This window comes from Astatotilapia calliptera, chromosome 20 (assembly GCF_900246225.1).
Source record: "Astatotilapia calliptera chromosome 20, fAstCal1.2, whole genome shotgun sequence".
NCBI classification, from domain to species: Eukaryota; Metazoa; Chordata; class Actinopteri; order Cichliformes; family Cichlidae; genus Astatotilapia; species Astatotilapia calliptera.
The window spans coordinates 12802053-12946231 of NC_039321.1; the positions used below are offsets into that span (position 1 = coordinate 12802053).

The 144179-nt window shown below is 41.6% G+C and overlaps 2 protein-coding genes and 1 long non-coding RNA gene across 5 annotated transcripts; all 3 read right to left on the bottom strand.

Annotated features, from left to right (window-relative positions):
- Positions 1-353: 353 nt before the first annotated feature.
- vps13d (vacuolar protein sorting 13 homolog D) lies at positions 354-77142 on the bottom strand. 3 transcript variants are annotated; one of them, XM_026154742.1, is made up of 70 exons: positions 76336-77142; positions 75214-75415; positions 74724-74801; positions 71768-71958; positions 71289-71369; positions 70623-70739; positions 67770-67874; positions 67121-67291; positions 65797-65897; positions 64459-64627; positions 63942-64043; positions 63543-63732; positions 63203-63382; positions 62432-62562; positions 62269-62323; positions 60357-60536; positions 60042-60172; positions 59765-59897; positions 57368-59659; positions 57118-57269; positions 54307-55359; positions 52957-53047; positions 52695-52821; positions 52415-52595; positions 51716-51898; positions 50330-50483; positions 49459-49675; positions 48814-48985; positions 48359-48474; positions 39998-40222; positions 39613-39911; positions 37509-37642; positions 36399-36554; positions 34970-35156; positions 34337-34411; positions 34049-34249; positions 33598-33687; positions 32026-32166; positions 31801-31926; positions 31260-31334; positions 29674-29776; positions 29265-29417; positions 28750-28885; positions 28573-28620; positions 27968-28118; positions 27573-27789; positions 27238-27488; positions 26960-27151; positions 26740-26866; positions 26476-26618; positions 25979-26109; positions 25405-25580; positions 23426-23549; positions 22737-22972; positions 22551-22653; positions 21560-21717; positions 21333-21441; positions 21066-21236; positions 15508-15612; positions 14201-14350; positions 12004-12153; positions 11730-11826; positions 11503-11651; positions 9885-10019; positions 8081-8248; positions 6984-7116; positions 5714-5909; positions 3562-3693; positions 3239-3479; positions 354-1309 (listed from the first exon to the last, which is right to left on the bottom strand). In XM_026154742.1, the coding sequence occupies exons 2-70, from the start codon at positions 75308-75310 to the stop codon at positions 1178-1180; spliced, it is 13176 nt and encodes a 4391-aa protein (XP_026010527.1). In that variant the 5' UTR covers positions 75311-75415; positions 76336-77142; the 3' UTR covers positions 354-1177. The 3 variants fall into 3 exon arrangements, with proteins under 3 accessions (XP_026010527.1, XP_026010526.1, XP_026010528.1); XM_026154741.1 differs by having other exon boundaries at positions 63203-63385; XM_026154743.1 differs by lacking the exon at positions 31260-31334 and having other exon boundaries at positions 63203-63385.
- A 26716-nt stretch (positions 77143-103858) lies between these two features.
- Positions 103859-111013, bottom strand: LOC113013559 (uncharacterized). The gene is made up of 6 exons (XR_003270841.1): positions 110766-111013; positions 110492-110644; positions 110057-110142; positions 109673-109787; positions 104139-104276; positions 103859-104032 (listed from the first exon to the last, which is right to left on the bottom strand). It is a non-coding gene; the product is annotated as an uncharacterized LOC113013559 (long non-coding RNA).
- Positions 111014-132800: 21787 nt separating this feature from the next.
- On the bottom strand, positions 132801-135665 carry LOC113013558 (leucine-rich repeat-containing protein 38-like). Its single transcript, XM_026154564.1, has 2 exons — positions 134781-135665; positions 132801-133195 (listed from the first exon to the last, which is right to left on the bottom strand). Exons 1-2 carry the CDS (start codon positions 135433-135435, stop codon positions 133092-133094), a joined length of 759 nt encoding a protein of 252 aa, XP_026010349.1. The 5' UTR covers positions 135436-135665; the 3' UTR covers positions 132801-133091.
- Between the last annotated feature and the right edge of the window lie 8514 nt (positions 135666-144179).

The window sequence follows — 144179 nt, forward strand, 5'->3', positions numbered from 1 at the left end:
AATGAATCAATACCTAAATCATACTAACTCTCAGAATCCTTGAAGCACAGGCAGAGGAGGAAGAGGAGTGACAGCAGCAGTAATCTTTCTTGCCAGCTGTCTAATTTCAGGGTTTTGCAACCCCTCAGCTGTGGCTCCGGTAATAAAAAGAAAAACAAAAAAAATATATAGGGAAAAAACACTGAGATTGTAGACTTGGCCAGCTCTTTCTTCCACATTTTTGGTCTTGGTTTTCCTGAGACAGGACAGTAGTGGCCCCTGTGTATCATTGAAGTAAAGACCACTGGACAAGCAAGAAGTCAACAATGGAAATGTGTGTTTTGAATGAGTCGGAAAATAATGCGTTCCCCACAGTGAGTACTGCAATCTGGTGCTTTATTTGAAGTAGTGTCTATTTAAATCTTACCATTTTAACAGGATCACAGACCGAGTGTGTCATCTCTCTGACAGGCCTGTGATAACGCACGTGCACGCACACCTGCAAACAGTGGCTTCCTATCGTATGGGGCTGCTCAGAGTAAAAGGTAAAAAGGAAGCCCTCACTTTGCTTTAAAGTTTGGTTAGAAGGCTCATTATGAGGTCATTAAAAAAGGGTAGCTAAATAAAATTAGACACATTAGATTTATGATTGTAAAAAGCAGTGTAGGCGATGACGGACACTCCAGTGTGTATAATTGAAAGGATGAGGGGGCTGCATGTCCCACCCCAATGTCAGTGCAAATCAATGTCCCCATCTCTAATAGACTCTTACACAAAATACATTTGTAAAGGCAGTTTCTTACATAATCCACTTTAGTTGTGACTTTCTATATTTCATCATAATAGAGTATGTACAACAATTTATACTCTTGGTATGCAGCTCTATTTACATTTAAGTCTAGTCACAAATATATAGAACTGTTGTGGAATGTGTACAACTACAGCCATAAAAGTCATAAATGCAAAGGCCAAATGCAGTACAAGGGCTTTCTACATATACACAGTGAAAAGAACACTGCAGTGCAAGTTTTATTTTTTTTCTATCCTGTACATGTCTGTGCTTTCTGAAACATCAGGTCACGTATCTGTACCCAGTACCCTTTACTGCTGTTTGTCAAAACAGATTTAAAAAACTGTTATCTGCAAAAATCAATTAAATGCCCCACAATCCTGCAGACACTATCTCCAAAAGTCCTGATCAGGATTCAAGCAGTAAGCAGTCCTCATTCTCAGTGGAAGGAAGCATGAGCTGTTGCTCGTAGTACAGACTCTTGGCGTAGTTGATTTCTTGAGATATTTTGATGGCGAGGCTCTCGCTTTTCACATGGACCTACGGAAGGAGCGTCAAAGAATGAAAACACTGAAGTTGGGAAGAGACAGAACAATTTGAATGAAAACTGGTCCTATAAGCCACCAGTCACTGAAATTGGAGAACTAAATTAGACAACTTCTTACAATTTAAAATGACATGGATTTTAAAAATTCAGCTGAAGTGTATCTCATTATCTGATTGAAAAAGAATCCTAGCTCATGAAGGTTCGGGATTAAAGAAAGTTATTTTGGTCTTCTAACCCACAACTTGACCTCTGCAATGTTATCATCACATTATGTAGGTGGGGAGTACTTCTAAGACCTTGAATTTTGTATCTGCAGGCTTCCCCAAACCATTATTATAAAGTGTCAAACTCCAGTCCTGGAGGGCTGGTGTCCCCAAACGTTTACTTTTTTTGCTGCAACACACCTGAATAACATGAGTAGATCAACACTCTATAGACTTGACTGCATGCTGACAGCTCTGAAGCCCATGGGTGTCTGCCCAGAGTCAGCTGCCATAAGAGTATCATCTGTGATTTTGACCAGGGCTGTCTCACTACTGTGAAGTGACCAAAAACCAGAGTGAAAATGCTCAAACAGACGATTGTTAGGAAGGTGAGAGTAGATCTAAACAGCAAGTTTTCAAAAGAAAAGGTAAATTAGCAATTGGACACAAATTATTTAGGTTGGAAGGGTCTGCATCAGGTTTGTTGAGAGTTGGAATTATCACAGCTGTTTTAAGAGGTAAAGGAAAAAAGCAGAGATTAGGGAAGAATGAATAATGTCTGCTATTAAAGGAAAGAGTAAGGATAAGTAGGATTTAGCCTCCTAAGTGGGAAGTGGGTCAAATTCCACCCAGCAGAGTGGATAAAGGAGACACTGGGTTTTTAAAGGAGCAAAAATATCCATAAGACTGGAGTCCATAATTGCAGTGAGACACCAGTTCATCAGGAGTAGATAAATTGTCTCTGCTAGGAAGACTCAATTAAATGGGAGAAAGCAGTTATATCAATGTTCTTGATATTATGATAATCGAAATGGGAAAATTAGCTTTCTTCAGGCGGTGGATGTGCTCTCCCTTAGCATGGGGTGAGGAGTTCAGTCATTTGGGAGGAGTTCACAGTAGAGCTGCTACTCTTACATATCGAAATGAGCCAGTTGATGCGGTTGCCTCCTGGGTTCCAACTGGAGGCCACGAGGTAGACCCAGGACACACTGGATTGGGAATGAAGTGTTTTTTCCCAGATAAGGTGGAGAAGGTGGCTCACTGCTTTTTCAGTAACTTATCTTTCTTGTAGAAATGTGCTCCAAATAAAGAACTTTGTGTTGACAAGATTGTTAATTAATTGTTTACAAATCAATTGTCTGTATGGACAGCAATTCCCCCCCCCCCCCAAAAAGTGCACATGTAAAACTGTGGTGTTAAAAAAAAAGTACACTGGTGCACAAAGTGCTCACCAGTGCAACCGTGGCAAAAAGTTTGTCTAGAGCCCTGTATATGAGTGTTTCTTAGTTTTAAATTGGTCTATTAGTCTCATTTTCCCACTTGCTTAGTCGATTTAGGAAATTAGTCGGCAGGAACATCCCTACTTGTGATGACACATGATCAGAGGGTAAGCACCAGACACTTACATGGCTACTAAGATGAAGTTATATTCTTAGTTACCAAACATACTGCAGAAGATGTTCAAAGGGAAATTAGGAGTCTCTTTTTCTGCAGTAAACCATATTGATGGGTGTAGTTGTTTGAGTATCACACAGGACACAAAATAAAAAACATAGTGGATTGGTTTCTTCTTCTGTGAATGAATCTGTGTCTGGCTTTTATTTGTCCTGCTTGGTCTAATGCAAACTATCTGCTTAAAGAGAAATGAGACAGTATTTTTGTCTAATTTGAATCAATCAAAACCACTGGAACAATCCAAAAATGTCACCGAAAACTCACCATGGGCTTCTGGTGGGAAGGACCGGGAATTGCCACACCACTGCTAGTATTCTCAGCCTTCTTGGTGAGTTGCACATATACCTTCCCATGATCCTTAGATACCAGACAGTGGTAGAGGTCATCGTATTTGACCTCCAGAATGATGGCCTCACGATCCACGAAGTCACCTGGCTTCAGGAAGTAGACAACTTTCGAGGAGATGAGTACGCAGTACGTGTCGATGGGCTCAACAGCAATGAAGCTGTAGGAAATAAAACATTAAGCTTTGCTGAATCTGCAGGCAATCAACTGTAAGAACACACAATGAACTGAGTTACACTCACAACTCGGAGTGAATGTTGTCTGTGAGGTGGAACAGTTGCTCCTGACCGTCCGCCTGTGTGGCTGAGTATCGAGGCAGCAGACCCTGGGGTCCCTTACAGCAGCGGGGCTTCCTCACACGCTGCACAGTGAGCCTGAACGACATAGCAGCAGAATGTAAACACTTCCAAGAACAAGAACGATTCAGGATATTTCAGTTCTAAGAACATTAGACAAAAATGAAGCTGTGCCTTAGGGTCGGGGAACGGGTCCTGACTGTCAATTGTGCTTATGCGCCGAACGGGCAGGGTGCTTGAGGGTGCTCCACCTGAGGACTCTTTTGTCCTACTGGGAGACTTCAACGCTCATGTAGGCAACGACAGTGACCTGGAGCATCGTGATTGGGCAGAAAGGCCTCCTGGATCTAAACCAGAGTGGTGTTTTGTTGTTGGACTTCTGTGCAAATCACAGTTTGTCCATAACAAACACCATGTTTGAACATAAGGGTGTCCATAAGTGCACGCAGCTGCCCTAGGTCGCAGGTTGATGATTGATTTTGTAATCATATCACCAGACCTGCAGCCATATGTTCTGGACACTCAGGTAAGGAGAAGGGCTGAGCTGTCAACTGATCAACACCTGGTGGTGAGTTGGATCAGGTGGCGGGGGAGGATGCTGGACAGACCTGGCACACATAAAACGTACGCCTGCTGCCAGGTCTATGGCAGAACTTCAACAGCATTCTGAGGGAGACTGGAGACGTTGAGGTGTAAATTTGATCCAGGAAGTTATGGCCGCACATTGGAAAGTCTACATGCTGGTAATACTTAGCAGGAATTTCTTCTTGATTCTCAGCAGGGCTGAAGATTGGCTCCCACATACCGATGGACCATTAACAACTGACATATGAAATGATCTTGCGTGCCAGATATAATTGTATCGCTGACCGTAGGTTTGGCCCCCCTGGTCTAAATGGTTCAGAGAAGGCTTGGGAGAAAGTGCTGTGGTCAGATGAAACCAAAAAACAACTTTCTGACATCAACTAACCCATTTAAACCTGAACAAGAACCTCCCTCCCTCAACTAGAACAGTGAAGACCGATCGTGGATGAGTCTTCCACCATGGCAATGACTCAAAACATACCACCAAGGCAACAAAGGAGTAGCTAAAGAAGAAGCACACTGTAAGAGGCCATAAGAAGATCATTTGTAACCTCCACTAAAGCTGTTTCTGTGCTGTGATGAGTTTTGAAACCTGACTGAAACTGTTTGAATAAACCATTCCCCTGCAGATGATCTGTTAGCTGTTTTACAGCTACTATTTCAACCATTTTTAAGATAACAGGAAAGTTGGAGATTGTCTTTAATTAGAGAGTCTATAATTAGCTAAGACAGATGTGTAAAGCGATGGCTTTTGAGTAGTGGTTTAATCACTGCTAGCTTGAAAGTCTGTGGTACCGAGGTCATTAATAGAGATAGGCATGTTTAAGAGTGAAAGATTGTAGGATGGCAGGACTTCATTGAGCAGTCTTGTAGGAATATGGTCTAAAACACATGTTGATGTTTTGGAATTACTGAAGTAATAATTACTGAGGTTGGAGAAAAAGAGTCTAAATAAACTTCAGTGATACTGAAAGCTGTACTGCGCTGAAGAGAAATCTAAGGTTGCTATTATTTTTTTTTCAATCAGTGATGAACAGTAAGATGTTCTAGCTTCACAGGGAGCTTTTTTATAGAGTAACAAAGTATTTCAAAGTATCTTCAGGCTAAATGTAGATTGCACATTTCAGTTACATCTTTCCTTTTCAGAGGAGCCACAGTATCCAGACTTGTATGCACCAAACATGTAATACATTTAATAAGATAATTGATGTCTGGGGGCATAGAGTTTAAGTAGTTGCTCTGCACTGTGTGGGCACAAGGCATTGAAGGAGATAGTGGATAGTGGAGGAATAATATCCTTAAACTTACTTTCACCACTATCAGAAAAACATCTACTGAAATGAAGAGTATTCCCCACCGCAGAGTGGCCTAATCTGCTTGGAGAGAATCTGTGTGCACATGGTCAAAATATAAGCTGGTGCATGTTCAGGTTGAGGTTATATAATAAAACTGACTTTAACAAAATAAAAGAATGTTTTGGATTCGAATACTACAGAGAACAGACTTAACCCACCTATGATTACTTAGACTAGCCATATCACGGACTGTCTGGGCTGTCTCTGATGCAAAGTCCAGAGCTCCAGCCACCGGTTTGGTCACAGTACCAACAAGGCCTTTACCCAGGCCAGAGAAGAAGCCACCGACCCCACCCTCCGTCTTCACACCCTCCACTGTGGAAGTGATGATGCTCGTCATGCCTCCAATGATACCTGAGAGAGGACAGAACGTGTATTTAAAAGGATGTACAAACTTGCAAAAATGCTAGCTTCAAGGGGAGCAGGCAGTGGGTCTTTAGTTTAATGTAGGCAATCCGTAACTTTGATATTTCATGTGAGTAATGTTTCTGGTATGTTGTTCTGAGGCTCTTGGATGAGTCGTTGCTGCGCTGTGTAAGTTTGGTTGCCCAGCTACTCTTGGGAAGGTTCACTACTGTTCCATATTTTCGCCCTTTGTGGATGTCAGAGGTTGTGTGTGGAGGCGTGGAAGAAATGACCCAAACGCAGGACTCACGGTGCAGAAATGATGAGGATTTATTGGAGTGGGTGAATGAACAACGCAGGAACGGCAGAACTGACTAGCTGACTGAAAGACTGAGTGGCTGGCTAAATAACTGAGCACTAACGGGAACGACGACATAACATCAATGACATGACAAAAAACTGGTGAAACCGAGGAACTTAAATACACAGGTTGAATGATGACAATGATTGGAAACAGGTGAGTACAGGGCTGAACATAATCTGACTAATGACACGGGAGACAAGCTGACACGGGGAAAAAACAGGAAGTGAGAACATTAATGTGGCGAACTAAACTGAACATGAGCAAACTGAAATCACTGGGTCAACGACCCAGGAACCCTGACAGTGGATAATAGTTAAAAAATTCCTTGCTCCATTAAACAGCACTTTTCAACTTTTCACAATTTCCATAGGGGGCTAATAATTCTGTCATCTGAAGATCAGCTCAAATTATGTAAAAATCAATTCTGAAACATCACTTATTCCAAAGGGCTCAAATATTTTCTATTAACAATTATCATTTTAGTGTCATCTTTCATTCAGTAATCTGTATTGTTTGATCTTAAATCTTTTGTTTCAACAATAATTTGTTCTCCCCACCACTTTTTTTTTTTTTTTAGCATTTTAGCATACGGACAACAGAATTTACATAAATTACATTTTTAAGGGTTTGGGAGGCTCTTCATTCAGACACTAATTAAATGAATCTTTTATCAACTAGTGGTAGCATTAACCAGACAAAGAAGAGTTTTGAAGTTGTACCGTGAGCCAATCCATGAATCCCTGCTACCAGGTGCTCTCCACTGGTGGCTCCGTGGTATCTGATGTACTCTCGTTCATTCTGGTGCCGATTGTCCATAGTCTTTCCCAGCCCATCTGATAAAGTCCCTGCAAACTGACAAACAAAGTAGAGTCCCACCACACTATAAATGGACTGGTTCTATGCACCATTTCTGCAAAGAGTGTGGCGCAGGTGCCGTTTCAGGTCATCTCCAGAAAGACATACTGATCGACCAGGGCACATCGTTCATGTCTCGCACAAGTGAAATGTCACAGCTTGATGCGTAGCCCATGCCCTGGGTTGACGAGCTCACGGACCGGTTAGGCACTGCTCACTTTTTTTTACAACACTGGATTTAACCAAGGAATACTGGCACATTCCCTTGTCTCTGCAGTCTAAGGAAAAAAATGGCCTTCTCTACTCCATATGGTTTGTACAAATTTTTCACACCTCCTTTTGGCTTGTTTGGAGCCCCAGCCACTTTCCAACAGCTCATGAACCAGGTGCTACGTCCACAAGGTGAATATGCTGCCACCGAATTTGAATCATCCACAGTGACACCTGGGCAGAGCTTGATTAAATGATTAAATCATTTCAGATTTAATCTACTATAATCTTAGAATATTTAATCAACAAAAACGAATTAAAAGAATTTAGATGCCTAAATTATGACTAAAACTAAATGACGATTTGCTGTCATTGGCTGGACATTATACACCTAAACAACAAAACTTACTTAACTCTTCTAATGTCTATGTATATATTTGAGGCTTTATGTATATTTTTGATCATGTGTGGATTTGCAGAAAATCCTAAATAAATTTGAAGTTGTGTATCCGAATCTTGTTTTTTTTAATCTCATTAGAGATGCTGCACAATCATTCTAACCTGGAAAAAGAAAGTTAAAAGAAATGATTAAAAGATGACATTCATACCTAATGACCAGGGTATATAAACTATATAAAAATATCACAGAAATACAGAATTCCCTGAATTTTGGGGGTGAATAAAGTTTATCTGATTTTAACCAAACCTAAAAAGTGAGAGGCACCGTGAAACAACCCTAAGATATACATACCTTGGCTGCAGAGTTGGACACACCGTGGGTTACACTGCGTATGAGACCACCCACATTGCCATGTTTGAAGAGTTCAGTCATGCCCTCAGAGACGTCATTTAGGAGGCCCATGGGGTTCCCCAGGAAGTCCACAGACCCAAGTATCTGAGCCGCTTGACTGATGAGCTCCTACATAAAGACAACACTGCACTGTAAGGCTCTGACACAAGCTACACTGTCTACCACAGCACATGACATAGTTGTCTATGTGATAACTTATAGTGGATTTAAAAACATTTTTTTATAAACACTTTAACAGCTTAGAATTGTTGCAGTTTTAATTTTTTATATATTTTTTGTTGTTCTACTAAATTCTTCTAAATGAAATCTCTGTTGACATGTAGTACTGTGCAAAATTCCTGAGCCCACCACATTTCTTTATAGTTTGCTATGAAAATGGGATATAATAGCTGCAGCCTTTCATTGAAAGATATATATATATATATATATATATATATATATAAATGCAGTATATAAGGCAAGAACAGAAGTTGTACAATTTCACAAAGCTTGAAAGTCTATATTTGGTATTTTTCAACACAGCCTGAACTGTCTTAGGCAGCTTGGGATGGGAATAAGAATTGATAAGAATGTAGTTATTCCATTATCATTATTACTTATCGATTCTCATTTGCTACATTTTGAGAGTCACCACTGAGACATTACATTAATGCAAATTAATTACATGCTGTGGGTCAAATGTTTGTCCATGTTGGAGGGATTTACCTTCTTTGTTGCTATCAGCGTTGGGATCATTACTCAAAAAAGTATTACACAGAACACTTTTCTTAAAAGTAATGCAGGATAATACTTTGCTACACTATTCATTACAATACTACTGCATTTATCTGTAAAATGACCTAAAACATATTGCCTCATAATTACCATTTCATATAAACCTGAAGTTACAGTTCCACACAACAACACAAATCCCTGTTTACCATTGTTCAACTGTTCTATTTATGGTGGTGTAGATCAGCTGATAGGCTGTGGTGATGGTTGCAGTAGGAATTGTCCATCATCTAGTAGATCTTCAGAGGGTACTTCACGTGGTCTTGGTAACCGGCTATGGAGGGTCCAGGTTTCCAGCTTTGCCATAATCCTATCTTTCAGGTCAGCACCTCTCACACTCAACACTCCTTCTTCCTTCATACTTGGGGTTTGGTACCAAATGTCAGATGGGGGTTATGATATCTCCCCTCTGACCTGTCGTCCTTGGTGTAGCATTTTTGTTGTACCTCGTCAGTCTCTTACAGTGAGAGCAGTTACCTTCTTCTGAATGTTGGAACACTGAGCTACTAGTTGTTTTGCCATCAAACTGGATGCTGGATATCGAAGATTCCATAGGTCCCTCATCATGTTCATGTGACCACTTCCACTGGAGTTACTTGTATAGTAGTGTTCCAACAGTGTCCTATTCTCATCTCTTGTCTACTTGCACCTTCTTGCTCCAGAAGCTCACTTCTCCTCAGTGTGTCCTGGTTCCTCAACACCTGACGCGGGACATTATTAATCTGGGCGACGTCTGAGCCGGTATGGCTTCAGTCTCTCGCTCATATCAGAGGTAGGACTGATTAGCATGGGAGTTCTAGCCTAGGGACCCTTACTTGATACAGACATTCTTACCACTATGCTAAGCACGCACGCGCGCGCGCGCACACACACACACACACGCACACGCACACACACACACACGCACACACACACACACACACACACACACACACACACACACACACACACGTACGTATATAAAGCCTGTTACCTCTCTAAAGTGCTTAAGGATGTCATTGATGATGATCTCCTGTGTTTCATAGGGATGCACTCTTGTGAATGGGTACATGTTGATGACTGCATCTTCAAAGCGAACTAGAGGAAAGCCCAGGGTACCTTTCAGGACCTAAAATGACCAAAAAAAAGGAAAAGAAAAACAAATCATGTAATAATATGAGGCAGTAGCATGGCAGCTCTCAGATACTTGAATTGTTTTATGCCACAAATGCAGAGTGCCTGCAAAGTCAGGCTTTAACCACATTAGAATAGAATAGAATAATCCTTTAATTGTCCCACAAGGGGAAATTTGGGTGTAACAGCAGCAAGAAAGACACATATACAAACAAACAGTACACATGACAAAGAACAGAAACATGCACAATTTTTACATATTTACATGAAGGACAATGGTTACCAAGAGTACTGTACCGTTATTAAATTAAATAATTAAATACAGATAAGAGGCAAACACTGTTTATAGTGTGAATCGGTTGATAAAATAGTGCAAGTTACAGCGCTGATGTAAACATCTATGTTTGTTGGGAGTGGTGGTCTGAAACAAAAGGCAGCCTCAGGGGCCCACGGACAGCCTGATACAAAACAGCTTGGTAAAAAAATATGTTGCCGTCCATCTCTCCCTAGTAACAACTATATGGGAAGTAATGTGTTTTTTACGATAAATCTCCCATTTGGACGTTGGTTAGTCAGTGGCTTGGCTGCTTGGATTGCCAGGTGTACCTGTGTAGTGCTTTAGCTAGCAGCTGTCTGACTTCACCTCGGCTAACTGTCAATGATCTGGACCTTTTAACAACGTTTGGGGTTTTGGCGCCATTTGGTACTATTTTAACAGATTTATCTAATCAGCAGATATGCACAGGTGTGTGTGTGTGTGCATGTGTTGCATCAAGCAGTTTATAGATGCCCCTTGGTAAATGAGCTACCAACTGTTAGCTGATAACGTAGCACTCCATATCGAGCTCCAGATGTGCTCTCCAGGCTCCAAAACCCAATATGGTGACAGCTTTAAAATAAATAAATTAATAATCGGCAAAGTCACAATTTTATGGTGTGAAAACCAGCTGATCACACATAACATTATAAGTATTTAAGTATTTAATGTAAGAAATGAAAAGCACTGATCTCCTGTGACAGAATACGATGTTCTGGTTGGAAACCTTGTGTCCTAGTATTCATGTGGATATCTCCCACCTAAATATTGCTGCTGTTGGCAGCACGAGTGAGAGCTACACAGAACTGGTGCCTGTCTACTGTTATATCAATCCTTTAAGATTTCATCTGCCCTACAAAGACGTTTTCAACTTTAAACAATTAATTTAGCTTTATTATTTATAAAGATCCAAGCTACTCCAATTTTTATACTTGGTTAGGTTAATTAAATTGTATTTACATGTAAACAGCATATTAAGGAAAAGAAGAAAATATTCTCAAAATGCTGAGCAACTGCTTTAAGAAAATAAAACTTTTGAGTGGTTATGTCTACCATTAAGCTTTGGTTTTTGGACATGTTGCTCTCTATCAAAGGCACCGCCACTTTGCATTATCAGAATGATTTCAAGCTTGGTTATAAAAAAAGATCAGTGTCTGGTTACCTTGAGTTCAGCAGGCAGCTTGTGAGAGGTGAAGACACTCAGTTTGATCTGAGGAAGGCTGATCTTCAAATTCTCAAAGTAGTACCGTTTGTGAGGTCCAGTGTCCTCGTTGGGCTTGTCACGGAGGTTTTCATCCAACTTCTCCAGCTCTGGATAAGGATAAAAATGATCAGTTTTGCGGTGAGCCTCTTACCACTATTAACAATGATGCTGAAACAAAGACCCACCAGCATCTGTCTGTCCATATCCAACGAAACTGAGCAGCTTGAGCAGCAACTTCTCCTCAATTATGACAGTGAAGCGACGAGCTGTCACCATCAGGTGCTGCGTATATATCATGGTTACATCTTTAGTCACAAGATTCTGGTACAACAAAGCTATATGTTTTCTAAAAAAAAATATCAAGATTAAGTTAAAAAATATACTTTATGACAGTTTCATCAGTTTACTTTTCTACAGTCCCCAGTGATCACCTGTGATGGAGCACTGTGTGGTACTCACCTTGTAGAGGTCAGTAAGCATGAGGCTGCTAGGAACCTTGACTGAATTGACTTGCATCGCTGGGCCACTGTCACTTACACTGCTCTCACTGGAACTGGGAGTCACACACAGCATGACAGGATGAGTGGTACCCAAGAGCTGATTATCCACCTGATAACCACAATGTGACAGAAAGAGTATTTATAGAGTTAGCGAAACATTTACTACATAAACAAGTTCATGAGGAAAGCATTCACAGCACAGTGTCAGACTGAATACTTATGTACATATTATATTTTTATTTTCAGATTTTAATTTACAAGAATTTCAAGAAAACTTTTTCCCTTTGTCATTATAAGGTATGTGTGTAAAAATGTGAAATTAAAAAAATAAATAAATCCATTTTGGAATAATATGACAACATCTGGAAAAGGTTAAATGTTGTGAATACTTTCCAGATGCACTTATCAGACTCACAAGTACAGCAAGTTAAATAATTATTTGTAAATTTGCTCACTTACAATACAAAGATGTGAAATCTCTCATTTTTATGGCAGCTTAATTTTGATTTAAAAACATATTTCATAAAAAGTTACGAATTGATTTGTATGTCATTGAGTGAATTAAGTATTTGATGCCTAAGCTAAAATGACTTAGAAACCACAAACACAGCAATAAGATGTTTCTTGTAGGATTTTGGCTGGGGGGGGTCAAAATCCTACAAGAAATATCTTATTAAACATCTAACGGCACCAAGAAACCTAAAGGAATTAGTGTTTCTGTGGAGATGGGGGATCTCCACAGAAACACTAATTCCTTTAGGTTTCTTGGTGCCGTTTGGCAACTTGAAGCTTTAGCTCCCTCCATACATTTTCTCTAGTACTGAGGTCTGGAGACTGGCTCCATGATGTTAATGTGCTTGTTATCTGGCTGTTCCTTTGTTAGGTTATGTTGTTGGTATGTTTTGGATAACCGTCATGCTGGAAGACCCATCATGACCCATCGTCAGCGCTCTGGCCGAGGGAAAGAGGTTCTCATCCAAGATTTTACCGTACACGATCCCATACATTGGCCGCTCAATACAACAAAGTCACCCTGTACCCCTAGCAGAGAAACAACTCCAAAGCATCCACGTCTGTGCTTGACTGTTATTTATATGAAGTGTTTTTCTGGATTTTTGGTTTATATTCTGTCTCTCTCCAATAAAATTAAACTACCACAAAATTTAGAGACTTTTCTTTTGTTTGTAAGTGAACTTACAAATTCAGAGGGGGATCAAACAATTTTCCTTCTTAACTTTCAGCATGTATACCACATGAATGTAAAATGAAGCATCTTTTGCATTCATTTATCTATATTATCAACCGCTCTATTCGAATTCAAGGTCATGTGGGGCTTGTGCCTATGAATGTATGTGTTAGATAGAAAGCACGGAAGCATAGAAAAAAGTGCCTGTATGAATGGCTGAATGAGGCAAGTTGTATAAAATCCTCTGAGTGCTCAGGTAGAGTAGAAAAGCAGTATATAAGAATCAGTCCATTTCCCATTTACTCCACATGGAAAGGCCCTAGTCTGGACTCTAACCCAGGACTTTCTTACTGTGAGGCAATGATGCTAACCACTGTATCATTCTGCCACCCATTTAAGCTGAAAGTACACATTTCAATAAAATCTTGGTTGCTTAATTGAAGTCATTTATGCATCTTTTAATAACATGAATTCAAATTTAAGTGATTTATGGCTCAGCTGCAGGGCAGAAGTGGAGCAGTGGGTTCAGGGTGTGGTGTCAGGGGAGGCATGAGACCTGACTGCAGAGCGGTGTCCTGTACTAGAGAGAGGAAGCTGGAAAACTGTTTTACTCTAGGGTTTTATGTAAGCTGGGTTTTATGTATTACGAAGGTGGTTTAATTCCTACTGTAAACCAGTATGTTGCCATGGTAATTTTTGCTTCCTCCCAGACTATCATACACCACAGAGGCTACAACTAAGAGAAAAAAAAAAACAGATTAGTGAAACCTTGTGTTAACGTTGATAGCCAGCTTTGTGTGAAACTTATCCTGACTGTCAGTGTTGGGTAAGTGAGTCCAGATAATGGAAAGCTACCCTGAGCATGTGAAACAGTTCGTTTAAAGTAGCTCTGGAATAAACCTCACACTGCGTGGTCCTCCAATGCGTTTATTAAGTACTGTAAATATTTCCAAATGTGCAGTAAGCTCACCTGTATATTGTGGATGCTCAGCTCCAACACTTCATTGGCAGCAGTGCGAGTAAAGTGGACATCTATACCAGACAGCGTAGTAAAAACAAGCTCCTCAGGAACCTTGTTGACCAGAGACAGCCCTAGCCCCTCCTCCAAGTTCACCAACACCTGGGTATAATTACAGAGAAGAAGTGTATGATTCCTAGATGAACCATTTTAAGGTTTTCTAGAAAGCCTATTCTAACCAAGACCAGTGCAACAATGTAAAAAATTCTAGAAAATAATAAGATAATATTCATCCACACATTCACCATCTTTCTCTTATTCAGGGCAGAGTTGTAGGGCTAGGAAGAGAGAAGGCAAGACAACCCTCTCCCCACCCCATCCAGCATAACCAGGAGAACATTGAGGGATTCCCAGACACGCCAAGAGATGTAATTTCTCCAGCAGATCCAGGGGCTTTCTCCTGGTGTGACATGCTTGGAACATTTCACCCATTTCATCTTTGCCAGATTACTGAGCCACCTCAACTGGCTCCTTTCGATGTCGAGGAACGGGGGCTCTTCTCTAAGACTCTCTCAAATGACTATCTCCTCATCCTATCTCTAAGGAAGAGAGACCAGAGAGCATCACTGTAGCCATGGTCTCTTGCTCCCTTCTCCCATCAATCATGAACAAGACCCTGAGATACTTAAGCTCCTTCACATGACGCAGCAGCTCACGTGGAGGACTCCACCCTATTCCAGCTAAGGGCCATGGCCTCAAATTTGGAGGTGCTAATACTCAGTTTTTTTTTGTTTTTTGTTTTTTTTTTCTTTTGCCTGTCCCGTTTGGCTCTTTTGCCATCAGAATTATTGTCTAAAGGCAAAGAAAGATGCCCAACAGATTTACTTTACCAAATTGACCATCCCAGCCTTGCCGTAATGGTCCATTTGATTCACCTTTTATTGTTTATTTTATTTTCACTTGCTGAATACGGGACAGACTTGACTGGGGGAAAGAAGGGGAGAAAGAAAGAGGGAAAGAGAAACAGCTCAGAAGAGGGAAGGGGGACTCATTGTTGGTATGTCACACTCTGCTGTGCTCCTATCCAGTACCATGGAACAGATTTTTCAAGGGAGGCTGTGGAGAGTGATCCCCCAGTAGTTTAAGCACAGCCTCCAGTCTTCGTTCTTAAAGATGAAGAGCTGGGAGAACATATTCACTTTTTTAAACTGTGAGAATATCTGAATCCCCAAATTGAGAAGTATATATACACTACAAATAAACACTTGAAGTGAAAGATTTTTGTTACAGCATAATAGATGCATTTCAAATGATTTTACCTCCAGCTCCTGCTCAGCCTCTCTCTTCTTCACGTCATCTTTGCCCCGATCCTGTTCTGTACTAGGTGAGCTCCTCATCATTCTCCTCTGATTGAAGTCACTGATCTGCAAAAAATGCAGTTTAAACCAAAATCAATACTGAGGAGGTTCACAGATATGAAATTCAGATATTTTCACAAGTATTTTTGGATCATTAGAGTGATAAATATCTGGTACATCATAAAAGAAGCAGTTACCAGATTTATAGTGTGTGAACAAAAAAGAAAAACCAAAGAGACTGTATATCAGATTTGGAACATCTGGAGTCAGGTCAAATATAAATGACTGAAGTAAAGACTGGAAAGCAAAAACAACTGTATTATGGAATTGCAATTTTTTTTCAACATCAAATGTGTTACTCTACCATCCCACCTTCAGTAAAAAAAAACAAAAAACACATGCTCAGATGGGTTAAAATCATTCAAGAACATTCAATTCTTTGTCTTAAGGCACGCTCACACAGGAAGTGATTTGCCTGTCGTGCATCATTTTGTTGCTCACAGTTGTTCGCTACCAGTGTTTTTAGGAATGTTAGTCAGAGGTTTCTAACTTGTTTTGTGTTGCATGCTCTGGCCCCTGGAATACATTGACAAGTCTCTAGGGTGGAAACATGAGTGAGTTGGTAGTGTACCCAAGGCTTCTGATTCACACAATTACTGGGGGGTGTCCTATTGACCATAGCATATTCAGGAGCAGGATAATGAGTCAAGACCTGCTCCCAATAACATGATCCCAAAAAGTTGATTCTGTTCATCCAGACATCTCGTTTTCAGTGGGAGAAACCTTTCGTCACTCATTCAAGTGACTTCTTCAGTCTCAGCTGACTGCAGATTTCCCCAACCTTATAAACAGTACATTTGCATAATGACTGAAACAAGCACCACTTGTGAAAAATGGGCTGTGAGGTCAGTTTCTTGATCATTATTGCACATGAACAACCACTGGTCACTGACCACTGATCATTGGCCAATGACTAATGATCAATGTCCATGAGTACCACAGAGAGTTCACAGAGAGTTGGGGAATGGCTGCAATCACAGCACTGCAAGATGGTGACAGATGTACCCTTAGGACCCCTCCTCGATTCAGAGATGGTCTTTCCCTTTTCATGTAAATGGCCTCTTTGACTCCCCACTCAAACCAGCGTTCCTCCCTGTCCAGGATGTGTACACCCTTATCACTGAAAGAGTGTCCACTGTGGTGAAGATAGACTGCAGAGTCCTGGCCTGACAACTTAACTCTTTTGAGTGTTGTGCCATCTGCTTCGCCAGAGGTTGTTTGGTTTCCCCGATGTATAAATTCTGGCAATTCTCCCGGCACTTAACAGTGTACAGTATACTACTCTGTTTGTGTCGGGGGACACGTCCTCCACGTCTGCAATGTTGCCGTTTCTGTGGCTGTGATCAGTTCCACTAGAGGGATTTGTTTCTGTGTCACAGCAAAGTTCAACCCTTTTGTTTTTCTCTGCTTGGATGAGTTGTCTGTTAGACATATTTTTCACCCACTTGTCCCCTTCGGTGTGGCATCCTTCTCTCTTCTGGCCGCATTGTAAGTCTCTGTTGGATCCGCTCCTCTTTCGCAAGTGGTGCTAGTTTTACTCATTGTGCAAATTTACTGTTTATAAGGCTGTGGAAACCTGCAGTCAGCTGAGACAGAAGAAGACACTTGGATGATTGACGAAACCTCCGGATGAACAGCATCAACTTTTTGGAATTTTCTTGCCTGGATGACTGAGCATTCATTAAGTCAATATCATGATGTTATAACAGTATGTTAAAGACGCAAAAAAAAAGCATACATACCAAGTTGCTTGAGAAGAGAGTACTGCACCTAATCTACAGGGTAGGAGAGTTTGCCATGTAGGGAGGAAAAGATTGATAACTCCCTGGTACGTTGTGGTTTCTAGTAAACCAGGTAAAACAACAATAAACTACAACAAACAAGCAGGTTAAACTATTGGTATGACCTTTTAAGATGAACAAAAGCTGTCAGAACGCATTTTCTTAGTTATTATTTTGAAGAGCCTGTTAGGTGAAACTGTTTGTAATTGCTGTGTTTTTTTATTTGTCTAAACCAGGGGTCAGCAACCTTTAAGACCCAAAGAGCCATTTGGCCCCAGTTTCCACGGAAAAGAAAACACTGGGAGCTGCAAATACTTTTTCACATCTAAAATGAAGATAACACTGCATACATTGTTTTTTTTACCTTTATGCTTTGTATGAACAGCTATAAAGTGTTGCTTATGAAATTCACGAAGTGCTACAAAGAAAATAAAATTTAATTCATGTAATGAACACATTTTGAACACTTAAAAAAATTACAAAAAAGAATGACATCCAGCTGAAGGTCTCTTTTAAATGAATTAAAAGGCTGAACTTAAATTATCCATGTAGCAAACAAAAACTGAGCTGTCATTCTTATATCACCTTTGGGCTTGCTCTGAATTTTAAAAATAATTGGAAAAAAGCAACCTATCCCCACAAGCTTGTGGGGATAGGTTGATTGGATAATCCAAATTGTCACTAGGTGTGAATGTGTGAATGAATGTGAGTGCGAATGGTTGTCTGTCCCTGTGTGTTGGCCCTGTGACAGACTGGTGACCTGTCCAGGGCAGGGCTCGCAATATCGCTAGCCCGACGTCCCGGAGCTAGCGATTTTTCCAGTCGGGCTACCAAAATCTATCTCTGCCCTGCCCGTCGGGCTATTGTAGGAAGGAAAAATATATGTCAATGCTTTTGCATTCTTTCAGAAATGTAGCTGGGTAATTATGTCATTGGCATCGGTGAGCCACTGTCAATATGTGACATATTGAAATCGCGTTTGAATTTGCGCTTGTTTTTTTGCTTTCACTTTGCAATCGTGCGAACTGTGTATAGAGAGCGACAGCACTGATCTGTGAGTGATGATAATTTGTGCACCAATTCCTCTGACATCGTCTTATCAATCGTTAGCTTACTATGCAAACATGACAAGTGAAATCTCCCGCAGCAAGCTTAAGCATGTGAGAGGTTGATCGCGCAGAGAATCGCTGAGCGTTATGTGAGTGCGTGTGTAAAAGCAGCAGGATATATATTTTAGTTCTGCTGAGCCAAATAAGACAGGTCAGGGTGAAGAAGTGACAGCCAAAGAAAAGCTTACCACAAGCAGCTTTATGGTTTCATGGACAAAAGAATTTCTGTGGCTGCAATATGACGAGCTATATAACCAGGGGTGCACATAAGTGGTCCGCAGGTGCGCATTCGCTGTCAAAAAAAAAAAAAAAAAACGCGCACAAGATATGAACTTGCAACGCGTGTTTGCATACATAAGATTTTCTGGAGGAGGACAGACATTTGTTTAAAACTCTTAAAGATGTCGAAGAAGCTCCTTTAAGCAATTACTTTGGTGTTCCTCTACCTCCAAAGAAATGTCAGAAGGAGTCCGAACCACAAAAGAAGCACGTATTCTCGGAAAAGTGGTTGCAGGAGGTGAGCTGGCTTCAAACAAATGATGAACGCACAGAGATGTGGTGTGGAATGTGCCGTGAAAATCCCACTCTAGCGGACAAAAACAGTGCTTTTTATATGGACGCAAACGCGCGTTGCAACTCCTTATCTGGTGCGCGTCTTTTATTTTGACAGCGAATGCGCACATGCGGACCACTTATGTGCACCCGTGTAAATAACATAATGTTCTGCCGGGTGTGTTGTTGGTTTTCTCTCGATTTCTGAGTCGACAAGCGCCTTTGTTACTGGGACCAGTCATTTTAAGAAAGGCCCCCATTAGAACCCATGAGAAATGCAAGAAATGCATTATTGCTCAGTCTGCAATATCTTTCCCAGAACAAACACCAATTGCAAATAACATACTAAAAATAAACCTGAAAAATCTGTTTAGAACAGCGTACTATGTTGCAAAGAGTGAACTACCACTGGCAAAATTTAGCAGTCTTTGCAAACTTCAAAAAGCAAATGGCCTAGATCTTGGTTCCACTTGTCTCTTACCCGTGACTTCAGTGGAAATTTCAAATTCAGGATCTGGCACAGACTGATTCATGTCCTACACAGTTCTTACAAGTTCATAGAAATTTCTGTTCAATTAGAACCAAGTATTTGAGTTGATGATTGTAATTTTTATACAATGTTGTAATTTGTTTTTCAACAATTTTTTGATTAATGTTTTGTTTCCTTTACAATATTATACATTAAAGTATAATATTGTAAAGGAAACAAAACATTAATCAAAAAATTGCTCTCTTTTTTATTCGGGCTACTTACATTTATTTTGGGCTACCAAAAACTGAAGAGTCCCTGCCCGAAGGGCTACCAGGAATTTTGAAATTTTGAGAACCCTGCAGGGTGTACCCCGCCTCTCGCTGGGATAGGCTCCAGCGCCCCCCGCGACCCTGAAAAGGATAAGCGGAAGCGAATGGATGGATAGATGGATGGAAAAAAGCACTATGCTGCTAAAAAATGGTTAATGTGTATGGCGGGGCGTGGCCTGCAATGCCTCTGCAGAAGAGGTGGACGCACCTGAGTATCATCCGCAATGACGCCTTGCCACCTTAAAGTCTGTGCTCTCTCTGCTGTTGTGTTATGTGTCGGGCTCTGTGCTGGAACGCTAAAGCCAGCTGCATGTGTACAGCAACCGTGTGTGAAAAGTGGTCAATAAAGAGATGCTAAAAAGCATGTTCATGCAAACATTGTTGGGTCTGCCGTGGTATGTTTACAATGGGGCTTTTGCTCCTGAACCTCTGCGCACAGCGTCTGCAAATCGGGGCTGTATGAAGTCACTTTCATCTTTACGCAAGACTGTAAGCTGTCATCTGTGAGGCGCGAGCGGTTTTTGTTTTTAACGTAGTGGGGAATAGCTGCTCAAATACGTATGTGGATCCGAAGTCCGAATTTAGGCATTCTGGCAGGCCTCGTCAGAAGTAAATGCAAATAAATCTGCCCAGGCATCATTAAATGTTCTATTTTCTTCAGATATTTTTCTTTTCTTACATTTCTCCATACTTGGCCTACCTGGGGTTGAAAGTCCCGAGTCACACTCGCGGAAGCCGGGAGTGTGACTCTTATTTTGAGCAACGAAAAATAATAAAATATCATTTTATATTTTTTCAAGATCACCATGGTAAATGGCCTGTATTTGTATAGCGCTTTACTTAGTCCCTAAGGACCCCAAAGCGCTTTACACTACATTCAGTCATCCACCCACACATTGGTGATGGCAAGCTACATTGTAGCCGCAGCTGCCCTGGGGCGCACTGACAGAGGCGAGACACTGCCGGACACTGGCGCCACCAGGCCCTCTGACCACTACCAGTAGGCAACGGGTGAAGTGTCTTGCCCAAGAACACAACAACCGAGACTGTCCAGGTCGGGGCTCGAACTGGCAACCTTCCGATTACAAGACGAACTGCAAACTCTATACACAGTATAAAGACTAAAGAGCCGCAGGTTGCCGACCCCTGGTCTAAACAATTCTTTACGAGCAGCTTTTTGTCATTTCTTTAGACTTTCCTGTTTTGGGTTTTTCACCTGTAAGACACGTGTGGGTCCATCTGGCAGCACCTGGACCGACAGAACCCCAGAACCCGGCCTCATCTTCTGGTTGATGAACTGCTGCTCAAGACTAGGCTCCAGAAGTCCAGAATCTGGTCCCAGAACCACCTCTGCTCCATCATACAGACCCGCAACCCCACCTTTCACCTGGAGAGTACCAGTCACCGAATAGTGTAAAACTGAAGAAAGTCATGAAAGGAAAAACACAAGCACAATAATAAGCTAAGCTGGTGGTGCACCTACCTGTACTACCAGTCGAGGCAGGCCACAGGTCAGCATGCCTGAGCTGAAGTACCATGTCTGGGTGGTGCTGCGTCGTGAGTCTGGCCTCCTTAGCATTAGTGGCTCAAAACTGGGAGAGGTAAAGAAATACCTCTTACACCCAGAGTTCATCTCAGCTTACGGTCTGGGGTCATTAAATTACTGAAAATTACTCCTGAGAGAGAATTCTTAAACTGCAGAGAACAAACCTGTTGTCACTAACAGCTGCAAGTCCAGCGATGTCCAGTACAAGAGAGGAGTCCAGTGGGCGTGGCTGAGCTGGTTTGCTCTGTGGTGGAGATGAACCTTCATGACAAAGCATGCCAGTCCCAGTCATCCTCCACAGCTGGGAACGCTTTCCTGGTTCCTGCACAATATTCCATGTAAACAGAATGATTAGAATTTTCTATAATTTTCCTTTTTCCTCTCTCCTCTCTCTCACACACACACACACACACACACAGGAAAAGATAATGGCAACAGGTTTTCTGATCAGCCTGACACGTGCATAAAACTTGAGTTGATGGCAAGTTTTGCTGCTGGGTTGCTGCTTATTCACAGTAGTGGAGAGCTAGCCTGCACACAGATGAATGCGTTAACACAATTCCAGGTAGTATTTAAAGTGTGATATTAGCAATGTGACCATTTTTAAAAGAGGGCACCTATGACTGGAGATTCAAGCCATTGCACGGTTGTATAAGGACCGGTCAATCTAAGTCGCTACACTCACCAATAGACAAGTGCTAGTGACTGAAAGAATTAGATCTTGGATGTTAGATGAGCTTTCTCCAAAGGGTGGCTGGCCCTCGTTAAAGCCAGGGGGAGAAGCTTAGCAATTCGGGAGGGGTTCCAAGTAGAGCTGCTACATCTATTGATAGATTTAAATTTATCACAAGCAATGTGATGGAGGAGACTTGTACGTTTTTCTTGAGAGGCCATTAGTCTTATGTTGTGGGAATGTGGATCTACGTCATATTGTAGCTCTTGTCTTTTTCTATTGCATTCATTTTGAGACATTTTGAGTTTATATGGCTGCTAACCTGGCCAGGTCTCCCTTGAAAAAGAGATTTTATCTCAGTGAGACTTTAAGGTTAAATAAAGGTAATAACTAATAAATAAATCAATTACTATCTTAAATGACTTGTAAATCAGTGCATTCTGTTTTACATTTTACAATGTATAACCTAACAAATATACTACCTTCTTCCTCAGGATGACCCTCTGAGTCTTAGTGTCCACATCTAGAACCAGTTCAGCACAGCTCACCAAACACTTCTTCCCAACAAGTCGTCTCTCGACAATCCTGCAGATACAAAATTAACCTTTGAACTTTAAAAAAAAGGAAAACAAAGAAAATGATGTCCTTTTTAATTCCTTCAGCCATACTGTGAGAAAGTGTGCGTGGCTGCGATGTAGATGAAGTTCTCATAGTAGAGTTTGTTGTATTCTCGGAAGAAGTTCATGTCAGCTGTGACCTCAGAAGATCCAGCTCCCTTCACAGTGAGTATGAGGCATGGGGGCAATGTAGGCTCATCACATGCGTAGTCTAGCACTGCGCCTGGCTTCACCTCAGTGTGCAGCTGCATGTCAACTACACCATGCTGCCAGAATCGAATAGGCACCTGCAACAATTAAAACAAAGGAGTTTATTCTAACAATTTACCTCATGCTCCATTTGTCTTTCATTTTTACTGAAGACGTGTAACAGATAATAAAGCCAACCCAGACACTTTTGCATGTGAAGGACACAAAAAGATAAGAAATAACAAATAACCAGACCATAACTGCTATGGATCTCAAAAAAAGATTCTGAATTCCTCTCAGAACAACACCCCCCAAGTTGCAAATTAATAATAAGACCCTTTGTCTCTGGTATACTATCCATTACAGGAGGTAGAGCAGGTCGTTTAACACAAAGCACATCAAAGTATCCTTGGGCAAGTTACTGAACCCTTGGTTTACCTAATGTGTGAGAGTGTGCATGAACGTTAGACAAAAGCACTTGTTGTCCAGTGTTTTGAGTACAGGCGTTGTTTATCTGACTAACACAGTAGCACCTGACAGTTAGGACCAACCTCAGAGGTGTTGTCAATGCGGAAAGGAGGAGGCAGCTGGTCAGTGTCAGTAAAGGAGATCTGGTAGGTGGCTCCCTTGAGGGTGATCTCTGTCCGTAGGAAGAAACAATTCCCCAGTGTGTCCCTTTTTAAAATAAGATACAAATAAAATCAAATAAATACATAAAATATTGTGAAATGTGTTTCTGTTTGTCTGTCTGTAACACCTGCTCCCCAGTATCCTTCTCTGTCTCAATCACCCTCTCATGTCCTCCTTCACTACATTTGTGAATCATCTCTGAGGTTTCCTCCTGCCTGGCAGCTCCATCTTCAAACTCTTTGTCTTATGTATCCACCATCTCTCAGTTGCCCATGTGCAAACCATCTCTCTAACTTGCACTCAGCTCTACACACCACCCTTGTTCTTGAAAATTGATACCAGCGCATTTCTTTCAATTTCCAAGATTGTGTTAAACAATCTGAGTAAAACATCCACTGTCCTTTTTTCCGAGACATCTTCCTACCTGTGCAGGTATTTACACGAACCACTTTTCTACTCTTCATAGCCAAACTCACTTTTTCATTAAAAATCCTCTTCATTATTCACTAACTATTCCCCATCCCTCCTCCCGTAGATGTCTTTCTGAAAGCGCTGTAACTAAGTTTAAGAATATAATCCACCCACTGTTATCATCTTCAATGCCCTGTACCAACACAGAGCAGAGCAGCTACCTGAACACTACTCCAACAGAGGTGGATAGTAATTTTGCATCCTCACTACGTATGACTCTGGATACTGTAACTCCTCTGGAATATAGAGCCTCAAATCAGAAGTACCTGACTCCGTGGTATAATTCTCAAACACATAGCCTAAAGCAGATGACTCATAAGCTTGAGAGGAAATGGCGTGTCACAAATTTAGAAAATCATCATTTAGCCTGGAGAAATAGTGTGTTGCTTTATAAAAATAAATAAATAAACAAAATTAAATTTTAAAAAGCGTCCCCCCGTTAAGCTACAACATCTTTCTATTCTTCACTGATTGAAGAAAATAAGAACAACCCCAGGTTTCTCTTCAGCACTGTAGCCAGGCTGACAAAAAGTCAGAGCTCTGTTGAGCCAACCATCCCTTTAACGTTAACTAGTAATGACTTCATGAACTTCTTCACAAATAAAATGTTAACCATTAGAGAAAAAATTACTCATAATCATCTCACAGATGTAATATTATCTACAGCTACTTTTAGTACCATTGATATTAATTTAGACTCTTTTCTCCAATTGATCTTTCTGAGTTAGCATCAGTAATTACTTCCTCCAAACCATCAATGTGTCTTTTAGACCCCACAAAACTACTACTTCCTACAAAACTGCTAAAAGATGTCCTGCCATTAATTAACCATGGGTTCCTCAGTTTCAGCCAATGTGGCAACTTGTACATGGAAGAATGGAAAAACAGGGCTTTGTTATCCTACCCTGGTCATTGTCATTGTCTCAGGTATGTGGATGACACCTGGGTGAAAATCAGATCTCAAGATTTAAGAGATTTTATCCATAAAATATTCTCTCAGATTATTAGAGAAACAAAATTCATGAGAATTTTTTTTACAGCCAGTAACAAGATTGCTTTCAATGCAACATTCGATACCCCTCATCAAGTGACAGATGGAGCTGTTTATCATGAATTTGTCTGCCATGACCTGACCTAATCAAGTCATAGCAGACACAGATGAGAGAGGGACATGGAAATCAAATAATCCAGACTACACATATGCATAGCAATTCCACAGTAGTATATCATTCCAGCTTTTGAATTTTTTGTTTAGAGGCCACGCTACACATAAATAGAAATGGCACATTCTTTAAATAACTGCATGTGAATTTCATCAAGCTGGCTGCTGAGTGGGGAAACGTGCTCCTAGAGGGACTTTGGCATCACGGAAAGACAACATGGACATTTGCTAAAAGATTAATGTGTCTTCATACAGTAGGTAGCTCACCTCATATTTACATGAAAAGACTTGGGTTTGTTAACCTCAAAACCTCCTGACCATGTGCAATTGGGGATGTCCATGAAGCGCACACATAGCAGTTGGTCATAATCATTTCGTGGCCAGTGAAAGACAACGCTGGAGCCTGGCAGGGTGGAGATGTAACCATCCGGGTTGGCCGTACCCTAGGACACACATGAATATTTGTTGTTATGGGAATACTGGTTCCCTGGAATCACTTTATTACTTTATTTATCTTTAATTATTTACTTAGTTACCAACCAGCAAAGCAAAAAGAAGCACTGTTTTAGTCTTTGGGCCTGAAAAGTAAAAGTCCAGAGTGACAGGGATGTCAAGGCTGAACCTGGTTGGTTTGTTTGTTTGGTTTGTTTATGTAGGGACAGGATATGGACAGTTTTTTTTCCTGTTTGCGTATCGTATCTTTGCAGGTCAGAGTAAAGAAGTAGACAGGGAATGATAGAGAGGAGTATGAAACAAAGATCACTCTAAGCTGCCACTACTCTAAAACACCTGTGCAAAATAAATAAAAAATAAAATAAGTATTATCCAGAGTTTCTTTCACCTTTCCTCTTGCAAATTCTCTCTGAGCAAAGGCCAGTTTGTGTGTAGATCGGTTGTCCAGCAGGTAGCGTGGGGCAAAGGTTACGATGTGTGTGTCTCTATAGCGTCCTTTTCCTTTGCGCACACTGATACCTGTGTTAGTGAGACAGGGAACAGTTAATGAACTGACATTATATTTTGGGGTAGTGAGAAGAGAGTGCTGTAACAGGCGACATTTAGGAACAGGAGAAAGATCCTTGTTGCACAGAACTATAGAATCAGGGCAAAAGGCCACTATTTACAAGGCACAAAATAACTCAAAACTGATCAAAAAAATGAGGGAGAATACTAAGAAAATAATTAGAGAAAAAATATTAACTCATCTAAAATGTAACCATGAATTTGTTGCATCAGTACTGACAGCAAATCATCCAGAGAGGTCACGAACACACTATGATAAAATCTGCCGGACATCATTCAATCATTCAGCTCACACCGATTGTGAATAGACCAACTTGCCTATGTTGTAAATGAGGCCAGGCCTGTTTCCATGTTGGATCACTTTGACTGCTCTGACTCCACTTCCTCCATCCAGGGAGAAGCCTTGACACCAGCCAGGAATTCCATCTGGATGGATCCCTTTACCAATCCGCATTGTACACCTGGGATCATTATAGATGGGGAAATAAATAGAAAGTAAGGATGAAGGAATCAAATTCTATACCTGCTGGGTAGAACTTGAGGCTTACTGTGGAATCCCTGTTGTTTATGGCACACACTTACATGGCAGGCTGTTCCTTGTCGGTGTAGCAGAAGAGTAACGGGCTGAGGCTACGGGCCAGCTCGTGCTCCTCAAACTGGCCTGCTGCATCAGTCTTGGTATTGTCCTGACGGAAAATTAATGGCAGACCTGAGGGATAAAACCGGCTTTAGAGAACAGAAGCTTCCGGGAAAATGTTTGCTTTTAATAATCAGAGTAACTATTGCGTTCAGAAAACATTACCAGTCTTGTTGATAAGCCAGTAGGGGGCAGAAATCAAGATTTTTAATGCTCCTTGTGCTCGTAAAATGATGCGAATGGTGAGACAAAGAAGACGTTTGTTGGTGTCATACAGCCGCATGCGCACTACATAGTTCTGAGTTCCCGGAGGAATCAGCAGCTCTTTACACACAGGGAAGTTCTCCAGCAGGACTCCTAAAGAACGATGCACATCATCAACATGGAGACTGAGAATACAAGTTTATGACATAAACACCAGCTGATGTTTGGCTAATGCTCACCCAGCTCCATGTTCTGTGAGGTGTCAGCAGCATGGAGCACAGCCTCTTTTCCCGGCTTCAATGAGCCTTTAATGGACATTCCTTTAATGTAGTAGCTGATGTCACAGGGCAGCAAATTGGCCAGCACCATGGTAGGCAGAAGGTAGATCGTGTGCCCTGGCTGTCGATAGATTTGCTTTGTACTGCCAGAAACGTATTTGTTGGCAGGCTGCTGGTCTGGGTAGTTCTCCTTTTTTATGACCACGCAAAACCTGCAAGACAGGAAGAAACATTAAGAATGGTATTGAGCGCAGGCGAGACAAGAAGAAAGAGCAAAAACATCTGACCAGATCTACCTGAAGTTGAGCTTGAGGCTGTCATCAAAGTCTGCTGACTGACACTCCCTCTTACTGCTGCTGATCTCTCCAGGCCGCTCCACCGTGGTCCAGTGGATAGGAACCTTACAGAAGAACAAGCCCAGGCCTTTAGGCCGAGACTGCAGCCGCCAGGAGGTCAAGTGGAGGGGGACTGCCAAGGCCTGGCCAGGCAGAATTGGAGGCAACACTACTGGTTCTGTCAAAACACACGCACACACAAATAGAAGGATTTGACAGAAGACAAGAAAATAACATAGAATAACCCAAACTACATACAATAAAACATAATTAAAAATAGGATAAATCAGTGGTTGATTGGATAGTTGATAAAATAAATGACCCTACAGTAGATGGGAAATTGAGCAGCGTCTTACTGTCAGGCGCGGAGGGGCTATCCAGTCTGACCTCCATAGGAACATCCAGTTGGTTCTTGACCATGAGGGCAGAGCGGACTGTGACCACCTTCCTGGCACTGCCCTCCATTGTGATGGAGAAGACCACTCTCACAGGAGGCAGGGCAGAGAACTGAGGAGCCATTAAGTATGAGGTGTATTATTAGCAACAGTCACGTCAAAGTCGTCCATCTCTTCACACTCAGAGTCTCTTAACTTCTGAGAACAGCTTAGAACCTTTGTAATTACTTTGACAAATGCAGCGAAGTTTGTCTTCAGCTTCTTTGTCCTTTTAACTCCAATGAACTTCATTTTTTTTTATTTGTAGTATTAGATCATAATCAACAATATACAAGGTACATTATACTAGATCATCCTTTGTCATGTATTATACTGGGCTGCTATTTGTTGCCAGTCATTTGAAAACTGTGAAAAACCTGACTAGACTAAAGACTGACAGAGCTGTTCACAGTCTGATTTCCTGCTGCGTAACAAGCATTACGCTGTTACTGTAGCTTTAGAGTCTCTTCAAAATGCTTGCCTTCTCTGCTGTTCACTAATCTGGAAACAAGATGTGGCATACTTACGTAAACGTGTGGGTGGATAATGTTGGTCCTGCTGATAGGGCTGCCGACCTGTGGGAAAGTAAAGGAGCAAAAAATATTTAAGATGAGAAAAAAAGGAACAACAAAAAAACATCCAACCCTAGAAGGCAGAAAACCTTAGCATTACTAATATGAATTCTGTTTTTGAGTTGCGCTCACAGTGTTGGAAGAGCTGCTCCTGTCTGGAGCTGCATAACGAAAGAAAATGCCCACTTTGTCCACAGACACCGGCTTCACTTGCTCCCATCCACATACACGAACCAGCAGCTGGTGCAGTTTCAGCTCATGAGTGTGTCTGTATTGAAAAAGGCAGTGATACACAGTAAGGGTGCGTAGCTCTATAGAGATGAACCATCTAAAAATATGAGCTGCATCGTGTTGGAGCTCATTTACCTCAACCAAATTGCTATTCACCCTGTTAATGTACTGATAATTTTCTTTTGATTAAAAAGGCAAATGTGAAATGCTTTACACTAACCAAATATCATTCAGATTCTTCTTGCATATCATCATTTGAGCAAAGTAGACAGCTTCTTAACAACATCTTAATTTCAGACAGCTGCTTATTAATAGCACAGTTAAGCTGCTGTGTTATCACAAATAATCAAACCGGGAGGAATAAAGATTAAGACAGTCAACAGAGTCACTGGATGCAACGTGAAGCCGAGCAGTACCGATGACGGAGTTTCTCATGGGCTTCAAACTCAAAGGGAATCTCCTCCCCAGGCAGCACCTCTCTCCACTGGCTCACATTGTGGCTGTCATCAGATCCTGAACTGTGGACATCAGAAATGGAGTCTGCACTACTGCTGTGGGAGAGTGCTACCCTGTGGGAAACATGTAAAGAGCTTCAGGTACTTGTCTATTCTTTGTGGCTGAGGCAATTCTTTGCTGTGTAAATTCATGCTTCATTAGATACAAATTAAACCCAAACGGAGAAAGTTGTGGTGTTAGCAAACTGATGCACTCAGCATTAACAGAACTGTCAGAGTACAGTCAGTGTTCACTTGTTGGCAGTTTATTTCTATGAAACATGGTGTTTCTGCAGATTGTATGCATTAAGATCGTTATGGTTACACCTACCTGGTGGGTGTTGTAGTCATAGTGGCAAACCACATAGTACATCCAGTATGGTTGCGTAGAGCATAGGGGACAAAGGGCTGCCTCTTCTTAGACAACTTGACATCTGACAGAAACAGAATTAAAAACAGAGTTTGTGTATATACATATACACAGACAGATAGAAAGATAGATATTCAGATGGGTTACTGGAACAAGAAGGTCTAAGTGGATGACGGATGAGAATAGGGAGCAGAAAGGATAACAATAAAATTAAATATATATAAATAAAACACATAGAACTAATAATGGTTCATCCTAATACCAACTGCAGTATTATTTTGAATCCCTCAGTAATGTTTGTAGCGCTGCTGAGCAGATAGAGCTAGACTTAAATGGGTTTATTTTTTGGTTAAGAACTCTAAATGCAGACATTTAGACACATTTTTTCCATTCCAAGTCATTTCTATTTTTTTGTATGCATGTTGTTTGTATGGTTGAGTACTATAACAGTATTAACAATTAATGATCAACGGCCAAAAGGAGTGATGTGTGCAAGCAAGAGAGTTTTACATCCAGAACAGGTTTTAGCAGTTCATCCACAACCAGAGACTGAAATGCACCAAGTATTGCATTTCACTTGGTATCAAAAAACTTAACAATACTCACTTAGAAGCTGGAAACATCACATTTTTTATTTAAAAGCTTTAGGTAACAGACATGAGGAGAAATGAGAGTGAGAGAGAATGAACAGATGGAGCGGCTCTGCTGTAAGTCGGCTTCTTGGTTATTCTTGTCTGTAGTTTGGCATTTTTAATACTGATATCAGACATAATTTATAGAGTACGATCATTTTGGTGCTAGTCAGAATCTGACTGAGCCTAGTATAATAAGGGAACACACAACAAACTGTGATGCAGTGATAAGAAGATTCAAACCCATCGGCCAGCTTTGCAAAATTTGCATGTTCTGTGTTGTTTGGTTACGACAGCTTTTCCCCACAGTCCAAAGACACTGTGTTGGGTTAACTGGTGACTCTGAATTGCCTGCAGCTGCGAATGTGATTCTGCCTGTCAGTGTTAGCTCTGTAATAGACCGGGGACCTGTCCAAGGTGCACCCTGCCTCTTGCCCTATGACTGGGATAGGCTCAAGTAGTTAAGAAAACGAATGGACAGATCAATGGATGAAGTGAGGCTATCCAACAGAAGTCATTTTGTTCTCACTTCTAAACAACTTGTGGCAATTTTGAGCAAAAACAGTTTGGGTTTAGTAGCTAAAATAGATTCCCAGCACGAAGCAGGTGCCAGTGAAATCATGGCGATGCTGACATCAGGTCAGCTACAATTCAGCTTCACAGGTTTAGTACAAGTACTAACGCGAATTGCAAGTACTGAAATAAAGAGACTACTCAGAAGAACAAAAGGTCTGCAGAGCTTAGGAAAAAGCTGGCTTTGTGTACCAGTGGAAACACATGGGGTATGTGGTTCCTAAAAGAGACAGGCATGCAAAACAAGAACCTCACCAGCACTCCAATAGTTAAAAAAAAATCCCTAACTGTGGTACTGATGCTACTGAGGAAGCTGAGTGGGTGGCTTAATCTGAACTGTACCTCTGGAATGAATCTGCTGCTCGAGGCAAGTCAAGCTGGCTGTGCTCCTAGTTCTAAGGTGAGCAAGAGGCGCACCTGATAGTAGAGACAGATAGTTGAAACAGAGACACATGCAGAGGGAACACACAAGAGGGTTAGTGTTATCCTTCAAACAAGAACACCAGCAATGCACTGAAAATCATCTCTCGACCAACACCCAGCTTCTAAACTAGGATAACAGGCGGGCTTCTGTTTTCTTACCCTGGCAACAATCTTACATAGTACTGTCTGAGCTGACAATACAAATAAAAACGGTTCAAAGAACACAATGTAACTGTTCATTCAGCTTTACAAAGTTACAAGACTGGAGATGTCATGCAGCTTGTCGTGCAGTGTTAGCATTGTACTGATAATGACACCTGAGTGCTGATGACACCTGAAACGGCCACTTTACCATTCAGGTGATTTTCAGGCGATTTCAGGTTTTTGGATTTTCTCTTTTACGCATTAAAAAAAAAAAGCTCTAGAGTCCATTAGGTGTTACCGATTTGCTGTAACTTACTTTGCCCAAAGCTGGGTGGATCAACTGAAGAGCCTATCCAGGGCATAGGGGGCGACGTCTGGGGGGGCTGGTCCTCCTCATTACAGTAGTCAGCTATCCAGGAGCTCTTGGTGGTGGTGTATTGTTCTGAAAAGGCCAGACATACACATGAGCCACAGGTCTGCCATGTGGGACAATTTTAACAATGTAACTGGAAACACTGTGTGAAAGTCCCTCCTTACTTACCCAGCAGGACAGACGTGATGTTGATGTCCAGTCTCTGCTTGGCTCGAATCCCCATCTTAAGACGTGGAGGATGGAGACGACCGGCGGCCTGCTGCTGCCACGAAAGGATGCAGGGCCAGGGCTCAATAAAGGGCTCCCAGCCTGGCACGCAGACAGAGATCAACTTAGCAAAACACTGTGCAGTATGCAGTATCATGGTAGTATTAATTTCTTATTATTTTTTAGAGCTAAATACTGCCTGAACTGAAGCTCCTATTTCTGCTTATCTAGCATTATGTCAAAGTTTATAGCAACTCTTGGCTCTCTATATTCTTCTGTTATACCTTTCTACTATAAGGTTGGACTGTCTGTGGAAGTCGCTTCTCTCATCTCGGGAACAATGTTAAAGTCAAGCCCTTGCTCCTCGATAAATGGATGATTGGGTGAATGAATGTTTTTCTCTCATTTACACAATATAATTCACAAATCCTGGTTTTGCATTCAGAGCATTCTGTTGTCAGTAACGTGCCCATTTTAAAGAGCTGCTTAAAACAAGCAGCCAGAAGGAATCTGAGTTTCTCAGATCAGAGAGGAGGATGAGCTTTGATGGTTGTAGCTCTATACCTTTAGAACTCCACCCTAATGGACTCTTGGGTCCTCCACTAGGCCTCAGTCCCCCCCTGTGAGCAAAGTGTGCAGTGACAAGAGAAGAGGCCTGGCCTGCCTACAGGGGCTGCACTTGACATGACTCACTTTGTTGATCGTGGTGCACATGATTCTGTTATACAAACCTGCTGACAACATGAAAATGAAGAGCCGTTGTTTTTCTAATGGCTGTAAAATAAGTAAACACGAGTTTCACACTAGGGCTGCCACGATTAGTCGACTAGTCACGATTATGTCGATTATCAAAATCGTCGACGACTGATTTAATAGTCGACGCGTCGTTTGAAGCTTTGTAAGGTCACAAAAGACGCAGGAATAAGTAGTGGGATTTAAGAGCGTAATAACGGACTGAAACAGAAGATGGCAGCACTGCATGTACAAGGATGCCAGCTGCCGTTAAACCCCGAAGAAGAAGAAGCAGCTCTGTCCCAGAATTCATAGCGCAGCCCAGCTCAGTTTCCAACAATGGTGGCAGCTAGTTAGTTTTAATATTACTCTTATTATACTTTCTGGGTCACAAAATAAACGTTTAACATATTTTCAGGCGAGAATGTAACTGTATAAACCTCAAGTATCTGTTCAGTTTATCAAGACACCACATATTTTCAAAAGCGCTCCGACGTTTTCGGAGACGTCTGTTACCCACTAGCTTGATAGCTAGCTGGCGGCAAGGCTCTGTCTGAGATTGAGAGATAGATTCTCTCAATCTATCTAGAGAGAGATCGATTGAGGTCACCTTGTTCTGAACTCTGTTGTGAAACATCCTAATACATTTTACAATGCCATTAAAACTCTTGTCAAACTCTGAAAATAACAGTCTACTGAGACACTACTTTTGATTAATCTGCATAAACATAAAAACACAGATGTAGGAAACAAAGAATGTTCACCATATTGTGTAAACATGCAGTAAGTAAATCCTATTACCTGACAGCTCTCTGTTGTAGTAGTCTCCAGACAGAGTGAAGCTAGCGTTGCCTTCATGGATGGAACCAATGCGCTGCAGCACGTAAAGTCCTTTAATGACAAAGACTCTGAGATCAGGCTGAGAAACAGGTGGATGCTGTTCATTGGATTTAGTGAAGGTGCTTACCTGTTTCATCTTATGCTTAAGGTCTAAAATTTCTAATACTAAAGTATTTTCTCCAATAACATAAAAGAAGCGCTTTCAATTTTGTTGTCCAACATTATTTGGAACACAAGCAGCCCATGTTAGTGGGCACGAGAACAGTAACTTCTAAGTGAATCTAATAAATGGCTTTGCTCAGCAGCAGTTGCTGAGGTAAGATTAAAATGTGCCACTTGAGCTTAAACTACTGGATGCTGACTAATCAATTTTAAATGTCTTTGGTAACAACCATTATTTAGAGAGACTTACTGGAAAAGGTTAGTTCTGCCAGCGGAATGTCACAGTCCAGGCAGTCATCGATGAAACAGATGCAGATGCTATCAGCCTTCACCTCCACTCCTGACAAAGGAGCCGAGTGGCTGCTGGTCCCAGAGCTAGCCCTGGCTCGATGATGACCTGCTATATTCTCAGCATTCTCCAGCAGCCATGTTGCAGCTTGATCCAGCTGACCTGATGGACAAATAATTGGATTTTTAGGAAGGTTTGCACAGATTGTTAAGCATTTCATCTACTTCCAGTTTTAATAGTCTCACTCACCTTTACAGTGGATCAGGGCTGTTTTGCAGTCCTCCTTCCTGAAACCAAGGTCTTCTAAGTGGGTTAGCTGACCCTCTGAGGGAAACATATTTTAGAGGAATAACAGCATATAATCAGTAATCAGTGCAACTAAAAATACAATCTAAAAAGTCAGGAATGAGGTAATAATGTAAAAAATTATGTGTATACATGCACACTGATCCAAGGAGCTTGAAAAGAAAAGCGTGTGGATTTCTTTAAGTTTCCTTGAATACGTTTCACCTCTCATCAGAGAAGTTTCTTCAGTTCTAATAGCAACTGGTGGAGAGTTCCAGTCTTAACGCCCACTCACATCCTGGGCCATTTGACCTCAGGAAATCACATGATAGGGTGGGGCTAGGTTTCACAGTGGGTTCACCCAAAACCTTGGCTGATTGTGACCCACACAAGTTTTCTCACCTTGGCTTAGTGTGATTAAGCAGAGGATCAATAGGGGCTCCTTGACCCTCTTGGGGGACACTCCCATAGGGCTTAAAATCTGGGACTCTCCTCCATTTGACCTTAGAACTGATGAAGCTTGTCAGATGAAATGTCTTCAAGAAACTTAAATGCATTATGTTGATCTATGAAGACTTAAAAATCTGTACAGCATACCTATAAGGGACTCAGTCTTCTGCCTGAAGATGTCTTTGGGTGCAGGGCTGGCTCCTTTGGTGGGGGGAGCAGTGGTGTCAGAGACATGAGGCAGTGGGGCACTGGCAGTAGGGAGAGACTTGGTGATGGCCAAGAAGAGCTGTATGTCGTTGTAGGACAGACGGATGTCTAGAGCTGGAAACTGAATCTGCCAGAAAATCAGATCCAAAGCTAACTTGGTAATCCATAATGTTACATTCTGTGAAGAAATACTGGGAAATACTCCATATCTGCTTTCAAAGCTCTTTTTAACGTATGTCTTCTAACTTCAACTATTTTATGACAAAACTAAAACCTCAATCGTAGGACAAGTCTTTACCAGCCATGCTCAGCGTCACTGATATTTTTTTCACAAACTTATGTAGTTACTAGTTGAAGCTATCAAACATTAACAAAAATATAAACAATGAATGGAAATGATATGTGAATTAAATTTTATTGATGTTAGGGAAAATGTTCTAAAACACTTCTTCAGTAAAGACTCAGAGAAGAGAAACACACAGAACTTCTTGCTAGCAAGGGCAGCCTCCACTCTAAGAGACTCCAGTGAGAGAACTGCCCCGGTCTTTATTTATACTCCATTGAGCGTATGTGTGTGTGGTGTGTGGTGTGTGTGTGTGTGTGTGTGTGTGTGTGTGTGTGTGTGTGTGTGTTGATCAAAGGGTCATATAACATGAAAGCACAAAAGGTACATCCTTGGTCATAAAGAGGGTAGTCTCCCCCACCCTAGATGGCACGGTGAGGAAGTCCAGCAGTTAAAGCACTTAGACTAAAGCAAACATAGCTACGTTAAAACAATAAAACAAGGTACGACCTCTCCCATGCTCCCAGGATGTGGGGGTGAACCAAGCCTGCTAAAAATCACACATCCTGTCACTACCAAATAACTACAAACAGCATCCTACCATAAGCAAACTTATATCACTAAAAGATTATACTGACTACTAAATACAATTTTCCATTGACAATTGACATAGAGGCAGCAAAGGTTGAGTTGAGATTAAGGAAATTGTCCAAAAATACAGTACAGCTAGCTTCATGTGCATTTCGAGTTACCAGCTTTAATCACCAAGTGTCATCATTATTCCAAAGCCATTGTCATTAAAGTTGAATCTTGCCCATTTCTATGCACTAACAGGCAGCCTGGACAACAAGGCTTTCTTAACTCATTCACTGCCATTGACGTCTATAGCCGTCAATGGCAGTGAATGAGTCAATGGGTTTAACTCATTCACTGCCAATGGCTGGCAGTGAATGAGTTAATAATCTTCGGGGCGTCCTGCCAATGTAATGCAATATCTTATCCTATGTCTCTTTTGAAAATATGTTGAACTTGCAAGTAACTCCCAACCTTAGTTTACTGTACATAGGTTGATTGTAAACCTCTAACCTCCAGCAGCGGTGGGATGTCCTCTACATTGAAGGCGTCCAACAGACCTGAACTGCTTTGGTATGTGGGGCTCCCACACAGCTCCAGCTGGATATTGACCGGGTCGATGATGGAGAGTGCAGTTTCCTGCTCGCTGCCCAGCCGACATGAGAACACCTGGTGTCACAAAATTCGTCAGAATCAAAGGAGTTGAAGTTGATAGCAGTTTTCATATGCTAACCTACTCACTCATCCAAGTTACTTCTGCAGTTTCAGCTGAATGCTGGTTTCCTCATTCTTATAAACAGAACATTTGTACAGGGTGGGCCATTTATATGGATAAACCGTAATAACATGGGAATGGTTGGTGATATTAAAGTCCTATTTGTGGCACATTAGTATATGTGAGGGGGCAAACTCCTCAAGATGAGTGGCGACCATGGTGGCTATTTAGAAGTCGGCCATCTTGGATACAACTTTTGCTTTTTCAATAGGAAGAGGGCCATGTGACACATCAAACTTATTGGTAATGTCACAAGAAAAACAATGGTGTGCTTGGTTTCAACGTAACTTTATTCTTTCATGAGTTATTTACAAGTTTCTCTTTGTTCACAGCCATTGACATGTCCAAGAGGAGCGGATCGAAATTGTGTTGATATCTGGTGACCGCAGTAACCGGGTCATTGCAGCAGATTTCAATGGAAGACACCGTACGAGACCACCCATCTCCCATGCTACAGTTAGCAAACTGCTTGCTAAGTTTCGTGAAACTGGTTCAGTGTTGGATTTGCCAAAATGTGGACACAAGAAAATCGGCCCCTCTGGCCAACACCAGTAGGCGGTAGGGTAAAGTGTCTTGCCCAAGGACACAACGACCAGGACAGAGAGCCCGGGGATCGAACCGGCGACCTTCCAGTTACAGATACGCTTCCCACCCCCCTGACCCACGGTCGCCCCACTTCTCCCACTGAAGGCGCTACATCCAGATGAACTTTTTGGTAGAGCCATAATACTAATACCACAATTAGATCATTTAATGAGTTTTAATTTTTAAACATCATCTCTTTGAACTGAATAAAAGAACTGTGATAAATGAGCAGCAGTACAACAACTAGCAGTCTCAGCTGTCACCTCTATTCCTGCCAGGCTGCCAGAGAAGGGTCGGTCCAGCAGACGGGGTTTGTAGGTAAGGACAGTGGTGCCCTTTAAAATGATGGCATTGGTATCCAGGCAGGACGAATCCTCCACAACCACAAACTCTGTTCCTGTAAATCAAATGGCAAATATTTAAAATGGCAAACTCAGTAAAATATGCAGGTCAGGTATTTTAGGATAACCCAAAATATTTCTAAGCCCTGGCATAATTTACAAATGCAGGAGATGAAATGCTACACAAATATATTTTTCTTCAGTGAGATTTAAGTTATTATGTGACTTTTTTTTAAACTATAAATGTAAAAAAAAAAAAAAAAGGTTTTAGTTGTCTGACCAGTGACTGCCCGATGTGCAAGTCCTGTTTTTTTAACACTATGCAAAATAATTGTTAACAACATAGCATTCTAAAATGGGAGTGTATACAGCAACTAAGTTGTGCATGAAGATTGTGAGAGAAATACAGCACGTCATGTAAAGGAGATGGGGTATACAGCTGATTTTGTAAGTTTTCCCTCTAACAAAGAAATGATCAGCCTATAATTTTAATGGCAGGTTTATTTGAACAGTGAGAGACAGGACAATAACCAAAAAATCCAGAAAAATGCATTTCAAAAAAGTTAAAAATTAATTTGCATCTTCATGAAGGAAATAAATATTTGATCCCTTTGCAAAACGTGGTTTAGTACTTCGTAGCAAAACCTGTTTTGGTAACTGCAGAAGTCATACGTGTCTTGTCGTTGGACACAAGTTTTGCACATACCTCAGGGGGGATTTTGTCCCACTCCTCTTTGCAGATCCTCTCCAACTCATCGATGTTTCATGGCTAATGTTTGGCAACTCTAACCTTCAGCTCCCTCCACAGCTTTTCTCTGGGATTGGAGACTGACTAGGCCACTCCAAGACCTTAATATGCTTCTTCTTGAGCCAATGCTTTGTTGCCTTGGTCGTGTGTTTTGGATCATTGTTATGCTGGAATAACCGCCCACGGCCCATTATCAGTACCCTGGCTAAAGGAAGGTGATTATCACCCCATCCATCCTCCCTTTGATGTGATGCAGTTGTTCTGTCCCTTTGGCAGAAAAACACCCCAAAGCATGTTTCTACCTCCATGTTTGATGGAGTTCCTTCCGAGTAGTTCTGGCCTTCCGAGTAGTTCTGGCCTGATTCCTCACAGTTCTTATTTTATAAACTCCACGAGGTGAGATCTTGTGTGGAGCTCCAGACCGAGGGAAACTGGCAGTTATTTTATGATTCTTCCATATGCGAATAATCGCACCAACTGTTGTCACCTTCTTACCCAGCTGCTTGGTGATGGTCTTGTAGTCCATTCCAGCCTTGTGTAGGTCAACAATCTTGTCCCTGATATCCATGGAAAACTCTTTGGTCTTGGCCATGGTGCAGGTCGATTGATTGCTTCTACGGACAGCTGTCTTTTATACAGGTAACAAGCTGAGAAGGCTCCAAATGTCAGCTTGTTACCTGTATAAAATATAAATGGGAGCCAGAAATCTTGCTGATTGATGGGGGATCAAATACTTATTTCCTTCAAAATACAAATTAATTTACAACTTTTTTTAAAATGCATTTTTCTGGATTTCTTTTTCTCTCACAGTTCAAATAAACCTATCATTGAAATGACAGACTGGCCATTTCTTTACTGGTGGGCAAACTTACAAAATCAGTAGGGGTTCAAATAATTTCTCCCCTGACTGTGAGAGACCAAGCAATCTTTTCCCAATATGTCACAAGCACTAAAGGACAGTCTTATGAAGTAGTTAGCTCCATATAATGAGTGGAGGAAAATCAATCACTTTTCATTGCAGTTCTTTTCATTTGTAGATGCAGTGAAAATACAACTGCTGAATGGAAGTATTTCTGAATTCATTAAAAAATAAAACTATCTTTAAAAAAAACAACAAACTTGTTCCTGTTAGACTGCTAGTAGCATTAGTTACAGTACTGTGTGTAGCCACTGTAATCTGAAGTTTAAGCTACATTTTGGTGTGCCAACAACCACACTTTGACTACTTTTCAATATAAGAGCACACACAGTTTTCTTTCTTTGTTCTTCATGTCTGACCTGTGACGTTGATCTTGATCTCAAGGCAGCGCTCCTGGGTGACCGACACTGTGGACCTCTTGGTGACTACCCCACTCTTGACTGTCTTTGGCATAACAGTTCCTATTGTACTGGCCATGGTACAGGAACCTGAATCTGTGCTAGTGTTACTAGGCCAGCGCTGATGATGTTTGGCATCACTGGGTATCTTCTCAGTCGGCTTCTGCAGGAAGTCCTGTACCAGCTGGACCCAGTCAAAGATGAGAAAGACCCTGAGGTTGTTGAGGACCACTGTGAAGCTGGAAGACTCACGTGTGGATCTGTAGAAAGGGAGATCATAATGTAAGTGACTAACATTATCTAGAATGTCCACTTCTTCCAGTTCAAAGATGTTCTCCAGTGTTACCTATAATGCAGTTCAAGCTGTAAGGATGCCCGGTTGGTGCCTGTTTTGGATGCCTGGAGAATGCAATCAAATACATTGTGCCTTGCCCCATCATCTTCACCGGCTCTTTTATTTAACCCGGTGTATCGAGTGTCATATGCCAGCAGGGAATGAGACACCAGGTTGACAGACTTGGATCCATTAGCGAGACTCTCAAAGAGCAGCTTTGATTTAAGGAAGTCGAACCTTTGCAAGAAAAATAAAAACAAAAGGGTGAAATGGAATAGTTTCAGACTCCCCTGTAAAAAAAATTAACAATTTAAATCCCTCGAACACCACCACAGTTTTTCATCCATCGAATATTAGATGACCAAACCCAAGTTGCAACTTTTAGCTGATGTTTCTAGGAAATCAAAGAAGACATATAGCTTCTGTTTCTTCTTGGTGCACAAACTAAAATGATACCAAATGATTTAAAATTCTCTGGAGAAGTTTGGCTATGATGCACAGTGCCACGTTTGGAGAAAACCAAATACAGCATATCAACACACCTCATGCCAACTGTTAGCTTAATGCTAGAGCGGTGATGGGCTACATTGCAGCCACTTGCAGTCACTAAGTATGGAGACCATGAACAATCTGTGCACATATCTCAAGCACTGTCCACCATAATGGACATGATAAAAGCACCAGTTGCTAGGGAAAAATGTCTATTCCCCCACAGGCTGGCAGAGGTTTTTGGAGGTTTCTGGCTTTTGGTAGGTGACCTTGAATGCAAAGAAGGTACTGTACCAGAAAAGCGCCAAGTGTTTGATTTGATTGCTAGCAGACTGCCACAGTTGCCGGTAGCTTTTTATGTTTGTCTGCAAACTACGAGTTAAGCAGTAGTACATCTTGAGAAAGAGTGACGCAAACCAGAGATTAAGAAGATTGATCTCAAAATAAAAGTTGTGCCTTTGTGCTGCAGCCAACATGGTTCCTTAGGCACAGCATTTACTCTGAAGACAAACAGTCTCCATTTCCAGTTTGAGGCACCCTTAGTTTCACTTCCGCTCAGAGAGTAACTGGCCAGCCTGCATGAACTGTGTAACTGAGGTTACACAGGCTTAGAGAATGTGGGTTCACTTGATCCCACATTGTCACGTGTCCAAAATGGCAAACAAACGAACCTCAGTACCAAAAATTCTAGGGCCAAATGTGAGGCCTCGTCTGACACAGATAAAAGCTTGAATTAAACCGGGTCATCCATCAGGATAATGGTCCCAAGCACAGCAGGAAATCTACAGTTGGTAAAATAAATGTTTAACCACTCATCGATATTCGAAGTAAATATATGTCTAAAGGTGCTATTAACATGAATTTCTTGACGGCAAGATGGCGTCGTAGCGCGAACACCCGTCTCGCTGTGCTCCGGTGAGGTCCCCCGATTATCCGTCTAAAATACGTGTTCACCTGGTGAAACGTTACAAATGTGCGTGGGAGTAACTCTATAATGAGTCTGGACGACTATTTTTCTAAAATGCCTAACGTCAGGTCTAAGAAAAAGACAGCTCCGGTTGTGCAAGCTAGCGACATTGTGGGTCCTATGGCGGCTGAGCCTGAAGAAGCTAACGCCAGCGACACAGAAATCTCCGCTGACGCTGAGGAAACTGGGAGTGATATCGACCCGAATATCCTTGCGGCTCTGAGTAAGATAACTGACAGCATTACAACTTTATTGGATGTTAAAGTTGATACTGTGCTGGCTGCAATCCGTGAACAGACGTCTCGGATCCAGGCTCTGGCGACACGGGTGGGAGACGCCGAGATACGGATTTCAGGCGTGGAAGACACGGCAGGTGTATTGCAGGCGAAAGTGGCTCGACTCGAAAAACAAGTAACTGACATGGCAGACCACATGGACGATTTAGAGAACCGCAGCCGCAGATGTAACCTTCGCCTGGTCGGGCTTCCCGAGGGCACGGAGGGAAATGATGTTGTCGCCTTCATGGAGTCATGGCTCCCCTCCTATCTCGAGCTCACAACTAAAAATGGGAAGATCAAACTAGACCGCGCTCACCGCTCTCTAGCACCGAGGCCGGGCCCCAGCCAGCGCGCCAGACCCATCATTATGAAGCTTCACAACTTTGCTGATAAACAACGTGTGATGGCCGCAGCTCGGCGCCTGGCTACGCAGCCGAACCAACCAACAAGTCGGATCAAAGTCTCCTTCTTTAATGATTATTCAGCGGCGGTAGCCAAGAAACGCAAGGCTTTCGACGAGGTGAAAAGCTGCCTGAGGAAGAAGAATGTGGATTATGCGCTTCTTTACCCCGCCACACTGAGGCTGTTTGCCAACGGCAAGGAGAAGAGATTTAACACACCGGAGGCAGCTGCGTCCTACGCGGACTCGCTGCCCTGAATCCCCGTAACCACCGGAGTACTCCTTTTCTTCACACTATGCCTTAATTAACCGGTGTGAGTACTTGCCGAATCTAGGCGTATATGACTCTTTTTTTTCGTCCTCGCTGCTTATATGTGACCAGGTGAAATCTCCCACCCCTTCGGGCACCGGACGGACTGTGTTTTCGTCTATGGGTAGGCGTGAGTTACGCGCGTGCAATGCCCCTCGGCTTTCCCGACGGGCAGGAGGAGATTGGTTTTTCCCTACATGTTTAGTAGGGCTGTTGCCAAATCACTGTTCTTTGAATGTTCAGTCACACAGCTCTTTCATGCCTTTTTTATTTTTATTTTATTTATTTATTTTTTCAACCAGGGTGTGGTGAACCCTTTGGCTCAATATGCTTTGTGTGATACATGAATAAGTCTAATAATGAGTAGGCTGCGAATATGCACCTGGAATGTACGAGGGGTTCACAGCCCTATTAAGAGGAGGAAGATATTTACTTGTCTAAGAAAGGACGGTGTAGATGTTGCTATGTTACAAGAGACACATCTTGATAATAATGAACACTTGAAGTTGCAACAAGGATTATATGGACAAGTGTTTTTTTCATCCTTCACTACAAGAAGTAGAGGAGTGGCAGTGTTGATTAGGAAAAATGTACCTTTTGTAGTAACTGATTGCGTTAAGGATCTGAAGGGCCGCTACGTGATAGTCAAAGGGATTTTGCAAGGCCAAAATATCTTATTACTGAATGTTTATTTTCCACCTGCCCACCCAACTACCTTTCTTACCAAAATGTTTCTGGAATTAGCCCCATTTCTTCCTAACTCTACCGTTATTATTGGTGGTGATTTCAACTTAATGTTAAATCCGCTTATGGACAGATTTCCACACAGCATTGCAACTCCTTCTCCTCAGGCCAAAGCGCTTCATGCTCTATGCAACGAGTTTGGACTTGTGGATGCTTGGAGATATACTCACCCCTCCGATAAGCAATACACATTTTTTTCGGCTCCGCATAGGTCCCAGACTAGAATTGATTACTTTTTTCTCCCGAAAACTGACTTAGGTTCAGTAGTATCGTGCGACATAACAAGTATAATCATCTCAGATCACGCTAGGGTAATCATGGATCTCGATCTTAAAGCTGCGCTTCATAGGTCCCGCCACTGGAGGCTTAATACCATTATTCTTAAGGATGAGGAATTTACCTCTCACTTCTCTGCAGAATTTAAAGCGTTTTTGGATATCAACACCCCCTCAGCTACTACTGCCTCTGTTTTGTGGGAAACATGCAAAGCTTATGCGAGGGGCCTAATTATTTCGTATTCTGCGACAAAGAAGCGACAACGGATGGAGGAACAAAAATCTTTAGAGAGCGAATTGATGGATAAGGAGAAAACGTATATTGCCTCCCCATCACCACCATTATGGCAAGAAATAACCGCACTCAGGTCAGCGCTGAATTGCCTTCTTACCAGAGATGCAGAGAAGAAACTTAAATACACCAGACAGAGGTTCTACGAGCATGGAGATAAGGCCGGTAAATGTCTGGCGTACTATGTTAAGAAGCGCGCAGAATCTAATACCATTGCAGCGATATCTGATGAAAGTGGCCACAAGATATATGAAAACAAACTGATAAATGACTGTGTTAAGAAGTTCTACGAAGCCTTGTACTCTTCTCAACAAGTCCCGGAGGGGGTGCTGCTGATGCATAATTTCTTCACCCAATTCGACTTACCAAATTTGTCAGAGGAACAGAAGACTGCCCTTAACAGCCCTATAACTAAGACCGAAGTGTTTAAGGCTATTAAATCACTGCGAAGTGGAAAGTCGCCAGGGCCTGATGACTTCTGTTGTGAATTTTATAAACAGTTTCGGGATATTATTGTGGAACCGCTTCTTGATATGTTCAACCACTCCTTCATTACGGGTGAATTCCCGCAGACACTGAAGGAAGCCAACATTTCCCTAATTCTAAAGAAAGGGAAGTGTCCTGATTTGTGCGGATCCTATAGACCTATAGCCCTCTTGAATGTAGATAGGAAACTGCTTTCTAAAATTCTGGCCACCCGCTTAGAAAATTTTTTACCTGTGCTGATAAGGGAGGACCAGACAGGCTTTATAAAGGGTCGAAACTCAGCCACCAATGTTAGACGCTTACTGAACGCTATTGTAGCTTTCAAGCAAAAATCTATTGACGGCCTGGTGCTTTCTCTCGATGCGGAGAAAGCATTTGACAGAATTGAGTGGTCTTATTTGTTGTATACTCTGGGCAAATTCGGCTTAGGGGAGAATTTTATAAAATGGGTCAAAGTTATCTACAATAATCCACAGGCAGCAGTCCTGACTAATGGACTTAGGTCTGATTACTTCAACACTCATAAGGGAGTTATGCAGGGCTGCCCCTTATCGCCCCTTCTATTCGCTCTGGCCATAGAGCCTCTTGCTGAGGCCATAAGGGCGACGCCCACAATACGTAGTTTAGAGATTGGACAGCTGTGTCATAAAATAACCTTATACGCGGACGACATCTTGATTCTTTTGACTAACCCTGTAACATCCGTACCCAGTCTCATTGAGGTGATTGACAGGTTTAGCCATTTCTCTGGCTATAGAATCAATTTGGCTAAGTCAGAGACCATGCCTCTCGGTACTCTTTTCACAATGCCGGCTACTGTTCCTTCCTTTCCTTTTAAATGGTCTCCTAATGGATTTGTGTATTTGGGGATCTTTATTACCCCGTCTCTCGACCAATTGTACAAAGCCAACTTCACACCCTTATTTGGCAAACTCAAACAGGACCTAGAGCGGTGGGCGTCACTTCCTGTCTCCTGGCTAGGACGCATTGCCCTGATCAAAATGAATGTGCTGCCCAGGCTATTGTATCCTATCCAAATGATCCCCGTCTTGTTCTCTAAGAGAGTACTGAAGGACATAAATGGTTGGCTCACCTCTTTCATCTGGAACAAGCGCAGACCCAGACTCAAGATGGCAGTGTTGCATCTGCCAAGCTCCAGGGGCGGCTTGGATCTACCTAATATTAGATTGTATCAGCTTTCTGCCCATTTAAGATTTGTGAGCGACTGGGTTAGGGGTAAAACCTCAATCTGGTCGGATATTGAGACAGCTCTGTCACAATGCAAACTGAACGATCTATTATTTTGTAATGATTTTAACGGAATTAAGGCCCTTTGTACAAATCCTGTAACAATCAACACCCTAAAAGCGTGGCGAATTGTCCGCCGTCTTGAGGGAAGATCGAGAATAACGTCAACCTTTACCCCTATAATGAATAACCCTGCTTTCCCTCCGGGTTCTTTGGACCCCGGCTTTCAACGATGGTCTGATAAGAATATTAAGTCTCTTGGTGACCTTTTCTCGGGTGGTGAACTCATGTCGTTTGAACAGCTTACCAACAGTTACGGCTTGCCTAGACAGGATTTCTTTCGTTTTTTGCAAATACGACACTATATCACTCACAATACAACCCTTGCTGAGCACCCTGAAGTATCTGATGTTGAGAGGGTTTTGTTTGGGCAACAGCTGACGGTGTCTCTGAGTTCATTTTACCATGTGCTTAATGCTTTGACTACCACTGATGCGCAGGGGATTAGAGGTGTGTGGGAGAGGGAACTGTCGGTAACCATAGATGAAGATAAGTGGGATACCGTTTGGTCTCTCGCAAAAAGGATTTCAATTTGTACTCGGACAAGAGCAATCCAATTTAAGATTTTACACAGATTACACGTATCCCCTCACCGCAGACACCTCTTCAGCCGCTCTCTTTCCCCTGTGTGTCTTAAGTGCAAAACTGATGTAGGGACTTTAACTCACTGTTTTTGGTCCTGTTATAAGCTTCAAGAATACTGGGCTGACATTACAGGTGAACTGGGGAAAATCTTCCACGTTGATATAGAGATGGACCCTTTGTCCCTGATTCTAGGTCTTCCAAGTGACCGCCTAAAAGCGGCGGCCAACAAAAGATTGTATAACACTCTAACATTTGCAGCCAGGAAAAATATCCTCTTACAATGGATCAACGATAGGACTCCCACTGTCTGTGGCTGGCGCAAAATAGTTTTTGAACTGATTCCTCTGGAATACCTCACACACGTTATACACCACAGTGTGGGTCAGTTCTATGGGATGTGGCACCCCTTTTTGGACTATATTGGACCGGACCTTTCCGCTATCTTATTCAAAGGACTACTACACACGTGATCACCACCCGGGCGCTGTAAGACTGACTCACCACCTCTTGTATGTTATATTTTGTATTTTGTATCTTGTATTATGCCTTATTTAAGAGCTGTTGTGTACGTTTTGTGTTTGTACTGTTTTGTTGTTCTGTGTCTACTGTCGAGACACTGTCGTGTTAAAGGAAAATCTGCAATAAAAACAATGATGAAAAAAAAAAAACAAAAAAAAAACATGAATTTCTTAATAGATGTGGTAACAACCCATACAACCCACACGAGCAATGAAATCAAATTGTAGATGTCCATAAATTAAGTGCAATTAGCAATGAGAAATGACACGGAAAAAGTATTGAACACACGCAGAACAGGGGGTCATGACAACGAAAGCCATGACCCTCAAGACCTTTGTGACCTTATTATTGCAAAACATACTAAGGGGCAACAAAAGTCACAAAACAAGTTAAAAAGAGGTAAACAAACAAACATACAAGAGAATGTGTCTGTCTGTGCATGAGCGTTTGTCCCCAGCATGAGCCAAGGAAGGGGCCCCAGACACCAGCCACCCAAGAACTGCCTGACACCTGCCGCAGCTCTCACCTCACAACAGAGAGGCCTAAGTGACCGAACCAGGGAGCAGGCTAGCAACCACCCACTAAGCACCTACATCACGGGGTTGTTACCGTTCTAAACCATGTCCCAGAGGGACCCAAGACTGGCCAAACAGATACACACACAGAAACTGCACAGAGGCACACATCCTTCCACATCCACCAAGAATTATCGCAATAGCTGTGCAAGAGCCAAGGGCCCCTTGTGGAGAGCTTAAGAAAGACCCTGAATCAGAAGGTATGATTGTTTCAAAGAAAAAAACAAGTAACACACTCAATCTCCATGGCCTGTACCGCACAACTCCATTGCTGAAGAAAGCCTGTGAAATACTGGGAAACTATAGCCTGCTAAGATGTTTGGAGGTCTAAAAGCACAGCATATCACCCCAAAAACACCATACCATGAAGTCTGGAGGTAGGGCTGTTTTTCAGCACACACCACTTCATATAACTGAAGGAAGGATGAATGGAAAACGTACAGAGACATTCCTGTTAAAAATCTGCTGCCATTAAAATGAAATGAGGGTGGACATTTCAGCAGGACAATGATCCCAAACACACAACCAAGAAAATAATCAACTGGTTTTAGAGAAAGAAAATAAAGCTGCTCTAATGGCTCAGCTAATCAGCTGACCTGAATCTAATTGAAAATCTAAATGCTAAAGCTCAGAGTTTAGGATTTGGAGACTCTGTGGAAGAATGGGCCAAAATCACACTTGAGGAATGCATTCGACTAGTTTCCCTATACAGGAGCTTTCTTGAAACTGTCATCACCAATAAATGCTTTAAATAAATAAATTTCCGTCGCATAATTTTTGGACATCTATGGTTGGATTTCTTTGCATGTGTGGACTGGATGGGTTGTTACAGACATCTGGTGAAAATAGCACCTTTAGAAATATATTTGCTTAGAAAAATGGTGATCATACCTATGTTACCTGCTGTATAACACCATGGCTGAAACCCCGCCCACAAGGTGCTACAATGACTCAAAGTCCAAACCTCAACCTGACTGAAGTGCTATTGCGGGACTGTAAGAGAGCTGCGCATAAATGACTGCCTGCAAATTTCAGTGAAGTGAAGGAATGCTGTAGCTCCTCCACAACAACACCAGCCCGAAATATGTTAAAGAGCCGTGAAATAGCTGTAAATGCTTCTATATAGAAAGTCAGAAAGGACTTACCTTGCTAGTGAGCATTTGTGTTCACTGTTTTGGGGATTGTACAGTAGCTCCAAACTGACATCCATCATGTTCAACAAGAATGAAAAGTTGGTATAAACATCTCCACTCAACACCGTCTAGGGAGAGAGAAAAAAGTCAGTCTGCAAACTGAAATATGAAAAAAGAGCTAATCTGTTTTGCCATTCTGGCAATGAGATCTTCTATAATTGTAGTTGCTGTCCTCACTACCCACCACGTAGCCTCACCTGAAGAATTCCCTGCACTTTCCAATGTCAGCTTTACGCTCTACATCACCTCCTTTTTACAGCTTTTAAAATGAGTAAATGTTCTGCAGTATTTAAGACATCAAAAACCAGCAAATGCTATATTTTGTCGGATATATGACATATCCTTATTTAAAAATGTACTACAATGCACTGTAAACTGCTCAGGTGTACGTATGTGTGCTTTCTCACATAGGTGCTGGGATCCTGCAGGTTGTAGGGTCGCAGGAACTCTTCAATAGGCTCTCCCAGGTTGTTTTCCAGTAGCCCTCTGACAAGTTGGTAGTGGTCCACATCCAGAGAGCAGTGTACCGATGACAGGCTGCCTTGGATGGACATGTCGGGTACCACATGGCTGAGCTCTCTGAGTTAGGACCAGGTTTGGATTATGAGTATGGTCATATACTGAAACAATTCTAGCATGTGCTACAGAAAAAGGTTTTCTCTAAACATTATCCCATTATTCATGTGAGAGTTGCTGATGTTTAAAACTTCAGCATATCAATGAGTGTAGGATTAAAATATTTGATGTACTGAAAGCCTGTACTTTTCAGTATCCTTCAAAGTTGGAGGAGAACCCAACAAAGCCAAAGTTGGGTGCTCGTGAGCCTAATAGCCCTGAGTTATAACTGACTTATTTTACGGTAGGGGAGCAAAACAACACAAAAATAATGGATGGACAGTGAAAATATGCCCTGAAAACTGATTTTCAATTCAGCTTCAATTCAGTTTTATTCATTTAGTGCCAAATCTCAACAAAAGTCACCTCAAGGTGCTTCCACTGCTAAAGAAAAAAGAAAAGAAAGTCTGTTATGAGCATTTAAAAGCAGGGCTTACTTGTCCAGGTTGCGCTCCACTTTAAGTTCGAGGCGGCAGCAGTCTTTCAGCAGGTTGTTTCCGGTGCGACGGACACAATAGGAAGGAAAGACCAGGTCTGAATATTCAAGAGGTTTACCACCACTGTCCAAAGGTTGACTTGGCAAACGCTCTGCAGCAAAGATATCCATCTCCTGCAGGTCCAATGCAATGCAGTCCAACAAGCACACATGGTTTTCTAATGGGGATAAAGACACACCACATACAGCTAGGTTCATAGTGTTTTGGACAAATTCTATAACACTGCCTTTACCATCTTCAATAGATGACATGGCTTCCTTTGGCTGCTCTTACTTTCATAATTCTTTTCACTTCCCATCATTCTGATACAAATTAATCTTGTACCAGAATGATGGGAATCAGTCCAATGTTGTTTCTCTACAGGCCTCAACTGACATGTTAAATGTTACGTTTCATATCAGTATAATTACAGAAAATATGGCCTGTTTGGAGTTAGGGAAAGTCTCCTCGCTCTTAAAGGAAGACAGCAGCAGGGCTAAAGTTTGCAAAGCTCCAGCTGAACAAAGCACAAGACTTCTATTATGTCCTTTGGATAGATGAGGTGAAAGTGGAGATATTTTGCCATAAGTTATGCAGTCTAAGACCTAAGTCCAGACCTCAACAAGATTAAAATGATGTGGTAGGACCTTAAGAGAGCTTATCATAAATGACGGCCTGCAAACACTATGAAACACCAAGGACTGCTAGAGATGTGTGAAATGGCCGTGCATCCTTATCGAGGGCTTTAAGAACTCAGAAATTACTCACCTTGCTAACGAGCATTTGCATTCACTGTTTTTTGGGACTGTACAGTAGCTACAGAGATGCTGACCTAAACTGCGAGGGCCATCCTTCTCAGGTGTCTTCTCTGTGTCTACGGTTTGTGGCCTCCCAGAGGTGAAACCTGTGTATGAGGTCGAACTGGATGTGGAGACTCTGCACGTCTCCTGATCACTGCACCTCTCTGCTGCACTCTGGACATGCTCCTTTAAAAAAAAGAAAAAGAAAAGAGCTGTATAGTTGAACACCAAGTACTTTTAAAATTGATTTCTACATACACACACAAATAGTAAATCATATTTTTGTTAAATGCCAAAATAACTAAAAGCAAAAGACACTATAAACTGTTTTACATATATATTTATGAGATGGGACTGTGGAAAAGCTTACCAAGAGCTTAGAAAATAATATACACGAAAAACAAATACAATTTTCAAAATACTTTATCATAATAACCTAAATCTAACATAATTCCTAAAATTTAGTAACACCAATTGTTAATTTTTAAGTGAAGTCTATTTCTTTGTAAGCACATTTAAAAACAACACACAGATTGACCAAAGTGTCATGCAAACTGGGGGAAAAACACTGAAACAAAAACAGAGACAAGACACAAACCAAAAAAAGAATTTAAAAAAAATCCTAGGGAGTAAAGACGTGTCTTCAGGCGGGTTATACAATACAATATTCTTAATTATTTTTATATAATTTAATCTGTGGATCTCTTTAGGTCACAGTTAAACTTATACATTCAAGCATGTATTTGTCCTTAAGAGTATTTTTTCCCCCCTGTGTTATACATTTATGACAGGAGGAGTAACCTCTGTTTAGTCAGTGTAACATGTAACAATAACTGTACAACCAGCTTTGTGAGGCAAATGAGTATGTAATATATGCCGATCATTGACATATCGGCATTACTTTACATCATCATTCAGATATTTATAGTATGGTGACTTGTGGCACTGTAAAAACAGTACAACCTGTTTCCACATCAAAAGCATTGTCCCATTTCAGATCCTTGTTTTTGAATTTGCTGGGATTTAATTCTTCTCTCTCACACACACACACACACACACACACACACACACACACACACACACACACACACACACACACACACACACACACACACGTAGATAAGCATCATTCCAAAAAAACAGTGATGATGTGCACACAGTCATCATAATAGCTGGTTAAACACCAAAGCCAATCAGAAATTGAACTACACTTGACAATCACTAACTTATAGTACATTAGTGTGTGAAGTGACATGTTGTTTTTTTTAAACGTATAATTTAAATAATAACAAATGTGGTGAAATTAGAAAAGACTGGAAGAGAAATGGGGCGCAGGCATCACTCCATGCATGGATGAAACCAGAAGCATGACTCACCAGAGAAGGGAAAAAGGCATGTGCCATGGTCAGTTTCTCTACCTTGTCTCTGAGGGAAAAAGTCCCATACGCCCCTGCAGGAAGGAAGTGGTTCTTCACCCTCAGCTGACCAAGGTTGACTACAATGAGCCTTGGTGACCAGGAGCTCTCTGGGATGAGAATAACTGGGGCACCAGCCTCAATATCCAGCAGGAGTCTGGATGCCCTCTGAGGCTGATCTCGTACCTTTTGACAGACACAGGGAGGAAGGAATGAGCAATATGCAACAAAACCCCCACTGGTTAGCACAATCTCTCCAGTGATTTATCATGAAATGTAATGGAAAAACACAATCTAATTAAAAAATTAACAAGTAAACACCTGTGCTTATTTAGTGCCCCTCCAATTAAAAAAAGTCATGCAAAGTGTAGTTACTGACAAAGCCTGCTCTGCCCAAGAGTGAACTGTGCCACTTTAGCAGTGGTCAAATTGACAATGTGGTCCATTCTCCAAAAGAAGGAACGAACCTTCTCAAGAACACTAAACGGCCTGAAGACCACAGAGGACAACTGAAGTCTTTCCTTGGTTAAGAGTCTTTACATCTAACCAAATGAAATGCAGCCTGGAGAACATATGCATAACTTTACAAGGGGCTACAGGCAATGACACCAACTTCACTAACATTTGGTTTGTAAAAACTACAGCCTAAAGAAATCATGTTGTTTTCTTTCCATGACGGCAGCCCTAGCAGACAGCACTCACAAGCTGGCCCTCCACTGCAGCCCGCTGCCGGCCTAGCACATCCTGTAGCTGAGTGAAGTGTTGGATGAAGGCTGCCACCTCAGCTTGAAAGCGCTGTGTGTGCACGTAATGCACTGACGCCATCTGCAAAGACACCTTGATGTCACATTCCCGCTCCAGGTCGGGGTCAGGCTGGCCATACCTGAGGAGAACAGAGCACACAGGTGACTAAAAACAGCACGATACTTCTAATTCCTTTAGCACAGAGGAACAGTCTTTCGAGCACTGCAGTGATACATACTTAAGAATATTGAAGATCAGTGCCTCCCCTCCTTGTGTAGTGAAACGCTCTCTGTAGAGATCACCATGTGGGGTCAGGTCACTCAGGGACAAACTTCCTAAAGCTCCTTGTAATGCCATGTCACCATCTGAAATACCAGACAAAATATAACAACAATATACATTTTGGTGAATCGATAGTAATAAGATAAAATCTGAATATGCACAGTTTGTTTTTTTGCTTTTACAATATGGAAAATAAAATAAAAAAGATTCATTCATACCAAACATCTCCAGATGAGCAGATAATTTGGACACACTTGCTTTGGCAAGCTCATTGAGTTTCTTGTTCAGTACAAGAGACAAAGAATGAACCTATGAATGAAAACACGGAAAGGGGTTAGCAATACAAAAATCACTTCAGAATTGCCACTTTACACTCACCAGCCACTTTTATCAAGGACACCTTGCTAGTAGTAGGGTGGACCCCATTTCACCTTCAGAACTGCCTCAGTTCTTATTGACACAGATTGAACAAAGTGTTTAAAACATTCCTCAGAGATCCATGTCCATGCTGATATGACATCATCACACAGTTACTGCAAATGTTTTGCCTGCATCCATGATTTTAATTCTCCTGTTGCACTAGAGCCCAAAGGTGCTCAAAGTATCTAGCCATTACATTACCGCCAACCTGAACCAATGATAAAACGTAGGATGGATCAAATTGTGACTACGATCCAAATCTTGCAGGAGAAACTGAAACTCATAAGACCAACATTTTTTTCCCCCAAATCTTCTGACCATTTTTGGAGAGCCCTTGTAAACTGCGGCCTCAGTTTTTAACCCCCTACTTAGCTGACAGGAGTGGCACCCGGCATGGTCTTCTGCTGCTTTAGCCTATGCGACCAGTTCACTCCCATGTATTCATGTGTGATTATCAGGGTTGCAGCAAGGCTATATGTTCCAGGTGTAATCTCTCCACTGTGGAGGTCTCTCCGGTTGGTTCACAGCATGACTGACTGTTATGAACCAACACTTGATGAATTTGCTAGTATGTTTACTAGATGATTAGCAAATGACATGGTATGCTTTAGATCATAAGCCCTGTTTTTCCCCAGCAACCCCCTCGCCTATTATCATTGTGCTACAAAGTCCTTCTTTTCCTTCTGTTTTTTTTATTTCTAGCAGCGTGACAGAAGTTTATGTTCTTGAATTATTATGCTATCTCTTGATTGCAGACTTTGAAAATAATACACCTACCTGTTAAGTACGTTCTTGACTTGACTACATGCTGTACACCACATTCCAAATTATTATGCAAATTGTGTTTAAGTGGCATAAAGATCAAATAAGTTGTTTTTCAATTAAACTCTTGGATGGAATTGTGTCTCAGGGCTCTTTGTATCACTGAAATTAATCTCGGATACCTATGATCATTCGTTTGGCAGGTGAGCCCAATTAAAGGACAAACCACTAAAATTGTATCTGACAGCCTTACATTGCTATCCTTAGAGCAATGTAGCCTGCATCAATGATAAACAGACTATATTTTCATACAGGATCTCTTAATTATTGAATCCATATGCATTCAGCATAAGGTCTGATAACTTTTAGCAGGCTATGTGACATACCTTTAGGTCGACTTTGGTGTTGACAGGCTCTCTTTTGTCTTTCTCACTGCTGTCTGGCTCATAGAGAGGCTCTCCTGGCGCGGGCTGGGGTGTCACAGGCACCTTGACTGCATGATTATTGGCAGTAGAGCCAACACCAAAAAAGTCCAGAATAACCACCCAGGTCTGCAGCGTGATCAAGACGTCCAGGCAGTTAAAGTCAACGTCCACACTTCGGCCTACGCTCCCATAACGCGTTCTGAACTCTGGATGGTTCTGGTCAACCAGCTGTACACTGATATGGACTAATGACTCATCAAAATCTGGTGGTGGGTTAGGAGAGGGTGTGTGGTGGTTCGGAGAAGGAGGAGGAGTGCAGGGACAGTCCGGGCCCCTCTTGGATTTGCGACTGCTAGATGAAGGGTTGCTGGGGTGCCTCTGGTACAGCTGGAAGACATTCTGAGCCTCCTCCATGTGAGCGGGCAGTGACCGAGGCATGACTGGGTACAGAGCATTAGATGCTGACGGACAGCTTTGAGAAAGGTACTCCTTTGGACTAAAGGTGGAAGGTTTGGGAGCTCCACGCGACACCATCAAATGTTTGTACTTGGACTCGGGATTCTGCTCCAAAAGGTCTTCCATGAGCAGGGAACGAAGAGCCAGCTGGATTTCCAGTAAATGAGGGTGATCCTTGGTAAAGTCTCCCTCCAAATCTTGGAAGCGCAAACTGACTAAGCCCTGGGACCCCTGTGTTAGATCAGCACTGAGATGAACCTGCAATTCTGCCACATGTAAGGTGACTTTTAGCTGAGTGAACGAGGAAGAGTCAATTGTATGTTTGTTTGACTGTAGAGGCAAAGGAGATGAAAGTGACATGTGAGAGAAGCTGAAGTGAGGAGGGTCCCTTGCAAACATTCCTCCCTGGGGGTCGGGAAAGCGGTGAGGTTTGGTGCAGGAAGGTGTTGGTGGTGGGGGTGTGGGCGGCTGGCTCGGTGTAACATGTTGCTCTTCAGTCAGAGACAAATTGTCCAGTGTCTGGAGGACTTGTTCATACACAGGCTTGCACAGGAACACCTGTCACCAGAATGAAATGTTAAAGCAATTAATAACCCAGCAGTAAGACTTGCACAGCCATCGCATGTTATATCCGACTTCATCTCAAGCAGAAGATGGTGCAGCTGTGTTGGAATAAAGTATTCTCAAAAGGGAAAGGTGAAGCCAGTCAAGCTAGTCTTGGTGTAACCATGTGATGTTGTGATAAGCCAAAATTATTAAAGTAATAGAGTCAGTTTAAAATTTGTATCTTTAAAATCTAGAAAAAAAGAGAGGTAGTTACATCTAAACAAAAACTGTGGTTTTTAAATTATTGCTTTTAATTACAAAAGTCTTACTTCCTAACTTTTTACAAGTATATTTTAGGAAGATTAATCCAAAATACTCTCCACCTTTCCACCTCTGAAAAATATAAATGATGCAGATGTGCCACAAACTGCAGTTACACGAGTGGCTGGCAGCTGAATTCCATTTTTATCTTAAAATGCACAACTCTACAGCAGCGTGTTATAGCCTACAATAAAAAATGTTTTTTGTCTCTATGTATAGTTTTCTCTATATTAAAAACATGCATGGGCGGTGAATTTTTTAAATCAGTTGTTTGGGGAATCTGGTGTCTACGACAGAGTATTATGGCCACATTAAGAAAAAAAACAAATACAGATCAATTTGAGAATAAAGTTGAAATTCTATTTTAAGAAAAAACTCAAAATGTGGAGATTACAGCTGTTTCTAGGCAAACTTCCACTTTCACTTTAATTTTAAAATGATCAATGCTATATTTGTTTCTTATTGTGGTCATAATACTGCTTCATAGATGTCCACAGCTTTTAGCTCAGGTCTCTGAACTAGACCTTTAGACCAACATTTTCTGTGTTGGTGCAACTTTTGTATATGATAAATTACATGACTTACTACATGTTACAGACCAGCTCAGAAACTAATGGAGGAAATCAAGCTATCTGTGTTATTTTTGTAATCTTGTTTATAAATTTAGTTTAAATATAGTTTACACTTCTCACACATTAATATTCAGTAATTGTCAGACTACTGTTGTTTAGAATTTTTCTTTTATAGAAATACAGATTTTTCCAACTATAAGGAATTCAAAATGTTCTACTTCATGGTTCTTTGTTCAGTATTGATGTGAAGGACACTTTACAGAAACATCTACTGACAGTAGTTTAAAGAAAGAAAGGTAAAGTACAGGTTTGAATTGTTGTAAGGACAGCATTTATGTTAAAAAGTGAAATTGGGCCCAGCTCTGTTGTAATACTGATGTGCAAGCACTGTTGTGCTTTCCTTAATGTACTATGTGATCTGTAAAGGCAAAAACCACCAGTCTGTGTTTTCTATTTATGTGTTTAGAAGTAAATGGTAAATGGCCTGCATTTGTATAGCGCTTTTCTAGTCCCTAAGGACCCCAAAGCGCTTCACACTACATTCAGTCATTCACCCATTCACACACACATTCACACACTGGCGATGGCAAGCTACATTGTAGCCACAGCTGCCCTGGGGCGCACTGACAGAGGCGAGGCTGCCGGACACTGGCGCCACCGGGCCCTCTGACCACCACCAGTAGGCAAACATGGGGTTAGTATCTTGCCCAAGGATATTTGGCATGCAGCCAGGAGGCAGCCTGGGATCGAACCACCGACCTTCTGATTAGTGGCTGACCTGCTCTGCCACCTGAGCTACAGCCACCCCATAGTAACCAGTCCTTCATTCACGAATAGTGACTTATATTTAGAATGCATATATAGTTATGTTATATACCTTAACAGGATTAACAAATTTGCCCTCAATTCTCAGTAGTCCTGTGCTCTTGAAGGATTCCTCTGTGGTGAGGAGAGTAAACTGTGCATCTCCATCAACAGGAACTTTCTCCAGGGTGAACTGTATAGTGGTGTCTTTCAGTATATGGAAAGCTAATGAAAGAAAGAAATTATATGAACATACTTGCATTACCATGGAGAGAATCTGCCATCCGAAATACAACTATCCTAGAAATTTTAAGCGTGCTCACCTTTTCCATCATTTAAGGATTCAAAGAAGTCATGACGTGTGAACTGTGGTCCATCCTGAGTGTTGCTCCTGTTGCGAGTTGGTGACACGCTGCCAGCATTAACCCCCTTGCCTAGCCTCTTCACAACTAAATTACTCATGTTGAGTGAATAGAGGCAAATGTCCTTCACCAACACCTGCAACCTTTCTTTTTCTGAGTCTTGCCCAGCAACAAAATTCTGGATTGTTATGCTTCCCAGGTGACCAACCAAGAGTTCTGGGTGACCAGGTTTACGGGGAATGGACACAACTGGTGATTCAATGCTAATGTTGAGGGTCAGTTTTACTAAGAATGTATCTAAAGTGGATTCAGGTTCCTCCATGGGAACGTCCTCTTCATCCTCAAACGGATAGGCCCAGCTCTGACTCAAAGATCGCATTTTCCGTGACGGCGTCTCAAAGAGTGACACCATCCCACTATACTCTGCTGTTTTGTTAGCTAAAACTGTTGACACTTTCGTGGCAGCTCTTTTCAACATGGAGCGGAAATTGTCTTCTACTTCATTGGCTGACAGACTGAGTTCCTTTAAGAACTTAGCTGAGTGGTTGTAGTGCAATGATGCCATTTGAAGTTTCAAAGAACACTCTCCTTGGGATTTCTCCATAAGGCGGAAATTCAAAGCTTCTGCAGGAGAACGTTCTCCTGTATTGGGAAGGAATGTTAATCCATCAAGACTTGGGGAGCAGTCTTCAACACTACCGATGCTGACCACAAACTGGCTTCGGCCTCCCTCCTGGGTTAGGTCCACCAGCTGCATGCATCCAAGTGAACCATTAATGTCCAACCGGCTACCCATGGACACATTGACCTTGGTACCAGTAATGCTGGCAGTGGCAATCTTCAAACCCTTCTTCTCAGTACCTAAAACAGTGCTGGTAGACTCTGTACGGAGGAGAAGCAGGTTGAGGCGATGGATCTCCACAGTCAGTTCTTTGTTCTGGTCATAGGTGGACTGATATATCCCATCTTGTTCCTCACCACAGTCCTGTTCTGTATGTTGTTGTGCTTTATCGTGTTGCACTGGTGACGTCCAGGTGCCTTCTTCTTTGGGGAAAGACTTCTGTAGGAACTTGAGCAGTTCTACCATAGTCTCAGGGTTGAGAATGATATCCAGGTTATTAACCTGCATGCTTGTAACCTGAAGGGAGCTTTCCAAATTCATGGAGGGGCAGTCTGAGCTGACAAACTGGTACTCAAGCTTAATCAGGGCTTCTTGGTCTTTGAAAAAGGAACTGAAGGGGGAGAGTCCATCTGAGGGCAGGTGAGAAGACTGCTCAGTATAGCTTTGCTGATGTGGAGGAGAACTGCCATTAGCTGAAACAGGAGACGATGGCTGGCTTTCTTTTAGGCTGCCTGTGGGTATGTCAAAACTGAGATGCTTATGAGAAGCAACAAGGAGGTCAAAGTCTGAGCCGTAAGTTTGTAGGGTGTCCACCAGCAGAAGACCATGGACAGTTAGAGCAACTTCTGCATCATATGGTCGCTTGACAAAATGAGCATTTGTGCCAAACACTTTAAGAACAGATATGTACCGCCCATCACTCTCTACACCAAGCTGCATGTAGTTAATGTTGAATTCAGCTAACAGTAGACGGGATTCCACCAAGACTTCACGTGTATGCTGCTCCAATGTCATCACGCTCTGAGTAAGATTTTTGGCTGAACCCTGCAGCTTCCATGAGCTCTCTTCTCTTTGAAATATCTTTTCATGGCGGAGGGTAAGAGGATCAGAAGGTCTGACAGTCTGACTCTTCTCTTGGCCTTTGTTTCCTTCATTTACAGCTGGACTGTTTAGTCTAGCCAGACAACTCCTGAGAGCAGTCATCTTCTCAAGGTTCATATGGATCTTGAGGTCTGGTAGGGTTCCTGACAGCACAGCACCGGGGAGCTGGGGGTCAGATGTGTAGCGCAGTCTCTGCTCAAGCTGCAAGAGCACATTGAATTTCTCCACCACGTGTGTAGGCCCTACCTCACTCTCCTGAAGATGCTTCCAGTTGTCTTTATAGCGACCAACCATTATCTGGAGGTCTTTAAAGGACAAGGAATATTTTTCATAAAGCTTTTGTCTGTAGGCCTGAGTACCTTCCAGAGACCTGAAGCTTGTAAACTCAGGGTATTTCACCTGTGCTTTCAAAGGCACATCGAGTTCAGGTGGGGGAGATTCTGGTGGGGTTGCAAGAGGAGTCTGGTACTCATCATCACTTATGTTTTCTCTTTCTGGCTGAGTAGCCACTGAGTTGGACTTATTGTCATCTTGAAAAACAATGGATACAATAGCAGGGGTAAGTCAGATATCACTCTTAACAGTGGGAAAAATAACAAAGACACTGAGGCATATTAGTGAAATGGCTAATTTACCTTGAGAGTTTGTCAGTAGAATCCTGCCTAAATCAACAACAACAAGCATTGGGTCTCCTGACTGGAAGTCATCAGGAAAAATCACCTGGGGTGCAGAGATGTCCAATTTCATTGTCCAGCGCTTACTGTTCTCCTACGAATCAGACAGGAGTAAGATTTAATGGTGATTTAACTTTTTCATACCACCATGAGCAACATGAGGCAATTGTTGTTGTGATTTGACACTATAAACTGAATTGACTGAAAAATATAATTGAATTCAGAGTATGTTTCTTACAATGAACTCTCCCACAAGCAGCTGATCGATGGTTTGTCGGATTTCTGCCTTGGTCTGCATTTTCAGCTTGTTGTACTGCCTCCTTGCAGCTTCTGCCACTCTCAGCTCCAGTTCTGACTGATACCCAAAACCTGGGTTTGAAAGACATTTATTTAAACAGTAAACTGTTTTTAAACAGTCTCAATTCAGTCAACTCTGCTTGTAATTGCATATCACATGACCACTCACGCAGAACACATTTCTGGTCTCAGTGCTTGCAAAACATGCTACAGAGGAAAACCAGCAAGGTATAAAATCCACTTTAAATATACTTACCCGAGGTGTGAATTCTTCCCTTATAAAAGAATTCAATCACTTCTTTTATTGCTTGTGGGTTGTAGATTATGTTCAGTGGACTAGTGTTTACTTCCAGTCTTCTCTCAAACTTGCACCTCACAGGGTTACGCTCGTAAATCATCTCAAACACTGGGCATGAAACGCATTCCACATTGCATCCTGACAGAAACATAACAAACAAAGTGTTCTCAAGTGCGTTATGTTAAAAAAGGAAATAGTCACTCAAATCTGGTAGTATGCAATAAAAGCACAATTCCATTACACAGCAGTGGGTGATAAGTTTCATCACAGCAGGTGTCTTTCTGAAAGTGCTGCAACTAAGTTTAAGAATACAATTCCTCTACTGTTATTTTCTTCACTGCCATGAGCCAACACAGAACAGAACAGCAACCTGAACTCTGCTCTCACATGTAGGCTGATTATCTCAGCTTTACATCTTCACTGCATATGACTCTGGATACTGTGTAAAGGAGAACAACCCTAGGTTTCTCTCTGCACGGTTGCCATGCTCACAAAAAAATAAGAGCTCTGTTGAACCAATCAATCCTTTAAATCTTAACTAGCAACCTTAAATAGCAACAGCTTTATGAATTTATCCACAAACAAAATTTTGCTCTTTGGAGAAGAAGTTACTCATAACCATCTCACAGACGACATTCAATTCAGTTCAATTTTATTTATATGGCACCAAATCAAATCAAAACAACAGCCGCCTTGAGGTGCTTAATAGTGTAATTTAAAGAGATTAGTTAAATTAATACAACCAAATGCTTTGGTTACAGTGAGAAGGAAAATCTCCCTTTTAACAGGAAGAAACCTCCAGAACCAGCCTCGGGGAGGGGCAGCCATCTGCCATGATCGGTTGGGGCAATGAATGACAGGACAAAGACACACTCTGGAAGAGAGCCAGAGATTAATAATAATTAATGCAGAGTGGTGTATAAACACAGTGAGTGAAAAAGGTGAATGAAGAAGAAACACTCAATGCATTGTGGGAATCCCTCAGCATTTCCCTCGGGATAAATATCATCAATCAATCCATCATCCTAGACCTATTGCAGTGTAACTAAGAGGGGGTTCAGGGTCACTTGATCCAGTTCTAACTATACACTTTATCAAAGTAGAAGACATATATGATTCAAACCACTATAGCACAGTTCCTGTAATACCTACAGTATGCTCTAATAAGCACAACGATGAATCCACACCCAGAGACCACATTCTGTACTGAAACCTGACTGAAACTCAAATAAACCTTTCCTCTGCAGATGATCGGGAAGGTTGGAGATTGGAATGTAATTAGCTAAGAGAGAAGGGTCAAGTGATGGGTTTTTTAGTAACAGTTTAAATACTGCCAGCTTGAAGATCTTTGGTACATTTGGTACACAGCGGATTAATCGAAATAGGTTGATCATATTTAAGATTGAAACATTAATTAATAGTAGGACTTCTAGGAAGAAGACTGCAAAAGACTGACGAAGTTCATGAAGTCATTACTAGTTAAGGTTAAAGGAATGCTTGGCACAACAGAGCTTTGACCTTTTGTCAACCTGGCTACAGTGCTGAAGAGGAACCTAGTGTTGCTTTTATTTTCTTCAATTAGTGATGAAAAGTAAGACGTTCTACCTTTACAAAGGGCTTTTTTAATAAAAGCAGCAAACTATTTTTCCGGACTAAATTATGAGATGGTCTAAATTAATCCACTGGCAGGACACAAATATCGACACACTGAATTTAAAAACTTCCCCCAACCATTTGTGCACAATTTAATACTCACCCACATACAGCATGGCCACAAGCTCAGCGAACCAATTATTTTATTCCGTTTCCATAAAACTTTACTTCATAACTGTAATTGGTCATTAACATTAACACAAAACAAAAATCTTACCAGAAGTAGTGCTGGACTGGCTCGATGACTGGTTAGCTACAACAACAACGTTCCCCTATAACATGTAACAGCAAAATATAATTAACTGTGTGTTTGAGGAACTGCAATCCACTTTTTCAATATTTTTATGTGATGAACTCCCTGCTCTGCCATCACTGCTTACCGTTTTGGGCGACACCAGGACAGGAAAGATGGTGCCCTGAGTGGTCAAGTCTCGAAGGAACAAACTTCCCAGCTTTACAGACAATAAGGAGGACTCTGAGCGAGGGAGAGACTCCACCATCACTTTCACCCCTGTGGAAACAGTTACAGTCATTTGGATTTTAACAGACGTGCACAGGTTTTGAGTTTATTACATTTTCCCATCAGTCTATGGGAAAAACAGCTGTAGGTAGATTAAACTACAGCTAGATTGTGAACATCAGTCACTTGTTGGAACAAAGACTTTGATGGCATCAGTCATGTGACTCTTAACTGGCTGGTTTCTTATGTCTCTAACAGGTCCTTATCTGTAAGGCTAGGACATTAATGTTTTACGTGAGATCATCCATCTCAACTAAAATATTTTAGGGGGACTTGAATTTGTTCACCCAGGGTACCCCCCTCTCTTGATATTCAATGCAGACTGTATTCAACTATGTTTCCATCCTGCATCCTGCAGGTGAATGAAGCCACAAAACAAGTGAACAAACATGTTACAGTTTATCAGAGCTGCTGGGTCCATTTAGGGTTGATTAACTGCCCGAGTGGAAGAAGTTGAAAAATTACCATCATTGAGAGAGTATTAATGGTTCTCTAATAAATCTAACCAAAGCACGGCCTCCTCAATCCAACTCTTCCACACACAGCAGATTAGACGTGCAAATACTCTGGTTTTTCACTTGAGATGCTTGAGTTTAGACATTTAAAAGACACAATTCCTGCTTTGATATACCAGAGAATTCCAGCTGTATGACTCCACTCTCATGTAGCGTGTCTCCGCACTTGTCCTGGTGGAAGAGGGTGACTCCACCTTTCTCCAGTAAGAACTCCAACCGGCCAAACAGATGATCTCGCCTGGTGAAAGTGTTCAAAGTGTGAGAGTCCTCCAAGGGGTCGAACAAGTCTTCTGTTTCTGCTGGAAAAATATTAAACGTTTACATTATTTTAAACAGAAGATTGTTTCACAAGACATGTGTGCACTACCACAACTAGAGTTTACAAACAGATGAAAAATAGATGTAAAACTGTTCGCAGCTGGCATTTGTCAAAGGTACCACGATCGCCTAGCTCACCAAGAATATTCCAAGAGGATGGACTTTGCAGGAGTTCTTGTGGCCTATCTGGATCCTGGGACTCTCCATACCAGCCCCCCCAGCCTGGGAACCACGATTGTAGGTACTGGATCATTCCTGAACTCCCGCTCTTTGGAACAGATGTTGTAGATGAACACGTCTGGGGCTCACTGCTGGGCTCACGTGCATTCTGACAGAGGTGACACGGAAATAAGATGACTGGAACGTTCACAACGATCAATGACCGTCTGAGGAGTGATGGCTGCATTTCTTGTAGGCTGACTAGTTTAAGGGTGGGGGTGATTAATGACAACACAATATCTGAAAGGCATTTACGTAAGGCTGGGAAATGACACAATAATGTGTTTTTTGTTTAAAATGAATAAAACCTGAGAATACCTCTGCGATTACTTCCTGCTTTCGAAACCACTCATGGACAACTTCTCTGAGAAGCTGCAGCTCTTCAAAAGTCTGCTCCTCCTCAACCCGCTCCAGCTCACTCTAGATGAAAAAGTCCAGGGAAATGTTCTCAGAAGAATATAATCTTGAAAGATCAGTAGAGTACAAATTAACTGCCTTCCTATCCATGCACTTGGACAGACAACAAGAGTGAATCTAAGAAGATAATGAGGTTAATGTGTTTTAGCTGGAAACAAATCCAACAATTTCACACACTTTTCATGCCATCACTGTTCAGCTAAGCAGGATTGTATACAAAAATATCTTTCTTATCTATAGAAAATGGTACAGATGTGGGCAACAGGAGTATCTGTTAAGGGATCTAGCCATCATTCAAAAATACTCAACACTGTGTACTTTTGGCAGTTTTTATTAGTAATAGATTTTTTCTTTTCATATTAGCAACATGTTATACTGAATGCTTATTATTCATCTTGTCTTTCTCTTACTGAAGTACCTCTTCCTGAGGACTCAGTGGAACTCCTTTGAGTCTTCTGAAGTAGAGGCTGGTGTAGGTTAGGGAGTCCCGGGCGCGCTGCAGGGCAAAGTCCCAACTGCCTCGCCGCCGTTGCTCGTTTATGTCACTCAGGTTGGCTTGGATGGCAAACATCCACCACTGTCGGCAGCTGCATGATTTCAAAGGTTTATTAAACAACAACCCGAGTATTAAAATACAGTACAGCATGTTATCAAGTCTACTGGTAAAGGAAAAAACAGACATTATTTTGACCCGTAGCAGAGCGGGGAGAATGTGACTGAACACTTGGGTTACTGACTGTTCTGAGCAGCGGGGTTACGGTAGCTGAACTCAGGAGAGACTTTAGAGTGTGGAAAACTAATCCGAGGAAATAAAGAGGAAATTCCATGGCCAAATGGTAAATGGCCTGCATTTGTATAGTGCTTTTCTAGTCCCTGAGGACCCCAAAGCGCTTCACACTACATTCAGTCATTCACACACACATTCACACACTGGCGATGGCAAGCTACATTGTAGCCACAGCTGCCCTGGGGCGCACTGACAGAGGCGAGGCTGCCGGACACTGGCGCCACCGGGCCCTCTGACCACCACCAGTAGGCAAACATGGGGTTAGTATCTTGCCCAAGGATATTTGGCATGCAGCCAGGAGGCAGCCTGGGATCGAACCACCGACCTTCTGATTAGTGGCTGACCTGCTCTGCCACCTGAGCTACAGCCACCCAAATAGTTTCAGGTCTGAGCAGCAGAGCTGAGGAGAGGCAGCTGCAGACTGAGGCGGAGCAGAGTGGATGCTGGATCAGAGGCTGGAAGTTTGGTGTGTTTGTGTGTCTGCATGTAGCTACGGGCCAGGCAGATACACAGTAAACCACAGGTGGAGAAAAGAACTTGTAGGCATTTGTGTGCTGTGGGGGCAAATTTGATTTGAGTGTACACCTTCAAGATATACCTTCAAATCAAGCTATCAAGAATCACATCTATGTTTTATCATCGAACAAAGTGTCCTTCACCAAAGAAGCAAAACATGAAAGAAAGGGACAACGTGACCAGCATAGGGATAAAGTAATCCGATTACAAAGGTTCATGTTTTTGTCATAAAAAACTAATTTCACCTCCTGATTTCCTATTCGCAAATATCAACTTTTTAAGAGAAAGTAATAGTTTATAACTCAAAAGCTAAAATGTCTTTGGTTACAGTCGCTAGTGTTATGGAGTTCAATCAAGAGAGGTAAGAAAACGGAATTCAGTTGACTGCAGTCTGCAATCTACTGACATCCAGCAGTGAGATCTTCCACACTGTACCTTTAAGTGTGAACTTACTTTCCTGAAATAGGTACTTTTGGTCTCCACTTTCTGTAAAACATCTCCCTTTCCCTGCGATCCAGCTCTTTAAGGAAGGCCATGATCTGCTGGTACTGCACCTAAGAGGCAAGACACACAGACAACAAACATCATCCAAAATTCTAGCCTTGGTCTGTGAAAGCTCTAGATTAGGTTCAGTTCCTAAGGATACAAGGAATGCTTCAATGGAAAATCCATACATCCATTTTCTACTGGTGATCAGGGGTCAGATTGTGGGGCAAGTAGCCTGAGCAGAGAAGCCCAGACTTCCCTCACCTAGTCCACCTCTTCCAGCTCATCCAGTGGGACACTGAGACGTACCCAAGCCAGCCAAGAAATGCATTCTCTCCAGTGAGTCCTGGGTCTGCCCTGGGGCCTCCTCCCTGTAGGACACCTAGGAGCCGTCTAGTAGGTATCCTAGTCAGACCCCCCCTGAACTACCTCAACTGGCTCATTTCGAGGTGAAGGAGCAGCGGCTCTTGTCTAAGGAAGAACCCAGCTACCCAGAAACTCATTTCTGCCGCTTGTATCCATGATCTCATTGGTCACTACTCATAGCTTGGCGCCACAGGTGAGGAATGCAGATTGACCAGTAGCTCAGCTCTTTTATGCTCAGCTGTTTCCTCACCAGAACAGATCTGTACAGCCCCAATCCATCTGTCAATCTCACGCTTTGCTCTCTCTTCACTAGCGAACAAGACCCCGATACCTCCTTCACCTGGGGTTCTAACTTTTCCTTGATCCTTTTCCAGCTGAGAGCCATGGTTTCAGACTTAAGAGGTGCTGATTCTCATTTCCACCACTTCAAGCTCAGCCTCAAATCACTCCGCTAAAAGCTGGAGGTCACTACCTGGCCATGCCTAGATTTTCTGTATATAAAAACTATGAAAAATCAGTGACAAAGGGTAGCTCTAGATGATCCCCTTAGTTCGAGCACATCCTCTGGTCCCTCTTCTGAAACAGGGGAACCACCTACCCAGTATGCCAATCCAGAGGTATCGCTCAAGACAACGTTGCAGAAACGTGTCAGCCAGGACAGCCCTACAACATCCAGAGCCTTCAGGAACTTTTAGGGCAAATCTTATCCATCCCAGGAGCCCACTGTACAGTTGTTTACCTACATCAGTTATCTCAGCCCCAGTTATGGGCAGACACTGCTTCAATCATACATCCCCACAGCATGACTGTGGGATTATGGAGATCCTCAAATTATTCCTTGGGGATATGAAACCCTCACATATATAATTTTACGAAAACAGTTGTCACTGTTTAAAAAAAGAGGGCATTAGGTTTTCATACAGACCTGTGAAAGGCGTAAAGACATAGACTCCAGCTGAACCTGGCCTTCGATTCGTGGGGTGTGTCGGGACCTCAAAGGCTCCTTGGAGGTGTTTCTTCGGAGCAGCACAGAGGCACACACCGGCTCAAAGATGTACTGATGCTCACGGCTTTGCATACACTGGCTCATAGCATCCTGTTAGTTAGAAAAACAATTAGCCTACTCATATGGGGTATCTCTTTTGAGAAAATTTTACTTTTGATCTATCTTTGTATAATCACAGATCAGAATCCAAGAGGATTTCTAACTGGTGGACTATAAAAAGAGGGGTGGCAAAGTAAAAGAAAATCATGAACCCTTGATCCTCACAGTATAACAATCAGGTGGACCTGTGATGCTGTGGGCATCATCTGGGTCCCTAGAGGACTATGGTCATCAGAATAAACGTCTTTTGAATGTGTTGTAATGCTATGGAAATTATAGTTATTTGATACAACCCAAACACGTTTCATCATCATCAAAACAGCAAAAGAGTGAATGTATTTTGGAAGATTGTTGTTCATTCTATCAGCGTTTTAGTGAACTGAATTTTAAAGACAAGCCATCCAGGTGGTCTTCAGAACTGAGCTGTAATACTCCAGTGATTTGCCACCAAGTTCACCTTATGACTGACCTGGATCTGGTTAATGGGCAGCTTTCCCAGCATTTCACACTCAGTGTCCCAGTAGACACTGAAGTCTTCGATCTCCAACTGCTTTTGTCTGAAGAGCTTCTGGACCTGCAAAAGAAAACCACCACTAACCTCAAATCCAAAGACCAAACCAAGTCCTTAATCAATAAAAGGAGCAGTTTACCCTCTAACCTCTTTTGTAAATGTGATGCACATCTGATATTAACTGACTGATTGACTGATGTCATTTTAGGGCATGTCTCAGGGTTAGCTGACAGATTAACAGACTGATGGCTCTTAATGGAAGTGTTTGATAATGCTTCTAATTTTCCACAGAAAAAAATGAATAGGCACACAGAATCTCTTTTTGTGATACTCTGCTGCTCATCAGTAATACTTAATACTTAAATAGTTAACAGTATTTAGTGCTTTCAAGGGAAATTTTGCATTAATGTAACACAGCATTAAGGAGGATGACTTGTGATTAGGCATCTGCACGTCTAGTTGACTAGCCGACTAATTGTCAGTATTGTCACTGGTCGGTAACTAGGGGTGGGGGAAAAAATCGATACTGTGTAGTATCATGATATTTTGTTTGCTAATAATGTATCGATACAGGGACAGCAGAAATCGGTATTTTGTTACACAAAAGGTTCTTGTGCTCTGACTTCAGAGCATGTTGATCCTTTTTCTGAGCAAGAATCCTGACATTCCTTCACTGTCCAAATGTGTTTAACTTATTTTTGGCAGCAATAAACATGACTGTTTACTTATTTTAATTTAAGACATGTTTTATTTTAATTACGTTTAAAACTTTTTTATTTAATGTAAAATTATATTTTGTTTTAATTTACTTTCAAATTCTTCAGTTGCTGAATGGGCTGCATAGTTTTCATAAATTGCATAGTTCAGAATAGCTATAATTGTACCAGATGGTTGCATTCAGTTAAGTTGGACTAGACTGTAATACAAACCGTTCAGTTTGTCAACAATAAAACTGACTGAAATGAGAGAAAGACTGAGTGCGAGACTTTGATATCAGATAAAATGAATATTGATAAAGTTTACCTTTATGTACAGAATCTGAATATCGCAAAATATTTTTAAAAAATTGCAATAATATCGTATCGTGCGTTAAGTATTGTGATAATATCGTATCGTGGGATGTATGGTGATTCCCACCTCTATCGGTAACAGACATAATAGTCTTTTAATCTAATAGTTCAAATTTGAATTGATGCCCAATGCCGGTAAGTTATTGTCCTAAATATTAGGCAGACATCTGCCACGAGATGGCACACTGTTGTTGAAAAATGGCGTAAATCTGTTAATCTAGGCCTGTTGTTTTTGCTAACCCTATCAGACTGAGATCACGGATATACCCGGAAATTAACTTTCTCCAAAAGGTGGGTTAGGAGTTCAATCATTCAGCAGGGTTTCAGAGTAGAGCCACTACTCATCCTGGATCGAAATGAGACACCTAAGGCCGTCACCTCCCGGGTAAGGTGCTTCGGCCAGGTATGGCCTACCGGAAGGAGGTCCAGGGGTAGACCCAGGACAAGATGGAGAGATTACATCTATCAGCCGGCCTGCGAATAGCTCGACGTTTCCCTGGATAAGCTAGAGGAGTTGGCGAGAGAGATGTCTGGGCTTTCCTGCTGCCATGCGGCCCGACTTCAGATAAGCGGAAGAAAATAGTTGGATGATTTATTGATTTATTATTTTAGATTTTAACCTACATGGAAGTGGTTGTCATGAATTTTCAAACCGCATGAATCATAATGCACGGCATAATGCTCCACTCTTTTCAGTTGCAATTTAATTGATCACATTTTAGTAATACCAAGTGATATCTTTTATAGTAACATGTTGGTTTATTTTAATTGTTTTTCGTCTGCTACTTAACGGTGCAAAACCTCATGTCGTGCATTATCAACATTACGCTGTGTGTAATGTTGCCACCAACATGATTTATTATTAAGAATGTCCTTAATAGTTTAAAATGCCTTTGTTATTAGTTTTTGACATTTTCCATTAAACGGTTCTCAGATGTAACTGAGTATATATAATAATGCAGTAATATCTTAGTGTTTCTTAGTTTCAGACTAGTCACCAGGAACATCCCTGTGTAATGACTGCCCATTTCATGAAAGAGGCTGAGAATGATCAGAACAAGAATAGATGACATATTAATCCACATCAGTTAAACTTTCTAATACAAATATATATGTTTACACTATAAGCTAAAGACCCTACAATAATACAGAGAAAACCCCAACTATGGGGTGATAACCTTCTATGAAAAAGCACTTGGTGACAGTGGGAAGGAGAAACTTCCTTTTATCAGGAAGAAACCTCCACCAGAACCAGGCTCAGACAAAGGCAGCCATCTGTCATGACTGGTTGGGGTGAGTTGGTTATGGTGCTGTAGGAAGATGAGAAGAACGTCTTATGGTAATGTTTTTTTGTTGTTCTTGTTTTCAGACAAACACAGGTAATTTCCTTCTTGTCTTTTCAATTTCCTTAGTTCTCATTCATTGCTACAGCTGCTGTTTGTAACCGCAAAATGTCATGATGGCTGCCAGTCCAAACTGAGAGTAGCAATAGTATGAGATGCAATAAGTTTACAGGTCTGGGCTAAGCTATAAAGTGAAAATGTCAATACATAAATCAGTATGCAATGGAAGAACTTGTTTACAATGATGCACACAGTGTTTTTGAACTGCTTTGATCAGAAAATCTTTATGTAGCAATAACTAGTCTTACAAGAAGAACAGAAAACAAATGGACTACTGTATCATCTGTTCTCATGAATATAACAAATGATTGGATTTTATGAAATCAACTAACACTTACCAATTCCCTGGAAGGGTTCTGAGCACATATATTTTTGATGCAAACACCAAAGGAAAAGTGCTTCTCTGGGTTGGAAAAGTCATCCTCAAATCGTAGATGCACATTTTGGATCTTCAGCTAGACATATAAAAAAAACATCATTTAGTCACAGTTCAATCTGTAACTCAAGGTCAGACAATGAGAACTACCTTAGTACCAAAGAGTTAAGATAACTTTTTAATGAAGCAAACCAGCTGTGTCGTTGTTCATAAATGAAGAAATTCAAAGTCTGCAGTAAATGTGACCCTGAGAGAATTGTGCCTGATGTGTGTATTCTGTGTAGTTTGTAACCCATTCATTCACATGTCAGGTGTTCTCAACAGGCCAAAATGACCCTCTGGTCACTGCCTGCTCCTTGTTCAAAAAAGATCACAAGCTGACTGCACACGCATGCACGTTTCTATTTTCAGAGACTTTTCAGGAAGATTTCTTTTAAAAGCTGCTTCATGGAAGAGAGGAGGTTATTTATTTATTTTTAACTGCTGAAGACAAAACCACCGCTGAGATCTACTGTGAGGGCAAAACATAAAATGGACCAAATTCTGTTTATCCGTTGGGCTGTTTGTAATAATTATTTATATTATTATTTGTTTTTGATATAATCTCAACTGGTATCTCATGTCTTACCTCAATATTTTCCACAATTCTGGTGACTAATGAGGCAGTCACAGAGTACCAGTACGACTCTCCTGTCTGTTCACACTCATTCTGAAAGAGCCAAAGACATACGAAAAATACATTAAAGATAACTGTGCTTAGTAGAAAAGCCAGACATCATAAAATCACTGTATGAGATAAAAGCGATTCCTGTGACTTCTGGATGGACAGACGAACAGACAACTTGTCATGTCATGAGCTCGTCTGGATATAAGACAGAAAATAATTTTATCACAATCAAAAATAATAGTTAGGTGAGATAACCTTAAATTGTTTAGGCGAGAACTGATGCAGTGGCCTGCATCTACAATTTACAACGGTGTTTTCACTGTGTGGCAAAGTTCATTAGTAACCAGACAATTAAATGGCAAGACAAACTTATTGTTACATTGTTATTTTTTATTTCCACCATTTCTGGGAAAAAAACAAAACACTTTTGATCTACTTACTTTGAATTTGTCCTCGAGAGCTTTGAGGAGGCGTTTTTTGCGTTCTCTCTCCTCGTCTATGTCCCTCTCCCTATCATACTCCTGCAACTGGGCAGGGCCAACAATCAGGTTGAGCTGGGACATGGAGATGACCCATGGGTCACTGTGAGGCCGGTAGAAAGGGATCTGGAGAGTGATCTTTCCAATGAAGCCTAGTAAAAGAAACAGAACAAGTACTTTTTAAATTCATGTCTGTTAATCATGCATTGCAAGGCTTGAAATGGCTTTTAAACTCCCTACTGAGTAATCACTCAGTAACACAAAAAGAACCTGACACATAAGGCACTGCAGTGCTGTGGAAGTTTATTTTGTTGCACTTTGTTCACCACAGCTTTTCCCACTATTTGAGAAGGTCCAACGGAAAGCCATGATTGGACGATGGAGACCAGCAATGCTGGTTAGCCTCCCCTGACACCACCGCTGAACCCACTGCTCCAACCATCCCCAGCTGAGCCAGAAACCACAACCCACCAAAGACTCCTTACAGCATTTGTGCTTATTCCACTTGACTGCAGCAACACCTTTCAAAAACAGTTGCAACAAAAATTATTCACACTGTGTTGTACAACCTCTTCTTTTACCAAAATGCTGTAATGCTTTGAAACTGAAGAGAGTAATTGCTGCAGTTTTGAATCCAAAAGGTATCCTTTGTCATATTTTTTGCCGCCACCCTTTAAAGCCTGAATCATGAAATAACTGCAAACTGGAAAAATAGAGACTTAGCGGGGCTGCATTTTGATGCTATGTCATCTTAAATCGGTCATGTGATTTGGATTTAAGATAAGATAAGATAAGATAAGATAAGATAAGATAAGATAAGATAAGATAACCTTTATTAGTCCCACACGTGGGAAATTTGTTTTGTCACAGCAGGAAGTGGACAGTGCAAAAGTTATGAGGCAAAAATTAGAATACAATAAGAATAAATACAGTACACAACTGTACAGAATAGAATAAAATAAAATACTATATACAGTAGAATAAAATAAAAGAAATATACAATAAGATAAAAATAGAATACAAATACAAATACTATATACAACTGAGTAAAAATACAACGATGACAGAAAGGATTATTGCACTTGGTATTATTGCATATGTATGGATGTGTGTGCTTGATCAGTTAAAGTCTTTATTATGGAGTCTGACAGCAGTGGGGAGGAAAGACCTGCGAAATCTCTCCGTCCCACACCGTGGGTGCCGCAGTCTCCCACTGAAGGAGCTGCTCAGTGCTGTCACAGTCTGCTGCATGGGGTGGGAGATGTTGTCCAACAGGGATGACAGCTTAGCCGCCGTTCTCCTGTCACTCACCACCTCCACTGGGTCCAGAGGGCATCCTAGAACAGAGCTGGCCCTTCGGATCACCCTGTTCAGTCTCTTCCTGTCCCCAGCAGAGATGCTGCCGCCCCAGCAGACCACACCATAAAAGATAGCAGAAGCCACAACAGAGCCACAACAATTTGTTGGCGTGTCTGTCGTCCCCAGAGGGTTAAAGGAGCTTCGCAAGTTACTAAGCATCAAGTCTATTCGAACCAGCGTCTACCATCTGCTGAGGCATTGGTGGAGCAGCTGAATAACACCTTGAAGTTCATGCTTTGTAAGTTCATTCACAGGGATGAACGCAATTAGAATCCTGGTTAGACTCTCCCTTTGAGTTACTGTTCGCTCAGAGTGTTGGATCTGGTTAAAAAAAACTGGGAGAAAAGTCCAAGCCCAGCTAAGAACGAAATTCAATACGTTCTGGACCTGAGAGCTGAACTTCACACATTGGTGAGGTTATCTCACGAAAATCCGCTCCAGGCTCAGGAATGTCAGCGCAGACAATTTTCACTCATTGCTCCCTTCATTCAGCTCAAAGTTACTCGCCAAGTGACAATGGCCCTTTGTTGTCATACAGCCAGTAGGGGATGTTCACTATGCAACGGTACGGTTGGATAGTGGGGGTGCCACACAAATATATCACCTCAACCTCCTGAAAGAATGGAGAGAGGCTAAATCACCTCTCTGGTGAGCCTGGTTAAAGAGATCGGTTGGGACTGGAAGTGCCTAATTCACCCATTCCATCCTTGCCTCATTGTGACAAGCGTATCACACAGGCCCAGACAGCAGATGTTGCTGCTGGACTGGGCTAGATGGCTTCCCGGCCGGTCAGAAGGTATGTAGCAGGGTACGGTCGGCATAACACCCCACTGTTAGAAAGGCAATGATAGAGAAAAACTTGTTTGACCTAACAGAGAAAGTCCTATCAGACAAATAGGAAAAAAATAATTTAATGCAGAGCCAAAGATATCCACTACAGCCTTAAGCATGTTAGGTAAGAATTTATGGTAAACAGTATCAATGACTGATACTGTAGAAAAAAAATCCAGAGCAGTTCCCTGCATCGAAAGCTATCAAAAGATAACTATAGACCTCCAAAAGTCGAGTACTGCTTTTGAAAATCCCACTGAAAAGGGTGAAAAACCTGCCATTTGCATAATAAAGATCTGAACTGACTTTCCAACTTTTTAAAAATAATTTCCTAACAAAGGGCAAATTCAAAATATGGCAACAATTGCCAATAGAGCATGGCATCAGGATTACATTTCTTTAGTTCTATATGACACTACTTGGATTACAAACACAACACAAAAGGCTTCTGGTACCAAATAAATGTGGAAGGAAATATTGATACAGAGATATATTATATCCACTGCCTCTTTTGATACACTGATGCCCAAAATCAATTGTTTTATGAAAACATGTAGGCACTCTGAAAATATTCTGTAGCCAGTCTGACAAACTACTTGGTTGACTGCTGGTGATTTCACTTAGCAAATAAGTGACTAGTAGTTCTGTGTATTCATACAGATACAGATCTGTTTAAACAAAGTAGTTGTCTCTACACTATGTGCAGATATCAGTGAATGTGTTTCACCTGCTTTGACTTCGAATGGTAAGTCAAACTCTCGAAGGGCATCCTTCCTCAGAGGGAGGTTCTCTAACTCCACCGCACCTGAGGAATAACAACAAACAGATAAACACCATGTTTACTAGGGCTGCTGCACACTCCTTTAAAAGTGTCTGAATTCAGATTGACCTTGACAGTTTTTACACTGTCTTTAAATGATTTTCCAAGCACACTCCCTTTGACCACACACAGTTAACATTGAGCTGCAGATCATTAAAACAGCAGCAGATCAAACCACTATTAGTCCACCGGCATAGCAGAGGTGTGCCAATCTTCATCCCCCTGAAATAAATTTTACTTAGAACTAATATTCATAAACTGGTTAAAGTGGAGTGGCAGCCATCTAGTACAACAGACTAGGGTGAGAGGAAAATGGACAAAGACAACAAGAAGAAACACAAGCAAATATGAAAGAAGTGAAGTTACTCGCCTGTACAATTTCAGCATGTGTAATTACCTTTCAGAAGAGCAATGGAAAGTTGATCTGTATTTAGGTTGCTAACATATTTTCCTAGGTATGTGTTCAGCACCCAGGCAACAAGGCCCTCCAACATCCTGATGGCTCGGGGGTGATGAGAGCCACCCGCGGTGGGAGAAAATTGTGATGATGAAAGATTGACCCTCTTGATTGCAGGTCTTACGAGGGAGCCGTTAAATGTCTAATAAACATAGCAAACAAATTTCTTTTAACCATTTGCATAATGTTCCTACAAAATTCTAGTAAATTGCTACAAGTCAGATACAGATAGATGACAGCTTAAAGAAATCAAGCTGTAGTGGTTCAGAGATAGCACTTGTACTCTAAAATGAAACATTTTGTCTTAATGGGACTGGTTTCGTGTGGGATTTCAACTACTTGGTCAATAGGGCACACACTGAATTGTACGAGAATGAAAATTGTGTGATTCATATGCTATAACCTTCACAATCATCATACCACTACTATGGGAGATTTTTGCCTGAGGGGTCAGAAAATGCTCTCCAACACCACCATTAAAACATTAAAGTATGGTGTCTGTTGGAGCAATTATGTTTAGCCCTCCTGTAAGATCCAAGGACTGAAGCTACTCTATCAGCATGTGGTGGCTGAACACTTTACTAACACAGGTTTTCCATGAAATGCCCTTTAACGTGTCACTTGTGCAGTGCCCCACTAAGAGACCCGAAATTCGTTTCGTAATCACACATATTTATTTATAAGCAACTGCGGTGCGGTTTTGGGGGTGTAGGCTTGCTGTTCTTTAGCCAAATGTAGCAGCCAGGCTGTGATAACCTTCTCTGCAAACTGGTATCCTCACAAATCAGCGGTTTTGCAGCTGGTTTCATCACCGAAATACTCACGGCAGGCACCAGGCTAAAGCTATCCAATCACGTGTCGTCAGAAACGGCTACTATTAATGAAGCAACGACATAGTCATATATATGGGATTAGCGGCAATGTTTTGATTTATCCAGTGTTAGCACAGAAGGACTAACTGGAAATTCCTCAACTGGAAAGTCGGCAGTTAGCTATCATATGCGTGTTACAACAAACATCGGTCAAATGTTACTCTCACGGACAGCAGTGCCACTGACTCACCGCCAAAGACGACAGCTGCCTTATCGATCCATCCTTGAGTTCTTGTCAGTACCAGCCTATTGCCACTATCAGTGGGTGGCCATGTCATGTCAGAGGACTCAGGACAGGACTTTAGAAACATTTAGCGGGACAGCAACAGCAACCCAAGGTAGTCAAATATGTTCCGGCATTAAGGAAGGGGCACTAGCTAAATAAGGGAAAAAGTGAAACTGAAAGCGGACTTATTGACAAGCGTTATTCGTCAAAAGAGAGCACCCAAGTCGAGATGGCTGTAGTGACGGGTGATAGCAAGGTAGCCAGTATGCTAAATGCTAAATCTAGCATGTTACAGAGCTCACAACCCGCTAATCTAATAAGCAACTGATGGCAACACTGCTGAGCTTCTCAAAATAAAAAAAACAACAACCTGTAACTGTCGTATTTCAATGCGTTAGAGTTATGTGTCGCTACATTGTAAATAACACACTTCCGAATAATGTCGAACTTCACGTATACTTCCTGTCACATGACAAAAACAATTCTTCTCGTGTGGCGTTGATGAACCACGGGGAAAATGAATGATACTAATATCTCGTCGCAAAACTAATTTCGATAAACAAGTATTTGTTAATGATGTACAGCCAAAAAACTAATCTTCGTACAGCACACTTGTTCCCGTATTTCGTTGATATTAGCTGTCATTTAAAGTGTTGGCGTATAAAAAATGTAAATCCCGTGTGCTGTCATTAACAAAGGAAAGAGACAATAAACACAACACGAGCACTTCCGGTACTAGGTAAGTTGGCAATACTGGAGTAATACCTGAACTTCCGGTTCATATCGTAAGAAAGAAATATGCTTTATGCAACAGTCTGTGTAATCCCGTGTGCAGGAATATAAAAACATAGTTAAACACAAGCATCCGCACATGACGACGTGTTTTCACATACGAAATCGTTTCTACCTCATAACTTCCGTTTATATCTTTCAACGTAAAAGTCCTCCTGAAGGCAATAAAACAACTTGTACATTAATAATTACACGGAATCAGATAGTACTGATAAAGCACGTGTGAAGAAAAAATAAAACACAAACAAAAAAATAAATAAAGTACACAAACTGATTCATGGAGGGGTTCTGAAGCCTGTACAAGTGATTCTTGTTCGTGGCAGATACTTGAACCACCAGAAGGGACTTCCCAGGGTACCTGTCCCTCCTCTACGGAAAATATGTGAGGGCTACCTCGGTGCCCTGGATCCCATCATAGAAGAGTATGAGTTAAAGCAAGCAAAACAGATGGTGGAGACGTTTATGAAAGGAGGAGGTGTTGGAGAGGAACTGCAGAGAAACCTGGTGAGGAAAGCATGCAACACTGACAACTGGGTGAGCTCATTTACTGCCACTAAAAGAGAGATCCAAGTTGCAGTGAGCGGACATGGGGAACTGACTGATAATGAAAGAAAGTATGGAAATTCCAACTCGTGATCATGCTATAGGGAAGGAAGAAGATGGAATTACATAGGTCTGCATAAGGATTGCATATCGTGGATAGACAGGTGGGATACCCCCCGAAATAAATCGCACATCATACTTTATAGATGGCATATAGATTCGGAACTGATAACCATTCTGATTGAAAAGATGAAGTGAATCTTTATTGGCCTTATGAATTCACAATGTTGCATTAAACAGTAAAATGAAACACTGTTGCAGCAAATGTGTTGATATTAATCCAAAAGAGAACTTGTTTTTTGTTAATTGCAAGTGGGGGTTTGAGGGATGCAAGTGAAATTTATATAAGTCTGTTTTTCTGCTCACTGTGCTCCAGGTGCTGCCATCAGTTTCTAATCTGACAGCTGCTCATCAGTGTTAAAACATTTTATGTTTAAATGCATTGGGTTAAAGTTTACTCTGTTTCAAGTCTGACATTGTCCCACAGCCTGATTTGGAAACTAGTTTATCGCCAACAAAGTGTGATACATTTTATTGAGTGAATGCGATTCCCGAGCAGTGGCAAAGGTAGGATTTTGTCTAGAAGTAATCACACATTAATCATTACATTTTTTGTTTATGAGCAGTTTTAGTTTTTAGTCCAATAAAATACCATTCTTTAAGTGAGCTGTGGTACTGCATTCAATGAATTTAAAAATCTTTTAAAAATAACTCTCAGGTGAGAAGTTGTTTTTTGTGCACAACATATTACCAGAGGCTTTGTGCAGATACTTGCAAAGAGCCAAAGTTTTTTTACAAGCATAATGCGGTTGTTTCTGTTCTGGATATAGTATACACTTTGCCATCAAGCTTTTGTGCAATTGAAATAAAAGTAATGTTCATATCTATGGAGGAGACTGTGCCACTGTCTCCTCTGAGACAAAATAAAATCAGCTGATTGTAGTGCAAGTGGAACCGATTAATGGACTCGATAGGCAAGCGAGCTAACAATTCCAACAAACTGAACTACTGGGATGAAATGAGTACACCTTTTTCAAAAGACATTTGATTATTTGCTTGAATATTGTAGTGTAGCGAGTCACATTTTCACAGGTTTGACATAGGATTGTTGCTCCTGGCTACTGACCTGGGAAAACACTGTCCTACTTAATGTTAGCTTAATATTTGCTCTATAAACACTACTCATGACCTAGAAAAAAAACTGTCACATGGATTCCATTTGTCACCATTCCTTATCTTTGCATATTCTCCATTGCTCAAAGGGTATTTTCCTTCCTCTTCTTATCCTCCACCACTTGGTTGGTGGAGGACCACCAACCAGTTGGTTTTATTTATACAGCACCAAATCACAGCAGCAGTCGCCTCATGGCGCTTTATATTGTAAGGTAGACCCTACAACTTATCAATAAAATCATAGCAAAAGATTTAAACCCCCGTCAGTTCCGTACGTTACTGGATGAGGTGGAGAGCACGTACTCTGATCTCCTGCTGTATAACAGAGTCCAGTGGCTTTCCAGAAGAGAGGTGCTGAAACGGTTTGCTGCATGTCTGGGAGAGGTGAAAACTTTCATGAGCAGCAGAGGGCTCACCTTTTTTGAGCTGGAACAGCCAGAGTGGCTGGAAAGCTGCACTTTATGGTGGACATGACAGCAAACCTGAACAAGCTGAATACAACTCTTCAGGGGAGAGGAGGCAACACGTTAGTGTTTGAGCTGACAAACTGACAGTTTTAGCCAGAGATTTACAGAGGGCTCTTTGCTTAGGCTGCTGCCCCCGCGACCCGGCCCCGGATAAAGCGGATGAAGATGGATGGATGGATGGATTTACAGAGGGCCACGATGTCTGTCGATCTTCGAATCCACATACGTATGTGAGCAGCTATTCTCCACCATGAACTATGTTAAAAACAAACACTGCTCACGCCTCACAGACGACAGCTTACAGTCCTGTGAAAAGATGAAAGTGACTTCGTACAGCCCTGATTTGCAGACGCTGTGCGCAGAGGTTCATGAGCAGAAGCCTCATTAGCCAGGTAAAATAAATATTTAGCAAATATTTATTTTTCATAATTAATTTCGAAAGCCCAAAGGTGATAAAGATGACAGCTCACAATTTTTTTTTGTTTGCTACATGGATAATTTGAGTTCAGCTTTTTAATTCATTTGAAAGACACCTTCAACTCGGTGTGTTTCTTTTTTGTTATTATTTTTTTAAGAGTTCAAAATGTTTAAAATGTGTTCATTACATAAATATAATGTAATTTTCTCTGTAGCACTTCATGGATTTCATAAGCAACACACTATAGTTGTTTATACAAAGTGTAAAGGTAAAAAACAAACAAATAATATATATCGTGTTATCTTCATTTTAGTTGTCAAAAAGTATTTGCAGCTCCCACTGTTTCCTTTTCTGTGGAAACCGGGTCCAAATGGCTCTTTGGGTGTTAAAGGTTGCCAACCACTGCTCTAGGAGGCAGGATCAACTTTTTAAAAATGTGCATACTCCCTAAAGTCCTGTACTTGTTCCAATGTCTCCCTATCTTCCTAAAAAAATCTTGTTTATCAACTTAAATAGCCAGGTATCTCGGTTTGTATGGAACAAAAAACAACCATGAAACGCAAAATTGGCGGCCTATCCCGTCCAAATTTTCTGTTCTGTTATTAGGCAACAAACATTGGCCATTGCTTGTTTGGGGGGATGAATGGCGCTGTTTCCAAATTCAGCTGGCTAGCTCTGGAGGACAGCTCAATTAAAGAAACATCTCTTGCAGCTGTACTGGGATCCAGCATACTGTGAGAACTAGAAATGTTTGGTTTACAAGACCTATGCTCGCAAATGATACAGATGTCTTTTTCTTGTGTGTAAATAAGTAACGCACTACATTACCTTTAAGAAAAATGTTCTGTGTAACATTCTGTGTGATAATGACTTTTTTGAGTGATCAATGTTGGGGTACATTGATCACAACAAAGAGGGGAAATACCTTCAACGTGCACAAACATATGACCACTTAGCACGTAATTAATTTGCATGAATGTAATGTCTTTGATATGCTGCTTAGAGGAGGTGGAGCCAATGACAATTGATAAGGAGTCAGTTATGCTGGAGGTTTCCTCCTGTTAAAAGGGAGTTTTACCTTCCTACTGTCACCAAAGTGACAGTAGGAAGTAGGGGGTCATATGATTGTTGGGTTTTCTTTGTATTATTGTAGGTCTCGAACTTGGAGCCCAACCCGTCATCCCTATTTGCGCCCCGTATATTGACGTGGTGAAATATGCGATTTGACCCTTGAAATTACGTTTTTTGTTAGGGAGGATTTGGTTGTTGTTGAGTGCAATGTTAAAATGTTTTTTTTAAAAAGCAAAACATGATTTAATATGAAGGTGATATGAGCAGAGAGTACAAATTATTATTGTTATTTGTAAAGAAAACAATTTTCACGCAGGCAAAAACTAATGTGTACACTTATGTCTGCATTTTTATTTTGTTAAATACAAAGCAAAAGTATAGCAGAAGTGCTGCCACGTGTCTGGCTAGAAAGAGAGTACCAATTTGTTTATTTGGTAGTTCAATGGAAGGCTTCAGTTACTTAAGAGCGAGAAAAATCCCCTGTTGTTGGATTTATCTTACAGTATAAAGCGCCTTGAGGCAACTGTTGTTGTAATTTGACGCTATATAAACTACCAGTCAAAAATTTTGACATACCTTCTCAATAAATATTTTTTCTTTATTTTTACTAAATGGTAAATGGACTGTTATAGCACTTTTCTACTCTCCCAGAGCACTCAAAGCGCTTTATACAACATCCCATATTCACCCATTCACACAAGCACTTTCTTCTATGCTTTTCAGTGCTTCCTAGCTAACTAGCTTACCTGGATGATTGAGCGTGCATCAAGACTTCCTAGCTAACACACACACACACATTCATATTCTGATGGATGCAGCAGAGAGCAACCACTTGGCATGCAAACTGGGGGAACGAGGAATCAAACCACTAACCTGATCAGTAGATGACAGCTACCCCTACCATCTACATTGTAGATACATACTGAAAAAAATCAAATATATGAAGCAAGACATATGGAATTATGTAGCAAAGAATAAATAACAAGAATAAACATAATAAGAATAAATATGTTTTATATCACAGATTCCTTAAAGTAGCCACCCTTTGCTTTGTTGACAGTGCTGCAAACCCTCGGTCTTCTCTCAGTGAGTGTTAGGCTGCCTGGGTCGTTGACCCAGAGTTTTGAGTTTATTATATTATTTATCATTTCTAGTTTTTTGGTTTCTTTGTCAGAGTTGTGTCTTCTGGTTTCTGTTCTGTTCCATAGTTGCTGCCTCCCTGTGTCCAGTCAGAGTCTGTGGCTGTGTCCCAATTCAGGTTCTGCACGCTTGAAGTACGCATTTTAAGTGCGATTACGTCACCGCCACGCAACGACGGCTGTCCCAATTCGAAGTGTACTCCAAATGCGCTCGATTTCCCCAAATATCAAGCGTGGTCCGGTGCACGCTTCGTGGTTCCATATATCCCACAATTCATAGCGCGGCGGTGGGTGTGGATAATTTTGCCGTAAGAATACGGCAGAAGGGAGCGGCCGAAGAGTGAACTGTCAAAAGTAAGTACTGAATATGATGTCACTTATTTATGTGCTAATGTTTAATAACGAAGAACATTAAAACATTACAGTTGACCACATGTCGGCAAAGTTGTGTGACATTAGTGATGTTTGTACTTTCAGCATTAACTTGGTTTTAAACCTTAAACCATCTTAACCTTTATACCTTAATCTTACAGAGAATGTGATGATTTTATGGATAATTAAAGTCAGTCATATATCCACAAACACAACAAGCTGAAAGTCTGTGATACTGCTTGGTTTGTAGTCCTGAATATCACGGCACAAGCAGGATTCACTGCACTGTTAATGTTAGCTATGTTATATTGCTGCCTCTGTTCGGTGGTGTCGAGCCAAACGGACTATAACGTGTGTTTGAACGAGCTGACGGTTCACTCGTTAAGCTGAAGGAAAGATGCTTTAATCACAGGAGTCACACATGTGTCCACTGTACCATCTGGAAACTCTTCTTGTTTCGTAATAACACAAACACTAAATCCTCCTTCTCTTGTGCTGTTTTGTAGCAGTGTATACATCTGAGACTATCACCTGTCTGTCTGTCCTGCACTCTCTCTGTTTCTTTCTCTCTGATTATGGAATAAAAGTATGAACATGTGTTTATAAGTTACACTTGTGTTTGAATCTTGCAGTTTATCACACATTTGATTTCCATGTGTGACAACTGTTCCCTGTTTGTGAAGGACTGCTAGAAAAGTTTAAAATAACTAATTGTCTGTCCTGAATCAGTCGTATTAGGTAATGTTCAAACAATTTTATCATTCCGGTGTTTTCAGTGTGGTAGAAAATACTCAGGGCCTTCAAGTTAAACACTATGAAAGGCAGAAACAAGTTTAATATTCAGAAACCTAAAGTATGTATCAGCAGCAGAATGGACCTAAAAATAAATGTTTGTTTCAGTTCTATGAAGCTTTGAGTATTTTCGGATCAGTAGTACTGCTGTGTTTGTTGCATCATATTGCTGTAATTGTTTATATGCTTTATATATCCTGAGGTAAGTTGATCTATAGTGTTACATCATATTCTATAAGGATGTTATGTGTTTGTATACTTTCTGCCCAGTTTGACCCATTTAGCAGAAGTCAGCCTGTTTAAGGCTCTAATATCTATTCTGTATGACTTAAAGCAGTTATGACATGGTCTGATTTTCTCACCCAATAAAGGAATATTTCATATATCAGTTTACTCTTCATTCTATCAGAAACAGTTTTCACAGCTCGTACATTTTCCTTTTTACACATATATGTAAGCATTGAGCCAAATGTAATAATTCCAACATATTAAACGAACAATATTTGTCTCTTATGTATAATACATCTGTATATACACTGTCACAGATACTTGTCTTTGAGTGAAGATTTAAGGTGATAGGAAATATAAATAACTGCAACTTGAATCTTTGACGCAGAGTTCAAGCTCACTGCTGTAATATATATATATATATATATATATATATATATATATATTAGGGGTGCAACGATATTCGTATCGATATTGAACCGTTCGATACAGTGCTTTCGGTTCGGTACGCATATGTATCGAACAATACAACATTTGTAATTTATTTTATCAACTTTCCTTCTGACGATGCTGTCTGTGTTGAGCGCTCAGTGAATCTGCGTTCGACTACTCCGCCTAGGCTGCACTGTCGAGCGCAGATCCACTGAGCGCTCAACACAGACAGCATAGTCAGAAGGAAGAGCGCAGGGCAAGCTAGCAAGACAGAAGTTAAGCTCTCCGTGCAACATGGACCTCCCCCACTCTCATTCAGATCTGGCGTTTGGAATTATTTTGGTTTTCATGTGACGTATGACCCTGAAGGTAAGCGAGTCATGGACTAAAGTAGGGCTGCCACAAACGATTATTTTGATAGTCGACTAGTCACTGATTATTTTTGCGATTAGTCGACTAATCAGATCATCATCCATTGGACGTAAAACTACAGCTTATTGCACCAGCAGCATCTGCTCTTATATAACTATCATTAGCTTACAGCTTGAAGTGTTTGGGCTAACTAAAAATAAAGACAAGATGGTAGTTTATTAATTTTTAATGAAATTTGCAGATTGTTTCGGTGAAGTTTAATAAACTCCTTGCTATCTAAAATATAACAGGACACTGGAGTATATTCTCGAGTATCTCACACTTCTGATAATCAGTTGTCTGCTTGACGTTTATTCAGCTGTGTAAAAACTATAACTTTAATCTCAGACAAACTGATTTACTCAGGAACAAATAAAATATTTAAAAAAAAAAGCCAAACAATAACATTTTAAGTTATCTAAGTGACTCATATATATTTAACCTGAGTAGCGAAAGACGGCGGTGGGTTTGAAAACGATTTGCGGGGAGTCCGGTGTTCTCACGGCGCTAGTGAGCCTAGCCCCCGGCTCGCTAACGAGCTAGTGGGTAACAGATGTCTCCGAAAACGTCTGAGCGCTTTTGAAAATATGTGGTGTCCTGATAAACTGAGCAGATATTTGAGGTTTACACAGCTACATTCTCGCCTGAAAATATGTTAAACGTTTATTTTGTGACCCAGAAAGAATAATAAGAGTAACATTAAAACTAACTAGCTGCCGCCATTGTTGGAAACTGCGCTGGGCCACGCTATGAATTCTGGGACACAGCTGCTTCTTCTTCTTCTTCGGGGTTTAACGGTAGCTGGCATCCTTGTACATGCAATGCTGCCATCTTCTGTTTCAGTCCGTTATTACACTCTTAAATCCTGCCACTTATTCCTGCGTCTTTTGTGATCTTACAAAGCTTCAAACGACGCGTCGACTATTAAATCAGTCGTTGACGATTTTGATAGTCGACGTAATCGTGACTAGTCGACAAATCGTGGCAGCCCTAGACTAAAGTAAAACAGTATGTTGGATGTGCCATGCAATGCTCAATTACATGGGTGGGAACTAGTGTGTTAGCGCAGTTAGCTCGTTAACGTGTTGGCCGTCTAGCCCCATGCACGGGGCGATCGGCGGTAGCTCGTTAACGGAGATTTGCCGTGTTGTGGCGTTAAGGTCATTTCAACGAGATTAACCTGAAAGCACTAGTGGGAACACAACGAATATGACTGCACATTTACATCATCCTAGTGCAAAGACAAAAACAACAAGCATGCTACTAACTTTAGCCGAGTCATTTAGACAGCTGTTAGCACATGATTCTACTTATGCTGCTGAGAATATAGCCCAGAAGAAGCGGATAGTATAGCTTTTATTTTGGAAAGAGACATTTCTCTGTAATAAACTCTCTTTTCCAAAGATGAGTGATTCCTCAATCAGATACAGGGCTCGCAAAATCGCTAGCCCGACGTCCTGGGGCTAGCGATTTTTTTCAGACGGGCTACCCTGCCCGTCGGGCTATTGTAGGAAGGAAAAATATATGTCAATGCTTTTGCATTCTTTCAGAAATGTAGCTGGGTAATTATGTCATTGGCATCGGTGAGCCACTGTCAATATGTGACATATTGAAATCGCGTTTGAATTTGCGCTTGTTTTTTTGCTTTCATTTTGCAATCGTGCGAACTGTGTATAGAGAGCGACAGCACTGATCTGTGAGTGATGATAATTTGCGCACCAATTCCTCTGACATCGTCTTATTAATCGTTAGCTTACTACGCAAACATGACAAGTGAAATCTCCCGCAGCAAGCTTAAACATGTGAGAGGTTGATCGCGCAGAGAATCGCTGAGCTTATGTGAGTGCGTGTGTAAAAGCAGCAGGATGTTTAGCACTGATCACCACCTGCACTCATGTATATATCTATCTATCTACTTAGCACTTTTAATTCTTATTCTCATTTTTATTTTCATGTCTATTTAAGCTTAATTTATAACAGTATTTATAACAGTATGTTTGCACTGAAGCACCGCAGCAATTTCCTAATGTTGTAAACCCGCTCAACATTTGGCAATAAAACCCTTTCTGATTTCTGATATATATTTTAGTTCTGCTGAGCCAAATAAGACAGGTCAGGGTGAAGAAGTGACAGCCAAAGAAAAGCTTACCACAAAACGGAGAAGTTATGACAAATGAGACTATAAGGCAAAAAGAAAGTGCAGCTTTATGGTTTCATGGACAAAAGAATTTCTGTGGCTACAATATGACGAGCTAAATAACCAGGGCTGCACATAAGTGGTCCGCAGGTGCGCATTCGCTGTCAAAATAAAAAACGCGCACAAGGGTTAGGGTTAAATTTAAAAACTGTACTTTTGAGTTAAAATATATATTTATAATTTTAATAAATGACAAATTAAAAAGGCATGAACATTTTTTTTGTATCGAAAAAATACCGTGACACCAAAGTATCGAACCGAACTGAACCGTGAATTTTGTGTATCGTTGCACCCCTAATATATATATATATATATATATATATATATATATATATATACACACACATACATACACACACACAGTGGGGCAAAAAAATATATATATACAGTGGGGCAAAAAAGTATTTAGTCAGCCACCGATTGTGCAAGTTCCCCCACTTAAAATGATGACAGAGGTCAGTAATTTGCACCAGAGGTACACTTCATCTGTGAGAGACAGAATGTGAAAAAAAAAAAAATCCATGAATCCACATGGTAGGATTTGTAAAGAATTTATTCGTAAATCAGGGTGGAAAATAAGTATTTGGTCAATAACAAAAATACAACTCAATACTTTGTAACATAACCTTTGTTGGCAATAACAGAGGTCAAACGTTTACTATAGGTCTTTACCAGGTTTGCACACACAGTAGCTGGTATTTTGGCCCATTCCTCCATGCAGATCTTCTCGAGAGCAGTGATGTTTTGGGGCTGTCGCACTGCGGGATTTGATTCCCTGCCGTTGTAGTGTGTTACTGATGGTGACCTTTGTTACTTTGGTCCCAGCTCTCTGCAGGTCATTCACCAGGTCCCCCTGTGTGGTTCTGGGATCTTTGCTCACCGTTCTCATGATCATTTTGACCCCACGGGATGAGATCTTGCGTGGAGCCCCAGATCGAGGGAGATTATCAGTGGTCTTGTATGTCTTCCATTTTCTGATGATTGCTCCCACAGTTGATTTTTTCACACCAAGCTGCTTGCCTATTGTAGATTCACTCTTCCCAGTCTGGTGCGGGTCTACAATACTTTTCCTGGTGTCCTTCGAAAGCTCTTTGGTCTTGGCCATGGCAGAGCTTGGAGTCTGACTGTTTGCGGCTGTGGACAGGTGTCTTTTATACAGATGATGAGTTCAAACAGGTGCCATTCATACAGGTAACGAGTGGGGGACAGAAAAGCGTCTTACAGAAGACGTTACAGGTCTGTGAGAGCCAGAGATTTTCCATGTTTGAGGTGACCAAATACTTATTTTCCACCCTAATTTACGAATAAATTCTTTACAAATCCTACCATGTGAATTCATGGATTTTTTTTCACATTCTGTCTCTCACAGTTGAAGTGTACCTCTGGTGCAAATTACTGACCTCTGTCATCATTTTAAGTGGGGGAACTTGCACAATCGGTGGCTGACTAAATACTTTTTTGCCCCACTGTATATATATCAGAATAATCTGACAATACTATAATATTGGCCATATCATATTTACATTACCACAGTGAGATAATTTTAGTCTCATGAACAACATTAGCTAATTGTTATTTACTAACTACTCTTGAAATGACTGTTCAGTACACAAATGAAGCCCAACAATCATGTTTTACAGTCCCGTGGTCTCAGCCTCAGATACTCAACTAATCAAAGGGATGTCATGACAAAAATTAATGACCAAAAAAACATGTTTCTCCTTCATTTCTGTCAAACAATGCTGTATGTAACGTTTCTCGCGGTTAGTATCATGGTTGCTAGGGAACCTGAACAGCGCGACGAAGGCTAGACCGTCCCATTTCACAAGCCTCTCACTTCCACCCTTCTCGTACTTATAGTACGCACCGTACGTAGTACGCTTAGTGCGTGTACCCTGAATTGGGACACAGCCTGTGTCTGTAGTTCAGTCTGTGTTATGTTTCCTGTTTTACTTTGGAGGTGCATGTCTTATGTTAATGTATCTGGTTTTGCTTCCCCTGTTTCGTTAGGCCTGATTTGCTCCAGCTGTGTTTCCCTCCTGTTACTCATTCCCTGATTGCTCCCTCTATGTATTTAAGCCCTGTGTTTCAGGTTGTTGGTGTTGTGATCTACCTTTATCTTGCTGTGTGTTCTGTTTGCGCAGGTTTACCTTGGAGTCTCAGTTTTTGTACATTTTTGGAGTTCAGCATTAAAGCTGTATTTAAGTTCATCTTTTGTCTCCGGTTGTCTGCACTTTGGGTCCTTTTCCTGCCTGCACACAGCCGTCAAATAACAGTTAGCTTCATGATGTCGTCACCTGAAATGGTTTCACTTCACAGGTGTGTCTGTCAGGGTTCATTTGTTGCCTTCTTAATGGGGTTGGGACCATCAGTTGTGTTGTGTAGCAGTCAGGTTGGTACACTGCTGACAGCCCTATTTGACAACTGTTAGAATTCATATTATGGCAAGAACCAATCAACTAAGTAAAGAGAAACAACAGTCCATCATTACTTTAAGAACGGAAAGTCAGTCAGTCCAGAAAACTTTGAATGTGAAACTGTCTCACATGAGGACGCCCCAGGAAAGGAAGACCCAGAGTCACCTCTGCTGCTGAGGACACATTCATCCAAGTCACCAGCCTCAGAAATCACAAGTTAACAGCAGCTCAGATTAGAGCCCAGATACATGCCACACAGAGCTCCAGTAGCAGACACAGCTCTACATGTTCAGAGCAGACTGTGTGAATCAGGCCTTTATGGTCAAATAGCTGCTAAGAAACCACGACTAAGGAAAAGCAACAAGCAGAAGAGATTTGTTTGGGCCAAGAAACACAAGGAATGGATATTAGACCAGTGGAAATCTGTGCTTTGGTCAGATTAGTCCAAATCTGAGATGTTTGGTTCCACCCGTGACCCAGAAAGATGAATGGATGGTCTCTACATGCATGGTTCCCACTGTGAAGCATGGAGGAGGAGGTGTGATTGTGTGGGGGGCTTTGCTGGTGACACTGTTGTGGATTTTCAAAAATCAATCCAATCTGGTTTGCATTTAGTTGGACCATCATTTATTTTTCAACAGGACGATGACCCCAAACACACCTCCAGGCTGTGGAAGGGTTGTTTGACCAAGAAGGAGAGTGATGGAGTGCTGACCAGATGGTCTGGCCTCCACAGTCACCTGACCTAAACCAAGTGGAGATGGCTTGGGATGAGATGGAGCGCAGAGTGAAGGGAAAGCGGCTCAGCACCTCCTTCAAGACTGTTGGAAAACCATTTCAGGTGACGACCTCATGGAGAGAATGCCAAGAATGTGTAAAGCAGTAATCAAAGTAAAGGGTGGCTGTTTTTAAGAATCTAAAATATAAAACATGTTTTGAGTTATTTCACACTTTTGTATTTACTACATAATTTAATGTGTTTATTCATAAGTTTGATGCCTTTAATAACAATCTGCAAAACAAACAGTCATGAAAATAAAGAAAAAATATTAAATGAGGTGTGTCCACACTTTTGACTGGTAATGTAAATAAAACTGAATTCAATTCAATTTTATTTATATAGCGCCAAATCACAACAAAAGTCGCCTCAAGGCGCTTCATAGATACAGAGAAAAACCCAACAATCATATGACCCCCTATGAGCAAGCACTTTGGCGACAGTGGGAAGGAAAAACTCCCTTTTAACAGGAAGAAACCTCCGGCAGAACCAGGCTCAGGGAGGGGCGGAGCCATTTGCTGCGACCGGTTGGGGTGAGAGAAGGAAGACAGGATAAAGACATGCTGTGGAAGAGAGACAGAGGTTAATAACAGATATGATTCAGTGCAGAGAGGTCTGTTAATACATAGTGAGTGAGAAAGGTGACTGGAAAGGAAAAACTCAATGCATCATGGGAATCCCCGGCAGCCTACGTCTATTGCAGCATAACTAAGGGAGGATTCAGAGTCACTTGGTCCAGCCCTAACTATATGCTTTAGCAAAAAGGAAAGTTTTAAGCCTAATCTTGAAAGTAGAGATAGTGTCTGTCTCCCGAATCCAAACTGGAAGCTGGTTCCACAGAAGAGGGGCCTGAAAACTGAAGGCTCTCCCTCCCATTCTACTTTTAAATACTCTAGGAACAACAAGTAAGCCTGCAGTGCGAGAGCGAAGTGCTCTAATAGGGTGATATGGTACTACAAGGTCATTAAGATAAGATGGGGCCTGATTATTTAAGACCTTGTATGTGAGGAGCAGGAGTTTGAATTCAATTCTGGATTTAACAGGAAGCCAATGAAGGGAAGCCAAAACAGGAGAAATATGCTCTCTCTTCAATCAGTGACGAATAGTAAGATGTTCTGGCTTTGCTTTCTTATAAAGCAACAAACTATTTCTCCAGGCTAAATGATGATCCTCTAAATTTGTGACACGCCATTGACCCCAGTTGCTCTAGTCCCCGCCCCCGTAACACTGCTCTTTTATTGAGGTTACATGAATATGCATAGGTTCATTAACATATGACGTCTACATACAAACAAAGAGTACCTTGCCTGTGTGTGTGTGTGTGTGTGTGTGTGTGTGTGTGTGTGTGTGTGGTCAGAGTGTGACCCCATAAATGACTTCCCTAAACCTGCTGGTCTGGAAGTCCAGCAGTTCATCTAAACAAAAGGCACTTAGACTAAAACAGATATAGCTACGTTTATCCTACCATAAAACAATAAGAGAAGGTACGACCTCTCCCATGTTCCCAGAGTGCTCTGGAATGCACACAAAGTTTTACAGACTATTAAGGATCAAACCTCTACCAATCTACAACTAATTATAAAACTCTAAGCATATATAAGTAGATATTTCTAAGCATAAATGACAATCAACAATACAAAATCTAACAGTTCAGACAGGAGAGGGTTTTCAGGAAACATTGTTAAATGTTCAGTTTCTATGCCATATGTTAAAACAAGATCTAGTGTGATTAAAGTGGTGGGTGGGTTCTTTTACATTTTGAGAGAAGCCAATTGAGTCTAATAACAGATTAAATGCCATGTTGAGGCTGTCATTTTTAGCATCTACATGGATGTTAAAATCACCCACAATAATTATTTTATCTGAGCTCAGAACTAAATCAGATAAAAAGTCTGAGAAATCAGAGAGAAAAACTGTGTAAGGGCCAGGTGGACGAGAGATGATAACAAGTAAGACTGGTTTCTGAGTTTCACAGCTGGGGTGGACGAGGCTAAGCATCAGGCTTTCAAATGAATTAAAAGTCTGTCTTGGTCTTTCATTAATTAATAGGCTGGTGTGAAAAATTCTGCCACACCGCCCCCTCGGCCTGTGCTTCGAGATTTCTGGTAGTTAGAATGACTCGGGGGTGTTGATTCATTTAAACTAACATAATCATCCTGCTGCAACCAGGTTTCTGTAAGGGGGGGGGGGGGGGGGAACAGGAGGAGAGAAGCTGCAGAGAGGCGTGTAAGACTGCAACTGAAGCTGAATTGAATTGACTTGGATGAGCAGTGTCAGAGCCCTACAAAATGACCTTCAGCAGGCCATTGATGTAAATGTCTCTGACCAAATAGTCAGAAACAGACTTCATCAAGGTTGCCTGAGGGCTCGATGTCCTCCACCGGGCTTTGTGTTCACTGCCTGGCACAACTTATTGTCAGAACCTATCATGGTGCAGTGGGTCCTTGGTTCCTGCTGGTGCATGACAATGCCCGTCTTCACATGGCAAAAGTATGCAGGCAGACATTTTTCCCATTGAGATCTGATGTGCCATTCTTGCAACAAGCATGTATACTACGATTTTGAACCTCACCCTAAACCCTACACAACAAATGCAAAACTCTACCGTCCTGTGGCTCATATTAAGTCCTATTAAGAAATAAGCATTACTTAGTTTAATGCTTATTTCTGTCTTCGGTCTTTTCTTAACTACTTTTAATCATTTTTAAAAATTTTCACTGTTTTATCCTGTATTTTTCTTTTATGCTTTTATATGCATTTCTTTTGCTACTGTGTTTTAATGCCATTTAACATGCTACCATGTTGGTACTTCATCCGCCCTGTTACTTCATCTTACTCTGTTGTATGTTAAGCACTTTGGTACACCACTGGTTTTTAAATGTGCTATATAAATAAAGTTTTTTTTTGTTCAAGTTCAAGTTCAAGTTCAACTTTATTGTCACTTCAACCATATACAGTTTAAAAATACACAGTGAGGCGAAACAACGTTCCTCCAGGAACCAAGGTGCTACAAGACAAGTTAGTGCAAAAAAAATAATAATATATAATATATCTAGTAATAATATTGTGCAAAAGAGCATTTACAGGTTGGTGTGTGCGATGGTTTGGTGGTGTAGGTCAGTGTGTTTGCGCTTGTGTTGGTTAGTCAGTCCAGTCTCAATGTTTTGAGGTATTTGAGTTAAGCTGAGTGATAATGTTAGTGAATGTGTGTGTGTGCGTGTTTATCAGTCAGTCCCTTTTTGCTGAGGAGACGGATGGCTTGTGGAAAAAAGCTGTTGCACAGTCTGGATGTGCGTGCCCGAATGCTTCGGTACCTTTTTCCAGATGGCAGGAGTGTAAAGAGTGTGTGAGAGGGGTGTGTCCGATCAGCCACAATGCTGGTGGCTTTGCGAATGCAGCGTGTGGTGTAGATGTCCTCAATAGAGGGTAGAGAGACCCCGATGATCTTCTCTGCTGTTCCCACTATCCGCTGTAGGGTCTTGCGGTCTGATATGGCACAGCTCCCAAACCAGACAGTGATGCAGCCGCTCAGGATGCTCTCAATAGTTCCTCTATAGAAGGTGGTCAGGATCGGTGGTGGAAGCCGGGCCTTTCTCAGTCTTCTCAGAAAGAAGAGACGCTGTTGGGCTTTCTTGTGCAGGGAGCTGGTGTTGAGGGACCAGCCGAGGTCCTTCTCCAGGTGTACGCCCAGGAATTTGGTGCTGTCAACGATCTCCACAGAGGAGCCGTTGATGCTCAGCGGTGAGTGGTCGCCTCGTGTCCTCCTAAAGTCAACAACCATCTCTTTTGTCTTGTCAACATTCAGAGACAGGTTGTTGTCCTTACACCAGTCCGTTAGTCTCTGCACTTCCTCTCTGTACGCTGACTCGTCGTTCTTGCTAATGAGACCCACCACGGTCGTGTCATCAGCGAATTTAATGATGTGATTTGAACTGTGTGTTGCTACACAGTCATGAGTCAGCAGTGTGAACAGCAGAGGACTGAGCACACAGCCTTGTGGGGCCCCAGTGCTCAGTGTGGTGGTGCTGGAGGTGCAGTTCCCGATCCGTACTGACTGAGGCCTTCCGGTCAGAAAGTCCAGGATCCAGTTGCAGAGGGAGGTGTTCAGGCCTAACAGGCTCAGCTTTCCGATCAGTTGTTGGGGGATGATCGTGTTAAATGCTGAGCTGAAATCTATGTACAGCATTCGGACGTGTGAGTCCTTCTTGTCCAAGTGTGTCAGGGCAAGATGGAGTGCAGTGGAGATGGCGTCGTCCGTTGAGCGGTTATGGCGGTATGCAAATTGCATTGGGTCCAGTGAGGGGGGCAGTGGGGTCTTGATGTGTCTCATGACGAGCCATTCGAAGCACTTCATGATGGTGGGTGTAAGTGCGATAGGGCGGTAGTCATTGAGACAGGACACAGAAGACTTCTTGGGCACGGGGACGATGGTGGTGGCCTTGAAGCACGTGGGGACAACGGCACTGCTCAGAGAGATGTTGAAGATGTCGGTGAGAACATTTGCCAGCTGATCAGCACATTCTCTGAGCACTCTGCCTGGGATGTTGTCTGGTCCAGCAGCTTTACGTGGATTGACTCTGCGTAGAGTTTTCCTCACCTCAGCTGTAGTGAGACACAGGACCTGGTCGTTCGGAGGAGGGGTGGTCTTCCTCGCCGCCACGTCGTTCTGCCTGTCGAACCGAGCATAGAAGTTGTTAAGCACATCTGGGAGGGAGCCGTCACTGTCACAGGCAGGTGGTGTCGTCCTGTAGTTAGCGATGGCTTGTAAGCCCTGCCACATGCGTCGTGTGTCGCCGCTGTCCTTGAAGTGGTTGTGGATTCTCTGGGCGTGTGCGCGCTTCGCCTCTCTGATGGCCCGAGAAAGTTCAGCCCTCGCTCTTCTAAGCGCCACCTTATCTCCCTCTTTGAAGGCAGAGTCTCGGGTCCTTAGAAGTGCACGCACTTCCGCAGTAATCCACGGTTTCTGGTTGGGTCGTGAGATGATGATCTTGGAGACAGTGACGTCATCGGTGCACTTGTTGATATAGCTGGACACTGATGATGTGTACTCCTCCAAGTCAGTGAAGTCGCCGTAAGTTGCAGCCTCTCTAAACATGTTCCAGTCAGTGCTCTCAAAACAGTCCTGAAGAGCAGAGATGGCTCCTGCTGGCCAGGTTTTCACCTGCTTCAGAACCGGTTTTGATCGCCTGATGAGTGGTCTGTATGCTGGAATTAGCATAACAGAGATGTGGTCTGAGTAGCCGAGGTGGGGGCGGGGCTCTGCCCGATATGCGCCGGGGATGTTTGTGTAAACAAGATCCAGCGTGTTTTTTCCCCTCGTTGCAAAGTCCACATACTGATGGAATCTAGGAAGCACTGACTTGAGATTTGCATGGTTGAAGTCCCCAGTTGTTGTTATGAAAGTCTTGTTTGTTTGTTTCTGAGAACCTTTTGTTTGCTATTTTGGCTGTGCGCACCGTGACATTATCTACCTGAAAAGGGTCTAAAGCTGTGCTTAAGGCTGATCCTGTTGGAAACAGGGGAGTCACTTTTATGTCAGGCTCTGATTTCCCCTAAACTGGGAGTTAGGACTTTGTAGCCACTAACATCTTGCATGTATTTAAAGATTTGCGTAGACATTTACAAGTCTGATTACAGAAGGAACTGAATAAACATACTCAGATCTATATACACAGAGAGAGATTGAGAAACACAGACACAATACAGCTCCATAATAGAAGGCTTTTATTACCTGGGAGTCCACATAGATAAACAGCTGATATGTAGGCTTATCACAACACCTGCTGTTGTTAAAAACACCCAGCAGTACCTGTATGGCCTAAAGGACTGCCATCCTTTCCACTGAGAGCCTTCCGAAAGGTTGCTTTACCACCTGGTGCGAAAACTGCACAAGAAAGGACTGTATGACTGTTAAAAGATTGGTGTGCATGGGTCAACACCTTAGTGGTTTTAAGCTACCCTGCCTACATAAACTAAACTCACAGTGGTGCTTCAGACAGGTCCTGATAGTTTGCACAATACCCACTGAATTCACACAACAGCCTTTTATCATTGATGCCCTTTGGTTTAATAGGAATTCACAATTGACACTCCAGCTGACCAGCCAAAAGAACTACGAAAAAAAATCGTAGGGTTTTTGGCTACGAAAAACCTACCAACTGTACACTGCTGTCTACTGCTTTACATATTTTCCTTTGATTGACATTGTTTCATTTTTTTCATTAAAATAATAAACTAGTATTATTTATTTATTCATTTTAAACAATTTTAAATACACACATCTTACTCTCGTTCTCTTTTCTTTTCTTACTTCAATTTATAGTCATTGATTCACCATAATTCCAGTGTTTTTCATTGCAAACATCCCCATCTATAAGTACTTCAGTTTTAATAAGAAGAATGACATTGGCTCTTCTGTTCCTAGTAAAAATAAATTTGGTAATCATCTGCTAAAGGTTTTTCTGTTCCTGTGCTTTCATGGCAGTATTATTTAACACAGCATTTTCACCTTCTCCAGCTTGCTCTCATTTTTGTTGAGCTTTCTTATTGGATACTGGCATGCTCCTAATAATCCATTTCCCCTTCTTCTGTGACCATCAGTCATTTCCTTCTCCCTCATCTCCTTTACTGATTTTGCTAAGACGCTGGAAACAGTGGACTGTGGAAGCAAGAAAAAAGCTGGCCATGATGGCAGCCACAGAAACACAGATGCCAGAAAAGATGACAATGAGGTAGTCAGCGAGGGTGAGAATCCTATGGCACGGTCTGAAACTGTCTTCAGAAAGTAAACTCAGTGGTACCCGACGTCCATCCAGAGGCAGGGTGCAATCTATCCCTTCCAAACCTGAAAAAAAAACCCCCAAAACAAGTCAACCAGCTGACAGACAGACACTGAATTTTCTCAAAGTCAGCCAACAGCAGCTTGCCTTAACTATAAGGCTAAGTGGGTGTACAGACCAATGATGGCATTAAACCATGCCCACAATGTTGTACATGACCTAACACCTGAAATAGCTGACTGGTTATTTTAAAAGATATGTATGAAGTAATTGCATTCATGATTCACTTTAGTTTTATCAATATAGTGACAATTCACCAAATTTATCTCAGGACAATTTTGGAGGTCAATAAATGTTTAGTGTATGTTATTATATCATTATGTGATATTATATGAATTTTTCAGTTATTTAAGGGGTTCAACCAGACTATTGCATTAACTGTTTGGGAATTACAGCCATTTTTATACACAGTCCCCTATTTGCAGACCCTCAAAATTTTAAACATTAAGAGATGGTTTAGGTGACCCACTGAATTGGGGTGGAGAGTTTACTATTCTGCCATTGTGCTAGGTCTACACACTTTTCAGCATCACAAGGGCTGTCAAAAAGAAAGAAGGAATGGGCTAGTGCTGTTATTTGCATAACATTCACCTCCTCACTACGTATGACTCTGGATACTGTAGCTCCTGTGAAAACTAAGGTCTCTAATCAGAAGTACCTGACTCCGTGGTATAATTCTCAAACACGTACCCTAAAGCAGATGACTCGTAATCTGGAGAGGAAATGGCGTGTCACAAATTTAGAGGATCATCATTTAGCCTGGAGAAATAGTTTGCTGCTTTATAAGAAAGCCCTCCGCAAAGCCAGAACATCTTACTATTCATCACTGATTGAAGAAAATAAGAACAACCCCAGGTTTCTCTTCAGCACTGTAGCCAGGCTGACAAAAAGTCAGAGCTCTTTTGAGCCAACAATCCCTTTAACGTTAACTAGTAATGACTTCATGAACTTCTTCACAAATAAAATTTTTATCATTTGAGAAAAAATTACCAGTGATCATCCCACAGATGTAATATTATCTACAGCTACTCTTAGTACCACTGATGTTAAGTTAGACTATTTTTCTCTAATTGATCTTTCTGAGTTAACTTCAATAATTACTTCCTCCAAACCATCAACGTGTCTTTTAGACCCCATTCCTACAAAACTGCTCAAAGAAGTCCTGCCATTAATTAATTCTTCGATCTTATATATGATCAACCTATCTCTAATAATCAGCTATGTACCACAGGCCTTCAAGCTAGCTGTAGTTAAACCTTTACTCAAAAAGCATCTCTAGACCCAGCAGTCTTAGCTAATTATAGGCCAATCTCCAACCTTCCTTTCATATCAAAAATCCTTGAAAGAGTAGTTGTCAAACAGCTAACAGATCATCTGCAGAGGAATGACTTATTTGAAGAGTTTCAGTCAGGTTTCAGAGCTCATCACAGCACAGAAACAGCTTTAGTGAAGGTTACAAATGATCTTCTTATGGCCTCTGACAGTGGACTCATCTCTGTGCTTGTCCTGCTAGACCTTAGTGCAGCATTCGATACTGTCGATCATAATATCCTATTAGAGCGATTAGAACATGCTGTAGGTATTACAGGTACTGCACTGCAGTGGTTTGTATCATATCTATCTAATAGACTCCAATTTGTTCATGTAAATGGAGAGTCCTTTTCACACACTGAGGTTAATTATGGAGTTCCACAGGGTTCAGTGCTAGGACCAATTCTGTTTACACTATACATGCTTCCCTTAGGCAGCATCATTAGAAGACATAGCATACATTTTCACTGCTATGCAGATGACACCCAGCTCTATCTGTCCATGAAGCCAGATAACACACACCAATTAGTTAAACTGCAGGAATGTCTTAAAGACATAAAGACCTGGATGGCCGCTAACTTTCTGCTTCTTAATTCAGATAAAACTGAGGTTATTGTACTCGGCCCTGAAAAGCTTAGAAATATGGTATCTAACCAGATTCTTACTCTGGATAGCATTACCTTGGCCTCCAGTAACGCTGTGAGGAACCTTGGAGTCATTTTTGACCAGGATATGTCCTTCAATGCACATATTAAATAAATATGTAAGACTGCTTTCTTCCATTTGCGCAACATCTCTAAAATTAGAAATATCCTGTCTCAGAGTGACGCTGAAAAACTAGTTCATGCATTTATTACTTCCAGGCTGGACTACTGTAATTCATTATTATCAGGATGTCCAAACAACTCGCTGAAAAGCCTTCCGCTAATCCAAAATGCTGCAGCAAGAGTACTGACAGGGACTAGAAAGAGAGAGCATATTTCTCCTGTTTTGGCTTCCCTTCATTGGCTTCCTGTTAAATCCAGAATTGAATTCAAAATCCTGCTCCTCACATACAAGGTCTTAAATAATCAGGCCCCATCTTATCTTAATGACCTTGTAGTACCATATCACCCTATTAGAGCACTTCGCTCTCGCTCTGCAGGCCTACTTGTTGTTCCTAGAGTATTTAAAAGTAGAATGGGAGGGAGAGCCTTCAGTTTTCAGGCCCCTCTTCTGTGGAACCAGCTTCCAGTTTGGATTCAGGAGACAGACACTATCTCTACTTTCAAGATTAGGCTTAAAACTTTCCTTTTTGCTAAAGCATATAGTTAGGGCTGGACCAGGTGACCCTGAATCCTCCCTTAGTTATGCTGCAATAGACATAGGCTGCCGGGGGATTCCCATGATGCATTGAGTTTTTCCTTTCCAGTCACCTTTCTCGCTCACTATGTATTAACAGACCTCTCTGCATTGAATCATATCTGTTATTAACCTCTGTCTCTCTTCCACAGCATGTCTTTTATCCTGTCTCTCACCCCAACCGTTCGCAGCAAATGGCTCCGCCCCTCCCTGAGCCTGGTTCTGCCGGAGGTTTCTTCCTGTTAAAAGGGAGTTTTTCCTTCCCACTGTTGCCAAAGTGCTTGCTCATAGGGGGTCATATGATTGTTGGGTTTTTCTCTGTATCTATGAAGCGCCTTGAGGCGACTTTTGTTGTGATTTGGCGCTATATAAATAAAATTGAATTGAATTGAACATAATACAACATTAACCAGGAACAAATCATCCAAAGAGAAGTAGCACAAGGGAGAAATATGAGGATGGACGGACAGAATACACAGAGGGTATGAGGGAAGCAGAAACAGGTGGGAAAACAGCTGACAAACTGAACATAATGCACACAGATCAAGGGTGTATAACAAATAAAACAGGAATTAACAAACACAGAGAACAACATTAATAAAACCAAAAGCCATACAAAAAGCCTCAGAGTCAAAACAAAACAGAAAAGAGTCCAGGGGCTTGGCCTGGAAAAGGAACTAAACTGTCACGGCTGGGGAGGCGAGCTGTGGGGTGTGGAGGAAGGAGGACCCAAGATGCAAGCAGTGGATGAAAATGCTTGTGAAGTTTATTTACAAGGTGGTGTAGTGGCAAACGAGCAGTGGGGCATGACAAAATAACTGAAGACACCTAAACTGGGAGAACTAAAATAACAGACCTGGGAGCATACGACAAAGGGATGAGGGGCAGACGAAGGGGAACCAGCACCAGGCAGGAGAACACACAGGGCTTAAATACACACACCAGTAATCAGGGGATGAGAGACAGGAGGGCAACACAGCTGGGAGGAATCAGAGCTGACGGGACAGGGGAAAGGTAAACTGAACACACTCACATCAGACAGAGACCTTCACAATAAAACAGGAAACTCAGACACGGGGAACCAAACAAGACACAGAACTAAACAGACAGAATCACAAACAGACGGGGTGACACCATAGACAGACAGAGACACAGACGCAGACTCAGAGGCAGATCGAATATAACACATAGAACTCAAACAATAATAATCATCATCATAATAAACTAGAAAATGATAATAAACTAAAAGCGCTGGGTCACCGACCCAGGACCATGACATAAACAAAGGGTACCAAAAAGTTCAGGAGGCTAACCGACTGGCCAGTGACAGAAATGGAAGGACCCTGGAGGTGGGAGCTGCAGTCCACCCAGCCATTACTCAGAGTTTCTATCTGATTCTAAGAACCATACCCAAGACATTGCATTCCTGTAAATTAATTACATGATGTGTGGCCAAATGTTTGTGCATGTAGGAAGTATTTCCCCTTTTTGCTGTGATCAGGGGTCGTTGCTCAACAAAAGTACTGTGTTACACATCACTTTTCTTAAAAAAAAAAAGCAGTACATTACCTAATTACTCGCTGTATAAAAGTAATTTGTTATACAATGTTATGGCATGGTGGTTAGCACTGTTGCCGCACAGCAAGAAGGTCCTGAGTTCAATTCTACCATCTGGCCGGGGTCTTTCTGTGCAGAGTTTGCATGTTCTCCCCGGGTACTCCAGCTTCCTCCCACAATCCAAAGACATGCAGTTAGTAGGGATAGGTTAATTGATCAATCTAAATTGCCCATAGGTGTGAATGTGAGTGCGAATGGTTGTCTGTGTCTCTATGTGTTAGCCCTGTGACAGACTGGCGACCTGTCCAGGGTGTACCTTTTGCTCTATGACAGCTGGGATAGCCCCCTGCAACCCTGGAAAGGATAAGCGGAAGTGAATAGATGGATGGATGTTATATACCTTTCCTGTTTCTATCCTGAAAGGCATTGTCTTATAATTACTAACCAATATACACCTTAGGCTACAGACCCACACACGCCAACACAAATCCCTATCTTTAATGAAGAAACTTAAAGAAGTCCAGTTGCTTTCCTTTCCAACTCCTTAGTGTACTTTCCCATCATGCGCTCATCCTTTTGTGTGATAAAAATAAAAGTACTGGCTATATCCACGATCTAGACCACTCCACTATTTTTCTCCTCTGGCACACAAACTGAAATCAGCTGATTGTAGAACAAGTGCAGGTAGAACTGATAAGAGGAATCGATAGGCAAGCAGAATAATGGGAACCAGTCCTGAGTTCTATCTAGAGATGGCACGATACCACTTTTTTATGTCCGATACCGATACCGATATCATAAATTTGAATATCTGCCGATACCGATATGAATCCGATATAGTGTTTTTTAATCAACAAAACTGTTTTTTAAATATCTTGCTGCATTTTGTATAAGTTCATACTCAAGTTTAAAACAACAACTACACTAAAGCTATTCTGTTATACCTGTATGCAAAAAAAATATTTCATAGTTCAGCAATACTGATCAATCTAATAAACTTAAACCTACACCATCCTCCCTATTCTGGTATTTTAAAGAGTACTTAGCATAAATATTAAGCAACCTAACTAATAGGGCTCCAACTCCCAGCAACAACAAAAATAAATAAATAAAAAATAGGGAACCACCCCTCACGCGCCACCTCATGATGCTTAATCGACGTAATCAACCTTAATTTGATGCAGTGTGAAAAAAAATGCACAGAAATAAATTCTTTTTCAAGAAATATTAAATAGATTCAACATCTTTCTTCAACAAAATTGCAGACTGCACAGATGGTACCTTCCCAAAGGAAAAAGTACTATAGCTTACTAGGGTATATTAGACTTAATAGTTACTATATACAGTAATTGACTTCTATTCATTTTACATCAAATTAAAACTTTGGGTGTCAGATAATTATTTATTAAAAGCTAGACATTTTAAATGAGAATAAGAAAGAAAAGTATGTCTTTGTGCCCCCTTTTCCCTGTTAATGCCCTATCGGCCCCCCTGGCTAAACTTTGCTAGATCCGCCCCTGCACAGTTACCAGCTTCAGCTACGTAGAAAAAGATCCTCGAGTAGAAAGTAATATTAAATACATTCTAACAACAGCTGATCAAGCTTAAACGTGCTGCTGTTGTTCAGCCGCTGGTTTCCTCTTTCTGGTGCAAAGTGGGCCAAAAGCAAACTAGAGACACGACTGGCAACAGAAAAGCCGATCAGCTGATCGTTAAGCAGTTTCATGATTGAAGTAGCAGCAAGAAGAGGCAGTCGCTCCATATATCGTTTGTTAAGCTTAACGCAGGAATGCTTTACAAACATTCAGAGATGGACTTACACACTTGCTTTACTTCTCTCGGGATAACTTTGTCGGAGATGAAATGCCGGGTTGCTAGCGAAGCTCCACATGCTATCCAGACCACCGACAGGTCCTGCATGCCACAGCCGCTCTATCACGTGATGCATACTGCTCCGACGTGCTAACGTTCTGAGGTGAGTTACGGCATGTTGCAAGTTTTGTGAGGTGCTTTCGTGATATTTAATGGATTGGATTACATTTTTTATTTTTCTCCGATATCCGATCCAGTAATTTAGGTCAGTATCGGACCGATACCGATACGTAATATCGGATCGGTCCATCTCTAGTTCTATCACAGCTTTCTTTGTAGCTAACATTTATGTTCAGGTCTATAATTAATGGTTTAAAATGGCTTCATAGAAAAAAGGAGCTTTATCATTGATTCATTGGATTGTGAGTAATAGAAATGGTTACTGGTTTAAAAAAAAGTTGCAGCATAATTGATTGATTGGTTGATTGATTGATTGCTTGATTGATTTATTGGTCGATCGATCGATCGATCGTGCTGCAACTTTTTTTTAGTTGCAGCATAACTGAAACTGTAGAACTGCTCTGAAGCAAATTAGGATTTTAAAGTATCAAAGTAAGAGAAGAGACAAAATATCCACTCAACTACACAGAACATGACTAAATTACAATAATGAGTTTAGTCACTCATTGTTTCTCATTACATGCTTATAAGTAATACTGTAACTGTTAACTATTGTTACATATTTTGTTTTATCAGAAAAAGCAACTGATGCTGAGCAATATTTATTTGTATTTATTTATATATAAATAACATTCAACTGAATTGAATTATTGTAGAGCTCTTTTAGTTTCTGCAAGCCATGTTTAACAAAAATGCTATTACACTGTGTGTGTGTGTCATACTAACAACTTAAAAATATTTTTTTAATGTGTTTAGAGAGGCAGTTCAATTTTATTCCTCTGATGCCATATTATTCCCAAATGTGTGTGTGTGTGTGTGTGTGTGTGTGTGTGTGTGTGTGTGTGTGTGTGTGTGTGTGTGTGTGCGTGCGCGCGCGTGCCTGAATCACTGTAAGACCAGAGGAGGTTTTCCACATGAAAAGGGACTAAATGACCTTACTTGGTGTCACGTACAATTACAGCAGGCTCAACACTTGCTACAGTAGGCTGCTGTAATTCAGTGCTACCTGTGGTATCACCAGCCAAGAATAGGTGGCACAAGAGTACAAAGATATTTCTAGAGAAACTGAGTCCATCGGTTTTTGGGCAAGCACCATATTTTATAGTTTTCCTTCTGTACATGTCAAGGCTGGCTGAAGGAGAATCCAAATGCTGGACTTGAATGGAGAAAGTGTTTTTATTTACAGAGAAAACAGTGCCAACAATCCACAGTGTGTGTTCTTCCAATTCCCTGTGCCGTGATTCCTCTCCGTGATGCGTGGTAGTGTTTCGTCCTCCTCAGTGCCTGTGTTCAACAGTGTGCTGCTCCCTCCACACGTTTCCGTAATCACCCTGGAAACAAGAGATGCCACAATGAGTACCGTCCCATCCACCGGCCAACTAAACACGTTAAGCATTTCAACAAGAGAGCAATTGAAAACACGAGCTGCGTACTAACTGTATTTCTAGTTTAACAATCCTGCGCCGACTGCTGCGCCACAGCTCTCTTAAGTAGAGCTCCTTGATTTAGGCAGATCGGCAACAGGTGAGTGATTATCAGAGGTGTGGCTGGCTCCAAGGCAGGGACTCTCCAGGCCTGGTGGGGCAGCAAACCACAACAACACACACAAGGGAAATGAGGAACCAGGAGCAGATCACACCACAACCATAAATGATTAAGAAAGACGAATAAAACTATTCATTAAACTCAAAAATGACACATGATCCTCAGGTCACAGACCCAGGCCCATGACAGTACACCAACAAAGTAAAATTTAAATCAAAAATTTTGAAGTGAAACCTTTTAGCCCTAGTTCAGCCCTAGTTAAATACTAAACCGGTGGGACCCAAGTTGTCATGGTTTGTCGGCCCAGACTTAAACGCAGCACTCAGAGATGCAAGTAGCTGAAGGTGCTTCCTAGAGGTTGCTGTTGGCCACTCCAAAACAACCTGGATCTTTGCTGGGTCTGCTCTAATGTGTCCCTCCTCCACTATATGTCCTAGGAATGAGATGGTGTCATTGGTGCCAATGAGATGGTTTGTCTGGTCAGTCTCACACATAGGACTCAGAGATACAAGTTTAGTGAGTTTATTTACAGTGCAGGTGCAGATTGTGCAAAGTCTTTCAGAAGTTCTCAGTTCAAAATTCAGTAACACTTTATAACATGACCCGCGAATAAGGTAAAGGACACTCAAAAAAATAATTCATTGGATGAACGTAATTTTATCTTGCGACTTATATTCCATCTAAACCAGGGGTTGGCAACCTGCGGCCCTTTAGTCCTTATAGTGCGGCTCCGCATGGTTTGGGAAAATAAATTAGAAGTATTTCGCTGAAGTGTATTTTATTTATGTTAGCTCCTTTTTAACTTGTAGTTATAAATTGGAAGATTATTGTGATATTGAAATATAAAAATAAAATTATCTTCTATTATTTTTTCATTGCTCAAAATAAGCATCACACTCGCTGAAACCGGTATACCCGCCGAAACGCCGTGCATTTATTGAGACTTTCAACCCCAGGTAGGCCAATTATGGATCTTTGGATCCACATTATGTCAGCAACTATTCTCCACCGTGAACTATGTTAGAAACGCCTCACAGATGACAGCTTACAGTCCTGCGTAAAGATGAAAGTGACTTCGTACAGCCCCGATTTGCAGACGCTGTACGCAGAGGTTCAGGAGCAGAAGTCCCATTGTAAACATATCACGGCAGACCCGACGATGTTTGCATGAACACACTTTTTAGCATCTCTCTATTGACCACTTTTCACACACGGTTGCTGTATGCATACAGCCGGCTGTAGCTTTGCAGCTCACAGCCCGACACATACCAAGACCGGAAACTGGGTCCAAATGGCTCTTTGGGTGTTAAAGGTTGCTGACCCCTGATCTAAACAAATCATGTTATATTAATCCATCTTGATTGGCCTGTAAATGGCCTGTATTTATATAGCGCTTTACTAGTCCCTAAGGACCCCAAAGCGCTTTACATATCCAGTCATCCACCCATTCACACACACATTCACACACTGATTGTGTTGTTTCAACATGATACATGTTTGTAAGTGTAACATAATATTCACATTAACATTCAATTAATTTGACTTTTATTCAGTTAACATGTTTGTACCAAGTTAGTCTAATTAAATTAATTTAAATTCATGTTATATTGTTTGAACAATGGCACATCAAAAGTCAGTCTTATTACATGAACTAGTAAATATGTCATGGTCCTGCGGCCATGACTCAGTGACTTTGTGTTTGTGTTCCTTATTGTTATTATTCTCTTTATTATTCTTGGGCTGTTTTGGGATGGTTTGTGTTTTGGGATTTTAGATACTGGGTTTTGGGTTTGTGCTCCCTCTATTGGTCCCTGGTGTTAGTGTTCCCCTGTCTCGTCAGGTTAATCAGGTCCAGCTGTGTCTCCCACCTGTGTGTGATTTCCCAGTGTCTCTTTGTGTACTTATAGTGTGTGTTTTCCTCTGCTCCTCGTCGCGTCGTCTGTGTTCATCCTCTGTGTTACCCTGCGTACTCTGCATTTCTCCGTGAATCCCCTGCGTGCTCTCCCTGCTGTTCTCCCTTCATGTTCAGGTTTGCCACTCCCTTTGTGTAGTTTCTCCCAGTTTAGTTCATCCTTAGTTCTGTTTGCCATCTCCACTTTATGTTCAGTATTGTCAATAAATCACCTTCACATCTGAGTAAGTGCTGCATCTGAGTCCTCCTTTCCACTCTTCACACGGCCGCTGCCCCGGACCGTGACAAAATATTTGTTTGTTACACCAATGTTAATCTTGTTGAATTAACAAGTATAATTTATGTCTGTAGTACACACCAATTGTATTTCAGTTAGTGTTTGTATTGCTTATGTAAACATTACTTTTAACTCAATTAATGAAACATACATAAACGATAACTTGCAAAACCATCTCTTTTATTTTGCTTGAACATTCTTAAAACAGTTGGCAGGATCTCAGTTCAGCTCAGCTTTCTCCCCTTCAACCATCTCATACTAAACTTATTAGCTAACTTCATAGGAAGTTAAAAATTGCGCCCACACTTGGAATGGCTCAAAGCTAAGAGATCACTGAGCTCACTAGCTGAGTAAATAACAAGTACATTTAACTCAGATCTTTCTGAGTTAACTTCAATAATTACTTCCTCCAAACCATCAACGTGTCTTTTAAACCCCATTCCTACAAAACTGCTCAAAGAAGTCCTGCCATTAATTAATTCTTCGATCTTATATATGATCAACCTATCTCTAATAATCAGCTATGTACCACAGGCCTTCAAGCTAGCTGTAGTTAAACCTTTACTCAAAAAGCCATCTCTAGACCCAGTAGTCTTAGCTAATTATAGGCCAATCTCCAACCTTCCTTTCATATCAAAAGTCCTTGAAAGAGTAGTTGTCAAACAGCTAACAGATCATCTGCAGAGGAATGGTTTATTTGAAGAGTTTCAGTCAGGTTTCAGAGTTCATCACAGCACAGTGGTTTGTATCATATCTATCTAATAGACTCCAATTTGTTCATGTAAATGGAGAGTCCTCTTCACACACTGAGGTTAATTATGGAGTTCCACAGGGTTCAGTGCTAGGACCAATTCTGTTTACATTATACATGCTTCCCTTAGGCAGCATCATTAGAAGACATAGCATACATTTTCACTGCTATGCAGATGACACCCAGCTCTATCTGTCCATGAAGCCAGATAACACACACCAATTAGTTAAACTGCAGGAATGTCTTAAAGACATAAAGACCTGGATGGCCGCTAACTTTCTGCTTCTTAATTCAGATAAAACTGAGGTTATTGTACTCGGCCCTGAAAAGCTTAGAAATATGGTATCTAACCAGATTCTTACTCTGGATGGCATTACCTTGGCCTCCAGTAACGCTGTGAGGAACCTTGGAGTAATTTTTGACCAGGATATGTCCTTCAACGCACATATTAAACAAATATGTAAGACTGCGTTCTTCCATTTGCGCAACATCTCTAAAGTTAGAAATATCCTGTCTCAGAGTGACGCTGAAAAACTAGTTCATGCATTTATTACTTCCAGGCTGGACTACTGTAATTCATTATAATCAGGATGTCCAAAAAACTTACTGAAAAGCCTTCAGCTAATCCAAAATGCTGCAGCAAGAGTGCTGACAGGGACTAGAAAGAGAGAGCATATTTCTCCTGTTTTGGCTTCCCTTCATTGGCTTCCTGTTAAATCCAGAATTGAATTCAAAATCCTGCTCCTCACATACAAGGTCTTAAATAATCAGGCCCCATCTTATCTTAATGACCTTGTAGTACCATATCACCCTATTAGAGCACTTCGCTCTCGCTCTGCAGGCCTACTTGTTGTTCCTAGAGTATTTAAAAGTAGAATGGGAGGGAGAGCCTTCAGTTTTCAGGCCCCTCTTCTGTGGAACCAGCTTCCAGTTTGGATTCGGGAGACAGACACTATCTCTACTTTTATACTTTTAAGATTAGGCTTAAAACTTTCCTTTTTGCTAAAGCATATAGTTAGGGCTGGAACAGGTGACCCTGAATCCTCCCTTAGTCATGCTGCAATAGACGTAGGCTGCCGGGGGATTCCCATGATGCACTGAGTTTTTCCTTTCCAGTCACCTTTCTCACTCACTATGTATTAATAGACCTCTCTGCATTGAATCATATCTGTTATTAACCTCTGTCTCTCTTCCACAGCATGTCTTTTATCCTGTCTTCCTTCTCTCACCCCAACCGTTCGCAGCAGATGGCCGCCCTTCCCTGAGCCTGGTTCTGCCGGAGGTTTCTTCCTGTTAAAAGGGAGTTTTTCCTTCCCACTGTCGCCAAAGTGCTTGCTCATAGGGGGTCATATGATTGTTGGGTTTTTCTCTATATCTATGAAGCGCCTTGAGGTGACTGTTGTTGTGATTTGGCGCTATATAAATAAAATTGAATTGAATTGAATTGAATTTAGAATCTTTTATTAACAGCAATGCATGTAGGAGACCACAGAACTTCCAGAGCAACCAAGACATGCTGACTGAAAGAAATAGTCTGTAGAATAGTTTGCCAACAAAAAATAATATCCCCAAAGCAACTTTGGTAAAATGTAGTAAAATATGCATTGCAAGCAAAAACATGAATTTTAACACAATTTAACATTCAACATTCAAATTCAAATTCAAATTCAAATTTTATTTGTCACATACACAGTCATACACAGTACGATATGCAGTGAAATGCTTACACAACTGCTCGTGACCTAAAGAAAAATGAAAAGGCTATGAATAAGGAAATAAATATGAGAATTAAAAAGGGTAAATTTAACTGGGAAAGAATAAGATAAAATATATAAATTAAAGTTGAAAATAAAATAACTGTACAACAAAATACACAATACACAGTATAGAAATATATAAGATATAAACATCTTATATATATATATATATATGATATAATGTTATATAATATATAACATTACTATAATGTTTCTTGCATACATACATTAGTGCTCCATTTAATCAGGCTGTATCCATTAATGATAACTTTAGTCTATTTAACGTGTGGAGAAAACATTTAACAAGTTTGAGAAGAACTGCTCCACTCAAACAATTTGTGAAAACCTGTGGGTACATTTCCCTTTGTAACAATTGCCCAGCTTGCACAAATCAGTGTTTACACTGCAAGTGTATGAGACTTTAACTTATGAACCAACAATCTTTGTATAATGCCAACTGAGCAAACCACATAGTACTTATGAACATTTTATAACTTACAATTTTGAACTTTAAAAGGTAAACTCAAATTTGCATTGCAGAAATATGGAAAAATATCTGGCTTCCCTGAATCTGAAACCTCTGCCCATCTAGCTTCATGATAATCTTTTGCAAGACTTCAAAAGTGCATTTGAGCTCCGGTGGGTAGCTTAGGTTCAGACAGTATATCAGTCCAAATAACAGAGCACAAGCAATTGCAATGCTCCTCAAACCAGTGAAAATCTCCACACCTTCAATCAGGACACCGATGTTCTCTGGGTCATCTCCAGGCTCCACATCCTGCTGCTGTAGGACATACACTCCCATCACAGTTTGTTCCATGGCTTCAGTGTTGGCCTCAGTGTTCTGTGATGTGAAATATAATAATACATTTGTTTGAGTCTAGACATGCGGGGGAAAAAAAGGAATTCAGCAATCAGCGTGGATATGCTGATATCATATTTACCAAATTCTATGTCTCTGGTTTCACACCTCAGAAATTTGACATTAAACAAAACAAGGAAAAATGACAATATGTTTTAGTTGTACAGGGTGTCACATTTTGCTGTTTCATATATCAAAATTACCCCTGCATTAAATTACATAACACAGAACACCTTGTGAATGTAACTCACCGTATATTCCTTCACAAGTTTGTCGCAGTCTCGTAGTTACACAAGGACTTCAGGATGGATGCTCGTCTTGCATGTATTGTGTCATCCTAGGGAAAAAGGGAATCCATAATGACAATATTTAGCTTTTAGGCAGCAGTTCGAAAAAGGAATACTTTGTTTGGAAAGACCAAAAGGCAAGTACTCATATATCTCAACCAAATCAGACACAAAATGAGGCAACCAAACAGGTTTGTTTTTTCATTTTGATCAAGATTAACCATATGACTTTATCAATTACTTATTAACATAAGACTGACGCTTATATAATTCGTATAACAATATGAAAACAACTTAGGACTTTTGCCTACCATAAGTATAGATATTTTTACTCATAAAATTGGCATGTTATGGGCATAAAAAATTCTTAAACACAGGTCTAACCATTTTAGCACATACCTTGGAGATGGTCCCCATGATGTGTCTCATTTTTCTTCCAGCCCTTCACCTTTACCTCTAAAGATCTCCATCATGTGTAGTGTACAAGTCTAGCTCAGAAAGGAATGTAGATAGCAGCGGTAGTGTCGATATGCGCAAGAATTCCTTGTCAATCTGAAAAACATGAACATGACGCCAAAAAAACCAAAGAAAAAACTGATTAATAATAACAACAACAATACTACTAATACTACTACTACTAATAATAATAATATGTCAAACATATGAAACTTACCATGTATTGTTGAGGTGTAAGAATCTCAGAGCATGGGAATGTGGCTTTATTTTGAGACTTATTTCTGGGGAGAGAAATTATTTAATTAAAATACAATTATTACTCTTGATTAATTTGTGTTAATATCTACATACTGTGAAATGTGAAGACTGTTAGTCAGCCTTAATGCAGAGCACCAGAGAGCAGAGAAACTATGACCTGAACTAGGGGTGGGCGATATAAACGATATACGATATACGAAACAATATAAATTTGGCAAACGATAGAGATTTTGACTATACCGCTCTATCGTGATAGCGCATGTTGATGATGTCATCAAGCTGCGCCTGTTTTGGTCGAAAGCATCGCAGTGGCTAAAACCATTATCATCTGCAAATTATGCCGACAGTCATAGCAAAGAGATGAAGCACTTTTGAAATATGGAGAAAGCCAAAAATTGCGCTTCCTCCACTTCCGTAACATTGATACATTAATGTTGAATTCTCTCACAGCTGCTCTATTCCCATGTTGTTGCAGTATATTAATAACTAACCTTGTATTGTGGATGAATGATCTCAGTTGTTCTCCTGACTGAAGTTTGGCCCATGTATAGCATCCTGCTATGCGATTGCATTTGTCCCTAACCACCAGAATACCTCATGTTAACTTTTATCGAGTAGAAAAAAAGTTGGCGTTCATCCTCCAGCTTCACTGTGCTAATGTTATGCTAACATAGCTGTGTTGCTAGCAATCACGTAGCACAACATTATATACCAGGTAGTCCAACTTCAGTAACCCTGCAAACGCCACTGCTGTTTAGTTTTCTCTCTTCATTTATGTCGGAAGTGGTAGCAGAGCTGTACGTTTTAATTAGTTTCAAAGATCTCTCAGTCAGAACATGGTATGTCATTGTAACAGAGTCATAAATCACATTGTTATAATTACACAAAATGTGTTCTAAACCCCCAAACTGCTCCTTTTATACCTGACTTTTAGGACCTCCAAGCCTGTAGTTGTGTTCATTATCAGTTAGAGCCCCTCCTCATTCTTTTCTTCTTCTTCTTTGGTGCAATACTATAAATACAGTGTACCCCTTTTGCCTCTCCCCTTTTCCTACAATTCCCCTGTGGGAGAGGTGGGTGTCATTTCTTTCCAACACCCTGAAACACACATAATTCATATTTAGCCACCCTGATGTTTATGATTGCGATGTTAGTTCAGTTATTGTCATTATTAAGCCTGTTTTTGTAAGATGTTATAAGTGTGTAGTATGTGTGTATCATAAATGTGTTTTAGGCGCCATAAATGCTAGCATGAATATATACTCCTTGCTAGCTTGGGAGCTGTGGTGGGTTGAGCTAACCCTCTTCCCCACTGTTTGTATTTGGTCTAGGAGCTGGAGTGGGCAAATTATTTACTTGGAGGTCTTTCTTTCTTTTACCTTTTTTATCAGGTATGTCGGATTTCATGTTGTTGTTTTTGTTTTATCTTATGTCAAATATGTTACGTGTAAATGCATATTTTATGTTTAATGTAAAAATAAATGCCGCCCTTTTCCTACAATTCCCCTGTGGGAGAGGAGCTGGAGTGGGCAAATTATTTACTTGGAGGTCTTTCTTTCTTTTACCTTTTTTATCAGACACAACGCAGAATCATACTGGTTACATCATGTTTAGGTGGAAACTAGCGAGCTAACTTCCTGCTAACTTCTAACTCCGTTAAATTTAATAACTTCTGTTTTCATGGATGCCTGGATATTAAACTTAATTGTTACACCTGGTAAAGCAGCAACACTGATGATTTCATTAAAGATTAAAGAATTTAGACCGAATTTCTCAGTGTTCGTTTGACTTTGGGACCTGAAATGGACAGAGTTTTGGACACAGATTACTCCGCAAAGCTCCTCACTACGGCAACCGTAATGCTCTGACAATCCATCAAGCAGTGCGGCTTACCAAAGTTGTACTAAAACATTTTTTAACAGTTTTCTGCACGCCCAAATCGGTTCGAGATCAGTAAGCACAACCAGAATTCATACATAAGTGCATACACTCTCGATTTCTGAGAAAATTAAAGGATTTTAAGTGTGCTTTATAGTGTGGAAAATACGTTATACAGAAGAAAAGAATATATCGCGATATATATCGTTACCGCACATGCCTCAAATTATATCGCGTTATGAATTTTAGGCCATATCGTCCAGCCCTAACCCGAACAATGATCTACCTAAATCATTCTGAATTCAAAAAATAAGTGAAGATATTACAAAAAAAAGAAAATGCACATGCAATTATTGTGACAGATTTTCTCTTACTCCTTGTTGTTAAATCCGCAAAACACTGGTTTAGTTGAATTCAACCCTTCATCCATCCAGTTAATGCGGTCGTTCCCTTACTAAACTCCACTGACAAAAACAGCAATTTTAGGTACAGCATCATAAAAAAATCACCAAAACTGTTTCGGTCAGTCTTACCACTGCTACCAACAATCACCAACTTCGGTTAAGGAGAAAGTAACCCTTCATTCAAGGCGTTATATGCGAAGACATTACTCTATGCGGCTTTCCCGCCGACATGACGCGCTTCAAAGTTAGCTAACTCCAGAGAAAAAACAGTCCTAACCTTGCAGATAACCATGAAACACACCTCATTCAAAGTCGACAGACACAAAAACCGAACTTACCAAAATAGCCTCGTCAGTTTTTGCTCTGTTGCAACAATTAGCGACTCTGGTTAAGTTGGAAAAAAATTCAAATTCACCAACTTACATGTGAAAAGTGTTTGGCTCTACACACTCCCTGATATACAGTATAAAGCTCCTCTAAGTTACCACACTACATGGGTAAAACATTTAACAAATAGTATTTATATATATATAAATAAATATATAAAGAGATATGTGAATAACTTACCTTACTGTCAGGTATACCAAAGGACTAACTCCACGTGCGCTCGTTAACGTCTCAACGGTCTCTTCCGCATCCGGTGGGCGTAGAGCATGCACAATACATGACACCATCTGAGTCGTTGGTTTGATGGACCTCATTCTCAGTGGATTGCCATGAATGAATTTAAATCATCAGAATGTTCTTTGACTCATATTCAACAAATAAGAATGAATCATTTAATACCCATAAAAATGATTTCTTCATGTAATGTAAACATATTACTGCTTTGCTAATCAAACACATGTCCTAGTTTATTTTTTTGAGTGTACACTGCACTTACAGGCAATTTTCAGGCAACAAGTTTCACTATTCAACTGTCGTTATACATTACCTATAAAATTAATACAGTGATGATCACTTTTCTCCATTTCTAATTGGAAATTATACATTGATACGTACAATCAAACTTTGGAGAGCATAGGCTCATCTGAGCATATCAAAATGGAAACTAAGAACCACCATGGAATTCACAAGTTTTCTCTCTTTTCAATTTGGAAAATGTCTTTTACTTTGTGAGCAAATGTCAAAAAACCTCCTCAGACTGTCAGCACATTTTCAGTCATTCCAGCTAATAGAAATGCTTTCACCTTCTTGAGTGATCTCTACCTGTACAGACAAAAATTTAAGATAAAAGTTTTCAGCACATAATTTTTCCCCTTTAGAATTAAAACAAAATGAATTATTTTTTTTGTTGAAAGTCAGCCTAAATCCACCCTGCCATGACAATAAATTGAATAAGCAGTTATAGATGTAACATAAATCTTTTCCACGGAGACCTAAAAAATACAATATACAATGTAAAATCATGTATTTTATTTTTGGCTTTTACAAACAGACTTTATTCTGTCCCTCCTGTTATTTCTAAGGTATGTTTTTTATAAGTTTGTTATATGGCGGGTCATAATCATTCGTTCTGTAATTAACTGTTGCAACGTGTCAGAAAATATGTTTATTCCTGATCTTGTCTGGACAAAGCCTGCCATTTAGTGGGTTGACAGGGTAGCGCCATGTTAGAGCGCAAGCAGTTTTTTTTCTCCCAGCGCTCGACAGGGAAGGTCCATTTCTCTGTGTCTCTGTAATTTCCTGCATCTGACGCCCTTGAAAAGGCATAATCTGTAAGTGTGCCAAAGCGGTTTATTGTTCCCACTTATTAGTACCTTGTTCAGCAAAGTAATGAGTTTCTTGTGTGTTTAGCGAGTTTGTTACATTACTAGCACAAGCTAGCTGTTAGCCCTTTGTTTAGCCTGCTAACATGAAGCATACCAGCATGTGGTGTTAGCTGTATCTCTTGACATGTGTTGATACTGAGATTGTGTAGTGACTGTTTACATAAGTCAACAATATTTAATGTAATCTTTGTGTATTTGTATGGAGAGTGAATACACTGTATTCTGTTTCTGTTATTACAGTTTTACAAAAAGAAAAATAAGGATCAGTAAAGCTCTGAAGAATGCCACACGGTCTCCTGAGTGTTTACTGAAGCCATTTAATGTTTAGCTCTCTGCATAAGCCGGATAGAGACATTCAGCTGAGGGCAGAAGAGTAAAAAGATTGTCCACGCATCAAGTGCACTGCCAGGATCCTGAGACACTCCACTCCAGCGACAGCAATCATGTCCAACCACAGAGACACCTCGCAGCTTTCACAGCTGGAAGTCAGGTCGGAATGCAGATCAGCAGCTTCACGCCGGTCAAACAGCTCAGCAGCAAGCCTTGCTGCAGCACGAGCACGAGCTGAAGCTGAAGCTGCTCGAGCAAGAGCAGAATACGCCAAACGCCAAATAGACATGGAGGTCGAAAAGGCCTGGATGGAGGCAGCGCTAAATGCTCTGAAGCAGGAGGGAGAAGCAGAAGCAGCACTTGCAGCCGCAAGGGTCCTAGAGGCTGCAGTTCTGGACCAAGCAGAGTCTGTGAAGCCACCAGACATTCCTGCCACAATAGCTGCGGCTGTCAGCCGCACTCAAGAGTACGTAGATACCCACTTCCACAACAACACTAATATGGAAGGTGAATCAAAACACAGTAGAGAGCAAAAATGTGACTTAGACAACACCCACACTACAGGGCCGGACATATCAGCAGCAGCTGCGCGTGGGTATCCCCCCAGTTCTCCACCCGTTTGGCAGCCCAAACTTCCACCTCCCCGTTGGTCCAACCATGTTGGCGCAGCCACACCACAACGACAAGCAGATGTATCAGACCTCGCTGCCCTCCTCTCACGTTGTGACCTACTGACAGCAGGATTGACAGTGTTTGATAACAAGCCAGAGACTTATCTAGCATGGAGATCTGTGTTTCACAATGCCACGGAAGATTTAAACCTAAAGAGCAGTGAAGAACTTGATCTGCTCACTAAGTGGCTTAGTGGGGAGTCTCTCCAGCATGCTCTGAGAATCAGGGCTGTCCATGTTAACAATCCAGAAACAGGTCTTCAGTGTTTATGGCAAAGGCTAGACAGGATTTATGGCTCATCAGAAGTTATTGAAGCTTCTCTGTTCAAACGCCTAGAGAGCTTTCCCAGAGTTACTCCGAGAGACAATCACCTTCTTCACAAACTTGCAGATCTCCTCCTGGAACTTGAAGCAGCAAAAAATGAAGGATATCTGCCAGGCCTCAGCTTTCTCGACACTCCAAGAGGCATAAACCCAATTGTGGAAAAACTCCCACATACCCTGCAAGAGTTATGGATCAAACAGGGGTCCAAGTATAAGAAAGAACACAGAGTGCACTATCCGCCTTTCTCCTACTTTGTTCAGTTCGTGAATAGCAATGCTGAAATGAAAACTGACCCCAGCTTCATTCTACAAAATTACAGCACTGGGCACATGAAGATAGAAAGGCCATTGGTGAGACAATCACATTTTAGAGCCCCGCTAACAGCAAGCAAAACACAGGTTGGTACACCCAGCAACAAATCTAACACTCACTCTCTTGATCCCGACAAACAGTGTCCAGTACACATGAAGCCCCATTCACTTGCAAAATGTAGAGGGTTTAGGATGAAAACACTGGATGAGCGGAAAAGTCTGCTCAAAGGGCTCTCGATCTGTTACAAGTGTCTCTCATCAACAGAACACAGGGCCAAAGACCGTAAAGCTGATATTCGTTGTCTGGAGTGCAAAAGCGATACCCACATCTCCGCCATACTATGGATTCAAGAAAACTACTGTGGAAGTAGAGAAAGAATATGGCAGCGATGTATGGGAATTTATTGAGCGCCATTTTTATGTAGATGATGGGCTAAAGTCATTTCCCTCTCAGACCCAGGCGATTGACGTCCTTCACAGAACACAAAGGATGCTGGCTCAGTCTAACATCCACCTTCACAAGATCTCATCCAACAGCCCTGTAGTTGTCAGTGCCTTCCCAAGTGAAGATCTAGCCACAGGCCCGCAGGAACTCCAACGTGGACAACACGCCCCACTCATGCAACGCAGCCTTGGGTTAGGCTGGGACCTGTCGACAGACCAATTGTCATTTCAAGTTGAAATCAGTGACAGGCCTTTCACCAAACGTGGTGTATTGTCAGTCATCAACAGTTTGTATGACCCACTTGGCTTCGCTGTGCCAGTCAGCATCGAAAGCCGCTCCATTCTGAGAGAGATTTCTATGGACATTAGCGAATGGGATGCATCGCTGCCGAGGGAGAAACAGGACAAGTGGCAACAATGGAAAGATTCCCTAAAGCACTTACAACAGCTCAAGATCTCCTGCATGTATACAGTGGGGCAAAAAAGTATTTCGTCAGCCACCGATTGTGCAAGTTCCCCCACTTAAAATGATGACAGAGGTCAGTAATTTGCACCAGAGGTACACTTCAACTGTGAGAGACAGAATGTGAAAAAAAAAATCCATGAATCCACATGGTAGGATTTGTAAAGAATTTATTCGTAAATCAGGGTGGAAAATAAGTATTTGGTCAATAACAAAAATACAACTCAATACTTTGTAACATAACCTTTGTTGGCAATAACAGAGGTCAAACGTTTACTATAAGTCTTTACCAGGTTTGCACACACAGTAGCTGGTATTTTGGCCCATTCCTCCATGCAGATCTTCTCGAGAGCAGTGATGTTTTGGGGCTGTCGCCGAGCAACACGGACTTTCAACTCCCGCCACAGATTTTCTATGGGGTTGAGGTCTGGAGACTGGCTAGGCCACTCCAGGACTTTCAAATGCTTCTTACGGAGCCACTCCTTTGTTGCCCGGGTGGTGTGTTTTGGATCATTGTCATGTTGGAAGACCCAGCCTCGTTTCATCTTCAAAGTTCTCACTGATGGAAGGAGGTTTTGGCTCAAAATCTCACAATACATGGCCCCATTCATTCTGTCCTTAACACGGATCAGTCGTCCTGTCCCCTTGGCAGAAAAACAGCCCCATAGCATGATGTTTCCACCCCCATGCTTCACAGTAGGTATGGTGTTCTTGGGATGCAACTCAGTATTCTTCTTCCTCCAAACACGACGAGTTGAGTTTATACCAAAAAGTTCTACTTTGGTTTCATCTGACCACATGACATTCTCCCAATCCTCTGCTGTATCATCCATGTGCTCTCTGGCAAACTTCAGACGGGCCTGGACATGCACTGGCTTCAGCAGCGGAACACGTCTGGCACTGCGGGATTTGATTCCCTGCCGTTGTAGTGTGTTACTGATGGTGACCTTTGTTACTTTGGTCCCAGCTCTCTGCAGGTCATTCACTAGGTCCCCCCGTGTGGTTCTGGGATCTTTGCTCACCGTTCTCATGATCATTTTGACCCCACGGGATGAGATCTTGCGTGGAGCCCCAGATCGAGGGAGATTATCAGTGGTCTTGTATGTCTTCCATTTTCTGATGATTGCTCCCTCAGTTGATTTTTTCACACCAAGCTGCTTGCCTATTGTAGATTCACTCTTCCCAGTCTGGTGCAGGTCTACAATACTTTTCCTGGTGTCCTTCGAAAGCTCTTTGGTCTTGGCCATGGCAGAGCTTGGAGTCTGACTGTTTGCGGCTGTGGACAGGTGTCTTTTATACAGATGATGAGTTCAAACAGGTGCCATTCATACAGGTAACGAGTGGGGGACAGAAAAGCTTCTTACAGAAGACGTTACAGGTCTGTGAGAGCCAGAGATTTTCCTTGTTTGAGGTGACCAAATACTTATTTTCCACCCTAATTTACGAATAAATTCTTTACAAATCCTACCATGTGGATTCATGGATTTTTTTTTTTCACATTCTGTCTCTCACAGTTGAAGTGTACCTCTGGTGCAAATTACTGACCTCTGTCATCATTTTAAGTGGGGGAACTTGCACAATCGGTGGCTGACTAAATACTTTTTTGCACCACTGTAAATCAAGTTTAGGTGTAGTTTTTTTTCTTTCTTTTTTTTCTTTTCTTTTTTTTTTTGCCTGTCCCATTCGTTAGCCGTCAGAATTGTTGTCTGAAGACCAACAAGGATACCCAATGGATTTACTTTGCCAAATGGATCATCACGGCCTTGCCGTATTGGTCCATTTGATCGACCTTTGCTGTTATTTTTTCTTTTCTTTTATTTTCAGTTGTTACAGACTGGACAGATATGACTGAGGGATAGGAAAGGGAGAAAGAAAGATAAAGGAAAAGAAAAACAGAAGGGAAGAGGGACAGTGAGAAAGGGCACTTAAAAAGAGAAAGAAGAGAAAACTTACTTCAGGTAAGAAGTTATGACCTGCAGTCTATCTGGGTCAGATATAAATCAAGTTTAGGTGTGGTTTATTTTCGCTGTGCTGACTTTTTACCGTCAGTTACAATAACTCATACTGCGTACTAGCTAGCATGATGGAGTTTCTATACAGCTGGGTGGGTGCTCTGATGTTACTGATAGTGAACTTTATTTTATTCATAAGGCTAAGTTATTAGAGTTGCCAACCGTCCCGTAAAAAACAGAATCATCCCGTATTCATAGAAAATATTACGCATTTTGTATTGAGCTGAAAAGGAACACAGTTTGTCCCATACTTCAGCTAGAATGGAAAAAGACACAAAGCTGGAGTTATTCTGTGTCTTTATGCTGCAGCTGTTTCTTCTTCTCTCATTCTGTCCCCTTCCCTCTCCTGTTGCTACTTCAATCATCGAATGTTTTCTGGAGCCACAGCTGTAAAAGCTGCTGGTCCTGATGTCGGTTTGGATATGTGGTGAGAGGGAAATATGAAGATGAAACCAGGAGATGTCCTTACTGAATCATCAGAGCTGAACAGGTGATGGAGAAACAGGTTTATTGTTTAGGTGACATGAATGAGTTTAAGGGAAGTTATGAACTGTTTCTGAGAGACAAATAACACCAGGATCCTTTTCTAAGTAGCTGACAGCTGGTAACTGTGCAGGGGCGGGTCTAGCAAAGTTTTGCCAGGGGGCCAGGTAGGGCATTAACAGGGAGAGCAGGGCACAAAGAAATACTTTTCTTTCTTATTCTCATTTAAAATGTCTAGCTTTTAATAAGTAATTATCTGAATCTTACAACCAAAGTTTTTATCTGATATAAAATCTATAGACATCATACATATACCAACAAGACAGTGTACATCACTGTCACAACAGCATTCGTTTTCATTCAAAGGCTTTATGGCTTTTCCTATAATACCTGGTGGACCGGTCTCTAGTCAAAATGCCCGGGCTGATGTTTTGTCCCAGTCCAGCCCTGTGTCACCTCAACCTATGGGGCGCCATTTATAAAGTGAAACATGCTGAAATTAACGGCAACATTTTTCCACATTTAGCTCAAAACCTTACAAAACATGTTTTTTCGAGTCATTTTTTACAACATTTAGTAAAATATTTGTAAACTTTTCATATTTAAAACACAATTTTAAATGTTAAATCTAAATGTTAAATCTAAATATTATATTTAAATCTAAATGTTAAATTGAAATATTATATTTAAATCTAAATGTCACAGGAAACTAAATATTTAGCTACCATGCAAATTTATTGCATGGATCAATGGAAATACCAAAATAAAAGCTTCACGAAAACCTAGTAGTGGTCAGATTGTGTCTGCTATCCCCCTCACTTCTCATCGCCATGAGCTGCTTCACTTCTTGCCTACCAACACGTCCAGCGATTTAGCTGAAATCATCGGAAGATCCGTTTTGTTGGCCATCCAAAGGTTCAGCAGTAGTGGAAGCCAATCACTGCAGCACTCGTAGGCAAGAAATGAAGCAGCTCATGGCAGTGAGAAGTGAGGGGGAGAGCAGACACAATCTGACCACTACTGGCACACTTTTGCACCGGAGGTTTTGGTATTTCTGTTGATCCATACAATAAATTTGCATGTTAGCTAAATATTTAGTTTCCTGTAACATTTAGATTTAACATTTAACATTTAGATTTAGATATAAATTTAATATTTAGATTAACATTTAACATTAAGATTTAATCTTTAACATTTAGATATAACATTTTTAAAATTGTGTTTTAAATATGAAATTTTTTTTTTTGTCTGTTTGTTTTGTTGGTTTTTGGTTTTTGCCCTTTATCACCGCTCCTCTTCCCCGCTGTTTTTCTTTCCCTCTTTCTTTCTCCCTTTTCTTCTCCCCAGACAAGTCTGTCCCGTGTTCAGCAAATGAAAATAAAATAAACAATAAAAGCAAAGGTGAATCAAATAGACCAATACGGCAAGGCTGGGATGGTCCATTTGGTAAAGTAAATCCATTGGGCATCTTTCTTTGCCTTTAGACAACAATTCTGATGGCAAAAGAACCAAACGGGACAGGCAAAAAGAAAAAAGAAAAAAAGAAAAGAGAAGAAATGTGGCCCTGAACTGGAGATAGCTATACATGCATTTATTTCCTCACGCTTGGACTATTGTAACTGTTTGTTTATGTGTCTAAGCAAAGGATCTCTGGATCGTCTGCAGGTTGTGCAAAATGCTGCAGCTAGGCTGTTGACAAATTCGTTTTCTGGCTCTTGGCGAAGGCGGTCGCACTTTTTCTCCTCTCCTCCTTCCCCTTATCTTCCCTGCTTAGCCTCTTGTGTCCTTGTCTTGTCTCGTGTGTATTACTTTCCCTCGAACAGTCTCTCACTGTCGTTCTCTAAAACCTAAAAGAGAATTATGGATTTGATCAACTGGTCTCTGAATGCTATTGACACCCTTTTCTCAACGAGAAGTCTGGGCTCGGGAGAGCCCGAGTGCCCTGGAGGGACTTTCCCTGCTGGATACACGATGGACGGGTGGCAGAACTGGAGGGTCATGTGCCTGGCGGGACTGTCGATCGAGGACGCTGAAGATATCTACCTATTCGGAACCATGATAACAGGGTTCTTGCTGATCGGAGCTGGCTTGGCCCTGATCTATCGGAGAAATAAGAGAACGGAACCAGCTGTTCAAACCCCCCCCCCCCCCCCCCCCCCCCAAGGCTGACCGCTGAAATCGAAGTGATGGGACGAGGCGCGACCTCTCACAACGAACGCAGCATGGTTAACACCTTGGAGACGCTTACAGCTGCCGTGAAGACTCAAAATAACAACATTGAGCGTATATTGGGATACATCAGAGAGAGGCCTGCTCAGAATGACACCCTTGAGCGAAAGTTGGATCACATCGCAGAACGGCTCACTGCAGTTGTGGGGTCTCAGAATCAAAAGAATGACAACACCACGGAACAGAAGTTAGATACCATCATGGGGAGGCTCACGGCTCTCCAACGGGAGATCGAGAGACCAGTGTCGGAGTGTTAAAAAACAGCTTGAAATTTGGAGCTGCTTGCATAAAGGAGAAATCAACAATATTCAACATATGGACATCACGGCGCCAGCTGCTCAGGCCCAAGGCTGAAGCCGAACAACAACTCCCAGATAACGACTGTGTGATGACTATTCTTCCCATCCCATGGAAGGCCACCTGGGTTGGCTGGCAGACTGTTTACTTAGCCTGATAGAGCGAAGGACACTGTCTCAGCTGAACTCTGGACACGCACACACATACACTGATAAGCACGCACTCACCCCCCTCCCTTTCCAAACGCCTTCGATGCTTGTTTCCTGTGGGGGAGGATGGCGGGTCTGTGTGCCGCGCTGGAATGGTAGCGCTGTGTAGGACGACTGCTGTGTTCCTTCGGATTACTCCTCACCCCCTACCCAACCCCTGTGGCTTGTCACGTGCTCCAATGTTTTAATGTGGACATTTATGTGCTCTCTGTGCAGAGGAATTTTTTTGTTTCCTGTTCTCATGCTGTCCTCCCATAGGTGCCCAGCGTGAGAAGAGATCTCTTTTCTCCTCTTGTACTTTTCCCATTGTTGTGTACTTTTTCAGTATTTTTTTTCTGTAACGCTGCCGATCTCCGACTGTATTCCCATGTGATGTCTTGTTGTGTGTGTACGTCGGGGAGGGGGGGGGGGGGGGGGGGGTCCTATTCCTCTGTGGGGCAACCTGCAAATGGCCAATAATGCATTCATTCAATTCAATTCAACTATTCACATGTGACACCATTGCTATTTCAGCTACACTGGCTTCCTGTTGAATGTAGAATACATTTTAAGATCCTGGTCTTGACATTTAGAGCCTTGCATGGACTGGCACCATCCTACATCTCCGATCTGCTACAGCCCTATGTCCACAGCAGGTCCCTGAGGTCATCTGATCGGGGCTTACTTGCTATAAAACAGACAAAGGGTGACAGAGCTTTTGCCACTGTGGCCCCAACACTGTGGAACTCTCTCCCTCATACATTAAGAATTGTGGACTTGGTAGTTGTTTTTAAAAAACAACTCAAAACTCACCTTTTTAAAACTGTTTTTGGTTAAATTTCTGCCTGTTTTATATTGTCTGTTTTACCCTTTTATTATTTGTTATCTTATGTGCAGCACTTTGTGATTCTGTCTAGAAAGGTGCTATATAAATAAAATTTTATTTATTTATTTATTTATTTATTAAGGGGCAGTGCCAGGGTAGCTGGCTGAGTAGCTGCTGCCACTCAGTAATCAGGTTCTCCTCTTTTTTCATTGACACTGGGACCTAGGAGGGGAGAGAGGTGTGGAGCGGGCAAGCAGCTGGAAAGCTGACTGCCCTGATGTCAAAACATAGTCTTGGTCTCGAGACTTTTGGTTGGTCTTGATCTTGTCTTGATCTCGGATCCCTCGGTCTTGTCTTGGTATCGCTGTCTCGGCTTACTGGGCTTAAGCCCGTGTCATTTCTTTTTCAGAAGCCTGGGGTCTTTTGGAGTGTAATTTGTTTCATAGCTAGATGCCTGACTGACAACTGTATAAAACAAAAACTACACACAATATTCGAAGCACATAGTGCACAGTCGTAAATTCACCCTGATTTTGGTATGATCCGAGCTCAGGCACTGGGTGACTGAGCACAGCACTTACGCATGTGAGCGAGGAGGGAGAAGCTGCTGCCTGCAGTCCTGATTTTGAACTGTTGTAGTCCTGTTTTAATTCCGTATCAGTTCTGGGTCTGGTTGAATTGGGGTTTAGTCCTCGTGTCTTGATGCAGCCCTGATTTTGTTCTGCCTTGCTGCTTAATTAAAAAACTAGTTTAAGGTGTCCTGCATACGTGATATATACTTTTTTCCTATATGAAGTCATTCTTTTTTGAACAAAACTCAAAACACAGCCTAATAAATCTTTCAGTCATTTCTAACTGGTAAGACAGTAGACAGCGATGAGGAGGGCTGTGCGAGTGCATCATAAAAACACATAATTATGCCTGACACCCTTAAACGAAGCAGCATCTGGCTGCAGTTTAAAGACTTTTTTGTCTCGGTCTTGGTCTTAGTCTTGGTCTTAATACCCTCTGGTCTTGGTATTGTCTTGGTCTCGGTTTAGGCGGTCTTGACTACAAGTCTACCACACACAGAGAAGCAAGCACACAAACCAAGATGTATCTTTATAGAATTTTGATTTTGTCATAGTTTATCTTTTCTAGTCTTTTGGTTTCTGTTTCTGTGTTCTTGGGTTGCTGTCTCCCCTGTCAGCTGTATCCCCTGGTCAAGTCCGCATCTCTTATGTTTTCTGTTTTACTTTGAAAGTCTGTGTCCTATGTCAATGTATTGATTTTTCCTTCCCTTGGTCTTGTCATGTCAGATTACTCCCAGCTGTGCTCTCCTTCTGTCTCATTCCCCTCATTATCCCTCAGTGTATTTAAGCCCCGTGTTTCTCTTTGTCAGTGTCGTGTTGTCTGTGTTCCACCCCCTATGTTATGTCAGGTTTCAAGATTCTGTGCAGGACATGATTCATGTTGCTTGTTCTTGTATATGTTTCATAATTCTTTCATGTTCCGGCACAAAGTCTTGTTCATAGTCGTCACAGTCTTCATAGTCATAGTCTTCACAGTTCTTAGTTTCTTCCCAGTTTAGGATCCTGTTTAGTTGTTGCTCCTGTTCTGCTCTCATTTTGTTTTGTTCATGATCTCCAGTCCCAATAAAACGCTCGCTTTTTGTTTAAAGTTAATTTTGTCTCTTCTTCTGTGTCTGACCTGGGTCCTGCAAACACCCTCACACCGTCTGCACCCGCAGATTATGACAGTCATAACCAGTACATAAAATGAAATACAAGCCCCTAGTGATAAAGATAGATAAACAATAGAGTATGCTAAAATTATCTTACTACAAGGCTCATTCACCCATTCATATAAGGGCTTTTTCAATGCCATAAGCACTTTTAAACTAATGTTCACACACTCTGACACCCGATGGAAAACCTGGATGAAGGAGCCAGGCTGGAGACCACAGCAATCTCCAATATCAATCAATATTACAAACCACAATCAGTCTTAGGGCCTAAGTCTTAGTCTTACCAGGAGCTGACATGATCCAGGTATTCTGCCTGACAAACCTAACAGCACTCCATGACTCCTGGTAGCACCGAAATGTGAGATGCTAACAGCTAAACATCTATACTAATCCTGATCATGAAGGAACCCTATAGTGGTACTTATATTTTGATTTTCTACTCAGCTATATTGTTTATTATATGCTTTGATTTTGTTGTTGGTTTTATGTTCATAGGTGGGAGAAGTGTTTCGTCACTCATCCAAGTGGCTTCAGTCTTCTGTCTCCAGACTGAAGAAGTCACTTCGATGAGTGACAAAATGTTTCTCCCGCTGAAAACACTACGTCCAGATGAACAGAATCAACCTAATGTAGTCTATACTGAGTTGTGCGCTCAAACGAAAAAATATGTAACATATTGCATTACTTTTTAAAAAAGAAATGAGTAATGTGTAATACAGTGGTCCCTTGCGGTTCACCTTTCACACCCTCGCTGTTTTGCTTGTTTTTTTTCTGCAATTGTTTTTTAAAATTGTGTTCTGCATCCTGATTGGCTGTAGACCATTGTCAATCAATCTCCTCTGTGTCTCCTGTACAGTACAGAATGCGTTCAGCTTGTCAAATTTACATAAATCTTCGATCGCTAGCAGTGTGACTCTGAAGTGCTGCACTGTATGTTTGTAAGTTTTCTCCTCAACAAACACAACAATGTCAACGAAACGTTTTGCACCATCAAAGGCTCCTGCGGTAGCACCCAAAAGGCAGAGGAAGATGCTAACCATCGCACAAAAACTTGGAATTCTGGACATGCTAAAGGAAGGTGGAAGTTACCATATTTTTTGGACAATAAGGTGCACGGGATTATAAGACGCATGAGGCGTAACAAAACAGTCAGATAAGTCAAACTTTACTCAACTCATTCTTATTGCTTCCTCCACTTCCCTATCATTGATTCATTAATGTTGAATGAATTCGCTCGCAGCTGCTTTATTCCCATGTTCTGGACCTGAAAACAGGGTTTGATCTTTGGTTTCATTCTATAATACTGGACTTATTTTTCTACGAAGGTTTGAACTTTGAGAGTGTTTGAACAAGAGAGAAATGTGTGAAAATGTTAATGCCTGTCTGAGGAAAGTGTATAAAGTCTGTAGTGAGGGGTTTTACAGCCTTAAACATCTATAATAACTGTAAAAAATAAAGTTGGCAACTTTGCAGATTTCACCTATCGCGTGTTATTTTTAGAACGTAACTCCCGCAATAAACGAAAAATTATGTTATGTCTATTTTAATAATAAATCATTTTGATGAATAAACCTTTCTATGTTTAAACATGTGCCATGGTGTGTTCTTTTTGCTTGTGACTTCTTGATGTTTTTTATTAATAAAAAACAAACACTATATATATCTATATCTATATAGCAATATATAATACGATCTTATAAAAGGTTGTGAGTATGCTTGTGCTGTGAGGTATGTTTATATATAATATACTATAACTTCTATAATTATAACTATATACATATAGTATATTTCTTATGTACATTTTAGACCTGGGAGACTGTTTCCAGGTAGGAATAGGCAAGCGTCCTTGGGGATCAGGATTGTCTGCCCTTCAGGTAGCCATTCTAGGCGTCCTTTATTGAATTGCAGCTGGTTCAGTTGTGTTGCCAGACTCTCGTGGAGTGCAGTCAGCACCTTCAGCCAGTAGGCATGAATCATGCCAGGGTCTGGTGCTGTCCAACTGTTCATACTGGAGACCCTTTCTTGGATGTCTGCCACTGTGATGGTTATTGGATCCTGTTCAGGGAGGTTGCTGTGGTCTGCTCTTAGATCCACAAGCCACTGAGCATTGTTGTTATGAGTTGCATCCTTCTCCCACATGTTCTTCCAGTATTGCTCCGTCTCCAGCCTCGGTGGGGCTGTTCTCATATTGTTCCCCTGCCACTCAGAGTACAACTTGAATGGTTCCGTGGAATACAGCTGGTTTATGGGATTGCCTATAGTGCTGCATTCACATCTGCTAGTAGACCTTCAGGGGGTACTTCACATATTCTTGGTAACCGGCTACAGAGTGTCCAGATTTTCATCTTTGCCATGATTCTGTCTTTCAGGTCAGTTCCTTTCACACTTAACGCTCCTTCTTCCATCATACTTTGGGCTTGGTACCCAATCTTGAGTGGGGGTGATGATGTCTCCCTCCTGACCTGTCGTCCTGGCTCGTCTTTGCCGTAGCTGGACCCGATTCGTCATGGGCCCAGCTCAAACGGTCCAGATCTGATACGGATCTGTTCATGTACCAGCTCATCTACCTTGGATCTGTTTTTGATCCGTTCATCGTGACGTATTGCTGTTGTTGTTGTCAGCTGTCCGCAGCCCGAGTGTCCAAAAAAATGCACTTTCCCTCTGATACAGTTTGATTAAAATCTTACACTGCCAGCAGTGACCCTTAATCATAAATATAAATATAAAAATAGGTAGAAAAAAACTGAATCCTGAATAAATATTATATTATTCAATAATTTGCTACAAATAGATCAGTGTGTTTGGGATCTTAGTAGATACATCTGTAGATCTGTACAGTGATATTATTGACTGCTCTGAAATCTCTGGAAGTTTAATGTTCAGCCCATGGACTCAGTTCAATGGTCTCAAGGTTCAAGGTTCTTTATTTGTCACATGCATAGTTATACAAGTATAACACACAGTGAAATGTAGCCTGACACGCTCCTCGACATGGGGGGGGGGGGGGGGGGGGGGGGCTGTAGAGGAAGAACATTATATATATATATATATATATATATATATATATATATATATATATATATATATATATATATATACATTGGGTGAACGTGCAGTAGTAGCAGCAAGCAGGTGAATTCTGTACATTAATATGAATAGACATCTGACTATTTTACAGGATAGACAATATAAACATGTTTAAAATTAAAGGAATTTGAAATGTACATTGTACCTTGGTTTAGTGTCTGGAAGAGAGTCCTGTCTCAGTCAATTATAGATGATGTGAGAGGGCGGGTGTGTGTGTTTAGGGCACGGATGGCTTGGGGATAGAAGCTCCTCTTGAGTCTCTCTGTCCTTGCCCGGAAGATGCGGAACCTGCAGCAGCATTCTGCTGTACGGATCACTCTCTGGAGAGCTTTTTGGTCCTTCACACAGCTGTTCCCGAACCACGATGTCATGTTCTGTGTGAGGATGCTCTCCACAGCGCCTGTATAGAAAATCCTGAGGATCTTTGGAGAGACCCTGAACTTCCTCAGTTGTCGTAGGTGATACCTACGCGCTGCCTAGCCTTTTTGGTCTGGACCTGAATGTGGGCAGCCCATGTCAGGCCTGAGGAGATGTGGACACCAAGATACTTGAAGGACTGCACCCTCTCCACTGGAGCTCCATTGATGATAATGGGCTTGTAGTCTCTGTGCTGACCCCTTCTGAAGTCCACCACCAGCTCCTTGGTCTTGCCGACGTTCAGCTGGAGGTGGTTGTCCTGGCACCATGATGCCAGATTCTTCACTTCATCCATGTAGGCCGCCTCATCGTTGTTGGAGATGGCACCCAACACCACTGTGTCGTCAGAAAACTTCACAATGGTATTGGAGCCATGGGTGGCCACACAGTCTGAAGTGTGGAGGGAGTAGAGCAGTGGCGAGAGGACACATCCCTGAGGTGCTCCTGTGTTGATGGTGATGCTGTTGGAGAAGCACCTGCCCACCCTCACCACCTGAGTTCTGCCAGTGAGGAAGTCCAACACCCATGCACACAGACGGCTGTTAAGTCCCAGATCCCTGAGCTTTGTGAACAGTCTGCAGGGCACTATTGTGTTAAACGCTGAACTGTAATCAACAAACAGCATTTGCACATAGTTACCCTGTTTCTTGTCCACGTGGCTGAGAGTGGTGTGTAGGACGTGGGCGATGGCATCCTCTGTGGATCTATTGGATCTGTAGGCGAACTGCAGTGGATCTGTAGTGTCTGGGATGGAGGAGGAGATGATGTTCTTCAGCAGCCTCTCAAACACCTTCATTACTACCGAGGTCAGTGCAACTGGCCGGTAATCGTTCAGGGATGAGGGTTTGCTGTTCTTGGGCACAGGGATGATGGTGGATCTTTTGAAGCATGTGGGGACCACAGACTTCACCAGGGACTCGTTGAAGATGTAAGTGAACACACCTGGTCAGCACAGCAGCGCAGCAGACGGCCGGTGACGCCGTCTGGCCCCGCCGCTTTCCTTGTGTTCACTCTCCTCAAAGCCGCTCGGACGTCATGCTCCGCGATGCTGGTCACCGGTCTCTCGCTGATGACGTCACTGTCCTCGGTAGTCAGGCGGTAGATAGCATTAGCCGCCTGGCTAACCTCGAAACGGGCGTAGAACTGATTAAGCTCATTGGTGAATACAAAGTCGGCGTTGATCTGCGCAGTGTCCCTGGCTTTGTAGTCCGTAATGGTGCGTAGTCCGTGCCACATACTCCGTGTGTCCCCCTGGTGGAAGCGGGACTCTTTGTAGGCGCTCATATCGCCAGTGGCGAGACCCGCGTTGTAGGAGGCGGTCCTGGCGTTTACTGCAGTGCGGATCGATCTGTCCATCCACGGTTTCTGGTTTGGGAATGTGGTGACTCTCGCAGTGGGGATAATCTCCTCCGCTAGCATATTGACGAAGCATACTGCTACTTCCGTAAACTCGTTGATGTCGACTGCGCATGCTCTGAACATGTCCCAGTCGACGTCGTTGAGTGCGTCCTGTAGCGTAGCTTCTGATTGGGCAGTCCACCATTTTACCTCCCTCGTGGTCACATCTTCCCTCCGTATGCTTTGTTTATACTGGGGAATGAGGAAGATGGCGTTGTGGTCAGACTTCCCAAAAGCCGGGTGTGAGACAGCTTTGTAGCCCTGCTTGTATGGCGTGTAGCAGTAATCCAAAATTCGATCCCCTCTCGTTGGACACGAGACATGCTGGTAAAAGTTTGGCATGACTTGTCTGAGGTTCGCTTTGTTAAAGTCTCCTGCTACAATGAGGGCTGCGCCCGGGTCCTTGTTTTGAAGCGAGCTCAGCACATCATGTAATTCGGACAAAGCCATACCTGTGTCCGCTTGGGGTGGGATGTAGACCGCCGTGGCGATGACCGAGGTGAGCTCACGGGGCAGATAGAAAGGGCGGCACTTAATGCTCAGGAACTCCAGATGTGGCGAGCAGCCGCTGGAGAGAGTAGAAATGCTCCTGGCATCACACCACTTTCTGTTTACCATGAAACACACTTCTCCACCTTTGGTTTTGTTCGACTCTGCCGTTCTGTCCGCGCGGAGCACAAAGAATGAATCCGACGGAGTTACGGCCTGATCCGGCACGGTGGGGGCCAGCCATGTCTCCGTGAAGCACAGAATGTTGCAGTCCCTCATGTCACGTTGGAAGGTGACCCTTGCTCTTAGGTCATTGAGCTTGTTCTCCATGGATTGTAAATTGGCCAGTAGGATACTGGGCAGTGGTGCGCGATGCACCTGCTGTCTCAATCTGTTCCTAATACCAGCGCGTTTCCCCCGGCGCTTCTTTGTTCTGCGCCTCGGATGAGCGGCCCGTCCTTTGTTGTTCTCCGCGCCGCGTAGAATCTCTGGCGGCCAGGAAGGGTCGGGTTTAAAAGTGTCCAAGATTAGATGTGCAACCTTGGCACCGATGTTTACAAGTGATCCGCTGTCGTAAACTATAAGACTAGAGGATTTTGGGATGTAAACCAGAGCAAAAAATAGGTAAAAAACAAGAAAAGTAGATAGTCAGAGCGGAGCGGTCAGGAAGGCGTTTGGACGTGGCCGCGCCATCAAATAATCAATCAAATAAATTAGCATGACTTCTTTTTTTAATGTCATCAGTTCAGATGTCAGTTTGATCACAGCATTGCTCTGTGGTGTCAAATTCATGTTCAAACATTATCACTTACAGAGTAAGTAAGTAATGTCTTGCATCAGGTAGATGCATCTACCTGACGTTTTCTTCCGCTTCTAATTGATCTTCCTCCAACATCTTCAAAGCAAAGATGGCAGCCAGGGAGGAAATCTATACTGGACAGCAGACAGAGAGAGAAAAAACTTCCTCTTAATATCATATAATCACACATATCATTTCATATATTGTTTGTTTTGTCAGACATGTAAGATTCATAGCAAAATTGTCTGATTGAATGTTCACTGATATCTGGCTGATTTCTTGTTACATTTTAAAACACCTTCTGCTGTTTTAGAGTTCTCCTGGATAAAAAAAAGAAATCTGGCACTTCTCACCTAGCCTCCAATCAAAAGAAAACTGTAATTTAAAAATAGCTGTACCCAGATTTTTTTTTGGTGGGGATTTAATTAACTCCCACAACAGGAAAATACACATGTGAGGTAACTCAGATTCATTGCTCTAACCGTAAGAAGATTATTATAGATTTTCATCATCCTTTTTCCTTCTGACTCTGCATGTGCACATGACTTTAACACAGAGTGTTAACACTTCATAGTTAGCTCATAATTTATATTTTACCGATGCAAAAACAGACTCAGTGCTAAAAGCAAAGAACCCCCCCCCCCACTCCGAATAACTGAGACTGGTGCTGTTGTAGTGGATTCCAGTGATTCCAGATGTTCACAAAACATTAAAAAAACACACGTGACTGATGCAAAGTTTAAACTGTATTTACCTTATTTTCCCGAGGCAGTGTGCAAAGATGAAACAGGCCCTGAATAAGATCAACACAGATCAGCACAGATGTATAATATCATTAATAAATATATTATTCTGTATTATTCTTAGTCTGAAAGAAAGTGGTGACATTTATATGGTCTAGGGCTTATTTTCAGATCAAGATCAAGATCGTCCCTGATTAGTTAACTGTTTTTAATATTATTTAACAGGAGATATGTGTAGGGACCGAGAGGGGGATTCGATAAAAAGAAACCAAAAACTGGATCATGCATGAACTCAAGTTGAGGTAAATATGAGTTGGTGAATTAAAGACAAAATAAATAAATAATGCAGTGTCATGATCATAACTCCATCAAATTGGTCTTGAAAGATAAGAACATATCTCACAGTGTGATGAAACATTCAGAGGATGACGCTGCTGTTACAGATTTCTTATTGTTGCCCTTTAATGTGCTGATAAATCAGAGAGGAAAAAGGGCCAATTCAGAATTTTCTGGAGTATTTTGACCTTTTCTTAAGAATGGTAGAAGCTGCCTGTAAATGCATGGCTATGTTTGAAAAGGAACTGTTAACAGCTCAATCAGGATAATTTTATGGCCAACAAATTATCAACTGTCGCCCAAAATGGTGGCTCAAACTCTGAGATAACAATTCAACTTATGATACTCACTTTAATGTAATGGATGTGCTCAGATGTGGAGAACAGAAAAGGCAGAGTTAGCTTAACTTTACCGGCAGTTTCTACTGGAATCGGGGGGGAAATTCCTTCACGTGTTCAGCCCTGGAGTAACAGCTAGCGGGACAGATAACTTTATCACCGCAACTGCCACACCAAAATAAACCACTCAGGGGCCTTTTAAACATTTAACCTCTTAATATATGTTCACTGAAATGGTAACTTCATGAATGAAGTATATTTGACACAAAAGTGTACAGTACTTACCTCTTTAGAGAAGTGCTGCTGCCCAATCCACTGCTTAAGGAAAAAAGAAAAAAGAGAATAGCAGGCACGCAGGTGTACCCTCTCCGTAGGTGGACTGGATCCTGTCCAGATGCCAGAAAGTGGGGCGGATCTGCTGACCTGAGGGCAGATCCATCCCAGAATATGATGCTATCTGGGTTTATTTTCTTGCTTTATTCTTTTTCTTGTGCTTATGAGTTCTATCTTCTAGTGCTTTTTATAGACTCCTTATTGTTTTTTGTGTTTCATGCCCTCAGTTCTCAGTTACAGATAACCTTGGGTTCCTTTTGTTTTTGATGTTTGTTAAGTCCTACGTTTGTTAAGTTACTTCCTGTTTTATTTTGGTGGTTGTTTGTCGCTTCTGCTTTGATAGTTTTTGTTCATCTATCTTGTTTTCTTTGCTTCACTGCAGCTGTTTCTTCGCCCAATTTTTCCTAATGCCTCTAATCAATTTATTCTCTTTGATGTGACAGCTGTTATCCTTCCACTGAGTTCCTGTTATCATCTCCAGCTTGTCTTCCATTTATATTTATATACTTCACTTTATCCTGCCTTTCTGTGGACTTCTATTACACCTGAAAAAACCCTTTCAATAAGTACCGTGCCTCAGTGTCTGCACTTGGGTTTTCATTCCACAACACATGATATCTGTGCTGATATGCGTGTTTAATTTTGTCCTCATTTGGCAATCAGTCATCATTTGGCCAAATGTTTTTACTTTGGTCTCATCTGTCCAAGATAGATTTAGTGTTTTAGAAGTCTTGTGGTTTATTCAGGTGCAACTCCTGTGATGAATGTGATATTGTGTTAACACCAGACCAACAAAATCCCAAAACTTCAGCTTTTCATAGAGGGGCATAGAATCTGGCTGCTTCTAATGTTTTAATTCTGATGTAAGTAGCAAGTGTGTGTTTTATTTTCACATGATGGTATGTTAATGTGAAAGTACTGGACTAGTGTGATGCATCAAGAGAAGAAAGACATGATGACCTAACATGTAAACTCATGTTTTAGGTTCTTTCCCTTTACACACTAGTAAAACCTAGTGATTTTCTAGCCTAGTGCATCAAAAGAAGCAAGAAGTGCACAGACAGTAGTTCAGGGCAGAGGTTTCAAGGGTCAAGATAAGAGGAGACAGGACCTCCGCCAATTGTTTCTAGCAAATTAAGAGGGGCACCCTGCTGGGGACACAGGGCAAATTTGGAATACAAAGAATGTCAAATCACTAAAGCAAAAAGCTAGCACTTTTCTAAGTTAAATTCAAAAGAAAAGAAATAAGGGAACAAAGCAACAATTAAAAATAGATCTTGGCAAGTTGTGTATATTACAGCTGAAGTTACAGTTGTGATAATAATGTCAACGTAGCAAGAGAAAATAAAGACAACATTCATTATTATCATCATTATCAATTACTGAAAAATCTAAAAAAAAAAAGAGTGTGACAGGGAGGAAGAAAAGATAAAACAGAAAACTCACTCATATTTCAGATGTTAGAACAACAACAGTAACAGTTGTGTTTTTGTTACGCTTTCTGCTGCCACGTAGGAATAGCTGACTCATATTGATTACTGTACTGGATATCAGTAGGTGCTTGAGGAAGTAGGAATTGGTAGTATGTATGTGTGTGTCTTATAATCATTAAAATATAATTCATGGAAATAATTACATTTCTCAGATGCTCATTCACACTTAGCTAACATCTTACCTGTTGGGAGCTTATGCTGATTATTTGTCAGCCATACAAACAATTTGGCAAAGTGGCAGTTGCAAAGCCAGGGGTTGCCCTCCAAACGCACCATGTTAAGGGAGGGCAAAAGTTCCAGGACCCTGACATCCAGCCCTGTGAGACCATTCCTCTCCAGCTCCAATTCCCTCAAAGACGTCAACCCTGTAAAAACATCTCTGCTTACCATAGTTAGATAGGGATTGTCCCCTAGTCGTAGTTTAATCAGACTCCTTGATTCCCCAAATGTTCCTGAGGGGATTTCAGTCAGGTTATTGTTTCCCAAGTCCAAGAAGACTAATCTTGAAGAAGTGCTCAAGGTCCCTGGCTCCAGCTGGGAAAGGGAGTTATTCCTTAGGTCCAAATACACCAGATCTGTGTAAAGGACCAGGAAGTCAGAAGGGATCCATGGAATCCAGTTGTTGGATAGTAGGAGACGGCGAACGTCCAGAGGAATGGAATCTGGTACTCCAGTTAGACCTTGGCCAGAGCAGTTCACAGTGTGGTGGTCTGGACACAAACAGCTGGTTGGACAATTCTGGCCTTGTTTAAGCAAGGTGGAAAACAACAAGGCAAGGAAAGGCTTCAACCAGTTAATACATAGTAACATTGTCAAAGGGGTCTCAGCATTAATCATGAAACAGAGGGGTCAAAGGGTAGGTTAAAATGCAGGTCAGACAGACAAATGGATAAACAGGTTACGAGCACAGAGGAGGAAGGGGAAGAAAAGGTTAAACACTGTTGGTTAAGCTAGCATCCGTTCGTGCTTTGCAGTGTGAATTGAGAAAAAAAAAGTCGAAAAGCCATGGAGTAGAAAAGGTATGCTGTATTCCAAGAGACCATGTAGTAAGCAGGCAGGATCAAGCAGGAGGCTGCTGGCTTTGAGGGAAGAGAGGGGAGGAGCAAAAGAGAGAGCATGCAAGAGAATCGGGAGGAGGGGGGATGTGAAAAGGGAACAGATTAACACAGTGGTAAATGGAAGCTAGCAAACCAGAAGCGATCAGGGTGGGGCTTGTAGGGGTGACATCTGACAGGGATCGTTTTGTGTGTATAAATCTGTGTATATTTAGACTACTGAGGACAGGCCTATATGCTTTCTCAATGCTTTTCAGGTAAAACAGCTGTCCGTGTCATCATTTGGGTCATTTGAAAAGAATACTAGTGTGAATTCCCACTGAAAACCAACAAAAATCCTTTTTTCCAGACTGGCAGGCTCCAAGTGAAGATGGCATCATGAGCTGTGACTCATGTCTGAGGCTTTAGCATATGTTCAGCCAACATCAACATCCCACATACTCATATGTACCGAAATCAGGACATTTCAGCATCCCCTCTTTGGGAATCACAGTCAAACCATCCCCCGTGTTCTTTTGCTTTATGTGTAAATACTCAGCATTATGGTAGGGATTTTTGATTTAAAAAGTAAAAGAAACCTGCCAGTGGGTGTTCCTTAACAGTTATTGCATCAGTTTTTTGCATCAGTTTCTATGTAATAAAATTAAGAAATAGACTAATACAAACACAAAATTACGTAACAAAATAAATATTTAATTATACATTATAATAAAAATAAATTATAATTATAAATTATAATTATTATGAAATACCATGCTTAACATAGAGGGACGGGAAATGCCATATTCTTCAATGACCACGTATTCTCAGTCCAACAGAGGGCTCTTTTCATTTACAGAAGGCAGAGAGGATGCCAATTCATTTGAACTAACATGCACTAAACAAGCTTATTCTGAAATGGCACTCCACCAGTTTCTAAGTGGTTTCAGTTTGCTGATGGTAACTCACAGAAGTAGTTAAAAAAAACATTATGTTAACCAGGGTTTCTCATTCAGTCATTTCTTACTGTGTTACCATGGTAAATGCTGGTTTCTGTGACCAGTGTTTTGTTATTCTTTCTGGTTCCCCAGTCAGTCATGTCTCCATGTTTTTCCTTTTTGTCTATGTCAGGTTTGTATGGCACTATCCAAAAGCTCAATGAAATTATATGATCTATCTATCTACCTACCTATCTAGGTAGCTAGCTTTTCCAGTCCCGGGTTGCTGCTTGTGCGGTCGACCGGCCATTCAGCTGAGCAGTTTTGCGTTCTTTCTCTAACTTTAATGCTCTTTTCGTTGTTGTATTTCGCCGTCTATTCTGTATATTTGGATTCTCTTCCTTTTCCTCATTTTTGTGATTTCTTGGACTTGTTTTCGACACTCGACATGACCCCAAGGCTCACCTACACCAGGGACTCCCTCATCCAGCTGCGGACGCAGCTGCAGCCCGGCCTCCGGCTTTTCCGCTCCGCTTCCACGGACTACTTTCCCAAAGAAATACTCCGTGGACACGGAAATCAAAAAACTCACAATAACAAGGTAACCGGGAGGGGATTAAAGAAGAGTGGGGTGAGAGCCAGACTAAAGATGGAGACACACAAACAACGAGTGCTTCCGTCCATTATCCTTGCTAATGTACGGTCTCTCCGCTCCAAGCTGGACAAGCTGCAAGCCTGCGTCAACCACCTGCATGAGTACAGAACTGCCTCCGTTCTGGCATTCACGGAATCGTGGTTAAACAACAGCGACGATGACAGCATGCTGCACATTGATGGCTTTTCACCACCTCTTAATATGGACAGAGACCGCAAATGCACTGGGAAGCAACATGGCGCCGGCGTGTATCTGTATGTAAACAACAGCTGGTGTTCTACAGTCACTGTGAGGGAGAAGCTGTGCACTACAGACATCGACCTTCTGGCTGTTTCCCTGCACCCCTACTATCTCCCCAGAGAATTCCCACAGCTTTTCATCATCTTGGTGTACAACCCACCCTAGAGCTGATGCAGCTAAGGCCACAGACTACTTCACCAGCGCTCTGTACAAACTGGAACAATTATCACCGGACTCCCCCCAAGTTCATCTTGGGTGATTTCAACCACTGTTCCCCTGACAAGTCGCTTAAAGGATACCAACAGTATGTTACATGCAGCACACGTCAGTGGAAGACTCTGGATAAATGCTATGGCTCTGTACCAGATGCATTTAAAGCCCTACCCCTCCCCCCTCTCAGCTCAGCAGACCACCACACCATCCTGCCTGCCCCTGCTTACATCCCAGTCATCAAGAGGATTAAAAAGGTCACCAAAAACATCGAGCAGTGGACAGAGGAAAGTATCCTCACCCTACAAGGATGTTTCGAAGCCACTGACCGAGACAGCCTTCTTTCTCCGTCTGATGAGTACAAATACCTGGGAACCATCTTTGACAACCTCCTGAAACTCTCTGCCAACACAGAGGAGATTCTCAGGAGGTGCCACCAACAGCTATACCTCCTTAGGAAACTCAACTCCTTTGGAGTCAGCACACTCATCATGATGACTTTTTACTATGCCTTCCTGGAAAGCATCATGACCTTCTCCATCACCTGCTGGTTCCACTCACTCAGCCTTCAGAACAAGAACAGACTGCACACTGCATCAGTGTGCTCTAAAATCATTGGCCTGCCTGTCAGAACTCTGGCACAGGTTTTCAGCCAACAGGCCCTTAGACAGGCAGCCAAAATCATCAACGACCCCTCTCACATTCTTCACCCCGCATTTCAATCACTCCCCTCTGGGCGACGCCTCTGCTGCATTTCCTGTTTGACTGAGAGGAAGAGAGCCACCTTTGTCCCCAAAGCCACTCTGCTTTTTAACTCCAGGCGATAAGACCATTTCCCACACCAGAAACATAAACTACACTCTTCTTATACTACCGACACTTTATTCACTCTTAGTCACTTACAGTTATTTATTCACCTTTCAGTCACTTTAATTTTAAAACTGTATATACTGTATAATCTGTGTATTTATTATTTCCCTCTTATTGCCTGTTCTTATTGTCCTTATCTTCAACGTTATGCTGCTCTGTTGTTTGTTAATTGCCCCTATAGAGGACCTGTAGAGCGCCTTGAAGATGAGGAGCTCTACATGATCTTCTTTCCTTTCTTGATAACCCGCTAGCTGTTCCCCAGCAGACCCCAAGCAGCTGGGGAAAGAGGGCGGCTGGGTGACAGTGAGGAGCAAGCATAGTCCTAAACAGAAGCCCCAGGTACACCACCAACCCATTCATGTGTCTAACCGTTTTTCCCCACTCGGCGACACACCCGCCGGGGGTCAAACTCTGGTAATTGGTGATTCTGTTCTCAGACATGTGAAGCTAGAGACACCGGCAACCATAGTCAATTGTCTTCCAGGGGCCAGAGCAGGCGACATTGAAGGAAATTTAAAACTGCTGGCTAAGGGTAAACGTAAATTCAGTAAGATCATAATTCACGTCGGCAGTAATGACACCCGGTTACGCCAATCGGAGGTCACTAAAATCAATATTGAATCGTGTGCAACTTTGCCAAAACAATGTCGGATTCTGCAGTTTTCTCTGGTCCCCTCCCCAATCAGACCAGGAGTGACATGTTTAGCTGCATGTTCTCCTTAAATTGCTGGCTGTCTGAGTGGTGTCCCAGAAACGATGTGGGCTTCATAGATAATTGGCAAACCTTCTGGAGGAAACCTGGTCTTGTTAGGAGAGACGGCATCCATCCCACTTTGGATGGAGCAGCTCCCATTTCTAGAAATATGGACAAATTTATTAAACCCCCCAAAATATGACTATCCAGAGTTGGGACCAGGAAGCAGAGTTGCAGTCTTACACGCCTCTCTGCAGCTTCTCTCCTCCTGCTACCCCCCCAAAAACCCATCTCCATAGAGACTGTGTCAGCTCCCAAACAGACAAAAAACAAACTAAAAACCAGCAACAAACAACTTAAACATAAACAATTACAAAGAAAGAACAATACAGTATCCACATCTGAACCAAAGAGTAAAACAGTGAAATGTGGATTATTAAATATTAGGTCTCTCTCCTCCAAGTCTCTGTTAGTACATGACTTAATAATTGATCAACAAATCGATTTACTCTGCCTTACAGAAACCTGGTTGCAGCAGGATGATTATGTTAGTTTAAATGAGTCAACACCCCCGAGTCATTCTAACTACCAGAAATAATTATTGTGGGTGATTTTAACATCCATGTAGATGCTAAAAATGACAGCCTCAACATGGCATTTAGTCTGTTATTAGACTCAATTGGTTTCTCTCAAAATGTAAAAGAACCCACCCACCACTTTTATCACACTCTAGATCTTGTTTTAACATATGGCATAGAAACTGAACATTTAACAGTGTTTCCTGAAAACCCTCTCCTGTCTGATCATTTCCTGATAACATTTACATTTACAATAATTGATTACACAGCGGTGGAGAGTAGACTTTATCAAAGTAGATGTCTTTCTGAAAGTGCTGTAACTAAGTTTAAGAATATAATCCACCCACTGTTATCATCTTCAATGCCCTGTACCAACACAGAGCAGAGCAGCTATCTGAACGCTACTCCAACAGAGGTCGATTATCTTGTTAATAATTTCACCTCCTCACTACGTACGATACTATACGATACTGTAGCTTCGGTGAAAAGTAGAACCTCATCAGAATTGCTTGACTCCGTGGTATAATTCTCAAACATGTAGCCTAAAGCAGAGCTGGAGAGGAAATGGCGTGTCACAAATTTAGAAGATCATCATTTAGCCTGGAGAAATAGTTTTTTGCTTTATAAGAAAGCCCTCTATAAAGCTAGAACATCTTACTATTCATCACTGATTAAAGAAAATAAGAACAACCCTAGGTTTCTCTTCAGCACTGTAGCCAGGCTGACAAAAAGTCAGAGCTCTGTTGAGCCAACCATCCCTTTAACGTTAACTAGTAATGACTTCATGAACTTCTTCAAAAATAAAATTTTAATCATTAAAGAAAAAATTACCAATAATCATCCCACAGATGTCACATTATCTACAGCTACTTTCAGTACCATTGATATTCATTTAGAATCTTCCCCATTCCTACAAATCTGCTCAAAGTAGTTCTGCCATTAATTAATGCTTCAATCTTATATATGATCAACCTATCTCTAATAATCAGCTATGTACCACAGGCCTTCAAGCTGGCTGTAGTTAAACCTTTACCTAAAAAGCCATCTCTAGACCCAACTGTCTTGGCTAATTATAGGCCAATCTCCAACCTTCCTTTCATTTAAAAAAAACCTAGAAAGAGTAGTTGTCAAGCAGCTAACAGATCATCTGCAGAGGAATGGCTTAATTGAAAGTTTCAGTCAGGTTTCAGAGCTCATCACAGCACAGAAACAGCTTTAGTGAAGGTTACAAATGATCTTCTTATGGCCTCTGACAGTGGACTCATCTCTGTGCTTGTCCTGCTAGACCTCAATTGCAGCGTTTAATACTGTCGACCATAATATCTTATTAGAGCGATTAGAGCACGCTGTAGGTATTACAGGTACTGTGCTGCAGTGGTTTGTATCATATCTATCTGTTAGATAGATATGATACATGTAAATGGAGAGTCCTCTTCACACGCTGAGGTTAATTATGGAGTTCCACAGGGTTCAGTGCTAGGACCAATTCTGTTTACATTGTACTTTTTTTTCTGCTCTTGCTCTTGACGAAGGTGGTCGCACTTTTCTCCTCTCCTCCTCTCCCTTAGCTTCCCTGCTTAGCCTCTTATGTCCTTGTCTAGTCTCGTGTTTTTTATATTACTTTTCCCTGGAACACTCTCTCACAGTCTGTTCTCTAAAACCTAAAAGAGGAATTATGGATTTGATCAACTGGTGCCTAAATGCAATTTACACCCCTTTCTCAAAGAGGAGTTTGGGCTTGGGTGAGCCTGAGTGCTGAAGATATCTACCTATTCGGAACCATGGTAACAGGGCTCTTGCTGATTGGAGCTGGCTTGGCCCTGGCTTATCAAAGAATTAAGAAAGCGGAACCGGCTGTTCAAACCCCCACAAGGATGCCCGCTGGAATTGAAACGATGGGAAGAGGCGTGAGTTTCTCAAAATGGGGGGGTCCTATTTCACTGCAGGGCAACCTGCACGTTACGAATAAAGCCTTGATTGATTGATTGATTGATTGATTGATTGATTGATTGATTGATTGATTGATTGATTGATTGATTGACATGCTTCCCTTAGGCAGTATCATTAGAAGACATAGCATACATTTTCACTGCTATGCAGATGGCACCCAACTCCATCTGTCCATGAAGCCAGATAACACACACCAATTAGTTAAACTGCAGGAATGTCTTAAAGACATAAAGACCTGGATGGCCGCTAACTTTCTGCTTCTTAATTCAGATAAAACTGAGGTTATTGTACTCGGCCCTGAAAAGCCTAGAAATATGGTATCTAACCAGATTCTTACTCTGGATGGCATTACTTTGGCCTCCAGTAACACTGTGAGGAACCTTGGAGTCATTTTTGACCAAGACATGTCCTTCAATGCACATATTAAATAATTAGGACTACTACTAATATCCTGTCTCAGAGTGACGCTGAACAACTAGTTCATATATTTATTACTTCTAGATTGGACGAGTATAATTCATTATTATCAGGATGTCCTGAAAACTCCCTGAAAAGCCTTCAGTTAATACAAAATGGTGCAGCAAGAGTACTGACAGGGACTAGAAAGAGAGAGCAGATTTCTCCTATATTGGCTTCCCTTCATTGGCTCCCTGTTAAATCCAGAATTCAGAATCCTGCTCTTCACATACAAGGTGTTAAATAATCAGCAGATGGCCCCGCCCCTCCCTTAGCCTGAATCTGCCAGAGGTTTCTTCCTGTTAACACCTGCAAAGCCAGGCTTCTACCTTTCTACCTATAAAACCCGAGAGCAGCCAAATGGCTGGTAGGCTTTTAGCTAAGCTTTAGCTTCAGCCAAGTGGAAGCTAAATTGGCTAGTCATTCATATGTATATTAGGTCGTTACCTGGGAATTCTGGAGGGAGGGGAGTGGGGGTGTGTGATTAAGGGCGTGGGGGAGCTGCTAAAAGCTGTGCACTTCCTTTTGTGTTTCATCTTGATGCATTCTCAATCATCCAGGGAAATAAATCTCCAAAAGTCACCAACTTGGAGTGTTTCAGTTTGCCATCTTAGGGAGAAATCAACACACGTGGGTGTATGTCCTTTGTTGCTGAGATTTATTGATAAAAACAGTACAAAAAACCAACCATTTGTACACATATTTACGGGCTTTGTGCCTTCAGAACTGCCTTAATTTTCAGCAAGATGATGGAAAGATTCCTTAGACTTTGACATGATAGCATTACTCTGTTGCAGTAGATTTGTCAGCGAATATCCATGATGCACATTTCCCATCTAAGGTGCTCTACTGGATTGAGATCTGGTGACTGTGGAGTCCATTTGAGTACTGTGAACAAGGAATGGGAATGGATAAGAATTTAGTAATTATGATTCTATTATTGATATCACTTACTGATTCGATTCCTCATTGATTCACTTTGACAATGACCACCATTGCTAAGCTGCATACGAAAGACATTACATTGATACAATGTTGTTGCATGTTTGTTGTGATCAGTGTTCGGATCTCTACTCAGAAAAAGTAATTATTACACACATTACACTGAATGCGTTTCCCTAAAAGTAATGCAGTATGTTAATTACACCAAGAAAAATTAATTCCTCCACTTTACCATCGCGGTGTTGTGCAATAAAAATAAAAGTTATGTCCATATCCACACTATATACTGCAATGCCATTTCCCTCCTCTGGCACACAACCTGAAATCGGATGGATAAACAAGCAGACTAGCAAATTCAAAAAATTGGATGCTGGGTACCGGTTTTCTACAAGAACCAGTTCACGATTTTTCTATGGTGCCAGTTAATATTACTTTTTATTTTTCGCATGTATCTTTTGACAGTCTAGTCTGGCCATGCATCTTGCGGGGGGTTACCAGGGTTCCATCTCTAAATGACTGCTGGTCAGCAAACCTGGGAAACCCACAGATAATTGGAACTATGGCACGAAACCGCTTCCAAGACATCATGCAACACCTACGCTTTGATGAAAAGTCCACCCGCAGTGATCGAGCAAAGTTCGCTGCAATTTCCAGTGTGTGGGGATCATTTGTCACCAACTGCATCACGTGCTACAACCCTGGTCTACATATTACCGTTGATGAACAGCTTTTCCCATCAAAGACTCAGTGCTGTTTCCTGCAGTATATTGCAAGTAAACCTGACAAGTTTGGGACACAAACACACAAATGCAAGAACAATCATGCCACTGTGCGATGTGTTCACTGCAACAGATACACATGTGGTAAATGCAGACTACAGATACCATGGCAGTGCCAGGATTGTGAGTGATTGCTGAAAATGTTGAAATGTACTCACTCACTTTTTATTATTATTTGTAAATATGTGTACAAATGGTTGGTTTTTTGTACTGTTTTTATCAATAAATCTCAGCA

Coding starts and splice junctions, on each gene's coding strand:
- vps13d (XM_026154741.1), bottom strand. CDS start 75,310: ATGTTGGAGGGCCTTGTTGCCTGGGTGCTGAACACATACCTAGGAAAA. Junction 48,475..48,813: donor TGCAGGATCCCAGCACCTAT/GTGAGAAAGCAC, acceptor CTCTCTCCCTAG/ACGGTGTTGAGTGGAGATGT. Junction 8,249..9,884: donor TCCTTAAGCACTTTAGAGAG/GTAACAGGCTTT, acceptor GTCTTTATGTAG/GAGCTCATCAGTCAAGCGGC.
- LOC113013558 (XM_026154564.1), bottom strand. CDS start 135,435: ATGATTAATGCTGAGACCCCTTTGACAATGTTACTATGTATTAACTGG. Junction 133,196..134,780: donor TCAGCATAAGCTCCCAACAG/GTAAGATGTTAG, acceptor ATCTGCCCTCAG/GTCAGCAGATCCGCCCCACT.